This window comes from Aulonocara stuartgranti (assembly GCF_965226115.1).
Source record: "Aulonocara stuartgranti genome assembly, chromosome: 22".
NCBI classification, from domain to species: Eukaryota; Metazoa; Chordata; class Actinopteri; order Cichliformes; family Cichlidae; genus Aulonocara; species Aulonocara stuartgranti.
Genome location: NC_138957.1, coordinates 10,556,898 through 10,701,076, shown reverse-complemented (window position 1 = coordinate 10,701,076; position 144,179 = coordinate 10,556,898). Strand labels below are relative to the sequence as shown.

Sequence of the window (144,179 nt, the reverse complement as noted above, 5' to 3'; positions counted from 1 at the left end):
TCTCTGCCAGGATAACAGTTCCTCCTTACACATAGCTTGGGGGTACCTTACAAAATGATATGAATCACACACAATGCCCTTTTCAGTAACCAGTTCTAAATTTAGTTGGATAGCTTTGGGAGGTAGCACTTTCCAGCACTAAATTAGGGAATATCTTTTGGAAGGATTTGTTGTAGTTTCTGAAATAATAGGGACGGTCTCTTTGGATCTCCTTATGCAGGGTAAATCACACATCAGTGTACTTCCTCAAAATTTGAATGTAAAAATGTGAGGTCATAACTATCATTAGATAACACACTTAGAAGTCACTTCAGTGATTTTTTTAAAAAAAAGTACTCCCAGGAGACTAAAAATCAGTGGCAGATAACATTATTTTTATTTTATTTCTTTTATTTTTTATTAATATTTTATGCAACACTTTAATCTTTCTTATTAGTTAATTGTTGTATTTGAACTTTATCTGGTTTGTACAGGTAGTGTTGACTGCTGGAAGACTGTTGCCAGCCATCAATATGGGATTTTCTAACATCATTACATTCTCTTTCACATACAGATACTGCAGTATTTGAAAGTTTAAGGTAAATAGCGTATATGTAGTTTAGAGTATTTCACTAAACTACTAACTAAACAATTAACCCAGTTCTGCTGTTAAATATTTATATACATGTAGCAACCCGGCTTTAACTAAAGCAACCATCTGTTTTAGTTCAGCATATATATCTAGCGTCTAAATTCAGCAAGCAGAAGCATCTTTTAATCAAACAAAATATGTATCTATCTTCAACGTACAGCTACCAGTTGGAGAAGAGCAGTGAGCAGTAACAAATACTGACAATCAATGTCTTTAGACTACTTGCATGAACACCAAGATGAAAATAAACAATGAGTAAAACTGATATTTAATGAAACAAAATGTAACGTCTTCAACAAATATCTCACCCTCTAGTTCACAAGTAAATCTAAGAGTATTTCCAGAAGAAACATAAAATTGCTCATAAGATGAGGAGCTTATTATCTCATTTGTTGCAGCCCCTGTCAAATAAGTACACCACAATATTATGAATAGTTCAACACCGTAACACAACACTTGTGGAATAGTTAATAAAAGTGCACAGTCTAAGTGTTTTTATTTATATAAATATATTTATATGATCTTGTGAAGAACAATTATAACCGTTTGATTAGTTTGAAAAACTTTAATTGGCAAATAAATCCAATCAGAAGATAAAAATGATGCTATGTTTTCTGTGCTACTTTTTCCATCAGTTCAAAAAAGGCAAAACAGATTTTTCTTCTGATTGGGTGAGCAAGACGCCTACATGGGTGGTCTGAGCCAATAGCTAAAGCCAGCCGAGATTAGGATTGTGACTGTGAACAAGCTGGCATGCTGACTGGTACTTAGCTCAAAGCAGATCCTCACAATGCCCACTGGCTTGGCTGCAGTCTTCTCAATGCTTCTGAGCTGTGATTCAGAATGCTAGTCAGCCAAATGCTTTAAAGCCATGCACACCAGCAATATCATGAAGCTAGAAGCTAAGTGGTGCGGGTTCAAGCCATTGCTCAAAGTGTTAACATTTCACCCCTATCCAGAAAGTTATTCAGCATAGTAGGTAAACCAGGTTTTCACAGGTTCTACTACACCTTGTAGAACTGACTCTAGCAGCAATAACTGGAAATAATTGTTTTCTGTATGACTTAGTTTCAAGTATCACTCTATCAGATCATTGCGGAGTAATTTTGGCCACTCCTCTTTCAGATGTTGCTTCAGTTCCTTATTAGGATTTGTGGCACACTAGCCCTAAAGTCCCATCACAGCATTCCAGCTGCGTTACGGTCTGGACTTTGACTGGACCATTGCAAAACAGTGGTCCCTCGTTTATCGCAGGAGTTACGCTCTAAAAATAACCTGCGATAGGTGACATCCGCCAAGTAGCCAGCTTTAGCTTTATTTTTTACAATTATTATAGATGTTTTAAGGCTGTAAAACCCCTCACTACACACTTAGTGAGTGACTATAGACTTTTCTAAGACAGGCATGAACATTTTCACACTTTACTCTCTTGTTTAAACACTCTCAAAGTTCAAACCTTCGTAGAAAAATAAGTCCAGTATTATCGAATGAAGCAAAGATCAAACCCTGTTTTCAGGTCCAGAACATGGGAATAGAGCGCTGCGAGTGAATTCATCATTAATTAATCAATGCTACAGAAGTAGAGGAAGCAAGAAGAATGATTTGCGTGAAGTTTGACTTATCTGACTGTTTTGTTTCACTTAATGTGCCTTATGGTCCGAAAAATGCGGTAACTTCTACCTTCCTTTACCATGTCCAGAAGTCCAACTTTTTGTGCAATGGTTAGCATCTTCCTCTGCCTAAACTTTGGCGGTGCAAAACGTTTTGTCAACATTGTTGTGTTTGTTCGGGAGAAAGCTTGCAAACATACAGTTTGAGCCGCGTTATAGCAAGGGACCGCTGTACCTTAATTCTTTGCATCCACTCATGGAAGGACTGTGGCATCGTGTTAACACACACTAAATGCTACTTATCCTCATAATTACTATAGAAGCAGGACTATATGGAGTCCTTTATAACAAAGCTGCATTTGACACTGGTTTTTCAGAACACAGAAGACATTTTCATAGAATATGACTACCTGACTATTAGGTGTAAAAAAAAGAAAAAAGAAAGAAAGAAACCCAACACAGGGGTCATAAGCCAGACCTGACAGGAACCCAGAGCTAAAGCAAATAACAACCAAAGATAGACAATTGTTAGGTACTTACTTTAAGATGAGCAGGGAAAAGTAAAGCAAGGGTTGTTTGCAGTAAATATATGTGATTACTTCTCTTCAGGCTCTGTTCAATAAGCAGTGAGTCATAAAAAGTCAAAACTGTTTAAAAGAGTAAAATCATTAAAAATATAGGCCTGGAGTGTTTTGCCAATTAAAGTCAATTTTTTACACAAGGTTTGTGGAGCTAACAATGTGTGTATTTAACATTAAGAGCAGTGCGTTCATGCTGTGTAATTATCCAAGCTCTCTTGTGCACACAGAGCATTACTGAGCTGTTGTGCAGCAGGTTTTCTTAGGTCGCTCCTGCTGTGATAGCAAAGTTGGATCACGGAGGGTTATAACAGGGCATTTGGCTACAGAGTGGGCTAGTCATGTTAAAACGCCACAGTTGGAAATGTTAATGGTTCATTTCACTTTTTAACCCACACACACTTCGCCTTTCTTGAACACTGACGAGCCTCAATAGAGTTTTCTGTAATCATTCTTTTCTGAGTGATACAGCGGAATAAATCAAGCATGGAGAATGAGTTCTCCTACAAGGACTTTTAACAGACATGATATTTAATTTGTCACCCCTTAGTGCTGTCGGGAACAGCAGAGGCAAATTGCAGCCAACTGCCAAGTTTCGTGGTGACACCTTGATTGTCACCAACATTACGCCCAGCGTGTGCTTAGCTGGTTACTGTCTGAGGACTCAACAGGGGGTCATTTTCGTTAGTTTGATGGGAATTGTACAGATCTTGACCAGCATTTAAGTGAGGTCATATGTCAGCAGAGGCAGCAGCTTTATACTGGCAGCCCAATAGTTTGTTGATAATCTAGAGTAGGGATGTCAAACTCAGCCCATTTTGATCTTCAATGGGCTGGACCAGTCAAGCTGCTCTTTCTGTCAATGAAAAAAAGCTTAACTACATATTTAGTTAAGATGTCTTAATATAAGAAAATGTAATTTCAATAGTATTCCTGCAAAAGGCTAACGGGGTATTGTCGTCACCCGCCAGGTGGGTAGGCGGTTGGTGTGTATCTTCTAAATTTCTAGGACAAGTCTGAATCTCGGTGACCTCAACCTCAAGGTCAGAGTACGTTTTCTGGAATTATTGTGAAAGCGATAACTTGAAAAGAAGACAATGTGGGATGTAGGTGTATCTACTAGGAGGATGGGAGGTAGCAGTGGTTGTCAGTATTTTTCTACATTATAAAACATTTTATGTATCAGGACAACTCTTTGGGCTTAAACTTTATGAAATCAATGTGTTAAAAAAAGGTCTGCTAGCCCATTGCCCAGACTGTGCTGTAATGATAAAAAAGAAGGCTTTTTGATTTTTTTTCTTTTTGTTTTGTTTTTTTGTGGATCCATTGTGAAAAATCAACATTTCTATCATACTACTGCTATATTTTTGATCAGGGAGTGACAAGTATTCACCACTCAGCACTCCTCTCACAATCAAGGCTGGTGGACCCTTTGCAACTTTGAATCCAGGCTGCATATCACGCCAGGTTGTTAACTTTTGGCCCACCTTGTTAGAGCTTTTGTTATGCACTGCAAGCACAAACAGTCATGAAGCAGTTTTCACCCGAAGTAGGCTTTCGGAGCGGAATAAAGATCCTTTTATTGTTAGATTTTAAATGAAGTCATAATTGTAGCTAATGTTCATATACACGTGACTCCTTCCACGCTATTTGTAAGCTAACAAGCTAGCTAACACAGAACTCAACATTGGAGACTGTTTCTGTTCAAAGAGCTTAATTTGCATAGTAATTTTGGTTTTTGAATCCACACACAAGCAAAGATGCGGACTCAGACACCGAACAAAGGCTTCAGAAAGCCAGTGAACCAAAATGAGGTGTGTAACCTCAGCCTGTGCTGAGCCAATGTTTTGAAAAAGAAAAGTGATGGAGCTGTAAAGACAAATTTAATTTTCATATGTAGCTAGTTATATCGCAGGAGGCTTGGCTGTAGGTAAAGTATACTTGCTGACTGACGAGCTTTCATTTATTCTTTTTTTAAATGAAACTTTCTACAGAATTGTTGTGAAACAGGCAAACGACAGCATTAAAGAGATATTACTGTTTTATAGCAAGATGATTTTTACTTAAATAAATGTTACAGCTGCCATAATCAGACCTCGGAGGTTCCCTTGAGTTGGCTGTAATTACAGTACATCATTGTGTTTTAAAGTCAAATAAACTTTGTTATGCAGTGCCCGCAAGCTGCACGTGGACCAAACCTACCCCACACCCAGTCCTGATATAAATGATGATGAGTTATTTACATCAGGATTATCTAAAATGGTAGTGGGCCTGGCAAGATAGCCTCACATACGTAAAGACTTTTATTTCTGTTACATACTGAAGGCCAAGCAAATACAATATTGCTATATATACAAGCATGAATCATTGTTGAGCTTTGAAACAGTCCAGCTGATACAAAAAGGAATGCAAAATTTAAAAATAAAAATGTCTGCTCTGTGCTTTTCTTAATGATTTGGGCTGTATTTCAAAATCCTCGCTCGGCAGATGGTTTGCCAGTTGGCATCACTTTTTATTAAGAGAATTAAATCATTCTTTCTGACACACACCATATCATTTTACTCAGTTGATCTTGGCCAGCTGATGTCTACATGGGTCTTGTCTACTTAAGTAATAAACAGAAAGATTCTTCCACATCAGGGTAAAAGAAGCTAAAATTCATTGAGTATATGTAGAGAAATAAGTAGTCACATGCTCCTGAAATGAGTAAGAGGTGCAACTAAATAGTGCTGATTACATTTTATTGAGGTGCCTGGAACATTTCCTGATGCAATTTTACAACCATAGCACGCTTTTAAAGAAAACAAAATTAATGTATTGTTAGATTTTGAAAGAAGTCCTAATTTTAACAAGTGCTTGGGGACTTGCGGGGGAGAGAAAAGAAGCACAGTAAAAGAACAACATTGCCATCTAGCGGTCTCTTTGGCTGGTTACTGAAACTGCAAACTTATTAAGAACTTTACTCTCAGTCACAAGAGCATGCCAGTCAGATTTATTGGAGTTTATTTTATGTTTATATAGATATTATGATATTATGATATTTTACAATAATTCAAGTATTGTATTCAAATAACTTTAAGAGGTTTACTTTTCTCAATTATTGAAATTATAGGCTTTGCACTTGTAAAATGATCTTATATTTAGATACAGCCAGAATATTATACAGCATTTGTCATACAGTTTTTATTGGTGCAAATTAAAGTACACGTGAACTGTGAACAAACCCACTTTACTCATTTTTATTTACTTGCTGATTCCAGACATTAAAAATGTTTTAATTTTAGTCTCTTATTATTATTTTTTTATTTTACATTGCATTATTGCTGCAGCATACTGGCACAATGGTTAGCACTGTTCCACAGGTGTGAATGTGAGTGCAAATGATTGTCTGTCTCTGTGTTTTAGCCCTGCAACAGACTGGAGACCTATCTAGGGTGTACCCTGCCTCTCGCCCTGTGGTACGGATAAGCAGAAGAGAGTGGATGGATGGATGGACATTGCATTATTCAGGATTCCCAGTTTGGGTGGACTATTCCAGCTGGCATTGGGCGAGAGGTGGTCTGTCGCAGGAACAACAGACAACAACTCACACCTATGGGCAATTAAGAATCCCCAGTTAAACTAACCCCACTAACTGCATGTCTTTGGACTGTAGGAGGAAGCTGGGGTACCCAAGGAGGACATGCAAACACAGATAGACCACAGCCATATGGTGGATTCAACCTCAGGAACTTCTTGCTGTGCAGTAACAGTGCTAATCATCACGGCACCATTGTTCCAAGAACCAACAGGCCGGAGCCTCTCAATCAGAGTTAAGTCCAGACTTTGACTAGTAAACTCCAAAACCTCCATTTTGTCTTGGTTTGTTTTGTTCTTTTCATTCAGAGGTGGACCTGCTGGTATGTTTCAGATGATTGTCCTGATGCATAATCTAATGGCTGGACATTTTCCTTGCAGCAAGTTGTCAAGTAGTCTTGGGGATCATTGTTTTTTGGCAAATGTGAGATCGGTCTTTGTGTTCTCTTTGGTCAGCATCACTTTTTCTCCTTGGAACTCTCCCATGGATTCCACTTTTGCCCAGTGGCTTTCTTGAACCTCAATTGCCTTTACAGAGACAAGTGAGGCTTATAGTTGTTAAGATGTTCTGGGTTCTTTTTGTGACCTCATCGATGAGGTATAAATTTGTAGGCCGATCACTCCTGGAAAGGTTCACCACTTGTCCAAATTTCCTCCATTAGCGGATAATGGCTCTCACTGTGGTTGCCTGGAGTCTCAAAGTCTTAGATTTGGCTTTGTAACCCTTTCCAGACTGATAGATGTCAGTGAGTTTGTTTTTTTATTTGTTCTTGAGTTTCTTGAGATTGCTTTTACCCAACTCAATACAAAGTCCAATTTTGTATTCACTCATGTAAACATGAGTGAATAAGCTGTCACTGATGATATCTAGTAGCTATTCATCTGATCCATTTCCATCATTTTTGCATACTCCACTACCACCTGTCTACATTTATCTTCTTAACACCTACCCAACACCCCTTCATCACCTCTTTTCCCTTCACGTAGACCTCCATTAGAGTCCACTCCGATCATGAGTCTCTCCTGCCTGGGGACACTTTCTGCCACTTCATCCAGCTTACTCCTGAATTCATCTTTCTCTTTAACTGAAATTCAATTTGTGGGGCACTGATAACATGCGACATCAAACCTTCAATTTCCAGCTTTAAAATCATGATTCTGTGTGATACTCTCTTCACCTCCACATCACTATTCACATAATCTTACTTCAAGATTACCCCTATTTTATGCCGCTTCTTATCTACGTCATGGTAGAACTGTTTAAATCCACCTCCAACGCTCCTGGGCTTGCTTCTTTCTGCCTAGTCTCTCTACACACAATATATCTGCCTTCCTTTGCTCTCTCCCTTCACCTGTCATACTCCCCCCATTTAACGTCCCCGTTCTCACCTCTGAACTGCCTTTCTTCTCTCTCGCTGTCTCCAAGCATGCCTTCCTCCTCTCCTCGTGCTTTGTCATCACTCAACAGTGGCACAGTTTCTACCAGCACTGGAGGTGTTTGTTGTTCACCCAGGCTGATCCAATATGTAAATCCTATTCTTGATGATCCTAATGTTTAATTTTGCAAAGAAATTTAATTTAGAAGGAGGGTCCCGCTCTTCGTGACACAACCCTCCTTATTTATTGTGATCAACATTACGCCTATCTGGCTTGTGGCCCCTCCATAGCAGGGTGTTCAACCTAAACCTAACACTGGGATGATTATTTCCTCAGTTAATACACTTTTGTAATTTTCTTTTCATTTATTTTTGGATTTTTTTTTCCAGTTTAGTTTTTCTTATTTGGAAATGTTTAGGTTTTATTGATTTTATTTTTTTACAATATATGCTATATTATTCAGGTGTAATATTTAACATGTCCAGAGCAGGAATTATTATATATATATTATAATTACATGTGCACCAAAGCTGCCTCTGACTAGTTGATTTGATTGTTAATTTTTATGCAAAACTGACTGTTAGTTTTTGCAAGTATGCAATAGTTTCAATTGTGGTTTGTTTGGTTTATTCATGCCTTGATTTCAGTTAATTTGTTAACTACAGTTTGTTTTAACATGTCTATTGCATTTATTTTTTAGTTTTTAAGTTTCGGTTGGTGGCCTATAGAAACTGTCAGCGGTTGTCACTGCTGACAACCGCATCTCTAACCTTAATCCTAACTATAACCCTCGGCAATCAGAATCTGGAATTGTTATTTTATTTTTTTGTTTAGTTTTATTTAATGTCATTTTTTTCCAAAAGCATCCAAAACACATGCTTAGGGTAGCATTAGCATTCATGATGACTTAGACATCAGAGGGTTAAAGATATCATTAGAACTGAGATTTCAATTAATTACCCACTAGCCTGGTGATGAATTATTCGCATTGAAAAAATATAATTTAAAAGAAAGCTTTTTTTCCTTATTTGGGCTACACTACTCTTAGACCTGTAATACTGATGAACACTCAGTATTAGAGTAACAAACTCATGCCTACCTGTTGAAAGTATCAATGAAAGCTAAGCTTTGTAATGAGCATGGACGAGGTCACATTTAATTTGACACACCCAGACACTAAATCAAACCACCAGCAGAGGGAGACAAAGACTGTGGTTTGTTTGAATCCGAACCATGTAATGGACTATTTGCAATTGTGGCCGTTTATGTAATTTACACTGATCTATAGCTCTCTACACCTAGTCCCAGTCTAGAAGAAAAATTCAATAATTATCTCATATAGACAAAGTTTATGGTCTAGGACTCTACTTCATTTGTGTTGAGAGAAGGGTTAGGTTTGTTAATAGGATAAGAAGTCTAAATTGTACCCTACATGTTGCCCTTTAACAGCAGAGATAGGGTCCAGGCTCCACAACAGTAAACTGTAGTGGTAAGGAAGATGGGCAGGCATTACGTTGGATTCTCAAGCAATCAAAAGCATCAGTATTTTTGTGTAAAAGGACAGGCATTTTTACTTCTGCCTACAATTGGAAAATGTCAACCTTAGCCAGGTCTACCACCATTTACACAGCAAAGAGCAAACATTTAAGCATCTTATATTTGTTAAAGTCTGAAAGGTTCATCAAAACGTGGCACACTAAACAAGTCATTTTGAAGACAGGCTAAAGCTTCGTGTACTTTCATTGATTTAAGGCCTCAAAACATCCATCTATTCTCCTCCGCTTTTCCTTATCAGGGTGCCTATCCCTGCTACCATAAGGCGAGAGGCAGGTAAATCCTGGACAGGTCACCAGTGCCTGGGCTGGCCTCAATAGTTATCTTCTGGGTTTCATTGTGCATATATTGTACCCACTTCCCACAGCAGGTCAAACAACAGAGAAGAGGACAAAAATGTTTCAACAGCAAGAGTGCTTTGTTCCATTTTTATTTGTTTTAGTACAACAGTTCAAGTCAACTAGTCACTGTATCTATTGAGATGCCAAAGTGTGTATTGCTCTTCTGCATTCCATGTGTAGAACCCTAATCAGTAATGTTCAAGATGACATCCATCTCCATATCTGGCATGTTAATTCACAGCTATACAGCAAGAAGTCATGTGCTTTGAGGACAACCCCGTGTTTTTACAAAAGCAAAGAATCTGCAGCAGCACGAAACATGATTTGCAGGAGCAAACAAGCAGAATCTGGGTAGCAAAGCTGCGCTAAACACTTGTATGTATAACAGCCGATGCCAAAAATCAAACCTTGTGCTACTTTGAGATTTTTTTTTTTTTTTAATTTAATTTTTCTTTTTTTTAAATACACAGTAAGTGCCGAGAACAGGTGTGGTTCACAGGGACATTTTCAAAACGCACTATGAAATCTGTAGGAATAAAGACCTATGCATAGAAACATGCTTCCTCAAAAAGGGTATGTTACACACTGCTAATTTTCAAAAAGGGCAGAAGCTGCACTGACAAGCTACATAATCAGATGAATTAGACAAGAGGGGGAGGGCAGGATGATCCACATGTAAAACCAGCGCAAATACACTTAGCAGAAGAATTGATATCTTCACAAAGTGAAACTTGTATTTACTTCAAAAAGGTGGGCAGTGAACACAACAAAAATACTGACTGAACAAAAAATAAATCAATCTTTGGATACGTAAAAAACCCTATACAATCCCCCGTTTGTAACCTTCAGTCTTCCGAAGTGCCTTCTTCCGAGTTGGGGTCTTTGGTCTCCTTGTTCTTTCGCACCTCTTCCAACTTCTTGTCCTGTTAAACAGTACAAGATTAACATCTTAATAGTACTACATCATGTCCATACAGTCAAAAGAAATTACTGACCTTCTCTTTGAATTTCTCATTCATCGCTGCCATAATTGCTGTGCGGTTCTCTTTGTTAGCCTCCATCTTCTGGTTGAGCTTCTCCTCTGCCATCTTGCTGAAGTTGTTGTTCTCCTCCATGGCTTTCTGTTGCACTTCTTTTTCATGCTCACGCTTCTCAGCTAAGTGCTTCAGAACCTCAGCTTCATGGTTCTGGGAAAGGATGGTTAAAAATACATAAGATGCTTGAAATAGCCCACCAGATTTTAATTATCCCAACCCATGCAAAATATGTCATCTTTGTACCTTGCGTCTCTCCTCTGCAGCGTCCAGCTTCCTCTGAATCTCCTCCAGTGAGACATCCTTCTTCTTGGGAGGAGACAGTGGAAAGTCACCCTTGGCATCAGGGGCAGGAGTAGCCAGGATGACCTCAAAAGCCTGACCGGAAGCCCGCTTGTCGAGCTCCTTAACCTGGATATCTGAACTCATCCAAGGAAAAAAATAAATTTAAAAAGATGTTTAAATACTTCAAGGTACAGTGAAAAAAATAATAATTAAGAAATAATATAGTGCATTAAAGTGTAAGACGTAGTTCACCTTCAGCGGATGCCATCTTTAGAGACTGCTTCAGGTCAATTTAACTAAAGGAGGGAAACATCAGAGAGTCATGTTAGCAGATGATTTTAAAATTACTGACGTCTAGTGGATGATTTACACCATTATCACAGAAATCATCCAAGATTAAAACCGGTCTCACTGGCGACGCCCTGTGGCAACACGCAAAACTGCAAGCAACCACCGCCCATCAATCCACACACACATAAAGAAAAAATAAGGGAAAAAAATGGTACTGGCATTCAGGGCGGTCATGTTGTACACGCACCATTGTTTATCTCCAGATATGAGGAAGCAGTGACATTCTGATTAAGCCACCAGCAATCGAGCCACTTCAGGAATGAGGAGGGCTTTTCAATAGCCTGCCCATCAGTGAGGGCTGTTAATGACACAAGTCACAGTTAGCTGAAACAAAAGGCTGTGATCGGGCTGGGTAACGGCAGGCAGTGGGGGAGTGCAGACAGGGCCTGGACTCGGCCTGTGCTAGAAGGCAAATATGCACCAAGAAAAATGAGAACAGTGAGCGATGAGCATATCTGGGAGGAAATGATCATCAGGGAGCACCTGTTCCTTGCACCATGTGTTGGAGCAGCGGGAGGGGAACACAGACACACATCTACACACGTAACACAACAGCCGACTGAACAGGCATCTTGTCTAATAAAATTGCAGGGGAAAAAATAAAAAAGTAATTCCTCTTAAATGTAAGAAACATCTGTCATTCCATTTAGTCAAGTCGTAATGATGAGTGAATGATGAACCATGACCAAATTCAGCTGGGCTTATTCAATGAAAAGACCCCTCCCCTAATAATTCAAAAAGGCTATCAGCTAGCTAAGTGTGGCGTTAGAAAGCAGCATGAAAAAATAAAAAAAAATAAAATAAAATAAAAACCACCTACTTGGACACAATCTAATCTGAGTGAGGTTTAATTTAAAAAGCCCACACCTTGGTATCCATTGTGACACCCACTGTTGCCATTTTATAGAACTTCTCACTGAATGAGCACAAATGTGCTATTCTGCCAATGACATTACCATAATTCATGTAAATTTCTTGTTTCTGTGAGGCTGCTGGTGTCATTAGCTCAAAGCTTTAACAAGCACCCTCAAACAAAGGCGCTTTTGGCAGCACAGTGACGAGCAGCTGCAAACAAAGAGGAGCCGAAGGCAGGTCACTGCCACGAAAAAAAAAAGAAAAATCTCGAATAAAGATTTTCTCACAGGCGGCATAAATCGGTGAATAAGGAATTCGTAAATGTCTCTGCAGCCCACAAGTTTCACGAACATAAAAAAAAGAAGTCTTCGAAGTCCACCCTCATCGCTGTCGGTGCCAACTGTGCCAGTGTCGCCTACCATACAATAGGCTAACAACCCGCCAAGCAGCAGACAAAAAGAGCAACAACAATAGGCGTTTCTGTCTCATTTTGTCCCTGAAATGTTACAAAATGAATGCAAATGCCCACGAGGGCGAAAACATCCACAAAAAACCCCGCTTGTCACGTTAGTTTCTCACGTGCTGCCTTAACATAAGCGACAAACAACGAAAAACGTTGAAAGAAAATTGAACATACTGTCGAAAAATTACCAACTCCACTCAAGGATTAACCTCGTTTTGCCCTCATCTCCTCATAACGTTTAAAATTCAGACATATTCCTACTTACAGACGACAAAAATAAATCCTGTGGACTTTCTCGGTTATAGAGATGCTGTCAGTCACACCCACCTTCGACAACCTCCGGATGCTGTGCTCTGCTGTGCTCTCACAGAATTTACCGCGAGCCCTCTGCGCGAGCTTACCAAGCGCGCACATAAATGGACCAAAGCAAGTGCCGTCACGCCATTTGCTGGCCACTCATTGGCTTACCCCGCTCTCCTGGGTGCTTCTGGCGATTGTAGTTTTTTATGGCTGACAGTAGACATTGTGTTACAGTTATGTTATCGCTAAATATATAACAATTTAATGCACATTTTTGCTTCATTAAACTAACCATGTGAAGCAACAGTCCATAGTAGTGTACTCGAAACATATATAATACCAATATTTACAGGATCATTCCCCTAATAGTGATTTTCACCATGGCTCCACCCATTTATTTAAATACGATAGCCTGCTGAATGTAAATTAAAAGCCCGTTCCTCTCTCGCTCTCAAAATAAAATAATTTTTTTTTAAAAAAGTTTGCTTTTCACCTAACAGAGTAATTCATGTCTAAAAGGGTTTTTTGTATTTGTTTTCAGTTTGTTTGCTTTTTTTTGAGGGGTGGGGGGTCAAATTGATTTTGGAAGCTAGTTGTGGTTTAACATACATTTGTGGGAAGTGCTAGTGTTTTTGTTTGGAAAACAAAACAAAAACATAAAATCAGGTATTCATTCAACCAAATATACACATTTTGATACATGTAATGTTTCTGGAAAACCTATATGGAGAAACACAGTTTGTACCAGCCCTGAAACATATATAGTAGAGATTTAGTTGTCTTTCTTCTTCTAGTCATTATTTGCTAACCCATTCAATACCCTGTGAATTTCAGTGTAATCTGAAATGCACTTCCTGAGAAATGTAACTACGCATCATGTCTATGCAGCCAGCAATAACTAATTGACTCACTGTGTACCACCATTCCCCCCTTACCAGTTTCCAGGTACTTATTCTGCAACCATTTTTCAAATTGATCAGAAGAGAACAGATCAACTTAAATAGAGACCGCCAACTAGTGTTTTGGCAGCATAACTGCACAACCACACAGACACACTATGCATGTGTACAAATACTGGCAACAGCAATGGCCACTTGCACATGCTACATCATAGGCTCTACATTTATCCACTACACAGGTCTATATTAAACGTAATTATGACCCTGCCCATACATATAAAAACAGTACATTTGAAAACAATTTTAAAAAACTAAATAAAAAGCCACCACTCCACTTGACTACTGTTTGTTAACTTTTAAATCACAATTTGAACTGTGAGAATAAACACCACCCTTGCCCCCTTCATTCATCAAATACCTGCAAACTAAAGACTTTATGTTAGCGCTCCATCTAACAATATCCACAGGTTACTAACACATGGTAGTAAATGTATGCTGGTATAAGCCTAGAAAACTACAGAACTCCATAACGTAGACGTCACAGATACCTGACAGTTTTTTCATTCTTCTACTTTTTAAAAAAAAAATAATTTAATTTAATATGACTAATATCATCGTTGGACCAGTTGTTATGATTCATCAGAACTTGGTGGGTTGTCCCCCGCTCTCTCTTTTCTTCACTGTCTTTCACACATTCTCAAGCTTAGGCGTGGGCTTGTCTCTGGTCTGTTCCTGAGGGCGGAGCTTCTTAGTGTGGCCCAGCCCTTCCTCCTTGTTGACTGCACTGAATCATCAGGCTACTAGTATATGGAGAACAGGTGGTGCTACAGTTCTCTGCCAGACTGGTGTTGTTGCTGTACATCTGAAAGCCCTGTTTGGAATTTGCTGGCACAATAATCTACTTACTTGCAGTATGATAACAACCCAAGCTGTTTTGTTTTTCCTCCTCATCAACACTCTTGTTCAGTTATCACATCAACCTGTTCTATTTTCTTAATGAACGGTCAATTAATTCTCATTCTCTCCTCTGGCAGACCTCCATTAAAAGCAGACCTTGTTGTGTCTGCTTTGTGGGTCCAGCCTCACACATCACACACAATGACAGAACACTCTGGTCATAATTTGGACCCCACTGGGTCAGCTGCAGTACAAGAAGCCCTGTCTAAGAAGGAAAAGCTTTTGAGTCAGGATGATCTGGTTCTACCTGAAAGAGTGCCACACAGAGTTAACATCAGAGGAGCATACAGAAGAAAGATAAGACATTAAGACCATCGACTATCCAAATCATAATACCTGCCTTTAAAGTATACACAGCACCACCATCTTTTCCAAACTAGGTCTCAAATCCATATGATCTGGTCCACATCTGAGAGTGATGAATGGAAAACTGCTTTTAACACTCTGGTTGGTTATTTTGCTCCAGCAGTTTGCCAAGCTCTGGCTAATATAATGTTCAGATATCTTCAACTTCTTTTTTCTTTTTCTTTTTTTTTGTCTATATTAATCTTCTCAAATCACTTTCTCAACACCAGGAACATTCAAAAGATCCTCCTGAGACTCCTTGAAAAGGGATTTTATGTGAAAGCTCCATGGTTCCTTCATTAGCTTATTACATCTTGGAGAGTGGTCCAGTAAAGATGGAAAGCTGTTGTGGAATGACCACTCCCACCAGCAGCAATGAAATCCAGCATTTCTTTGGGTTTGCAAACTTTACTAAAGAATGAATAGAAATGGAAAGTGGAAGGAATACGTTGAGAACCTCCTTAATCCCACTGGCACGTCTTCTGTAGGGGAAGCAGAGTCTGGGGATGAGGGGGTCAACTTGTCAACTCGTCCGGGATGAGGTCACTGAGGCAGTTAAACAACTCCTTAGTGGTAAGGACCCTGGGTTGGAAGAGGTTTGCCCTGAGTTCCTGAAGGCTCTGGATGTTGTGGGGCTGTCTTGGTTGACATGCCTCTGCATTGTTATTTATTTTCCACTTCTCTCTAATTTTTATTATTTTTCTTTCTGAGGTGGAGTTGAGAGATTGGCTTGTCTCTGGTCCCCTCCTTAGGGCACAGCTACTCAGTGTGGGTTAACCATTCTTCAGCTGTTGCCAATTGAATCAACAGGGTACAGGTATAAGGACAGATGCTGCTATACTTCTTGGCCAGACCATTCTCATCTTTCACCTGAGAGCCTTATTGGAAGAAGAATCAACTAACTTGCAATCTGGTTTTGTTCTTCCTCATCGATACCTGGTCCTCCGAACATCTGCGACCCACACTCAGCCTGTCTGCCCGCTCACCTCCTGCAACCCGAGGATACCCACCTGCTGACTCAGTACTTATTCCATACTCTGCCTCTCTGCAAGTAAGATTCAATCTGATTCAATTAACTTACCAACCTGCTATATTCACTTCCTGGACAATAAATTCATTTTCATTCTCTCTGACAGAGTTTCTGTGACCCATTCAGCATTGAAGCTGTTCTAATTCCCCCATCCACTCTCTTATCTAATCACTTTTCTACCATAAAATTAACTTAACTTAAGATGCTCCCTGTTAAGTCTGCCTTGTAAGTCCAGCCGTTCTTGCATTATGACACCAGTTCACCTACAGTCAAGGGTAATAATGCAGCTTCAGACAGCGAGCATCCATCCTACATAAGCTCTCATTCTGACCATCAATCCCTCTGATGAATGTTATCTTACACTTGATTCTGTAGATTTCTCTGAGGAACAAAAGGGCGTCGGTTGTCCTGTCCTGCTATGTTTGAACTGAAGAATCTTTTCAGACCAGTGTGTCAGAATTCAGTCTTTTCTGCTGATACATACTAGTGGGGTCAGCAAACACAGCCATTAAAAAGACTGTTTTAGCTGCTTGCTTATTTACAAGGGGTCGCCGTACTGAGTAGTTCTACGTGTTTAAACCCTTCATGCTTCTGTATTGTTGCCCCTAAACTGGGTTAAAATGGTCAATCACTTTTAATGCAATTAAATACCAATATGTTGTTTTCAGCAGTTAAAATGCCTCATGTGCTGCATATTTCCATCTAATTTATTTATTAGATCCAATCTAGTGATAAACAGTAGCTTTGAAGTCCTACCTCGGAATCTTTTTCTCTCATGTGGCACTGGTTTTTTTTTTTCAATAAAACCACTGTGAGGCATTATGTAAATTCCAGGAGCTACTGCTGAATTCGGCTTCTATCGACCATTCTCAGACTATTTGATTTTAAGCTATTTTTAGCTCTGTGTTATTCTGATGACAGCAGGAGCAGATCAGTGTTTTTTCAGTCACAGTGATGCTTTGCTGAAATATTTGTAACCACAGGGCCTACAGTTTAATCTATTTTTATTGCTGTCACGTGTATTCCATTTCATCTTCTGATTTGGGGCAGTGATTTAGGTTGGTTTTGAAGCTGCTTTCAGTGAAATGTATCAGCTAGAATTCAGCCTATATCCACATGAAATACTCTTTCCTCCACCGGGCTTCTGACCAATCCCCAGTTATACTAATTGGATGGATAAACGCAGATCCAGTGTCACTAACAAATTAGTAGAATCACTAGCAGGCAGGATGGCTTCACTGAAGTAAAACAGAATTACTCATGAGTCCTCAGAAGTGGCTCAGTTCACAGTAGGTTAGGGAAAATAATTAAACAGAAGGCACATAAGACAAATGACTATCAAATTAAACGGGAAGAAACTTAACGCTAACAAAACTGAAGATTTGACAAGCCAAGAAGGGATACTGGGAAGGCTTGAAATAAACTAAAACATTAAGATTCAAATATAACTTTAAACATCAGCAGAAATAAGAATGCAAATTAAGATGAACTAAAGAGGACAAAGAAATGGATGCAACCACAAACATAAAGAAAAACACTAACAGCTATAAACTAAGAATGCGAAATATCAAAACTTGGATTCTAGTCAATAACAGAGAATGCTAAATAATAAAGCAGATTTCAGAGTTCAAAAACCACAAAATCCAGAGTCCAAAACCACAGACCATGACAACAATTAGAGGAAAGGTGCCTTTGAGTACTATATCCACTGTTGGAGCATGATCTGTGCAAATGACAGCTGATGAAGCTGTGTGGGTGACTTTTAGAACTTCTTTAGAACTTTCCTGAAAAAACAAACAAATAAAGACACACACATGCATGCACATTATTATCATCACATAGATCTATCTTTGTCTTGATGCATGCTCAATCATCCGAGTCAGTAAAGGTTGATTCTGTTCATCTGGACGTAGCATTTTCAGTGGGAGAAACATTTCGCCAGTCATCCAAGTGACTTCTTCAGTCATTGTGCAAATGTACTGTTTATAAGACTGGGGAAGCCTGCAGTCAGCTAACACTGAAGAAGTCACTTGGATGAGTGACGAAATGTTTCTCCCACTGAAAATGCTACGTCCAGATGAACAGAATCAACCTTTTGGGATTTAGGATCTTATGCTGTGAAAAGAGTTTGCCTCTTTCTGATTACTCTTTTTTTTTTATGTTTATCACACTTCAGTGTTTCAGAATGTTAATATTAGACAAAGATAACCCAAGTAAAGCCAAAATGAAGTTTGATTTCCCTTCATATATGAAGAAAACCTTTCACAATTGGTCATGGAATGCTCATTTTTCCCAAGGGACTGGTAGTTGTAAGTTGTTGTCAGGTGGTTATTAGTCAGTCTGTGTGACAAAGGCTTTGTTTAAGTTAACTGTCTGCTGGCTTTAGTGTGAAAGTATTATCAGTCTCCTCATCATTTGAAAACTTAAGCTATGCCAACTGGCTTTTTTTCTCCAGATCCACAGTTACTAGGCTTATATTGGGGTGCAGAACAGTATTATAAATGAAATCTGATCAAATCAAATATTTCATTTTGCATGATATAAGAGAAAAGGGCCCAGGTTGTGCTTCTTCTACTGTTTCTTAAACAATGTCAGAGGTAGCAGTGAGAAATAGTCATGACAGCAATGTAAGCTGACACACAAACAGTTTGGTTTTGCACAGTCTGATGGCAGACTGAGCACCAAACTGATATCCGACTGAAAGACATGCACAGCAGACCTTTTCCACTACATGTGACAAAACCTCAAAGTGGAATGTTAGCTAGCATGTTAGATTCAAAAATCACAGCCCTGACCCTGCATGCTTTATATCAAACTATATTTTGAATCTGACTTTGCTGTTGGCTCTTTTGTTCTCATGATAGATGACAGTCAGTCTGTCGTAGTTTTCAGCTATCAATAGGATCAATAGGATCAATAGGAGCCTTTAGTGTCCTCTGTATTCAATCCCAGTCAGCTGAGTGTGGCTGCGGAGGAGCAGATGGCGTTCACAGCCTGCCAGCATCAGTCTCCCTCTCTAACTGGATCTCTGGTGCTTCGCAGGACAAAGACGGGTGAGTGAGACACAGACACACATTGAGATGGGGAGGGCAAGGGGAGGCACAGAAGGGCTGTCTGTCAGCACTGTCCAGAGGCAGCACCAGCCAAAATCTGCAGATGTGTGTGTGTGTGTGTGTGTGTGTGTGTGTGTGTGTGTGTGTGTGTGTGTGTGTTAGTGTGTGTGTGTGTGTGTGTGTGTGTGTGGTAGAGGATTTGGTCTCATTTGGGGAGGCGAGACTTTGTTTGTGTGTGTGTTTGTGATTATCTTTTCATACATTCAGCCTTGTGGCTAAGACTGGGGCCTGAAAAAAAATCTGTTTTTGTAATCAGGTCATTGCTTTGAATTAGGAGACTTGATTACTCATTTGAAATTTTCTGATGAGTTTTCATTAAAACAGAAAAAAATCTATGTTAATATAGAAGTACATAAAAGATTCAATATACTGGTATATGCTTACAAGAAGAGAAACTGTCCATGTCTACATGGACATTTCAAAGCCTTGTGATGAAACAGAAGACAAGCGGTTGCATGATGGGGGGGTTGCATTATCTCCTACTGGGCAGCCACTGTGTCACCAGCAGCTGATCCACAGGAAGCATTCCTCTTTAGTTGTAGGAGTAGTGGAACCTTCTTTTCAAAAGCAGTCAGCCATGCTGGTGTGTGTTGTGGCTGGAGCTGGAAGCCTGACCCATTTTTTAAGTCCAGACAAACACAGTGTGCTGCACCACCAGCCTGCCTCCTCCCCTCTTTCCCTCCCGTCACAGAAACGATGAGATCCAATCATTAGCTGATCTGAAAATGGTAATGCTTTAATTGTGGACAGGAAGCCTGGCAGGAATAATGTGCCTCTGGGGCATGGTAAGGCAAGTGCAGCTGCAGGTAGATGTATCCCAGTGATGTTTAACTGTTGGCGGGTAGCTGTTTAGGACTAAAGTGCAGCTGATGATTCAAATCTCAGAGTAATCAAATGCTACTTTACAGAGAGCCCAAAAGCCCTTTTTGTAAATACTGCATGCAAGACGATACAGTCTGCCTGTTGTTACCATGGCTTTAAATCTATAGGACGTGTTTAACTGTAGCGATAACTTTTATGTAACTGTGAGTTACATAACAACCATCTCAGCTGTTTCCCTCTCTGGGAGTCTGCAGGCTATCTAGTAGTGGTTTCAGCATGCATGCCCCCACCCCCATTCTTGCTCTGCAAATGTGTGCACAAGGCTGTGTGTATGTCAGAGTGATGGCTGCTCACGTGCAGATTGAACCGTAGAAATGTGTTGTGTTTTAAATTCAGAACAAGGGAGGGGATTTGATCATTGTCTACAAGTGAATAGTTAAAAAAAAAACAATAATTAAAAATAAAATATTGATAAGCATTTGTGGCCTGTTGGTTAATATTAAACTGTTGATATATTTTATTCTTTGCCTTAATGTTTGTCTTAAATATGACAGAATAACCACAAATAGAAAGAAAATCACTGTGAATGTAATAGAAAACACAGATCACTGTGTATATGAAATCTATCTGTGATATTCACATGGTTTTCAATTAGGCTCGGCATATCAGGGCCATATTCTTTCCCTAAAAATAATCCCATTAATCGTTATTGGTCATTTCCAGAATATCTAGACTCCATATTTCTCTTCATTAAGCATGATCATGTCTGGAAAAAAGGAAAAGTGACGTGATACAGACAAATAGCTATATAGACAAATACGACCATTCACTAGCTTAAAAGTATTGTCTAACAGGCGAGCAATGAGAAGGGCCATACCCTGAGGCATTAGGGCAATAATAAAGCCTTCCAGCATGTGGCCCAAAAGAGAAAGAAATGTGGCCCATGTGGATAAAAGTTATTATTTAGAACACACAGGATTACCTGTGAGCAATATTATGGTCTTAAAAGCAAAGTAATTTTTTCAGGATGTTGTGTCTATTTGCTAAGATGTGTTCCTACATAGAGCCCATGTAAAACCTAAACTCTTTATACACTGATCAGGCATAGCACTCTGATAACCTGCCCAATGTTTTGTTGGTCCCCATTTTATACTAAAACAGCCCTGACCTGTCGAGACATGGACTCCACTAGACCCCTGAAGGTGTGCTGTGGTATCTGCACCAAGATGTTTGCAAGATCTTTGTTTTTAAGTCCTGTAAGTTGTGAGATGGGATCTCTGTGGATTGGTCTTTTTTGTCCTGCATATCCCACAGATGCTTAGTTGGCTTGTGATTTGGGGTACCCCGACACCAAGTCACCATCTCAAAGTCATTGTTGTACTCCTCATCCATTCCTGAACTGTTTCTGCTTTGTGGCGGGGCACATTATTGTGCTAAAAGATGCCACATCCATCATGGAATACTTTTTCTGTGAAAGAGTATACAAGGTCTCCAACAATGCTTGGGTAGATGGTACGTGTCAAAGTAGCATCCACATGGATGGCAGGACCCAAGGTTTCCCAGAAAAAAATGCCCAAAAACATCACATTGCTTCACTGGTTTCCCTTCTTCCCATAGTGCATCCTCGTTCACAAGTTAGCATGGGCACCCTGACTGATCTGCAGCTATCCAGCTCCATACACAGCAGACTGAGATGCTGTGTGTATTCTGGCACCTTTTTATCAGCATGACGTTTTTTTTAGCAGTTTGACCTACAGTAGCTTGCCTGTTAGATCAGACCACACAGAACTGCCTTCGGACCTTACTTGGACCACTTTTAATGAATGCTGACCACTGCAGAACAGGAACACCCACAAGTACTGCAGTTTTGCAGATGTTGTGACCCAGTTGTCTTGCCATCACAATTTAGCCCTTGTCAGACTTGGTCAAATCTTTTAATACATCAACCTTGAGGACAAAATCTACACTTGCTCCTTAATATATCCCACCCACTAACAGGTGCCGTGATGAAGTGTTATTTACATCATCTGTCAGTGGTCAGAATGTTATGCCTGGTCGGTGTATGTTCTAACTTCACTTTGTTGCCACTGGTTGAATTGCCAACAGCATCACAAGTAAGAATAGCTGCCCCCTGGTGCATTTTGCCATAACTGACCATATTTAGCTAATCAATAAGATAACATGTACTGATTCTTATATAGCGCTTTTCTACTCTCCCAGAATACTCTAAGTGCTGTATACAACATGCCTCATTCACTTCCTTCCATACTTAAGTGCAATCTAAGTATTCACACACATTCACACTCCGATAGATACATCAAAGAACAACTTGGGGTTAGTATCTTGCCCAAGGATACTTAGCATGCAGACTGGGGAAGCCAAGGATTGAACCACTAACCTTCCAGTCAGTAGCTGAGCTGCTCTACCACCTGAGCCACAGCCACCCACAACAATAATGTAAAATATTATAATATAAGCTTGGTTATGCTCAATGAATGGAAAGCAATAGGATGTCAAAATGTTTTTTGAGCTTGGTCCTTGTTGGGTGTGACAAACATGGCACAAGATGCAGATGGAAACATGGCTATGGGAACCAGTATTTTAAAAAACATGTGATTATGTTTTTTAAAATACTGGTAACCTTCTGAATCCATGCCTCAGATATATCCCTTCTATTATTTAACTCCCCATTATTCCTCCTAATCTCACACCCCAACGCCACCTGCACTGTGGCCTTGTCCTCCCACTATCTTGTTGCCTCAGTGTGTACAAAACAGTCCCTAATGAAGGCTAACAGATGGGACTCACATCCACTCAAATAACAGGCAGGGGGAGAGATGTGAAAGTGATCACCTTTTTTGTTCCACTAGTCTGGACAGCACAGTAGTTTGTGTCTTTGTTCAGCAGTATGTCACTTGTTATGCTGTAAGCATCTAACAGAAGCAAAACACAGAGCTGGGATTGATATTACCTTTAACTCGCTGTTAATAATGCATGCCAGCGACACACAGCATAATGGAATTGAATTGGCTTTGCCGCATCAGCAAGTTTTGAAAGCAGACATTCATGTCTCAGTGTAATAATTTGGCTGTAACACAACTACATACTGTTATCATGGATATGTAATCAAAAGCAATCTAGTCTTTCAATTATTTTTCCCGTTTATTCACATAAATTGTTGCCAGTAATACAATACCAAGTAAATGTAAAAGTGGGGGAACCTTAAAATCTAATTGGGAAAATTATTCTAGTCAACATAAATATGTGTGTGAACTCCAGTAGATTGTTTTTTGTGACAACAGACCGTGTAATGTCCCAAATTCTGGCTTTCAGGTTTTCAGGGTTATGGCTCTTTGTGCAAAGCTTCTAGCCTACAGCCATACTATCAAGGTGAGGTTCGACCTTCAACCTTCCCAGTCCATTACTGTAATCACACAGTTCATAGGCTGAGGATGTTGCTGGCTTTCACACAAAAGGATCATTTAATTTGCTGTCAAAGATACATCTCAAGATAAATTGATCGGTAACAATCCTTTTACATTTTTTGGAACATAGTTTTAGTGTTTTGGGTTTTTTTCTTTGTTTTTTAAGTTGGATGTCTTGGATATTTTTTGAACCCCAAAAACTGCTATTATTGGCTGTGGTCAAAATAATATTTTTAAAGCTTTTTGAAGAATGCATCATCAGCCTGGTAGCTGAAAACTTTACACATTGTAGTTTGGGCTGTTATCATGTTATATGAGGCTTTAAATGTTTTGTAGGACATGAGCTTTTCTCCCATCACTGGAAGTCAGGCCCTTGAAAATGGAAAGCTATCAAGTCTAAACAGAATCTTAAATATAGAAAATACTTTAGTTTTCTTCTATATATTCAAGGCTTAGATAAATATTTTATTTTGGTGTTGCCCTGTTCCTGTTGCCCTCCCTGACACAGCCTATAGTGAAATAAGAGCCCAGGCCACATGGGAGAGCTTGTTTTCAGCACTGTAAAAACAGCCTAAGCTCTCTTAAGGCCATGGTTATGGGGTAATGGGGAAGAGAGGGGGGTGAGGAAGATAAAAAAGAAAGATGAGAAACATGGGGAGTCACCACTGACTACAAAGTGATGCAGGGTGGGGACATAGATGGGAATAGTTGGTGCTGAATCAGGGCTTGTTACCTCCTCTGGGACTGTGATGTCAGCCCCAGGACAGAGAGCGAATGAGAGGCAAACAAAGGAATAAGGAGGATGGAGGGAGGTGAAGTGGTAAGGGAGATCTTAGGGGGATTGACAAAGAAGACTTGCAGAGAGGAGATGGCTGCTGAAAGCTGCAGGCAAACACTGGATGTTAATGGAGATGCATTGCAGAACTACAATCTAATTTCAGTTCCCGTAATAAAATTACTTTTACAAGTAAAATAATAGTTATTGATTTATCACACTGATTAACTTGAGGAGGTGGGGCTTGCACATTTATTTATTTATTTATTTAACCATTGACCAGATTTGGTGCCTCAGCATTGGATACTGATTTGCACTGTCAGATTAGTCTGGGGTTTCGTAGTTTGCTGCTGAGCAACAGTTATAATCCCAGTCTGGGCGATTATCCTGATAATATCATACAGATGTTTGCATGTGAAGCTCAGCCCAGTTTAATTCAGAGTTTCATTACACACACTCTGTTTCAGTGGCCCTTAACTCTCAGCTCTTAGATATGACACTGATCTTTCACCTCATTGTGAACTGAACTAAGGCCCACACAGCTGTCTGTAAACAATGTAAGAAACTCAGCTCAGTTCGGTTTTATTTATATGGTGACAAATCACAACAACAGTTGCCTCAAGGTGCTTGGACTGTGGATTATGGGTGAAAGCTGGAATAGCCACAGAGAACCTACACAGACGCAGAGCATGACATGTGTGCGAACTCCACACAAGTTTTACATAAATATATGACATAAATTACAATTACAAAAATTACATGCAACTGCAATCCCAGCATTCAGTCCTAAATCAGGTCGTCTTCAGTTCAGCAGTTTGTCTTGTCTGTTGTTTTGTCCAAGTGATGTTCAGGTCAAGACAGATCGATATAAGCGCTGTAGAAGAAACTGCTCAGGATCCTGACATTTAAGTGTGATGAATCATGGCTGTTTTTGTTGTTCTCATGTGTAGAAATTCCTTCTAATATTCTTTTAGCAACTGCATAATGCACTGTTAAATCAGTGTATGGCTGCCAAAAGAGTTCAGTTACTAACAATAGCAATTCAGTGTAGTTCTCTTTGAAAATGGATTTGACTGAGCACCTCATCGATAAAAAGAATGAGTAGTATTTGTAGCTTCTTTGAGAAGGCACTGCAATTCAATTACAGCTTTTTCGAGGTTGAGAAACAAACTTGTGTGCTTGTAGATTATAGTTTATATATGTTTTGTTCACACTGATCACCTGCGTACAATTTCATAATGTTGTAAACCTGCTCAACATTTGGCAATAAAACCCTTTCTGATTCTAATATTGATTCTGATTCTCTAGAAGTCTGTGAAAGGCAGTCTGCAGACTGCGGCAGATTTGAGTCCAGTGCGTGGAGGAAAAATGAGAGATGGAAGAAGGACAAGGGTAATCCTCCTTGAATCTGTCGTTGAACATGACCAATTAAGATGGGACTTTATCTGAAAGACGGCAGAGGGGGTCAAGATGTGGGGATTTTGACTGTCTGTCCTTTTTATCTGACTATATCTTTAGAAAGAAAATTCTGGAAAGAGGGAGGAGGGAGATTGGGCCTTTTTAAAAAAAAAAAAAAAAAAAGGTCAAACATGCTAGAGATAGCAGGGCATAATGTTGTTGTAAAGTGACTTGGTCGCCGTGAGAACGGGGTCAGGCTAATGCTTGTTTCATCTTATTGGGAGAGAGTGATGCCAAGCTGAGCTGTCTGACAGAGAGCTTATGGAGGGCGAGGAGTTGTGCTGTCCTGCGTGTGTGTGTGAGTGATGCCAGGCTTACTCTGCCAGTCTCCGCCCCACCACTGTTTGGGTGATGTCATGTTTGTGTGTGTGAGCATGTGTGTGTTTGCAGCCTTGTGATCTGTCCCTGGACAAAGAATGAAGTCACTTGCAAGCTCACACACACTTTAAGGAAGACTGGATGCAAATGGCAAAAACAGTTGTTAATAGCAGCATCTATGCACCGAGGACGGGGGATTAAAATGGATGTTTTGGTTGCACTTACTTAACTCAACTGATGCAGGGATCAGCAGCATGTTCATAGATTACACACTGCGTAATCTATCAGTTTGCCTAATGGTTTCCAACTAAATATGTTTAGTAGATTATTTTGCCTGTTTTATTTTGCCCTCTTGCTGAAGCCCTCTACCAAAAAAGATACAGAAATATTTGTTTTTTCTGCTCTTACATTCTCTTTGTATCCACTGATCTGTGACATTCCTCAAGGACGTATTCTAGGACGTCCTTAATCTTCTCTTTACATGCGTCTATAAGTGCACAAAAACATTAATGTTTGATCATGAGCATTGAAATGCAGTTAAATGCACTTAATCAGTTAACTGCATTTAACTGATTGGATTACCAAAGTAACTGTGGATAGATGCTGTTCCATCATTTACATTGAGCATCACATTGGTTAGCTAATGACAGCCCACACCACCCTGAGGGTTCAGCTGACTGGCAAACTATATATTCATATATGGTGAGCTCTTTAAGATAGGCTAGCCAGTCCAGAGTTGCTGTACACCTGTCAGCCACATGGCAACCCACCGCTACAACCCCAGCTCCTCCTATCATTTCTGTTAAGTTGATTTGTTTTTATTGTTGCCTGCTCTGTTGTCCACTGGAGTCTACACATGGGAGGATAGTGAGGGATACTCTCCTGACCTCATGCTGTCCACATATCAAATTCAAATTCAAATTTTATTTGTCACACACACAACCATACAGAGTATGACATGAGGTGAAATGCTTGTAGCTTGTAGCTGTGCAATGCCCGACCATTAAATGACAGTGGCTTTACAGTATTTACAATTTACAGGTTATACAAAATTGACAGATTTAACTTAGAAATTTACAGTAAAAAAATGTGCAAATAGCAGAAAGAGATTATAAATTATAGGAAGTGTGCATGAAGAAAAACCAGAGTGCGTGTGGTGATGTGTGTGAGAGTCCAGTCTTATAGTGATGTAATGTGTGTGGGAGAGTCCAGTCCTACACCTGGTTCAGGGCCCGAATAGCCTGGGGGAAGAAGCTCCTCCTCATTCTCTCTGTTTTGGCCTTGAGGGAGCGGAAGCGCTTCCCAGACCTTAACAGTGAGAAGAGTCCATTGTTGGGATGGGAGAGGTCCATCATAATCTTCCTAGCTTTGGACTTGCACCGCTTGGTGTAGATGGACAGCAGGTCAGGGAGCTCTGATTGAATGATGCGTTCGGCTGAGCCCACCACTCTTTGCAGATCTCGTCTGTCCTGCTTGGTGCTGTCCCCAAACCAGGTGCAGATGTTTCCCGTCAGGACGCTCTCGATGGTGCAGGAGTAGAAGTTCTTGAGCACCTTCAGTGGCAGATGGAAGTCTCTAAGTCTTCTGAGGAAGAAGAGACGCTGATGGACTTTCATAGCCAGCATGTTGATGTGACAGGACCATGACAGGTCCTGAGTGATGCGGACACCCAGGTATCGGAAACTGTCTACTCTCTCCACTGGCGTGCCACTGATGATGAGGGGTTTGTAATTCCTCGCCTGCTTTGTAGTGAAGTCCACGATCAGCTCCTTAGTCTTGCTGATGTTTAGGAGGAGGTTATTCTCCTGGCACCAGGTCTCCAGGTTCCTAATCTCCTCCAGATAGGCCGTCTCGATGTTGTCGGAGATCAGGCCCACAACAACAGTGTCGTCAGCAAACTTGACGATGGAGGTGGTGTCTGATGTGTCTACACAGTCATAAGTGTACAGTGAGTACAGCAGGGGGCTTAAAACACAGCCCTGAGGCACTCCAGTGCTGAGTGAGATGGAGGGGGAGACTTGTTTTCCCACCCTCACTGATTGGGGTCTGTCTGTGAGGAAGGTGAGGATCCACTGACACAGTGATGAGCTGAGTCCTAGATCCGTCAACTTGGTGAAAAGCTTAGAGGGAATTATTGTGTTGAATGCTGAACAGCGAACAGCATCCTAACATAATTCCCTCTGCCAGTGTCCAGGTGACTCAGGGATGTGTGGAGCAGGTGAGATATGGCATCGTCTGTGGAACGATTAGTCCGGTAAGCAAACTGAAGTGAGTCAATGGTGGCAGGAAGTGAAGAAGTGATGTGATCTCTCATCAGTCTTTCAAAACACTTCATTACAATTGAAGTCAGTGCTACTGGACGGTAGTCATTGTGGCAAGCGGGCTGTTGTTTCTTTGGAACAGGGACAATGATGGACTGTTTGAAGCACGTGGGAACCACAGCTTGGGCCAGGGAGAGGTTGAAGATCTCCGTGGTCAGGGCAGGCTCTCAGGACCCGGCCAGGGATTGCATCTGGTCCTGCTGCCTTCCGGATGTTCACCCTCCTGAAGGTGTTCCTCACGGCATGCTCTGTGATGATGAATGCATTGTCTTCACTGGTGCACTCCGAGCGCGCGCAGCCGTTTGTTGTTTTAATTGCTGCGGCGTTGAAGCGAGCGTAAAACGTGTTCAGCTCATCAGCCAGTGAAGCGTCGGCATTTATCATTGAAGAAGCTGGTCGTTTATAGTCCGTTATTGTCCGCAGTCCTTTCCACAGGCTCCTAGAGTCACACTGTCGTAGCTGTGACTCTAGCTTTTCCCCGTAGCTCCACTTTGCCTTTCTGACCGCGCTGCGCACGTTGTAAGACGCAGCCTTGTATAGGTCCATATTACCGGAGACGAGCCCTTCATTGAAGGCAGCGGTGCGTGATCTCATATGTGTGGTATGAGGTACATATGTATGGTAGGGCAGAGAGGTTGCAGAACAGAGCCTTGCCACCACATAGTTGGCATGTTCTCCCCGTGTGTCTACATGGGTTCTCTCCGAGTGCTCCGGCTTCCTCCCAAAGTCCAAAGATATGCAGTTACACAGGGATTGGTGAAGGAGAATGGATGGATGGATGGAAGTAGCTATTCTTTTTGACAACAGTGGATCTGACTGAAATGTGCACTGTGTTTTGTAACACTACAACAAAATTTCCTTAATGTCCCCAAACTATCCTTATCTTTCCCTCAATCTAACAAAGTTGTTTTTGTGCCTAAAACTAGGAGGGCATACACATGATATTGATCTGTTTTTATAATATTCTTTATTTATTTTTTGGTTGCTCGCTGTAACAGAGGGTAATGGCAAAACAACCCTTATATGTATATGTTGATCCTAAGATGTTGGTTTTGATCTTTTTATGGGATTTGCAGCAATAAAAATGTGGAAGCATTTATTTTTTGAATTTATTTATTTTTTAGTTATTTTAGATTGTATGATAAATGATAGTAAAAGCAAGGAATAATTACCAAGCAATAAGAAAACACTGAATCGACGCTCCTGTAACTCCTTAACTTGTAACTCCTCCTCTTGTCCCTTTTGTTTTTAGGATCCCTTTTGTCTTTGACCCTCTCTCATGTCTTCTCCTCTCTTTCCTTTTGAGGCTCTTGGGCGTTGGAAATAGCACGTTGACTTCCACGTGAAGGCTTTTCTTTTCCCTGCCTGTCTGGCATCCTCTCTGTGACCCACGTCTGCATGGCCTCAGTGTCAGTCTTATTCATCCCCTCCCTTTCTTTAATTCACAGTATCTCTTTCTATATGTCTCTTTAACACTTACTCTGTCCTCCACAGCAGCTTTGTCATTCTCTCTTTGGCCTGTCCACTGGTGGTGCAAACAGCACAAAGAGCTATGGAGATTGCAATGGAGAGTAAGTGGAGTATCGTAAAGGATGCTGCTACTGCTGTTCATTCACTTAGCTTCGACTGATAGCACAGCGTTTGGCTCTAATCTGTTTGTCAAAGGAACCACGATGCATTTCTGTAGAGCAATTACACGACATTTTCCTTGAGGAAAACCAATAGCTAACCGCCTCTACCATGCTGTTCAATTATGTAAGAAAACAGAGAGCTTTTCTGCGTGCTGCTCTTCTGTTCTGTGGATTTAGAAACAAACTCTGTAGTAATTTATGATTTGTAAAAGTGTGCACAGTCTGATGTGTTAAGAGAGATGAATGCTAATCATGGAATTCAGAGTTGGCAGTTCACTGCAGCCAAAGCTATTTTTAGATATTGCTTCCACATTTCATGACTTGGTTAAAATAATAATAATAAAGAAAATAACAGGGTCAAGCACAGCTCCATAAACAAATGCATTTTCAAATTAATTCTTCACGTTTTCTCGTGTTCTAAAAAAAAGGGGAAAAACCTCCATAATTGCATTTAAATCAAATAAGGTCCAAGCATCTCTCAAGGCTAGGTTACCCTAGCAACATGTTATGTACCAGCAGTCTGGGTGAGGGAGCCACATCAGAGGAGTGGGGGATGTCTGAGAATGCAGGGGGAGACTTTTAGCAGAGATAATAAATCTCAAATTTATTAAACACTTCTGTTTTACTTGATCAAAAACACACATGGATATCCCATTAGCATGGTAGCGATTATTATGTATTTAACCAACAGTGCCTCCCTTACATAATCTGTGGACCACAGCATCAGTTAACATAACATAGGAGAGACATGTGCTTTACATGGTTCTCTCTGCAGAGAGAGGGAGACAGAGATGGGTGTGTCCAAATGCAAGTCATCACTGGGTTTTTAAATGAAAAGATGTGTGCAGGAATGTTAAATCCAAAACCTTGAAACTGTGATGTTTTTTAAACCATGATATTAATGTGATGCTTGGTACCTCTGCCAAAACTAGTGTAAAACAACTGTATTTCAGCCATTTTCGTTCTCCCAGACATAACAAAGAAATCCTCCCCAAGGTGTACAAAGATGATGTGAGGTGAATGATAATTTAGTGAATGTCTCCATCTGCTGCACACCAAGAGGAACTGCTGCATTATGTAACAGGCAGGTGCCAATATGCTCATACTTGAAGGAAAAAATAAGTGCTTGTGCACACTTTAATTGATCCACACATGCCCTTATTTTAATAATAATGGATTGGATTTATACAGCGCTTTTCAAGGCACCCAAAGCGCTTTACAATACCACTATTCATTCACTCTCACATTCACACACTGGTGGAGGCAGCTACCGTTGTAGCCACAGCTGCCCTGGGGCAGACTGACAGAAGTGAGGCTGCCATATCGCGCCATCGGCCCCTCTGGCCAACACCAGTAGGGCAGAGTGTCTTGCCCAAGGACACAACGACCAGAACAGCGAGCCCAGGGATCAAGCTGGCGACCTTCTGGTTACAGATGCGCTTCCCAACCCCCTGAGCCACGGTCATCCTGTTTTACAGATGTAGAGAGCGATTTTCACAACTTCAGCTGTCTTTAGTTATTATGGCTATTTAGGATTCTGTCTAATCTAGTCTTCTTTTGCCTTTGAACATCAACTAGCTGTCTAATCAGAGGTTTACTTGTCTTTATCAGTTTGCAGTTGACCCCACATCTTTTACATTAGAACTTTCAATCCCATGCTGTGGGACTGTTGCATGTAATGACTAACCAAGTGACAAGTGAAAAAAGGGAGCTGTGGGGCTCACTAAACTACCTTCAATAATTAGTTACTCCAAACGATGAAATGTGTCTGTTAGACTCCATTCCTAACAGACACATTTCAAAGACGTCCTGCCAGTAATTAATGCTTCCATTTTAAACATGACCTCTTTATCTCTGTTAGCACAGGCTTTCAAGGTGGCTGTAATTAAACCACTGTTTAAAAAATCCAGACTTAATCCAGCTGTCTTAGGTCATTATAGACTGATTTTTTTAACCTTTCTCTTTTTTAATTCTTTTGATTTGCAGAGGAATTTCCTGTTTGAAGAGTTTCAGTCAGGATTCAGAGATCATCATAACACAGAAACTGAACTAGTGAGAATCCCAAGAGTCAGCTCCGTGTTTGTCTTGTTTGACTCATGCATTCGATACAGCTGATCACAATATTTTAACTCTAGAATGCAGATTTCAGGTTGTGCATGTCTTCTCAAAGGTTGGTTACAGTTCCAGAGGCTTCTGTGCTGGAACCATTGATCCTTAATCAGCTCCAAATACTACAGAGTCATCACTCGCACCGAGTCTAATGACACTATTACCCCTATTCTCATCCAGCTTCATTGTTTCCCCATTCCTCAATGGATCCAGTATAAGATTTTGAATTTCACTTTTAAAGCTCACAGTGACTTGTTACCCCAATATTTTTCAGACCTCAGCCCTGCGCTCAGTTTCAGCTGGTCTTCTAAGTGTTCCTTAATTCAAATTTAACACCATGGGTGCCAGAGCCTTTAGCTCTACTCGCCTCATCTCAGGGGCTATTAGCACTTCAGCATCATCAGCTAGACTCTTTGACACAATTCAAATACCAACTTAAAACCCACCCGTTTACATCTGCAAGTTAGCAATAATTATTATTATACTTTTTACACTGCGTATATTTTCAGTGTTATGCAGATGATACCCAGCTATATTCATCTATAAAGCCAGACGGCACAAATTAACTAGTCAAATCATAGGCATGTGTTAAAAAGATAAAGGACTGGATGAACTCTAATGGATGAACTAATTTGCTGTTTTTCTACATTCAGACTAAAAGAAAGTAGAAACTGAGGTTATAGTACTTGACTCAGAAATATGCTGTCTCAGAGTGATGAGTAAAGGCTAGTTCATGCATTCAATACTTCTAAGCTGGACGACTGTAATACATTATCAGCGGGTGCAATGACAAGGATGAGAAAGAGAGATCATGTTTCCTCTGTATTGGATTCTCTTCACTGGCTCCCTGTTAAAGCTAGAATTGAATTTAACACTTGAACTTGTAGTATAAAGTGTCTCCAGGCAACTGTTGTTGTAATTTGGCGCTAAAGGAATAAACTTGAATTAAATCAAAATGAATTGAATTGAACTGAATGTCACTGTTACTTTCTGGAGACATAAGTTAGCATATTTAGAGACTGGAGATTGAAGTTGTCAGCCAACATTAGCAAATAGGTAGCAAGCCACACCCTTGAATATTATCCGTCAGATAAATATATGTGTCAGATAAATTCATTAAAAACTGTTTTAAAATGCAACAAATTGTGAATACAGTTCAGAGATTCAATACAATAACTTAACTGAGGTGAGGCCGAGCACACGGTGATGGGCTAAAGCTCCTGTGTCAGCACACTTTCAAACTGGCCTAACATTAAGCTTCAACTCAAATGTAATCTGCTATTTGTTTATCCACTGAGACATTACTTACTAAAACAGATACTAAAGTATTTTTGTACCAGCTGGACCTCACAAGGCTATTTGAGCAACTGTAAGTGTTTTTGGTTTTAGCCATCAAACTTCCTGCTTGGTTACATGGTGACACTTTTGGCCTGTCAGTTGAGCTTGCTAAATTGGCATTTTCTTTGAAGGTGTTGTCAAGTAATAGTAGGATTGAAATGGATGCAGCATTTCACATGCTTCGTTTCTGTTACAGAGGTCCAGCACAGGGAGAAGAGGCTGAAGCAGGTCATCAACAAGGATGTCCTTGTGCACTGCTGCATTTATCTTTCCATCTACCCTGACTACTCTCTCAGTTCCTGCTGCCAAAAACCATCCCTATTGCATGACACTTCCACCACCATGCCCCACTGTAAGAAAAGGTATTCGCCAGGTGACGAGCAGTGCCTGTTTTTTTTCCAAACATGATGATTCAGGTGGAAGAGTTCAATCTTTGTTTCATCAGACCAGACAATTGTGTTTCTCATGATCTGGTCCTTCAGGTGCCTTTTGCCAAATTCCAGGCAGGCTTGCTTTTAGGCTTCCACCTTGCCACTCTACCATACAGGCCTGAGTGCTGCAGAAATGGTTGTCCTTCAGGAAGGTTCTCCTCTCACCACAGAGCTCTTGTTTGTGTTAAATAAATAAAAAGGGGAATGGCTATGTGTTACTCTTAATCTGAGGTCAGAGTTATTTTAAATAATTAAATAATTTGAATCCGGCTGAACCTGATAAGGACCAGATTATTTTTTTTATCATGTCCTCAAAACCTTGGTGCTGAAAGAGGGTTTACTGTCTTTTTCAAATTACTATACCGAATTGTGTCCATAGATCCATACCTTCCCTTTTTGCCTTACAACTGGCAAAAGCACTTCTGGAGGAAATTTACAAAAAACAGACTGAGCTTTTAGGCGTCAAACACAACACCGTTTTTCTTCTGTTCTAAAACAGCATGATCTGAATATTGCAAATCCATCAATTCGACTTTACATGCTATTGGAGAGCTACTTATCAGACTTGTCACAACCCACCCTGGAGGCAAAAAAGCTTTATGCAACTTTACTCACATATGCAGCATTGTGAAATCTGTAAACACATTTAACCTGGTGGTTCCCCTTCATGCCAGGCATCTGTTGTTTAGACTTTTTACAAATACAGCAAATTAAGTTTATAATAGAGATATAATTAATTTGACAAAAATGGTCAGCATTTAGGGTTTTCAGTCAGGGGTTCAGTTATTCATGTTAGTGTATACGATTAGTGGTGGCTCCATAGTGTAGTGGTTCACATGCTCAGCTGGCAAGTAAAGGCTACTGCTCACCTTCTAGCAGGATAAACAAATCCCTGTTGGGGTTGCGTCAGGAAGGGCATCACAGCGTGTGTTGCTACCTGTTGTAGTGCTACTTTGTGACAAGAGAGAAGCTGAAAGTAGCTACAGTATTTACATGCTAACTATGAAAGGTAAACAACTCCTTTAACAGCTATTAGTGATTAAATATTTTGAAAATACGTCAATACGGGCCACATGTCAGACTCGTATAGCCAGTCTTGAATCAAAAATTCTAGCAAATATTAGAATAAGCAAATTAGTAAAAAGTATTCAACACACTGCAGTATAGGTAAAGCTTGGAGATTTAATATGGCAATTTTCACCACCAGATAGAATCAACATAAAGGATTCAATCCAGTTAAGTAAAATATATGCACCAGGACACTACAACATACACCTCTGATTCATCGGTCTCTTAAAATGTGTTGATCAGCGTCAGACAGACCACAGACACTTTATCAGTACAGCATAAAAAACAAAACAAAAAAAGGAATAAAGACAGACTGGGCAGCAGCACGTCAGGTTTTCCTTGTTGCATTTGTGAAACACATCCACATAAAGACAGGCCACCAGTCAACACATCTTCAAATAGAGACAATTACAAAACACCTTTTGTTTGTGGGTACAGTCCAGTAATCATACAGGCAGCATGTATGACACACATGGATTTTACTACAATATAGTATATGTACAGTAGCAGAGAGGGGATAGCTGGCAAAGTGTGAACTCTTGCTGTTGTTTCTCACTCTCCAGCTCGCGTCCTATTCACAGTTCTGCTCATGTGTTGATGAGCGCGAACAGACTTTTCTCCGTGCGAGTGAGACAGAAGGGGAACTGCTGCCATTTTCAGCACTAGAAACACATTGTGGAGATTGCAGCATTTGTTAACGCTTGCTCCCGCGCCCAAGCGTATGCTGCTGTCACCGCAGACAAAATGGATTTTACGGCCAGTGTTTTCTTCTTTCATCCACAGTCCAAGTAGTTCAGATGGGTTTTTTTAACGATACCTCCTATTAAAACTGAGGAAATATCAAGAGCCCCGGAATTTGCAATAACAGTACCTCACAGAGAAAGAACACAACACCCACTTTTAGTTGTAAACTGCCACTAGGCACATTTTCAGATATTTGGAAAATGAAGAGACTTTGAAAAGCAAAACAATGAAACAAAAACAAAATGAAATCTTAATTTTTCTCTCAGTATTACAATGAAGTAGTGTTGGCAGTGGGAAACTATTCTCTAAAGGAATGTTTCAAGATATGGACTACACTTTATTTGGTTGCCATATCATCACGTTGCACCAAATCATCCCTAAAAAGTGCAAAGAGTCCCTGGTTGCTGTTATGGTTAAAACAGTCTGGTGATGAAGGATACAAACTGTACAACTGCAGTGTAGTTATAGACTCATTTGAAAATGCACACTAGATCATACATATTTAGTGTAAAAAGCATAAATGAGCCGGATAACACAGTTCCCAGTTTTCTTAAGTCGTGTAATGAGTTAAAAAGGATCGAGCCACTACAGGCTGCAGTTAAACTACTGTCAAAGAACACACAGAGCTACAAAACAGAGATCTGCAGGAAATGCAAGGAAAATGGTGCGTTACATTTTGACTCACAAGTTCCTTTTTTCTTTCGTTTTAAATAAATCATAGAAAAATTGTAATAAAGAGTGTACAGGACACAATCAGTCATTGTCCTTTTTATTCCCAATGTAGCGTATCCGCGTTTATGCATATATGCACACGTGCACACACTATGTGGTTCAGAACTAGGTGACGTCTGACTCTTTTTAGAAAGTACCAAAACAGTCCTAAGCTCTTGGCTCCAGTCCTTTGGGAGTGGATCCATCACCCTCCCTCCGTGGCTCAGCTTCCTCGCAAACGGTGTGACTCTCCACAGATCATCACTCATTCTCCCATAGGTCGCCCTCTGCCTCGTTCCTCATCCTCTCTCAGGTTATCTCTGTAGGCCTCCGGGGAGGTAAATAAACGAGTCCCTATGATCCCTCTTTCCCATCTGAGCTTTCTGGCGGTGCTGGTGGCTCCTCCGCCGTGGGTGACTGAGCCCCTCCCGGACCATCTGCACACAAAACTCAAAAATGACTTCTAAAGGCACAAATGTGGAACTTCTTTCCAAAGCTATTGTTCATAAATGACTGTGACAGTGCGTGCCTGGCATTTTTTGTTTTTGCTTTCATTTTAAGGCTGCTATTTTTTTCAGAAACCCCAATGCAGGCAAACAAAGTGTCTCTCTGCCACTGCTGGAGGAATTCCAAAAGATCCGAGTTCATGTGAGCAAACCTGCATTTTCATTTTTGGGGTCTGTAAGATGAATTGCACGACCATGTTGTGTTATGTTAGATGCTAATTTGTTTTCTACACATGCAGCCAAAGATGCTCAATGGCTCAAATTTGGCACTCCTGGTAGCTACACACTTTTAGCAATTGTGATGCATGACAGGGAAATGGGCAACATTTCCCTAGTGACATTCCTAGCCTAAAGCTCACCCATCTGCTACTAAATGGAGATGTATTTAGACAAGGACAACCTTTCCTAAATCTCAAAAACTTTGCCATAGCTTCAAGCCATAGATGAGCCACATAAAGGCTTCCGGGGATCAAATATCTCAGTCAAGTTCACAAAAACATCTCTCAAAGTGTCCTTAATTTACATTATACTGTTTCTAAATAATCAAATATATTGCTTCACATGCTAAAGTACTAAGTTAAAAAAAAAAACACATTTAAAGGGAAATATCACCTTTTAGGGATAGCTCAGCCAGTTTTAGAGGTAAGTCACCAGGGTTTACACCCGCTGGAGAGCCCAGGATATCAGGCAGGGCATTTCTCCTCCCTGAGCGCCCCGAGGAGGCAAAGTCCAGCACTGGCTCCACTTCGGTCATTTCAGGAACTCTTCAGGAAAAAAAGAAGGTACAATGTTACGATTTTACCCATGTATCATGTATCATACCTTATATGATAAGGTATGATACATGATTTTAACTCACCTGAGCAGTATTTCTGCTAAGTCACAACAACAGTTGCCTCAAAGCGCTTTACATTGTGAGGTAAATACCCTACAAGAGAGCCTATGAGAAAACCCTAACAATCAGATCAACCTATTATGAGCAAGCATTTGGCGAGAGTGGGAAGGAAAAACTCCTTTTTAACAGGAAGCAAGCTCAGGGAGAACCAGACTCCGTCATCTGCTTCAACCGGTGGAGGCAGAGGGGCATAGCTCTCTGTAAAATACATCTATAAGGTATAAAAGGACAAAAAACTGTGAATGTCAAATTGGCCTCTGAAACCTATAAATATAATCATTAAAAAATATTGAGAATGTCAATGTGACATGTTTAACATCTAAAAACACAGCTTATATTTGGTTTGTGGTTCTAATTTTTTTACTTGTAACTTCTAGTTCCTTTTCTCATCTTGTTTTTCAGAGTTTGATATTACGGTAAATGGTCAACCATTTGCTTAGTTCGTTAGTTAGCTAGCAACGACCAAGAAGTTTGTTGAACAAATGAAGGGCTTTACATGCTGAGCAGGCTGCAACTGTTTTCAATGCAGTGTCATAGGAAGGCCTGAATATCACAGTCATTCAAGTTGTGTTTCCATCACTGCCTTGTCCCTTGCACACAGAGACATCTGCAGATTCTCTGTTTGTTTGAATATTGTGACATTTTTAGCAGTTTCACGCTGAAAAACATTATTAAAATATTGGGCTGCTCGCCTCTCAATCTTTACTTCTGGAACACTCGACCTTTCTTTGATGCAAGCAATTAGTTGTAACATGTTTCAACTCTGTTCCCTGTTACATTTTTTTGCGGTGTTGCTGGCACCAAATTTAAATTGGAATATATTTTTCAAAGAAAAAAGTCTTAGTACAACATATCAAATGTTTAAAAGCATGGATGCAGATATAAAATGGCATGCCATTTTTGAAGAGAGGACGTTCCAGGTCTTATTTTGTAACAATTCACTCAATCAACTCACAGTGTGCTGTTTCTGTTTGGTGTGTACTGCACGGGGAAAAGCTGTGTGGGGTACATCTTTAATGATATAGCTAGCCTGCTAATCATCCCTATATGTACCCTAGTAGTTTTAATCCCAACACTTTTAAAAAGTTGACACTACGTTTTATGTTATACATAGTCTAACAGTGGATATTAATTTTGACATTTCTCAGAAAACAAAATGTACTTAATGTGATTTGAACATCCAGAGAAAAGATTCATCACTGAAAAGGAGGATGTGTCTGTCTGGTCTCATGGCAACCAGCAGCTGGGGAGTCAGCTCCAGGCTACACTGGTGACAGGCAGAATTACATCCCTTGTCTCACAGACTCGCAGCACACACACATACAGCGAGCCATTGCTGCCATGGCAACAGTACAGAAAAAGCACCACTGGCAGGTAAACATATGACTGGAATCCATTCGCTCACTATCTCACTCTCTCTTCCCAGTCTCCCCCTTTTGTTGTGTTGCCTCCCTTTAAATAGCCATACCATTCTGTGGAGCGAAATCTCAGTTCCCATTGCTCTCTCTCAACAAAGGGCTGACGTGTGAGTTAATGCATATGTGCAGCTATAAACTCGCACACACACCATCCTCAAAAAGAGGGCCATAAGTTGACCATCTGTTAGCCTCGAGCACAGTTGAAGCCTTGCTACTGAGCTCATCTAAGCTTTAAATGTCTCCATGGAGAAAGGCACTTTGCTTCCAATATGTTTACATTATTGCATGCTGGCAGCTAAAACTGTGGCTGCAGGTAGGAATCATGGCTATGACTGAGATACTTTAAAACATGTACGTACCTTTGGTTTTAAAATATGTAGCATTTATCAAGCTCAATACATAATTCTGAAAAATCTACCTACGATTAACATAAATGTTTTATATATTTAATCAGTACAAATGTGTAATCACACTTTCCACAAAGCCTGTGTCCACCCTCCTCCATACCACACAGGATGTACACATAGCAAGTTGCTAATAATTCATGCAGCTTTGATTAATTGATGTCAAAATGCTGTTGCACAGTTACCATTACCAATACTCTGTCCGGGGCCCATTCAAACAATTCATTTTCATACTTTATTTATTTAGTTGATTGCATTTATTTCCAATTCAACTGTATGTTTGATTTTTTTTCCTTTTATTTAATATGCCCAAAAAAATCCATTATTTTTCTCATTCTTAATAGTCAAATCTAAATATACAAAGTCAATAAAAATATAGCTGATCAGTGGGTAGACAATTACATCAAGGCTGGGTAGGATTCAAACAAATGCACAGGAAAACAAAATGTTGTATTTTGAGATTAACCTGAAAATACTACCAGAATTTAAGGACTTAGAGATATAAAAGAAAATAAGCTCTGACATGACAAAAATACTATATATATATTTAAAATTCTTCACTGCACTTCTTCTAGGTCAGCAGTCGAAATAAAACAGCTTACTGGCCATGTCAGCTTCCATCAGTTGTATCCGCCAATTGATGCAGCACTCAGATGGCACTGGATCTAGTTTTCTGCCACTGGTCACCTGTGTATATGATTGGATATCATGATATAAACCAAATCACTATTTCTGTCAAGCTTAAAGGTTCCTTTTCATTGAAACATTATTTATATTCTGTCAGAAGGTGACCACGACAGACAGAACATTATGGAACTTCAAACAAATAACGAAAGAAATGCACAATGAAAAAATCATACTCAATTGTTGTTCACTTTTGCTCCTAGACAATAAATAAATAAGATTTAAAATAGAGAGAGCAGTGGACAGTGAGGCCTGACTACTATCTCTCTGCACTCTGTGTATAGCTGCCTCAGAGAACTTTTTGTGGCCAGGGAGTTGGTAGCGAGGGCCAATTACTTTAATCAGCATCAGCTTCCTGGCAACACATCTTTTAAAAACTAGGCTACAATATTACTGTCTCTTTGTTTCTAAGAAAAATCTTGCATTGTTCAATGCATCGCACTGTACTGATAAACAGGCAACTGTACACTATGAGGATGCCACCGCTGCAGAGGGTGAAAACAATTTGTGGTGTAGCTGGCCTTTGTATGTAGTGTGTAGTGTATGCTACACTGAATTCCTCTGACTCTTCCTTTTAACAATATCCTCGTCTTTTGCACTTTAACCTGTCATATTCAGAAACTCGACCACCCGAGTTTTCTGTTTTCATTTTGTCTTTGATGATGCTCACTCCCTTTCATGTGGTCTGTCAAAACAAGGAAGTAATGGGATTTACTGACTTTATATTGACCCTATCCCATGTATCTCTAGTGAGGAAAGGTTATTGTGCACCACATATCTTTATTGCTTTAGTGTCTTGCCCTAGCTGTGTGTACGAAAACACTTTTCTCCACACCTAAGATATCAAAAGTAGTTATCTGAGTTACTGTTGGCTTCCTATCAGCTTGAAGAAGACTGACTATTCTCCTCTGACCTGTGATGTCAAACAAGATATTTTCACCTGCAGAAGCTCAGCTGACTGGGTAGCTTCTCTTTTTTGGAGCACTCTTTGTAAACCCTAAAGATTTCACCAGTTTCTGAAATACTCAGAGCAGCCCATGTGGCACAAACAACAATGCCACATTCAAAGTTACTTAAGTCACCTTGTTTCCCCAATTCTGATTCTTAATTTAAACGGCAGTCTACATGCCTCCATGTCATTAGCTGATTAGACTCAGTGTATATATAAAACAAACGTAAATATATAGAATGAAATATAATGACAGCTCTTTCGGAGTACTGAATACTGGGAGTCTGTGATCCACGTGCACATCTTCGACTTTTCATAATAATAGTACTTGATTAAACCGGAAAAGTGTATTTTTCTTAGAAAATGTTAAAAAAAAAATGCAGAAACTGGCTTCAGACAGAAGATGAAGCAGGTGGTATGTTCAGAAATTTTGCATCTGAAGGAAAAGAAGCAGAAGCCTGTTGACGATTACACAATAATCGGACGCACACTACTTCTAGTTGAGGTGTCAGATGTCAGACTATTCGTCCAAAGAGAGTAAAGGTTTTTTGTGTTTTCCCCCTTGAGGTCCCGTGCTGAGCTTTTACGGTAGCTGCCTTCACTTGCTGCTTCCTTATGGGTCTGTCTGTCTTCAGTTTTCTATTTAATAACTTAAAAAGGTCCTCTATTGGCTTTAGTTTAAAGTGCCTGACTTGACAATTGAAGCGTATCCAATTTCTTTGCTCTTGAGAAACTCTTGCGTTTGTAGTGTGCTTTGGGAAATTATCCATTTGCATCATTTGGCGAGTCTCAGCAGAGTACAGGTCTGTTCACTTCAGGATTCATCCTGCTACTTCTATCAGTCACATCATCAATAAACACTAGTGACCTGGTTCCACTGGCAGCCATGTGATAACACTGCCTCCACCTCTTTGATGATATCGCATGCTTCATATCACGAGCTGTTCCTTTCCTTCTGGAACCTTTTCCTTTCCCATCGTTCTGGTACAAATTAATCTTAGATGTTTAGTCTAATCCAGCCCTCTTGCTCTTGAGTGTAACCAGTGGTTTGCGCCTTGTTGTAAACCCTCTTCATTTCCATTTATGAAGGGACCTCGACACTGATACGCCTCCCTCCCTAATAATGTTCTTGACTTTTTTAGATGTTGTGAGGCTGTTTTTCTTAACCATGGAAATGTCATCATGCACTTTGTCTTTTGTTGTTTTTCCAGGCCCTATTGATGGTGAGCTGGCCCGTACATTGCTTTTTGTAAAGAATATACCAGATTGTGGATTTGGTCACTTCAAGGCTTTGCTCTCTCTGAAAGCTTTATCTTTGGTTTTGGTTTTTTTTTTCAACATAACTGTGGCCTTCTTCACTTAAACTGACAACACTTTGGGATTCAACACTAAAACTATAAAAACAACAAAACACATATTCAACATTTCTTGAATCAACTTCGGATGTTTGCTTCATTTCATAAAATAACACAGAAACCATCAGCTAGCCATGAAACTGCTTGTTAGTCAATTGTCCAATTATTTTCGAGGCTACAAATGGAGGAGTGTGCATTTAAAACAGAAAACTTTCTATATGTAATTTCCAAACAGTTGATGCAAAATTTCATCCGCTAGAGCAGAAAGTCTGAATTTGAATCACATATTGACTGATTTCAAGTCTGTTGTGGTGGTTTATAGAAGCAAAACTACAAAAATTCTGTCTTTGTCCAACAAATTACAGACCTAAGTGTAAAGCCGTCATATTTACCAGTTGGTTTTAAATATTAGATGATTATTTGGCACTCTTAATTACAGTGTTTTGTTGCAATATTAACTGACTCAACGTGCAAGTCAAAGGGGTCAACTGAATAACATCAGCTGTCCTCATGTTTCTCAAATCACTACCATTAAATTCAAATATAAATACAAAGAATGAGCCATCTGTGTTCACATGAACACGTCACACCTGCAACTTTAAGTGATTTCAAGTGAATTACTTTGTGGCTGCAGTACTAAATTTAGCCATTCAGTAAGTTTATACTGTAGGCAAATCCAGAATATTGTTCCAAATTTCACCTCCAGGGCCACGTGTCAAAGCTTCTCTTTGTTCAGCTTGGAGTCTAACAATAGGCGTTTGGGTCACGCAGTAGGACGGATAGCTTGTCTCTCTGTGAAGTTTCAGTCTGGCTCAGAGGCTTCTCAAGCTGAGAAACTGATTATCACTGAAAAGCTCAGCTTTGACTGTTAATCCTGCTAATTAAAACCAAACTTTGGCTCTTACACTGACTTGCTATAACAACTTTTCATTTAATACCAGGTGGTGGCCACAGTCAGTCACTGCTGATCTGACAGCTTTCCAGGATGATTCAGCTCTGGGGTTTTTACACTGTCAGACTGAAGAGGAAGCTGAGAGGTTAAGAAGTTGTTTAGCCAGATAAAATCACTGGCTTTCAGTGGCTTCACTGCTGAAATATCAGAATAAGTAATAGCTATTGTTATTCCGGTCCTAATTAGAACACATGGTAACTTTCATTGAGCTACTGGATTAAGCACTGAACAGGCAGTGACCCATCATGTGAACAGTTTAATTTTAGCTGATAATCCAACAACAGTTTAGATGGGATTATCTTGTCAAGTAAACTGACCTACATAAGGTATCTGTGCCAGCTCAGGCAGACACAGGAACAAGCTGCAGGTGAATTATGCAAAAGGTTTATGTTATACAAGTCCTTTCATAAAAAAAACAGAGGTTGAAGCTGGCTTACAATAAAAAAAACTGAGGAAAGGTAAAGTCTATTTTCTCCTCTTCTTCTTTCAAACTCGTCACAGCTCTGCAATTACATAAAAACTCATTAATGTTGCAAATTGCTATCCAGGCTATTCCTAAACACAGCCACCGCTATTATTTTGTACCATATTATACACCACGTACTAAAGACATCCTGTCATGGGGCTACTGTGTAAATAATCATGCAGCTAAAATTATCCACTTACATTTGCCATGTGGGTATGTGCAAATGGAGTAAAAGCACTTTCACGTGTCTGCTTCTCGAGCTTTAAAAGGGAAGGCTTTAAACAGCACTAAACACATTTGATGTTGGAGGTTAGTTTCGACAACAACAGCACAGGGCATTGTCTCCAACCAACCTCACAGGCTCTCGGTGCCAAGGAGAAAGGGTCTTTTCAGAAGAAGCCTTGTTGGCTTTTACAATGGCGCACCTGCTATTCTCAATGGAAATGCAAGAGGAAGGAGGCTAAGCAAGAAAGCTCTCAGTCCTAACAGAAAGAAACCACGAGTAGCAAAAAGAAAGCAACGCTGAGAGCTCGATATCTTAGACTGTGCATCCACACAACTGATGTCAACATAATTTCCCTTCTGTCGTGTGGAGAAAATGCCAAACTTGAAAGTCGATCCAACAAACCTTTACCAACAAATCACAATATGATGCATGTCATTTACTGAAGCTTTTGGTAGCGTCTCTGCTAACATTTACAATATAAAATGCAACGAACAGACATGGTCCTGACTCTGATGACTCAGTATTTTTTCATTAATTAATATTATATTACGTTTTGGTTTAATCTGGTTATGTCTTTGACTAAGATTTCTAGTTTTTAGGTTTTGGTTCCCAGGTTCTCTCTGTTTCCAAGTCAGTCATGTCTCTGTGTAAAGCCCGTGTCTCTGAATCTGTGTCGTGTTTCCTGTTTTACTGAAGGTTCGTGTCTTATGTCCTCCATGTCTCATCATGTTGATTCGGTTCAGCTGTGTCTCCCTCCTGTGTGCCATTTCCTTGTTTCCCTCTGTATATATTTAGTGTGTATTATCCTTTGTTCTTCATCGGTCCGTCTGCCTGTCATCCCCTGTGTTACCTCTGCTGCCTACATTTGGTTGCCTACATTTGGGTCCACGTCTCTCTCGCGCGCGCGCCGCACAATTTGCCTCTGCAAATTGTGACACCAACTCAATATACTTTAGTTTGGTTCCAGAATTCCCTTTGCATTCATCTGGAATATCCAAAAAGATTTAATTTAAATAACTATGTTGTAAAATTTAGGGAGCAGAACTAAAGTCTGGCTCTAAACATATAGGTATATAATTAATCTTTTTAATTACTGTATGTTTAATTTTGTAATGTTTCACAACTTCAGAGTGTTTAGTGTTCAATTCATATCCGCTAAAAGACTAATAATGCATATTAATTTTAAAAGAAAATAGTTGGCACAAATCTCTCTTTTTTTTCATTAAATAGAACAGACACCATTTCTCTAAATGGAACCATATAAACCACCGAGGACAACATAACCTCATAACCACATAATCATTCCTCTGTGCAATGACTGAAGACACTCGAGGGGAAATTGATTCTAAATAAGGACACTGTGTCCCCAAATTACATACATACATACAGCAACTGTAAAAACACTCCATTAAACGTTACTTAACTCAAAGCAATTCAAAGCCACCCAAAATTGAATTGACCATATTTAACCAGATGATACCTTCATTCTTTCTTATTTTGTCCATGGATGGAAATTATAGCCAGAGCTGTAAAATGGTTAACGATTGTGATGTGAAAATTATTCTCCAAGCTCTTATCTAGTGCACATATAGGTCTGGTTCCAATCTAAATGCTGGATGGTTAAGTAAGTTTATGTGACTAATAAGCTGTGAGAGCAATGCTTTCTATGACAGTTTCTCTCACTCCCTCTTATTACATGCAGGATAACAACTGCTGAAAAGATTTTATTGCACTTACGGTAACATAACGAATGAAAGTCCTGAATGCAGCTGATTAATTTAACACTGGTAACAGATGGTACTGAATATCTGCAGATACCTGGAGCAAGGGTGGCATTGACTCAGGAGGTAGAATGGGTTGCCAGTTATTCACAAGGTTGATTATTTGATCCATGGCTTCTTCAGACCATAAGACCAAGTGTCCTTGGCAGTTAGAAAAGCACTTATAAAAACAACGTATGAAGGCTTGAAAGTGGGTTGTATTAAAAAGCTCTTAAGTGTTTAATTACAGTAAAGAAGCACTATGCCCCCTTCCTGAATTCTTTCTCTTTATTTTGTTTGCCACTATAAATGTTTGCATGCTGACACAAACAAATGTCAGGCTACAAATTGGATAAAAGTCATTTTTTGAGACAAAATTATCATTATAGTCAAGATTTTCATAGTTTTATTGTATATTAAAGTATTTTGGTTCTGCAATGTTGTTCAGAGAAGTTAAAAAAAACAAAACGACACACTTTGGACTTTTGATTATACCAGTTGGAACATCAGCGATAACCAATGACATGTGCTGTTAACATAAAGGGCTAAGATCATGAAATTGGACTTACACATTGATAATCTGAGTGCAAAGGTTGTTAAAATGTTTTTCACATTACTGATCGATGTGCATCCATATAGTGCTGTGTAAAAGTATTTGCCCCTATCCTGATTTCTTACTTTTTTTGCCTAAGGGAAATACTTTTTCACAACATTGCGGGTGCCAATCTAATTACTCGTTATCAAGAAAAGACGTCGGAGCTGGAAAACAATGGAATTGTCCTTACTAATAACTTACGCAGTCAGATAAAGACAGATATTCACATGAAGTGCTTCAAATTTGAGTTCAAGTAGATGGACTCCCTAAACTCACTTGATGATATTCTTCACTGCAAAATCCATTTAATCAACCAGCAAATTCAGTGTAGTAACTTTGCAAAGTGACATCCATCAAAGCATTCATCTCGCTAAACAAGAGACAATAATAGATTTCTCTTCCCCGTGCACAGCAATCTGGCCGTGCCTGCTGCCTGAGGCTGACCTCTGCTCAGCTACAACACACTCTCATTCTCGCAGTGTGACAGGCAGACCTACTGCACACTCTACAGCTTCTTACCAAGTATAGCATATGAGCTGGCAATGATTAAATGTAACATTATAAGGCCGTTTTATCGCCATTTGCAGCAACATCAAGAGAAATATTTAATTACACATCAGCCAGCTGTCAGTACGGATGTTTTTCATAGTTACGTGCACCGCTATGCTGACTCTCATGCTCGCTCAGGAAGGAGGAACAGTAAAATATTAATCCTGAGCAGTTTTTAAGCAGTTTCCCTCAACAGACTGTGTCACCACACTAAATCCAACCCCTATATGTCCATCCCTCTTCTCCTATAGTCAGCGTATTAGTCAGTAAGACTGTGGGGGTTTAGGCTGGAAAACAGCCCGCCTGAAGAGGAGCTACAAAAGAAGTGATGTTTACACAGCCGGCACAGACACGAGAAGTTTTAGATGAATAAATAATGCCTGGGATTAAGTCCCTCGCTATTTTTAGTTCCTCATACCCTGTGATTAGACCCCGTTCTTCTCCTGACTTTTTTTTGAACTGTTATCCTAAAGCTTAACATGCTGTAGCTGCCATGGAAACTGCACCATTGTTATGAAGGCAGCTACAGTATATAGTGGAGGAGGGGAACCGAGGAGGAAACATTCAACTGCAGTTGTATGTTTGTTTTTTTCTAATAAAAATAAAAATGTGATTACATGACATGTAGTCTTAAGATTGAGACAATCAAAAGTGATGAAATATAAAGACGTGCAGTATTACGCAGTGCAAAACTATCAAGGTATACGTTTAATCACAACTAAGCAAAGCAATGATGGAAATAGCCCTCATCATCTCAGTCACATTAAACCAGGTGCACAGAAGGTCATGCATTTATGAGCGTAGACGAAGTGAAGCATGACACTGATATCAGCAGTTGGTTTTCAAAAAGCTACAATATTTCTTTTTCTTCCTAAGCAGCAGCAGTGAAGAGAGAGACAGAGACAGAAATGGAGGAAAAAGGGAGAGGTGAGACTGATCTAACGAGACACTGTGATCACAGCCTCCTTTCAGATCTCACAAACATCCAGGCAAATCTTCCGTCTTTCCCGCTGATCCGAGCGCCCCGTCTTCTCACCAAGGCTTCCTGCTTTTATGTTTCACAAACCAGACAGAAAATTCACCAGCGTAGGCTTTTACTTTGCAGATAATTTGCTTTTGGGGGGGGGGGGTGAGCATGTACATAAAAACCAGGATGACTTGGATGGTGCACAAAATCTCTTAAAAATGTTACATCTTATCCCTTTTTTCAAAAAAAGAAAATGTACGAATGATTTACTAAACATAAATCACATTTAAGGCCCTATATTAATGGTAATTGTTATTTCAGAGGGTAATCTTTCTGAAGGTGAAGTGAAACAGTTCACTTCACAGGCAAGTGAACTGTCCAATTGTAGCTAAGCGACTAACTTAAGTATTTTATTATATTCTATTCTGTACAGTTGTGTACTGTATTTATTCTTATTGTATTCTAATTTTTGCTTCATAACTTTGCACTGTCCACTTCCTGCTGTGACAAAACAAATTTCCCACGTGTGGGACTAATAAAGGTTATCTTATCTTAAACAGGCTTGGCAGGGATTTCAGCTTTGAATTTTTACACATGCCACAGATCTGTGCATTGTACTCTAGTCATGGTACAGATTTTGCAGTGTGCTTCTCTATTTTTAACCTTTCCAAAAGTGAAATAAGTAGATTACTTTGTTAAGTAGTAACCTAGTGTTACATTCAAGGCCAAGGAGTATTGTGTAACAGATCTGGCAGATGATTATGAATGCCGTCTTAAAGCCCTAGAGTCAAATTTTCAGTTGGAAGAGCTCTTTGTTTCTACATAGTACTGTTAGAAATACAACAAAATAAATCTGCTGCTGGCTCTTCACTGTATATTTTATAAGGCTACAGAAGTAGGGGGTCCACTGGGTCATCAAGGCTTACTTAGACTCTTTGCCCTAACATCATAATTTAGGAATTCCATATTTTCTGGTACTTGGAAAAGAATTCCAGTATCACGTGTTTCAGGTGACACGAGAAAAGGCCCCTTTCCCACTGGGAGCCAGTGGGGATATGTTTAAGCTAACATGAGAGGCCCACCACTCTAACGACAGTTGGTTTACTGGTGCATCCTCAGTGTTAAATGAAACTCATCATTTAGAATTATACAAAGCACACATGTGTTTGTTCGTTCTTTGTAATCACCTAAGCAGGATTATGATGAGTCTCAAGCCGATAAACTCAGCACAGACCAATATATCATCCAAATGTTGGATCGGTCATAAGAAACTTCATGTGTGACATCAAAGACTGGAAAGTTGAGATGGCAGGATGAGAAAGGTGTATATCCTTCACGAGGAAAAACAAGGATTTCAGTATCACAATCATTCAGTCCTAACAGAGTTTCAGAAAGAATCCACAACATAACAAGGATTTTTATATCATTCAGCTATACTGTTACTGGTAAAGTCCAAGTAGTACTTCACATCAAAGCCCTTTTAAGCAAACCGCCTTCTCTGTTATTAACCATGTTTAATGTGCAGTGGCAACAAAAACAAGCCTTTCTATAAAACGAGGCCCATAAAATGGGCTCCACTTTGCCAAATATGAGACAGATTGAGCAGCTTTTCAGAAGGGTCAATCACAACAACAGAACACCCAGCTATTTACAGCAATTAGCGCACTTGACAGAAAGCTGTAGAGAATGGCTGGCAGGCAGTGCTGGCAAAAGCTTTGGGGATGATCTGAAGAACAGACTGTTTTGGGGGAAGTACGACTTTTGAACGTCACGTTCTAATTAAGAACTGATCTCGACTGTGCGTAAATAAGCTCCGCATTGGAAAGGTCAAATATTAGAAAATCACATTGTCAAACCCTACACAATGACCTATTTTTTGTATTTCACCATTCATTACCCAACTGTTGCTATTGATCTCTGTGGTGTTTCTAATTAGACTAAGTGAAGGTGAGAATGGATTGGTGGCTTCGGTGCATGATCTTTACTTGCCCTTTACAGGTCAGCACACACATTATCTAACTTCTAAGTAGGAATTCTACTCAGGTTGTGAAAAGTGTTTCATCTTCTTGATTTCTTGTAACAGAAGAGGGAGATCGCCTTGTAATCGGAAGGTTGCTGGTTCGAGCCCCGGCTTGGACAGTCTCGGTCGTTGTGTCCTTAGGCAAGACACTTCACCCGTTGCCTACTGGTGGTGGTCAGAGGGCTCAGTGGCGCCAGTGTCCGGCAGCCTCGCCTCTGTCAGTGCGCCCCAGGGTGGCTGTGGCTACAACGTAGCTTGCCATCACCAGTGTGTGGATGACTGGATGTGTAAAGCGCTTTGGGGTCCTTAGGGACTAGTAAAGCGCTATACAAATACAGGCCATTAAATAATTCTGATGATGTCAGGGTTACTGTGCAACTTTTAATTAAAAGCCTTCATTGTAAATATTAATTTAAGGGTATCCGCATTTTGTATTTAGTGACAAATGTAAGGTTCAACACTGGAGCTTGACCCATACCATCAACTAAAAGTAAGGATGTCCCCATCTTTACTGCATTTTTCTGTATACATGGCTTACAAAATCACAATGCTTCCTTTAATGAACCACCAAATTTTCTTAAGTTATCAACCACTTAGACCTGAGGTCTCAAACTCGCAGCCCAGGACCACTAGCAGCCCACTTCAGCGCTACTTGTGGCCCATATATTGATGTAAAGACATATAAAGTAATTTGGCCCTTGACGTTACTTTCTCTGTTAGGGAGGATTTATTTGTTGTTGAGTTCAATGTTAAAATAAGTTCTTTAAAAAGAAAAAAATATTTAACATGAAGGCAATATGAGCAGAGAGTACAAACATGTTGAGGGATTGGCTGTGTTAGTTCAGTGAGAGAGTTATTTGTAAAGAAAACTATTTTCACTGGGAGTCAAAAACTAATGTTTACCATTTTGTCTGCATTTTATTTTTTTAAATACAAACTAAATGATAGCAGAAGTGCTGCCACAAATCTGGCCAGAAAGCGAGCGTCAATTTGTTTATTTGGTAGTTCAATGAAAGGCTTCAACATCGAAAAGGATAATCGATTAATTAAATGACAGACAGCTATAAAAAAAAGAAATCAAGAAAAAAGAAAACTAAACTTACAACTACACTAATATAGATGTCTTTGAACTTAATGTTGCAACTTATAATACTTATCTTATTTGAGTTACGTCATTAAAAAAACATTAATTTTAAGAGTTTGATCCAACTTCGAGAGGAGTCCTCCAGGAATAACATGGTAAAAAAAATAAACATGTAAAAACCCTTGCAAACAGATTAACAAAGGAAACATACAGTACTGTGAAAAATATTCGCCCTTTCCTAATTTCTCACTTATTTCACAATCTAAAGAAACTTAACAGATGAGAGACAACGTTACTGTCATCCATCTATCTGGATTCAAAACAAAAGAAAACTACTTCCAAGGCTTCGGGACTTCAGCAAACAACACTGAGAACCATTATCCAAAACTGGAGAAAACTTAGCAGTGTTACCCCTCCTAAGGATGGCCAGCCTAGCAAAAACTACTCTAAGAGTGCATCAAGCACTCACCTAGGAGGTCACAAAAGAACCCAGAACAACATCTAAAAAACTACAAGCCTAGCTTTCTATTGGTTAAGGAGAGTGTTCATGACTCGACAATAAGGAAGAGACTGGGCAAAAAATGGCATCTACAATTTAGTTCCAAGACTAAAACTATTGATTAAGAAAAAGAATACAAACACATTTGCCAAAAAACCTTTTTGATGATCCCCAGGAATTCGGACAAAATATTCTCTGCATTGACACGACATTTCACAAACGAACATCACACCAACAGTCAAAGTCAAAGTAAACTTTATTGTCATCTCTGCTATATACAGTACAGTATATAGAGAGATGAGACAAATATGGTGGTGGTAGTGTGATGGTCAGGAGTTGCTTTGTTGCTTCAGGACCCGGTATAACTTGCTATAACTGATGGAACCATGAGTTTTGCTCTCTTCCTAAAGGAGAATGTCTGGCCATGAGTTTCATGAGTTTTACACTTCAGATGACAATGATCTGAAACACACTTACAAGTCTACCTCTGATTTGGCCGTTCAACCACCTTTATTTTAGAGCCATTAAAAGTCCAGGCTCAAAAACTCAAGAAATATCCAATGTAGCTAAAATTCTGCAACTAAGTAAGTTGCAAGTTATCACAAATGTTTGACTACAGTTTTTTCTGCCCACAGTGGCACGATCAGTTATTAGTTTTAGAGGCCAATTACTTTTTACATAGGGCCAGGTAGGTTTGGAATCTAATGAAAACATATAAAAACTGCATTTTGTATTTATTCAAGTTATCCTTGTTTAAAAAAAAAAATAATATTTTTTTAAAATCAGAAACAGAGCACATGCATTTTTTCCCCACAGCAAACTAAGGTGCACATGGATCAGAAAGAATTAGAAAACATTTTAAACCTTTGGACTCAGATTAGGAATCTGTGAGTTCTATTTCATGACCTTTGCCCTATATATTAACGATTCATCCGAATAACTAGCATACTCATGATACATGATAGGTTTTTGTTTATCATTTATAATCCCACTGGTGATATTAAGAGTCCAAAAAGCTATTTGCTAACTATTTTCTAAACAAGAGTCCAAAACCAATGTTGATACACAATAAATCTGAGAAATCTTGACAATAAAGAACATTTTGCATTAATAAATTGATTTTTATCCAAATTTTGGCATGATAATTATTATAGTATGTATACAGTCTTAAATTAGTAATATCCATTGCTACACAGCACATGCATGATGCAAGAAGGACAGTGCATACTGCTGTCATATCAATATATTGGCATAAGACCTGTTGCTTTGCAAAGTGCAACCAAGGCCATCATCCACCCTGAGGCATCCTCTGAAGAGAGTGTTGTGTCAGCAGCGATGTGGCACAGGCGGATGCAGCTACATGTGCTGCCCGGGCAATTGGGGCATTGGTCCACACAAACACACATGCGCACACAGAGCTGTCACCCTATGTCAGCAGAGGCATCTCACTTTTGTGTTGGGTTTGTTTGTGACTAAAGCTGCACTGACCTCCTAATTCTAACCTAACAGTGATAGAGGAGGATGTTAGAGCCAATTCTATACTGAAGTTTAAACTTATCAGCAAAGAGCATTTTCCCAGCATTTCCTTTAGCTTCTCCTGAAAAAAACAACAGCAACTATATCTCAGTGACCAGACATGAAATAGGGCTAAAATATAACCTGTTTACCTACATCAGGAATCCACAACATTGAAAAGTGCAAGGACGGATGTCATTGGCTGTATATGTGTTCTATAGTTTAAATAGAGGAACAATGGTCAGCATTTTCAAACCGTCTCTCCAGAAAAAAGCCCCCACAGCTAGAGCAGGGCGATATGACCAAAAATATTTATCACGATATACATTTGAAAATTTGCGATAACGATATAACTGACGATATAATTGACACTAGACAAAATACTTTACAACTCCACAACTTTATTAGTGCAAAAAGAAAAACCCCATCAATGTATTTACACTTAAACAAGCAGCTGTTTTTATGTGCATTAAAGTTATATAAAAATTTAACAGTGCAAATACAAATTCCTTGCTGACAGTTTAACCAAAAGGCATTTCAAGTGGAAATTGGCCGACATATCCTCAGCATAACCACGTATAATATCCACAAAACTTAAAAAGAGGTTATACACACACAATACGGTAATATTATGTTGAAGCACAGTACGTATCACTCCGCGAGGCTCCTGCCTACGATAGCCGTAATGCTCCGACAATCCATCAAGCGGTGCGGGTTCGTAGCTTAGTCGTACTAAAACAGTTGACAGATTTTCGAGTGCCGTGTACGACATAAAATTGTTTCGAGGTCAGTAAACACAACCAGAATTCATACATAAGGCACACGGGATTATAAGGGGCACTGTCGATTTTCAGAAAAATCAAAGGATTGAAAAACAAAGGCACTGCGCATGGGCGTTTTACCCATATTTTATCGCGATATTTCATTTTCTTATCGTTGCCCAACATTATACCGGTGTTACCGTGAATGGTATGATATGGCCCAGCCCTACTCACAGCAAAAGAGAAAAATAACATCCATGGCACAGCTGCACATCTCCAGTTTTCAAAGTGCCAGAAATGAACAGATTAGAGCCTAATCTGACACCAGAAGGATGTGAGTGTGTGGATTTTTCTCTTTTTGAAAACAGCTATTAGCTACAAATAACAATATGAGGGAGGTGAGGGTGAACCACAATACCAAACAGTGTACTATAAAGCCCCACAAAGGCAAGGAGAGCAGCAGATTAAGAGAATAAAGTATTTTCATCATTAGTAAGGATACACTGATCAACAGTTCTGACTACAACAAAAAAGGGCAATCTAAGCAGCTGAATTTATTCAGTTCAATTCTGTGTCTGCAGCAGAGCAACATTTGTTGCTAACCCCTTGGCACCCCCCATTTGCAAGGGATAAATGTGTATTCCTAGAATGGTTGGCATGTGGTTGCTGGAACTTGGTCACATGATCGCAAAGAGTACTGCACCAAAAACCTCCTTATAATCATCTTGGTTGCTAGGAGATGGCAAATAACCTCCAAGTGGTCATGAAAGCTGAAAATCTGCAATGAAACCCAGGAACAATGTTTTGTGCTGCACCACAAACCTCTTTGTGATCTATTTTGCCTAGCACCTGAGCAAATTTCCTAGTTACCAAAGCAATCCCAAGCAGGACTTCCATACAGTACTATATAGCTTTGTAACCACTTTCACATAGTGACAACAAGCAACCTCCAGCAGTTGGCAGTTGCCAACTACCAATAACAATGGACGTATTCAATAAAGACTCTCACATTGAAATAGTAGTAGTCTAAAAACCTTTTGAGTTCTTGAAGGTTCAATGAATATTTGTTCAAGAACATTAGTTGTATAATGGATGTCAAAGCTCTTCTCTTTCCCTTTGAGAATCGGGACAGATCACAAATCTACAGTGGGTTTAACTGTTAAAAATCAGAATGTTTTAATTGAACATTTAAGATTTTCTAATATTTCCACCTTGCTGCCATACGTAGATGCAAATGTGCCAAGTTGCCAGGTACAGCCACAGCGAGGCCTCCTCAACCAAACACTTCTCAATGGTGCCCACTGAAACACTGAAACTGAAACATCTGAACCTTTCACTCTTTGACAGCCTCTTCATTTACCAATCAGCAGAATGAATTCGTCACATGGTTGATGTCTGACAAACTGTTTTGAGATGCTGTGCCCGTTTCTGGGGCAGTAAGCATCTCACGCTATAATTACAGAGAAAAACGAAGCAGCGGATTCTATTGTATGGTCTGATACACTGATAGGGTCATTGACCTGTGGATTTGATGGATGCCTTGGGAATTACAAAAAAGCCTTTGTCTCCATAGCAAACCATCCATCCCATCATCGACTGTTCCCTTCCCATCTAATCAGTATGGATAAGCTGGCAGCAGGAGAGATGACACTGATGAACCCCCGTCCTTTCCCATAGAGTCAGGCAGTGGCATGCTATGAAGTTTTGTTGCCACCCCACTGCCTTGCATCAGGCAGGGCTAATGTGAAAACAGGCATGAAGAGGTTGAGGTCAGAACAGTCTAACACAACCCTCTGTTCCTATTATCATCTGCTGTCCTCTGCATCTCAGCAAAACATCCCTGCCATTTCATATGCCCTCCACAGCCAGGTGGGAAAAGAACTGACTGACATGTTTTAATGGCAGAAAGATAAAAGTAGCAGCAGCTAAATGGCAGCAAGCCATAGGTCACAGTAAAGGGCAACAGGCTTTACAGAAGTAGCGGCTTGGACTACACTCTTATAGGTCACTGGTCAATACATAGGAATAATGAATGACTTGCATTTTGCACAGAAAATTACTGCTTCCAACCTCAAATAGGCAAACCCCATAATCAATGGGAATTGCATTCAGCACCTGGTGGTAAAACTGTTAGCGACAGGCGACAGTTAGCTGTTGCCGTCTCTCTCTTGCAGCAGAGAGTCGAAATTCCAACTTTAAAAGTGGGCCCATCTTCATCAAAACTTCATCCATCTTCGAGCACAAATTTAAGGCAGACAGCAGATGTGTTCACACATCGCAGCTTCAAAACAACACGTGGTCCTTTACTTTCAGTCTTGAGCTATGAAAGAAGGGCCAGAGCATAAGTCTCACTGAAACATTCTGAGCATTCCCCTTTACGAATTTCTGATAGAGAGCAGAACTCGTGGTTCCATCAATTATGGCAAGTTGTCCAGGTCATGAAGCAGCAAAGTATCCCTAGATCACACTACCACCACCATGTTTAACTGTTGGTGTGATGTTATTTTTTATAACATTCTTTGTTAGTTTCATGTCAGATGTAACAGAAAGCTTCCAAAAAATGAAACAGACCTCAACAGTCCGCAGAATATTTTCCCAAAATTCTTGGGGATCATCAAGGCGGATTTATTTTGGCAAATGTAAACCCTAATAGATTTGTAATCCTTTCCAAACTGAGGGGGGTGCTATTTAATTTTTTTTTCCAAATTTAGTTTTTTCCATCTCCAAAACATAGGGTTGGGGTTATTGAATCTCAAAGGACTAAAAGAAGTTAACAAAGTGCCTCCAGCAGGATAACTATCACTTGTCATGGCTGCCCTTCTCTGAGTCAAGTTCTGCTAGAGGTTTCTTCCTGTTAAAAGGGAGTTCTTTCTTCCCGCCGTTGCCAAAAGGTTTGTCATAAAGGAATGTCTGATTGTTGGTGTTTTCTCTTTAAGGTTGTAGGTTCTTTATCTTCCCATATAAAATGCTTTAAAGCAACTATATAAATAAAAATAAACTGAAATTGAAACAAGCTGATCATTTTCAAAATTAGATTCATCAGCTTTGTGGATACGGTCATTTCTAAATGCATTGATTTTTTTGTCAAGATTTTGTCAGTTACTTATAACACTCTGAGCCGAGTTGATTTCTTTGCAAAGTGCTGCATAAATAAAGTCTGATTGATCATTAGCGTACTTAATATTCTGATGAACATGTCATTTGTGAGTGTGTATATGTGTTTTTTATCATAAAGATTTTTATAACAATTATTATTTAAATGTATCTGTGGCTGGTGTGGTTTGTGGCTCAGCTGCAGGGAAGGAGTGGAGCAGCGGGTTCAGAATGTGGTGTCAGGGAAGGTTGGTTTTCGCAGCCGGCAAGCATCATCTAATCATGCCTTCCCTATTTCAGTAGCGGCCAGGCCGCAGAGGAGGAGAGAGCTGCTGGAGCAAAGAGCCGGTGCAAAGTCGGAACAGTGAGCACTGCAAAGTGTTGAAGCGCACAGTGAAAAGCCACAGAAACACTGTGAATATAATAAAAAGCAAAACGTGACCTTCTGAGTCGCGTCGGGTCCTTTCGATTACAGTATTGTTACTTACATATTAAAATATCTGTATAACCCAATAAGAAAACAATATCTCCAAAAAGTCAAAGTGCCATGATGTCATTACTCCATTATGGTATTGGTGTGTGTGTCTATCGTTATCATTCAGTTTTAATAATGCATCGGATTAGTTTAGTGGCTCCGTTGTTAGCTTTCTCCTGCTGTTTGCCATTTACAACCTCTGAGTTTCATCTTCTTTACTGCAAGATGATAAATGCCACCACTATAAGTTATTAAATAGTGACTCTAGTGCAGGGGTGGGCAACTCCAGGCCTCGAGGGCCGGTGTCCCTGCAGGTTTTAGATGTGTCCTTGAACCAACACAGCTGATTTAAATGGCTAAATTAGGTCCTCAACATGTCCTGAAGTTCTCCAGAGGCCTGGTAACGAACTAATCATGTGATTCAGGTGTGTTGACCCAAGGTGAGATCTAAAACCTGCAGGACACCGGCCCTCAGGGCCTGGAATTGCCCACCCCTGCTCTAGTGGGTTAAATTGGTGGATGAACCTTTTAGAATAACAGCAATTTTTAATCTAACTTTTAATATCATAAAAGTATTGCAATAGTTTAGCAGTATGGCTAAGTATGACATTTTCTCCCACCTCTAAAACAATCTGTGGTATTAGCAGCAGGACTACCTCGTTAGACTACCTAATTACATTAAAAAAAAAACTAAACACTAGAACTACCGACAATGGTGCATTTTAGCTGGATAAATGGCTTATAGCTAACCTCCATACTGTAAATTTGTTAATGCGTAATCTGTAATAAATTAGTCATTAAAGTTGCTGTTGAGAATCAATCTAAAGTGTGTTTTTAGTGCTCAAGTAGAAAATCGCTATATAAAAACCAGTCCACTTATCATATATTGTAAACTAATCCCTCTAATCTTTTTGCCAACAAAATGTTCAAGTTTTGAGAATTATTACAGAATTTTGCTCAACACAACACATCAGCTTTTAATATCTTTGGTCTAAAGATCATCAGTGTTGCTTAAACTTCGATACACGCTAGTTCTTACTCAGTCTTGGCTTTTAATGAGAGGAACTGTTAGATAAGAGCTGAAGATAAGCTGCTCAGCAATGTGGAGGCCACTGAAGATTAAACAGTTTTATAGGTAGAGCAGTCACCTGATTACTGATAACATTGGCATGCTTGGTTCTTGTAAAAGATAAAATTATGCTGACTGGAACTGTTTTCAGGAGGTTACTGATAAAGGACTGAGCAACGAACCACATCTGGCACTTCTGGGACTGCGAAATCACAACGGGTGGGAGGAGAGCATGGTGTGATGCCATCATCTGTCGGCCATCATCAATGTTAAAACAAAGTGACGTGAAGACTGATTCTCAAGAAAGACCAGGATGCAGTACAATCCTTCCACTCCTGCATCGTATAATGCTTACACAAGTACATTTGAAAAGCTTCGAAACTTTTATGTTTTTGTATTTTACCAACATCAGAGCTGGTATGATCACTATTTAAGAAAGATTTGTTTTAATGTAACAAAATGGTCAATTCATTTAAAGCTAAATGTAAGCCAACAACATACGTTAAAAGTGACACCTCTTATGTAAGCAGCTTTACAAAGCTTTTGAGCCTATTTTAGCTACTTGTTTTGGTTTCGCTGTTCATTTGTTTTGGTTTATTCGCACTGCTCTCATTGAGACTGTTTAGCAAAAAGTGGAGCCTGACTGATTTATTGGCAGTCCGATATTATTGGGTGATCTTAGCTATTTGGTGATCTATTGGCACCAGCATTCAACAAATTACCAGAGGGTATTCTGCAACTTCCTAGGTGGCAACACGTTTGGAATATCACAAGCACAATAACTATCTGCTCTGACCAGAGTTGGCAGAGCATGAACAAGAATAAAAGTTTCTTGTTTAGGCCAAGTTACTAGTAGCTCATAACCTAAGATAGATGCTGTTCATTACCCAGGCTTCTGTCATAAAATGGAACTCATTTGCCATTTTGGTTAAAGCCCAATGTATATAAGATTATATGTATATAGGTCCTATATACATATAATCCTATATTATAGGATTATATGTATATAGGATTATATGTATATAGGATTATATGTATATAGGATTTTTAAGATCAATGTCAGTAACAATATTTGGTGATTTTAAAAATCCAAAATATTCTAATATATCAGCCAGGTTTTGGTTTTTTTTGCTCTTTTAGACACACGAAACATAAACAGATTTCCCTAACTTTTGTTATGTGTACTATACTCTTTGACGCTCTCCATTTAGCTGGTTGTTGCGTTTATGTATGGGGTTGCAAACGTATGTTTTCCTAATACTGCTGAGTGCCCTCTGGTGGAAAACTGTACAACGTAAAATAATGTACAATGTTAAATTTTCCCTTATTAGCAAATAGATCAGCAAATAGTTAACATCGGTCAATAATACTGGCCTACCAATAAAAATCAGATCGGCTCTATTTTTTGTTTTAAACCGAGAATTACGCAACTGTTACCCACTTCCAAATTCCTGGTATCATACTGGGAGTTGAATGAAACCTAAACAGCCCCACTAAGTAATGACAATATTCTTCAAATAGCTAGAAACATAACTTTAGATAAATGCTAATCTTGCTGAGGCAGTTGTTTGCCAACACTGCTGTGACTATACAGTATAAAGGTTACAATAGGTCTTTTTTTTTTTTAACATCAAAAGGATTCCTTTTGTAGAAGAATGAATAAGTTACAATAAACACGACCAAAACTCAAAAATAAATGAATAAAAATTAATAACAACACGGGCAGGGTTTGGTAATCTTTACAAAAGCGCTATTTTACAACAATTTCCTACATAAAAAACAAAAAGGTACGGAGCCTTGAGACATAATGGAGCGTTATAATACCTGCTTATTAAGCCATGTCTATTGTCTCAAAAACATTTTTAACTGTTGTCACAAATTTTCCGATGTTTGAATAAATAAAGTACATGCTGTCTAATTCAATTCAGTTTTATTTATACAGTGTCAAAATGACAACAACAGTTGCCTCAAGGAGCTTTATACTCTAAGGTCTAATCTTATCTTAATGAAGTCGCCACCGCCTATTAAGTATAAATTAACCTATCGATATATATTAATATTCTACCACATGTGACTATTCTGCAGTTGGCTGGTTAGGAGGATTATTTAACTATAATCACTGCAATATTTGATTATTTTAAATACTAGAAAAACAGAACAACAGTGAAAAAGAAAAAATGTGTAGGCCCACATTGAAATAGAGTAACTAGAAAGCTCTGCGGGCCACTTTGAGCCTTACCTATCCAAGAACAAATAAAATTAAAAGTATTCCATTTCATAACAAATAGCAGCCCAACATCTTTGAATATAGTCAATTTTAATTTAATGAAGACAAACTATATATGTGTCTACATCCACTGCTATTGAGGTTCAGCAAAATCAAGAGTTTAATTTTCACATTCCTTTAGTGGTTTTGTGAAAAAACAAAGGGAGCCACTGGTTTGAGACCGCATTGCCCACACAGCGTGATTAACAGGTATCACTGCATCACAGAGGCCAAAAAAAAAGCCCCACTGGTGCCAGCTACTGATCAGAACTGAGGCTGATTCTCAAACATGACCTCATGGTGATGTAATTAACACAGGGTGAAATCATAAATTGAAACCAAGTGCCTCGGAGCTAAAATGACTATGAAAAATAGGAAGGCTCTGCTAACACCCAGGCCGACCCCGGACTGCAATTTCTTTACCTGACATTGTACAACTATGATTCACTACAGAGCTCGTGCAAGACGATGCAACACAGAGAGGCAGGCAGACAGGGTTTTAAATCCTGAGCTGTTTTTGGGAACATGTTTAGCTTCACCAAAGCATAAAGACTGAGGCTTGTTCAAGGCCCTTTGCTCACTAGGGGGTCTGAAACTCATGGATAAGGACAAACATAGCAAGGCTATTAAGAGTTTAGTAGATTAAAGGGTTTAACAGTGTCACCTGTTAATATATAACAGGCAGGTATGAAGCATTATAAAAGATTAATTTTAGTGAAGGTTTAGAGTTTCCAGCCTCTTGTAGTGATGTTTGTGGTAGATTATGTATCTGTATCCTTATGAAAAAAAGGTCTCCTTTAAAATGAAACCAAAAGCCTGTTCTCCTGCGAACATCCATCATTGTTTTCAATCATTTTAAACGCAGCCTGAGAATTATCTCAACACTTCATGCCTGAAGGTCACAGTTTACCCACCTTTTAATAAACCAAAGCAGATAATCCAGCTACCATCAACCTCGCTGCTGGGAGCCTGTGGCATTTTTATGTGAACAGCTGATGCGCTCAGTGCTACCAGCTCATACGGAGTTGACAGGTAGGCTGCTGGAGTTGACACCTGTCAACGTTTACAATAAGGTGCTGTTCGGTTTGAACGAGCCTTCAGCTGGTGCCAGATGTGAGTGCTGCTGGCAGATAAGTCGATGCTCCTGTTGCTTTCTCTCTCTCTTTTTTAATCACTTTCGGCGCACATAATGGCTCCAGCATGCCACAATAATTCCACCCTGCCTTTAATCTATGGAACCAGCAGCTCTCCTGCAGTCTGCCTCGGAGGCACATGAGCAGGCAACAGTCTGCTGTCCTACCTGTAGAGCAGAACAAGTGTAGGTATATGTGCGCAACGACGAACACTCACCAACTGATTTCAGTGCGCTTCAGGCGAGGGGGGGCATAAGGGACCTCCAAGGAGTAAGAAGTTGGAATTAGCCGCCAGCCACCATCTTCCGCAGGGACGAAGAAGAGAATGTGCGCAGTGTCAAGGAGTCCGTCCGATACGACACACCACACCGCCTCATTCCAGATGACAGCGCCGGACCCGCGGCACGGTGGACTAAATGATGAGCGGTGACAGCACACGGACAGAGGAACGCTTCACTGCGAGCTCAGCAGCGGCAACAAGGAGGCGGGTCAAGACGCACGTGCTTAGGCCGGGAGATACAGGAAGAGAGGGTAACTCGGCCTTCAAAATAAGAGCAACAGCAAGCGTTAGAAAAAGGCAAGATGACAGAAACAGAAAGATTCATTGAATATATGGATTAAAAAAAATAAAGCAGTACTTAGTTGTAATGTCAAGTAATTTTACAATGACAGCAAATCCGCTTTGTATTTAGTGGACGACAGTGACAGCCATAAAAAGTTAAAAACAAGCAGGAGGGATTTGGAAAGCTTGAAGAGTTTGACTAAATAAAATAGAAAATGTGAAAACAACCAATTAAAAATATGCAAATAGCATATAGATGATTTATTATTATTATTATTGATAACAACAACAACAACAACAACAACAACAACAACAATAATAACATAAGTTAAAGGGCAGACTTGTGCAGCTGAGTGTAAGGAGGTGCAAAGTGCAAACCAAAACACAAGTGTACAAGAATGGCAACCTTACATAATAACCTTTGTAAGCCTTTGGCTACTGTATCATTTTCTACTTACCAAATAGATATTGGCCCTCTTCTCTTCCTTAATTTTTGAAAACCCTTCATGACAAAATTATCGCAGATGTTTAACAATCATGAAATCAACACAAACCAATTATCGTGATCAAAACAGATTCCACCTCTTAATATTATTGATTTTGCCTTCTGTAATCTGTTTTCTACAGTCATTGATCTGAATAGCTTTATTTTATTTTGAAGGTAATTTGCTACAATTTCCGTTGTTACTTTTCTTTTCTGGGCTTAGTCTTGTGGCTCAAAGGTTTGTACCATTGTTTTATGAGTGAGGGGTGCGCCTTTTTTATACGTTCAGATGATCAGAAGCAGTATCACTTGTTTACATGCCCTTTGACTAAATCAGATAAGTCCACCATATGTCTTTAGTCCTAAATACCACAAATATTTCAATCCTTCCTACTGCAGAGATTGCAGTGAGACTGCAATATGCATGCCAAGGCTGTTTAAGGCTTCCACCTTAAAACATTAAGAGAAGAAGAGCGATGCTGTAATGGCAAAGCGCTTTCTGAGGTTGTTTTAGTCAACAGGCAATTTTACACTCTAAATACGTTGTTCAGTGGACCTCTTATTATCAAATGGCATCTAGAACAAGTCTAATGACAGGACACGGAATGTTTGGAAAAACATCGGATTGATTATAGTCATGATTTTATGTATCAAAGGGTTTGATTTGAACATCTTTTTATCTGGTAGAGAAAGCAAGTGTGAAGAGGCGGAAAATAGATCCTTGCACCGTAACAAATTACTCACAGCTGAACACCTTCACCGCGTCCCTGAAGGTCAGGCACACAAACAGATGGAGGTTTGCACCCTACTGCTTTAAACTCACCTTCAGTTTTTTTTAAATTTACTTTTACTTTTTCGTTTCTTTTTTTATTTGTGCTGTAAGCTGTAATAAATCAAATAAACATGTATTTAACATTTCTTTACCACTATGACATTAAATGTTAAGGCATTTAAAGGAACACTATAAAATGATCACTAGAATTAAAATGTCAATAAAATGGATGACGACACAACACCCTATGGTTTTAGAGAACACTCATTAAAACAGATACGCTATACAACATAATAGGAAACATGTTTTTCATATCGTTAGCTTCATAGCATAAGTGCCTAAGTCATTGACTTAGTCAAATGACTTAGGCAATTATGCTATGAAGCTAACGATATAATAAAATCATTGTTAATAATAATAATACTATTTAATATTGTCTTTCTGCTTTTTTAATGACTATTCTTTTTACTTGACCATAGTTCACTGAGAAATTTAGTAGGAAATTCTAAGAAAACGTGATATACGTTTGGGTTTAGGTGTTTGAAGGCCTGTAAAAGAAGGGCGTTTTCGCTATTGCGCATTAGCACATAATTGGCCACATTTCTGGAGGGACAACTCACGGATCCAAAAGCCAAATATCTGGTTATTAACAGTAACGCCCCAGAGAAAACTGTCCTGCGCGCAGTTTTACCCAATTTAGCCAAACAGTGCCGGAAGTACAGTCGATTAGGCGTCAAAGTAAAACAGAGCAGCCACAGTTTTAACAGCAACAGAACGTTCCGCGGATTATTTGTATTTCATATGAGGGTGTAAACTAATGCAAAAATGTATGATTAACTGAAATATTTGTGTTTTCAGTTATGGATTATCCCTGAATTGTGTACGTGCAGACAAAGAATTTTTTTAATTTGAAAATCTCGTGCGGACGTCTGTCACTGTGTTCCGTATAATTAACCTGACTCCATTGTTTTGCGTCAGTTTCTTCCTGAACTTTTCGAGCTTTGAGGACTTTTACGGAATTAAAACATCATGGGTGCTTGTTTGGCTCTGGGTTCACTCGGAAGTTGTGTAAGTATACATTTGCCAGTTGTCGTGTTGGCAAATGAAATACGTAGTAGTTTTTAAACGTCTTTATTTCTTTGTTTTTATCTAATTCTTTTGCCTTGCTTTACTAGGCAGGCCGACATTAGGCAAGGGAAATGACACAACTTCAAGTGAAACCGCTAAAATTAGATTCGTTTCCTTTAGCCTACTGACAAACTCAACACTACACATGTCCTGTGACATTTACTTTGATCTTATACTTTCTTTAATGTTCTAAAGAAATCTGTGCTGGATAGTTGGATTCGAGGGACGTCGGAATTATCAACTTTCTGAAGCGTTTTAGCAGATAACGTGAGTAACTTGGTTTAGTGTTTTAGAGTGACGATGAATGGTGAGTTTAGACACGTGGAGAGAGGTTTGCGGCTACGACCCACATCATTTCAGTCAGTACATCAGTAGACGACGCAGCTAGCTGTCCAAGGTGGAGTTTCCGGAGTTTCCCCAGATATAAAGTCACGTGCCACATTAAAAAAACAGCATCACTGTTTGTGCTGTTCATGTGCAAATGATGATCTAGTTTTTGAGACTTCTGACACAACATATTGTGATGAAAACCAACGTTTTTAATGACTTGTTCAAACTGAAATCAAACGTAAGTGAAGACGTCATTCAGTGGGAACTGATTAGATTACCTCTCGGCAATTTGAAGATTGTGATCCGTGTTTCAAAGCATATACAAAACCTCCAAGACAACGTCATTTTGAGTTTTTCAAGCACTACTTTAACATTTTATTTGTTTATTTTAACTGCCATATTCAAATATCGGATCCAGGGTCGGTAGCTAACATTAAATCCTGTCACATGTTAGAACATTTAAAGTATGAGAGATGGTTCTGCAAGGAAAATGTAGCGAACGAATGTCCTAAAACAAAATCCAAGGTCGCAGCTTTTGAACTTTTGACTTTTTAACACACTCAGATGTCGTCACTTCCTCATCGCGGTGTCATCTAAAGTAACAGTGGTGTGTTTTGGGCGCAGGAATACGTTGTGATGGTGAGCCATAGATCACGTCAACCAAAACCGAAACTTTTTTTTCTCATTCTGATGACCACATTTGCCAAGAAGAGGAAATCATTCATGCTGTTAAGGACAGAGTCTGAGATTTATTGCAGTTTCTAAGAGCTGGAAATGTGGAAATGACTACAGTTTGAAAAATAGTGCAGTATTCTGATTTCAAGAAGCCAGACATTGCTTTTTCACTCTCTTTGTTAGTCCAATCGTTGTACCTGTTTATTTAATGGGGAGTGTTTTTTTTTTGTTTTGCTTATCTTTTTGTTTGTTGACACAGTAACGCTGACCTAAAAATTATTCAAGCATAAAAAGGCACCTTAGTCAGAGAGTTGAACCATTTTTGTGTCTACACATAACAGATACATTAGCAAAGAAAACAACTGCCGATTCCTGGTGTTCCTGGATAAAAACAGAACACACTACCAGTCATGGATTGGCCTCCGCAGAGCTCAGACCTCAACATTAGTGAAGCAGCAGCAGTGGGATCATCCTGACAGGAAACAAAGTAAAAGGCTGGTAACATCCAAAGAAGAGCTTTCAATGACCTTCAGCAAGCCTGGAGAACTATTCCTGCAGATGAAGGAAATGACAAGAAAGCCTGCCTAAGAGTGATGAGGCTGTGTTAAAGAATGAAGGTGGTCATACCAAATACTGCCGTTCAAGCGGTTTTTCTCTAAATGTGGCACTAAATCCACCTTCTGGAAGAGATTCTAGGTGTGCTGAAGTTTGCCATTCACCTTTTCTCATGTTGTACAGTAAAACCAAAATATTTAATTAGCTGACATGCATGGCAATCACAGCCGGTTTCTTCTGGCAGTCTTGGAGAAACTTCACGATTGGGTTTAATACATGTGTCACTGACTTGGTCAGCTGTTCAGTTCATGCTGTTTGTTGCCAGCACTCTGTGGCACAGGCCCGGCTCAGCCGTAGAAACCGAATGCTTTTCAGCGCAGCTGCAGTGTTTACACCCTGGGCTCGTGTCCTCTGGAGCATGCTTATATTTAGTGAAGGATGGCTGCTCTCAGCTACAGTCTCCGCCTCGGTGCTTCATGCACCTCTCAGCAGCAAGCGCGTGAATCATGCAGAAGTCCTGCGTGATCCGGTTTGCAGCGCCGGATCAGAAACGGACAGGAGGAGAGATTTGTTATGGTGGCATCTCTAATCACAGACTTGATTAGTACCACAGGAAGGAAAAAATGGCTTGTCATTGCTCTCCTGAAAACATGCAGAAGAAAGAGAAAGATGGTTGCCCCTGACAGCAGCAGCAGTATCTTTTTTTGTTGTTTTTGTTTCCCCCCCCTCCTAACCACAGTGTTTGCAAGCCATGCATGCATTATCCTGATTATCCTACACCCCCCGAGTCCAATCCCTGAGTTGCATAAAATATGAAGCTGTCCTGATATTTCTCTCTTTCGTCCTTCTCCAGGCATCCTGTTTGTGCGGCTCGGCCTCCTGCCTGCTGTCATCATGTTGCCCTTCCACATACAACTCCACCATCAGCCGGCTGGCCTTCTCCTTCCTGCTGCTGCTGGGCACGCTGGTGTCCATCATCATGATTCTGCCAGGCATGGAGGAAAATCTTAAAAAGGTTGAATGAGATTTAATGGCTATGAAAACAGTTTATTAACCGCTGTAATCCATCAACACAGATATTTCAAAGTGACCTAACTGGATGTTTGAATTGGGTTATTTTATCCCAGAGCTTCCTGATAAATCTAGATGAATCAGTTGTACCCCACCGTTGCCCTTTCACCCTTTAATTTCCTATTTGCGTTCACGTCAGATTCCAGGGTTCTGCGTCGGCGGTTCGCACATAATTGGCATAGAGAACAAGGTGAACTGTGACATCATCGTGGGCTACAAGTCTGTGTACCGCATGTGCTTTGCCATGGCCTGCTTCTTCTTCCTCTTCTCCATCATCATGATCCGAGTGCGCAGCAGCAAGGATCCCCGAGCAGCCATCCAGAACGGGTTAGTGCTGCAGCTTTGTTTTCTCTGCTCCACGTTGCCACAGCATGCTGCCCTCTGGTGGCCAAACGTGGACACTGCACCTTTTAAGAATGCATTTACACAAACACTGATAAACCGGTTTGCTGTGTGTACATAGATGGAATAACATTGATTTTTTTTTCCCTCAGTTTCTGGTTCTTCAAGTTTCTGGTGCTGGTTGGTATAACTGTGGGAGCGTTCTTCATTCCAGATGGAGACTTTAATACAGGTATGGTTTTAGCCACAGTGAGGACAGTTCTGATAAAATTCGAGCTTGAATCTTAATGCCCGTAGTTAAACTTTTTGAAATTCTGTGAAAATGGAAACTTAAAGTGGGGACTTATATTAGTATTCAGTTACATACCATTGTATTGTTTAGTGTATTAGTCCATAACTGATGTAGAGTATGACATTCAGTAGTATCTACATGTTTTTTTTGATATGTCTAAAACTTGGTATGAACCCAGTAGTCTTGGCATAAATTTCCCACAATGCTATGCAGCATTGACAGATTCCTGGACAGCGACAGAGAAGAGAGCTGAGCTCTAACGTCAGTAACTCATAAAATTAAGTCTTTCAGTATAAAAGTTTTAGCTTTGTTGTGATAGATCTTTCAGAGTTGTTTATCAGTACAGGGCTTATCTCACATGAATTTGCATTACCATGGAAACGTGTCTTATCTGTTAGGCCTGATCAGATTTTAATGACGATGCTCCTGATCCAGATTCATGTTGTTGTAAACAAATGTCTGTAACACCACACAGAGAGCAAACTTGTGGAAAGTTAACCGATCTCATTCTGTCTGCTACAAGTGTGGTATTACTTCGGCATGGTGGGCTCCTTCATCTTCATCATCATCCAGCTCATCCTACTGATTGACTTTGCCCATTCCTGGAACCAGTCCTGGCTCGAGAAGGCGGAGGAAGGAAACACCAAGTGCTGGTTTGCAGGTATAATACTACCAGATCTTCAAGTGATAGTTCTGTGGAGAAGCTGGAGTTTCCCAGATAAGGGATAGTACGGGATATTATGTAAGATTAGGCTATGTATAATACTACATGTACTACTTTTTTTTTTCCTTAATCATTATACAGATAATTTATCTGCATAAAAGCCACTGAACTAACTTTGAGGTTGTGCTGTAAAAGTCTAGGATTTTGATCAAGAAGCTGATACTTCAGTGAGTCAGTGTTACTATACGACCCAGCACTTTAAAACGATTGTCTCTGATTCTGTTCTTGTGTTGTCCCCACAGCTCTCCTCTCCGTCACCTTCATCAACTACGCTTTGGCGTTTACAGCCATTGTGCTCTTCTATATCTTTTACACCCAACTTGACGACTGCACAGAGCACAAAGTCTTCATCAGCCTCAACCTCATATTCTGCATCATTGTGTCCATTGTGTCCATTCTGCCCAAAGTCCAGGTGATGTAGAAACTTGAGGAGATAGACTTCTATAATTTACAGAAAAAGCTGCTGCCACGTTAATGTGGTGGCCCTGAGAGGTCAGACGGATTGGAACTTAAGAAAAAACTTGCAAAACACGACGGCAGTGATTCTGGGGTCGCAATAACACCACGGACCAGCTGCAGAAATCACAGAAAGGATTGCACTGAGATACACTTAGAAGCAACTGAGGGTTCATCAGTGTTGTAGGGAGAAAAAGATGCAAGTTTTAAACACATGATTCATATAACACCGTAGATACATTTGCTATTAGCTGTTCACTGTTAGCTTGTCACTTCCACAGCTGTTCTGTCATGGTACTGTCTCCCCAGAAACGTTGAACACAGAAACGCTGTTGTGTTTTGTAATTATTTTTTTGTAGCTTTTGCATCATTTTTTTTTTCTCTCTTTGCAGTGTGTTTTATTCAATTCCATTGTGTTTTGTGTGCTTTTGGAGCGCTTTTCTGTTTGCGGTGCATTTGACCTCTCAGGGCCACCGTATGTTAAAGCCCCGACAACTTCACTGGAGCATTGTCTGCCGCTCACTGTGCCGTAGCAAAGAAAGTGAGAAAAAAATCACTGAAAAGACTTTTCTCATGAGAAAAGATCAGTAATCAGGTGACTAATTCAGGCTATTACAGCTGTCCAGTGTAATGTTAAATTAAATTTGTTTGAGTTCACTTCTAACTTCAGTTACTTGCACTTGATGTGATTTTATTTGATAATGAGGTTTGTGTTAATGATAAAAGGACTTTGTGGGCTGGTACTATGATGGTGCTTCACTCAAACTGCATTTTTACAAAAAAATATTCACTAACTGCTTTGTACACACTCACTCAGATGGATGTAGCAGGGGCAAGCTCAGTATCATGTCCAAAGACACAGACATGCAGACTGCAGGAGCAGGGCCACACCTTTGATTAACAGACGCTGCCTTCTTTTCTAACGTTTGGCTTTCTCCACGTCTCCACAGGAGGCACAGCCCACCTCAGGTCTGCTTCAGGCCTCCCTCATCTCCCTTTACACCATGTATGTCACCTGGTCAGCCATGACCAACAACCCCAGTAAGTCCAATAATTGAGCCACTGTATGGCTGCAGTGTATTCAAAGCTAAAGAAAACAAGTACACATGTTTTTAGAGCTACATGCTGTTGTGGTCTTAATGGAGACAATTCTCATCGCTAACTGTTAGTGCTCACCCGACTTCCTGCTTTCCCACCTCAGACCGGAAGTGTAACCCCAGCCTGTTGAGCTTGGTCCAATCCAGCAGCCCAACTCCAGCACCAGGACCCACCTCAGCCCCCGGCACCACCCAGTGGTGGGATGCGCAAGGCATCGTGGGATTGATCATTTTCCTGTTCTGCACTCTTTACGCCAGGTATTTTACTGCTGCTGCTGAAAGAAAAGAAGTGTTTGATGTATTATCAAGCTCTGTCTGTCAGTGGGGTCATAAAATATCAAAAATGCTTCAGATTGAAGCAAATCAACATGGTTAAACACACGATTGTGTTGATTAAGCAGCGGAAGTGTAAAAAAGGAACCCTGCTGTTCATCCAAATGACTATACTGGATTGTTGTAGTACATAAATGCTACTAGCTTTTAAAAAAAGACAATAAAACATATATGGAAGCATAGAGGATGTTTAAGTTGTGCTGCTGTTGATAGAGATTTTCAAGCGAGGTCATTGAGTCAGTGCAGGAAGAGAGATGAGCAGTAGCAGTAAAGAGGATTCAGACTCTCAGAATGTAAAACTTTAAGTAAGCCAGCAGATTTTACCTGCAATCTGGACTAAAACTGATTAGTCAAGTACTCGCAGAGTGTTCATATTTACTTATCAGACAGGTTCAGTGTTGTAAGCCCCAACCACCAAATTTCAGAAAGTATCACCTCCATGAACAGAAAACTTTTACGGGGTTAAAAGTTCATGTGACAACTGAGAGAGAGACAACTGCAGGATACATTTCTTCTTCGGTAGATACAAAAAGACCCATCAAACATGCTGGTGAATAATGGAGTGGCCAAAAATATAATTATTTGTTTGCATGTGGCATTGAATTGTTGCTGTAAAAAACTACTTTGTAATAAACACGCCACAAACTCCACACAGAGAAACGTAGAAAAAAAAATGCATAAGAAATCTAAATATTCACTTAGTTCAAAATGGAAAGCAGTTCAAAACCAGTTTGTCTGCATCCACAATAAGAAGCTGCTGAAATTTGCTGCTGTCTGTGAAAAGTGAGTTTTTCATGCTGTTCCCCATCACAGCATCCGCTCATCCAACAATGCTCAAGTGAACAGACTGATGCAGACTGAGGAAGGTCAGGGTCTGACCGCCAGCGAAGAGGCCCCCGCGGGGGAGGACGGAGTCCGACGGGCTGTGGACAATGAGGAAGATGGAGTGACCTACAGCTACTCCTTCTTCCACTTCAGTCTCTTTCTGGCCTCGCTCTACATCATGATGACGCTCACAAACTGGTACAAGTAAGTATGTCCTGTTTGCTGCCACTACACCTTAAAGAGGTTCGCTTCTCTCCCAGTGCTGACTGTCTCTTGTGATTCTCTAGGCCTCACACTGACTACCACGCCATGCAGTCCAGCATGCCAGCCGTCTGGGTGAAGATCAGCTCCAGCTGGATCGGCTTGGGCCTCTATCTCTGGACTCTGGTGGCTCCGCTGGTGCTCCCTGACAGGGATTTCAGTTAAAAGCCGCCATCTGCACTTTTGCCATTTGTACCTTAAGTAAAGAAAGCTTTTGCTTAAACTTGTTCTGCTTGGATGTTGTACAGAAACAGAGCTTAAGAGCTTTAATCACATTCCAGTTTGTCACCTCAGGTAATTTTTCCTCATTCTCCACTGTTGCAAATATAATTGAAAGCACTATATGCCTTTTATAGGTCATTACCAAATGAATGCTGACTTCTATGGGGAATGGTGTTTCACTACATTTACATCATACTTTTTTTAATCATTGACTCTGTTTCAGTTTGATGGGAACATGTTTAGGTTTCTAAGATGTATTTGAGCTACCCTTTGTTTTTGTTTTTCACACTTTTGTCCACTTCACATATTGTGCCCTTTAAATGTTTTGCACACATTTGATATCTGTAAAAAATTTTGACATGTAGCTTTCACTCAATATAAGTAATAAAGCTGACATTCTTTTAAACCTGTATGCAGTAATATTACTGTCCTGCAGATGGTACTGTTCTCCCTTTAACTCCAGCATGATTAGCAACATTGTTTGATTTTAATTATTGCAAAGTCTATAAAGATGTGTTGTACTTTTATATATAGACTTTTTCAAATTTATTTATTAACACTTTATGCTGCCTGCTGAACTCTTGACTGGCAGACATTTCCAAATGCTTCACTGTTCGCCCTCCATTGATCACATGGTGCTGTGACGATGTTATTCACTGTGTTCCTTCAATGCGGAATTCTCTTGTCCAGCACAAACACAACCATTTGGCAAGTAGTGGTGGGGGAATGTGCTTTTTCCCATCACAAGATCAGCCTGAACAAGCTGCTTACACACAACTGTTTATTCAAGCTATCTTTTGGGGATGAGCAGCAAGTGACTGGCCTATAAAGTCTTGCCTGGAGACTGAACAGCATATTTTCTCTTCAATGTTCTCATGACATTTTTGAATATTTTTCCAACCACACAAAAATAAGATTTTCTTGCACTCTGGGTTACTCACAACCTCCCCCCCCTCCGCTACATACACTCCCTGTCCTACCTCTCTCCTGACCTCTTCCCCACATACTGACAAGGTTTGGAACCAAAAATTTCAAATATGGATTCATCACGCCATAAGATCTGTTGCCACTGATTATCAATCCAGTTCTTATGAAAACTAATTTGTGCAAACTGCACCATTCTATAGCAGGTTAAGTTTTTAATAGTTACATAATACCAAAACACATATGTAAACAACATTTATTTAGGGCAAAACAAATTGATAATTTAAACTCTTAGCATAATTTGTTAAAAAAACAAACCAAAAAAAAAAAAAATCACAACATGACACAATAACATTAAGCCAGTGTTCCCATAAGGCTGACAGGTAACAGCTTTGTGGACATAGGTCACTAAACAGGTTAATTTGCTGCAATGACTGGTTATGGGAGTAATCTGGCGCTAGTACAGTTGCACACATTAAAAACCACAAAATGCGGAATTTCTGGTCAAAGTTGTGGTTTTGTGAATTGACCCATATTGATGTGGGTGACTGCCCCTGCATCCACAGCTCAGCTATGAGCAGCAGGCCAACCTAATGCTGTTATATAATGCAGAATGAGGCGCTGATCAGTTGCATAAGCCAGTTATAGGATCATGCTGTCATTGGGGACTCGCTGCTCTCCTCTCCCGGTAGTCCTTTGGTATTCTCAGCATTTCCCTAGGAGACCCTTCTCATCATCGTCATCACCATTGTCAACAGTGACTGCACCTCTAGTCTTTGGAGGGTTTGAAGAACCTGGCAACCCATGTGGAAATAAACAAAAAGTACCGCCCTGGAGCCCTGCGACATATTTTAATAGGCAGCCCCAGTAGTCTTCATTACACTCATGTAGGACTTTCATCACAGATCCAAGCATATGAGGACTAAACATCAAGATAAAGGAAGGCAAAATCCTGGAGTAAAAATATATTTAAAAGTTTCACATATTAAATGAGTAAAAACATATTTAAAAGTTTCACATATTAAATTTCAGTATTCAAATCATCCATCGCTTCCGCTTATCCTTTTCAGGGTCGCGGGAGCCTATCCCAGCTGTCATAGGGCGAGAGGCAGGGGTACACCCTGGACAGGTCGCCAGTCTGTCGCAGGGCCAACACACAGGGACAGACAACCATTCGCACTCACATTCACACCTAGTGGCAATTTGGATTATCCAATTAACCTATCCCCACAAGCTGCATGTCTTTGGACGGTGGGAGGAAGCCGGAGTACCCGGAGGGAACCCACGCAAACACGGGGAGAACATGCAAACTCCACACAGAAAGACCCCGGCCTGATGGTGGAATTGAACTCAGGACCTTCTTGCTGTGCGGCAACAGTGCTAACCACCGTGCCGCGCATTCAAATCAATAAAGTCAAATATGTTTTTGCATAATTAATGACTGCATCTCTCCTGCTAATGAGACTGCATTAAGAATGAGATCATTCTGCTGTCAACCCGTTTCAGCGATTCATTCTCTAAATCTTATTTTGTCATTTCACTATTTTGTTTTATTTTGTAAATGCAGTGCGAGCCACTCAAAACGGAAAAAGTGCGAGCCACTCAAAACGGAAAAAGTCCACATTCTTTGATTTAAGAAAACACAATGACGAATATAATATTCATGCCACAAATACAAATATATATATATATATATATATATATATATATATATATATATATATATATATATATATAAACTCTCACGCGTCAGGAAAGAAATTATGTAGTTTAACATGAACGTAGTTTGTTTGTCTAATGTTGGGCTGTAACATTACTGTAAGGTGACGGGTCTCCTGGTAGCGCGCCTAGGTTTGTGTCTTGCGCTCCAGCGGTGGCATGACGTAGCCCTCAGTTAAGCTCGTCTTAATAATAAACACGCAAAGCGGAAATTAAGCGACTAGACCACCAGAATAACTGCACAGAAACGAACGTCACCACGTTCGGATTTTATTGCTGTTTATTAGCAAAACCTGTTTTACTGGTTCACGTATACTTCTTAATAAGTTACAAATGATTTTGTGTTGAGGTGACTGGTGTTGCCTTAATTTTTGCTTCACTTCAGAAATATTATTACTGAAGGCTATTGAAGCTGTTCCTGCTTTCTTGTGCTTGTTTGTTTGAAAAGCAATGGCCGGAAATACTTCATTTTTAATTTACCGGACATTGACAGCAATGATGCTAGCGCGATGGCAAATTACAGCGTACACTTTTGGGGGAATTCGCTTCGTCCCGCTACAACTACCGCATCTGGACTGGACTAATTACGTTAGCTGGTAACAACTACGCTTCTTCTCCGCCTGGTGTGACACAGAAAGCTTCTGTCCGAGTCCACAGGATAGGGAGCCGGAATTCGGCAGCTGGAGGTGTTACGATAAATTAGCATAAATACTATTATCTGATGTGCTGTATGAGGTGTTACTGAATTATGCTAGTAACAAGCTAGCTAGAATGGCATGTGGCGATTCCGGTTTTAAATGTGACATTTGGCTGTCATGAGTGAAGCTTTAACCTAAGCCCATTGACTTTGGTTTATTTATTTGTTTTCAAACAAACGTTAAAGCTATAGTTTGTAAATAAAATAAGCGACGATTTATTTTCGTCCCGTCAACGCCACAAGACTAATGGCATGTTTTTTTTCGCTTTTAGTTTGAACGCAAATCTGGTCATTTCCTGTCTCCTCTCGGACAACCTCGGTTGACTTAACGCAGCTGGTGAAGCAGTGGACGCACCGCAGGGAAGTGAAGTTGAGCATCCTGCAGGTAATGTAAGCTCATATATGGTGTCAAGGGGGCGTTGTTTGAAATATTACCATTTGTTGTGCTATTTTAGTGTATTTGTAGCATTGTACACGCCTTTGCTAAATAGTTGTAATCCAGCGTGTTTTTTCTAGTCGCTATTTGTTATGAATGGTAAAATTAAAATATAGTCAACATATGGTGACTAGCACGGGCAGAGCAGTCGGAGGACGCTTTTATGCGTTTGTAATATTTCCTGCTTGCACGATAGAAATGTACGCGGCTACCTGAGCTGCTGGTGGGCTTGCCCATTCCCAAAACTGGCTTCATTCATTGTCTGCGAGAGGGAGGAGGTGATGGTGGTGAGCTGCGGCAAGTCGGTCAGAAGTGAACATAAAGGGACAGGAAGTGCATTGATTTCAGCCTAAATTAACGCCTTGTGACGTAGAATACGTGGGTAACTGGGGATAAAAGCAGCTGGGTGGTGTTAAAATTGTGTGTGAAGTGAACAGCGCGGAGCTGTGGTTGAGAAAAAAAACACAGGAGGAGAAGTGTTTGGGATTTTTTTTACGACGCCGTTTTATTTTGAAATCACGTGGATGGTGGGTTTTTTTCAGTAAACTTGACGCCGAACGTAGTAGCTCACCTTGGCTCTGTGTGTGGCATTATGTGGAAAAATTGGAGTGGTCTGCCTCTGCGTGTCCTGGGTGTTTTGCTAAATCTGTATTTCCTTCTTGTGACAGGGCTGCGGCTTGAAAACGCTGCTGTGCGAGTATTCAGTGCCTTAAATCGCAACAGCTATCTCCTTTCACCCAGTCACTCCGTTTAAAAGCCCCCAAACTTGCTGTTTTACACAGGTGTGAATCACTGCTCGTGGTTTGTTATTGATTAGTCAGTGTTTGAGTCGGCAGCGCGTGATGTTGCTCGGGGCTTCAGCAGCTCTTTGTAGCAAACTAGCCTCCATTCAAAAAAATCTGGCACTTCAATATTTATTAATTCTTCTGAAAGTGCGCATGCTCAAGAACACTGTTTCTTTCTCACTTTTTTGTGGTCAGTGTAGCATCCACCTACGAGCACTTTTATTCCCATTTTTGTGTAGAAAGACAACCCTGTATGTTCAGGACCACCACCACCCCTCTCCCCCCATTTATTAAAAAAAAAAAAAAAGATTTTCGTCAAACCGTTGTGAGCAACATGGAGTAAAATGCGAGATTTTCTGAACGGACTCATGCTACACGCAACGGAAAAAGGCAGCTACGCTGTCTGCATTACGCCTTCCCCTTGCTCGGACATTTCTGCATAACCTGCTTGGCAAAGAATCCAATATGACATCATGCGTGAGAAGAAAAGCACTGATAATGTTACATAATCACGACTGAGCTTAAATTGGTGGGCTTGATTTGTATGTCAGTGTGGTTGCCAAATGGATAAACTTTACTGTCCCTGTGTTGTATGTTTGGATTTCTGTAGCACCAGTTGCTAATTACTAGTTGAGATGAAAATGGTGTGTACCTACAAAAGGGCAAGATTTATTGTACTGCTCTGAGCTAAAAATGATGCTGGATTCCAGGGCATCTGGGGACAGCTGTGGCTGCTGACTTTGCTACAAAAACAACAGTGTTGTTAGTTAATCCTTCCAAGACAGCATTTCTGGAAGCAAACTGGAGCTTGGGACAGTGCACTGGTTCAGTATTTTTTTTTTTTTTTTTTTTTTGGGGGGGGATAGTCACTGATTATCTAAATCCACTTGTTCCTTCAAACGTTTCATGTTATTTCCTTTTACTAAATGACTGAATTGGGGTTCAGTTTTTCATTGTAAACATGTGTTTCTGCTCCTGCTGAAGTGAAACATGTTTCTAGGAAATACTAATGGATCACAGTCATAAATTATTGCTCATCATGAGTCAAGCTGGGTAAAGCAGTTTGCTTCATAGTTTCGATTTTACACGTCTCATATGGTCATGTCTCGCTTTGTAGTGAAAGGGTCAGATTTTTGGCATTCCCTGGAAAGGCTTCATGTTAAAGCCTTGGGGCTGTGACTGTGGTTGTTTATTATAATCTTCTCTTCCCCCTGTGCTTCACCTTGTGAAGGGTGCACAGGGGACACAACAGTGCAGCACTGGGTCTTCCAGCAGTCAGTGGTGTTCTCCGTGCCTGCATCAATCACTCACTCACTCCCAAGAGGAGCAGAGGCAGCTCCTGTCAGTTATAGGATAAATAAATAAGATAAGATAAGATAACCTTTATTAGTCCCACACGTGGGAAATTTGTTTTGTCACAGCAGGAAGTGGACAGTGCAAAAGTTATGAGGCAAAAATTAGAATACAATAAGAATAAATACAGTACACAACTGTACAGAATATGAAATGCATGAAAGCACAGCTTAATATTTTTGAAGCAGAAAGCTGTTTGTGTTGCTGTAAATATTAACTAAAGCCTCCTTTTGAAAGGATTCCCATTAATCTCATGTAGTTTAACGTGTGTCATGATCAGGGCTTAAAGTAGACTTTGGAACCTAAGATCCATGTTGTGCTGGAGCAGAGGAAAATGACTGAGTTCTGGTGTTCTTGTTTCATTTGTCGATTGTCCATTTAATAGCTGCACCTCTGACGTTTACTTCTCAAGCGACCAGCAGATAATTCATAAAGGTATCGCACAAATGATGGAAAAATAATAATTGTTTCATATCTGTTGCTTTGTTGTTCACATAATTATTTAGTTTTAGTTAATTTAGTCAATTCTGTTCAAGTGCAATCTTGAGTCAGTCTATATCTCCTTCCAATGAGCAAATTCTTTTTGTAATTTTTTATTTTTTTTTTTAAAGGTGGCTTTAAGCAATTGTTCTCCTGGCTTTACAGAATTAGTATACTCCCAGTATCTCAATCTAACTATTTTCTGAGCAGCGTGTTGTTGTTTTGTTTTGGGGGTTTTTTGGTTTGTTTTTTTTGCCTTCTTGTTTGTTAATTTATAAAGGGTTGAACCTGTTTAGTGTATACACATAATGAACAATTTACGCACTTTGTTACTAGCAGCATTTTGGAAAAACACATGAAAATGACAAAGATAACAGTTTGGCATATCTTCGCATGGTGTCCAGTGTCTTCTTAAAAAAAAATTGAGGAATCTGGACAAGTGCAGGACAAAAGAAGTAGCAGAAAGTACAGCAGTATCTAAAAATTGCGATTAAGAAATCAGAGAAAGTCCAGCAACGACCTGAGACACGCCCTGAGAAATGCATTTGTGCCTTCAGTTGACCCCTCTGTTCACCAAAGCTTATCAGAAATGGTCTACAAGGCACATTGTGGAACATTCAGTCATGGACTGGCCTCCTCAGAGCCCAGACCTCAACGTTACTGAAGCAGTGTCCTAGCAAACATTACCCGTTGAATAACTGTTAGTATTTCTATGTTTATTCATGGTTGGAAAACAGTTCCAAAATGAAACTTGAGTTCAGTGTTGCCTAGATGTTATTTGACTTTCTAGTAAGAGAAAATTTCTGTTCGCTAATTATTTTCTGCTATCTTTGTATTAATTAGAATAAAATGAAATGTGAAAAAAAGTTTCTCAGTAGATTGAATTTAAAAAATAGAAAAGTAGTCTATAATGCTTTCATAAATGTGGAGGAGATCATTTTAAGAGTCTGTGTCAGCATACCACAAATTAAATACAATTTAAATGTAGCTAATACTAGTCTGTATGCTTTCTTCCTTTTTTTTTTTTTTAACCTAATAACACAAAATCATATGTGATCAACTCCTGTAAATACAGTGTATAATAGATATGAATATGCTTTGAAATCGTAATGTCACATTTTTAAAAATTCAAATTTTCATGTCAGTAAACTCTGTTTTAAATTCTAATGGTTTAGGAGGCCATGCTCTTGGTAACACCCACATGCTCAGTAAGGATACGGTAATCAATACTGCAAATCCTAATTTTGAATTTTGAACAGCTTTGACAAAAATCAATAGGAACACTTCAGATTAACTACAATTTCCAGAGAGCCCTGACGGTGCTCAGGACACCCGATAACTAGCTGAGAGCAGCACCTGTTGAGCCCATGATTCAGTGGTGAAACTCAGCCTCAGTGAGTGTGTGTGTGTGTGTGTGTGTGTGTGTGTCAGTTCACCTCTCCCACTTGTACAAAGTAGATTTTACTCTTGGTCTTGAATAAACCTTTGATTATGAATAATTCATTACCTTAATGTGTAATTCTCCTGCAGTGGCAACAAACAAACAAAAGAAAAGGGTGGAGTGCCCACTACGGGTCAGGGACGAGTTCCTGCCCCAAGTGGAGTTTAAGTATCTCAGAGTCTTTTTCACGAGTGACGGGAGAAGGGAGTGGGAGATCGACAGTCGGATTGGTGCTGCAGCTGTAGTGATGCGGACGCTGTACTGGTTTGTCGTGGTGAAGAGAGAGTTGAGTGTAAAAGCACTGTACCGGTCGATCTACGTCCCTACCCTCACCTATGGTCACGAGCTGTGGGTAGTGACGGAGATCGCAGAAATTGACTTCCTCCGAAGGGTGCCTGGCCTCTCCCTTACTGATGGGGTGATAAGTTCAGCCATCCGCGGGGTCCTCAGAGTAGAGTTGCTGCTCTTCCACATCGAAAGGAGCCAGTTTAGGTGGTTCGGGCATCTGATAAGGATGCCTCCTGGGTGAAGTGTTCCGGGCATGTCTCACCAGGAGGAGGCCTCGGGGCAGACCGAGGACACCCTGGAGAGATTATATCTCGCAGCTGGCCTGGTGTTCCTCCGGACAAGATAGATAGAGATATATATATATATATATATATATATATATATATATATATATATATATATATATATATATATATATATATATATATATATGTGTATAACATCATCTAGCAGACCTTCTGAGGGTACTTCACGTAATCTTGGTAACCGGCTACGGGGGATCCAGGTTTCAAGCTTGGCCATGATCCTATTTTTCAGGTCAGTTCCTCTCGCACTCAACGATCCTTCTCCTATCGCACTTGGGGCTATGTACCCAATCTCGGGTGGGGGTGATGATATCTCCCCCCTGACCTGGCGTCCTGACTCCTCCTTGCCGTAGCATTTGTGTTGTACCTCGTCAATCTCTAGCTGTGTATGTATATATATATATATATATATATATATATATATATATGTATGTATATATATATGTATGTATATATGTATGTATATATATATGTATATATATGTGTATGTATATATGTGTATGTATATATATATGTATATATATGTGTATGTATATATGTGTATGTATATATATATGTATATATATGTGTATGTATATATGTGTATGTATATATATATGTATATATGTGTATGTATATATGTGTGTGTATATATATATGTATATATGTGTGTATATATTCTGGACCTCACAGAAGACAGAAGGGCCAGCGTGTCTAAAACAGCCATTAGAGAAGCATTGTGGGAAGTAGCTGTAGGTTCACTTATTGTCATATTATTAAGTGATGACAAGCAATGAAGTCGAAACACATGTTCAGGAACATTATTGTTGACTACAGCTGTAATGCAGTTTTATCCAGAACAACTTACCAAGCTCCTGATGTCTGCCAGTGTATCAAGCATAAACAAAACCATCATTATCACCATTATGCTGTAATTCCTGTTAGTTTGTAATGGATCCCTGTAGATTAGCATCACTCCTATCGGGCCTGATGTTCAAGCAGGAGCATAATGGCCTCACTGTGGCATTGATAGGCACTAAGCCCAAATAGCTTTCACTGGCTTTGCCACGGGAGAGGGAGAGAACATGTTGAGTGGAGCTCAAAAGGCAAGGCACCTGGTTCTTAACACGTACAGTAAACATTTATGCAGCATGCAGAGTCTCAGTGGGTGTTATGAAGTCCCACGTTGTGCTGCTATGTTATAAAATGGCATAGTTTTTGCTACGTCCTTTTCACAGGTTCCTCTGTTCAGCAAGGGCAGTGAAGCCAGCGAGGACAACATTGATATTCATGCTTCCTGTTCTTAAGGGAGTCCCCAGTGGGCACCTTGTCACTCAGGTGCCAGTCACTAGTGTCCTTGGTAGCAGGTGAAGTGTTCCAGGTTAAGAAGTCAAAATGTATTTAAACAAGTGTAGAATTCTTCATCAGGCTGGACCTTTTTGAGTTTAAATGGAAATCTTTTTATAAATAGTATGTTAATCATGTAAGCATTACATCTATTTGTCAGTAAGTTACACGACTGAAACTCTGACTCTCTTCCAGTGTTTCCTCGATTGGTTGGGGATGAGAGACACTCACCCCCAACCAGTCAAGGCAAATGGTGGCACCTGCTGAGGCTTTTTCTGCTGGAGGTTTCTTCCTGTTAAAAGCGAGTTTTTCCTTCCTACTGTTGCCAAAAGCTTGCTCGTTGGGGTTTTCTCTGTATTATTGTACGATCCTTACCTTACAATATTTAAGCGCTGTTTTGCTTGGTGCAAAATAACTAAATCATTGAATTAATATATGCCTTCTAAGCATTCATTAGGCTTTGTTTAAATTATTATTTTTTAATTATTATCATGAATTTGCTTTGGTGTACTTTGGTAAAACACTCTGTCACTGATGATAGGTGTTTGAATTCATCTTAGAGTGTAACTGTTTAGGAGCAAAAGCCCACACATGGTCACTTGACAAGATCAGCCATACAAAAACCCTTGTTGAATTGAAAAAGTAGCAAAATGGTTGGTTGGTATCAAACTGACTGGCGAGAAATAACCAGTGCTCCTTACATGTCCACAGAATTTTGCAGAGCTCTGAACAGCCTGTAAACCCATTCATATCTACTGGTTTTGCCAGTGATCTTAACTGGATGAGTGATTTTTGTTTATTCCAGTTTGCTGCAAGTGGGCTGTGCATTTTATTTTATTATTATTTTTTTAAACTAACTTTTAAACTACCATGGAAAAGAAGGATTACATATTAAGGCTCACTTAAAAAATGCAGTCACAACTAATAAACAAATACCATGCAGATAGCAAAAGGACATTTGTTACTTGAGATGTAAACCAAGAAGATATTTTCTGGTAGAGTTTTTTGGTAATCAGAGTTGTGATTTGCGCAATTTCAAACTGGGCAGTAGCACTCTAAATAAAGATGACATCTGACATACCACTAGAGCTGGGAGTCCCCAGACACCCCACAATAATATGATATTGTGATATTTATTTATTATTTTTAAACATTTTGCTTCTTGCTGACTATTGCAGTAAAATATATTGCAATTTACTATCTTTTTTTGTAACTGCAAATTATGAAGTTTGAAACTTAACTTTTACCAAGACCTGTGTTATCCTGTGCAATAGGTTTATGTCAAATTTACTGCAAAATGAGCTTTTCAACTGTATCAAAACTGTTACTAAAACCTGCTGTAAATATTGATATAAGACCGAGTCAGTCTGTGATTGCATGTGGTGAAGTTGATAGTTATTGGCAGTCTGTTTAATGAACTCTCTCTCTGTTATATATACATCCACACACACACACACACACACACACACACACACACACGTGTGTGTGTGTGTGTGTGTATATGTTGTGTCTACATAGACAGAATTTCACTTGCGTGATAGCGCCATTTGGTTGCTCTGAATTCCCATTGTCAGCTGTGTCCATCATTGGGTGGTTTTTCGGTCGTGTTGATTTCATGTAAGTTATCTCAGTGCTACATGAGATGAGCTCTCTTTTCACAGTACTCCAAGACCATTTTAATTTATTTAATAAAATATCGATGTTTGGTGTCTCACCATCAATACAATATTGCCATTCAAACACTGCAGTACTATGCTGAATCGATTTTTTTTTCTCCCACCCTTACGCTGTAATTGTAGAAGTCTCAACCAACACCAAACACACCACTTATAAAGAAATGTATATATATTTTATATTTATACATTGCATCATACTATTACGTTTCAAGCTTTTTGTTGGTGGTTTTACACTGTTTTGTCGACTTAAATGATCACCAATGACTTGGTTTTAGTGTGTATTTTTAAGTAACAAGACTATAACTACTTGCTTCTGGCGAGCCACTGCAGTTCAAGTTTGAAATAGGAAACAGTCATTTCCTGTCCTCTACACTGGCTACAGTATATAATACTGAAATTGCACTGGAACAGATCGCTTCCCAATGTAATATATCATCAAACTCCTCGCGCCTGACAAATCCCTTTTTTTTTTTTTCTTCTTTTTCTTAACTCTAAGCAACTACAGCAGTAATAAATAAGATTCTTCACTTATAAAGCTCACGTATGTATTATGCACATCCTACTTTAGGTCCAAGCACTGACGTGTGCAAGGATGTGTATACACACACACACACACACGTGTTGATGAGGGTGACAGTATTCTAGGTAGTCATGCAGTAGAAGACCCTCTGTTGGCCCTGATCATCAATCAGGACAAACAGGGCTTCCCCCAGCCACAGAGACGCTAGCTTGAATGTCAAAACTGCCATCAGCAAACAGATTTCCTCCCCACCAGCGGCCAGCCTAACACGACAGGAGTGGAAATTGACTTTCATCCTTGTTAATGAAAGGATACACTCACCCTGTGTGGGTGTGCGGGTATGGGTGTGGGTGTGTGTGGGTGTCTCTGCGTGTATACGCAGGGAAAACATGTTGGCAGAAAAGCGTGCAAGTGTGCTTTGTGAATGCCGTATGCTCGGGTGTTATGCATGCAGTGCGTGCGTGTGTGTGTGTGTATGGGAATTGGAGCATGTGTGCTCTCTCTGCGAGCTGTTAGGCCATCGGCCGAGCTGCAGCCCTCTTCTGGAGGGGGTTGGATGCCATCAGTGACCCCGGAGGCAAGCGTATGGGCCCAGCTTGGGTTTCTGTGAGGTGGAGAGAAACCTCTGGTTTCTGTGACCCCTGAGGAGAGAGCAGCCTGTGAGGCAGAAGGCCTGTCAGCTGCAGTTCTCATTCACAAATCACCTACACAGAGGGAGAGCACAAAATGTACCCACATTCACCTTTCTGGCAGTTTTTAATTCATCCATCAAGGTTATGTGTTCCTGTGTGCTGCAAGGAACCATACACACTATTGTGTGTAAGTTTTTTTTGTTTTTGTTTTTTTTTCCTTCAAGCAGCCTGCTTTACAAGAAATAAACAGATTAGTGTAATTGGGGCTTGCGAGTCTTTCTAAAGTTGGTCCCATTGCTACCATCTTGGAGTACAGGTGTAGACGGCTGCAGTTCTGCTCCACAGCCTCGGTGAGCTCAGTGCAGAGAGGTGGAACAGATTCCACCTGTTGCAGGTTGGTTAGAGTTGCCCTCCCACTCACAGCGGAATAGCAGAACAGAAGGAGCACCTTTCCCTGCTGCAATAGAGACTGTATTTTTTATTTATTTTTTTAAAATGGATATATTTACCATGGCCTCCTAAACTGGCTTTCGGGCTCCATGTTTTGAAACCTAAACCTTAACATTTTGTCTGCCCTCATGGTGGGGTGGTGTTTTGTTGCTAAGGTGACCAGAGTGTGAAGTGCAAAGAGTGTTAATTGTATCAATGACCTATGCAATGCATAGACATGTATTCATGGTAGTTATTGCAAAAAAATAAGTAAAAAGAGTTTCACTTGCCAGAACTGGATGACAAACTATTTGGATGGCCTGCATTTCACAGCAAGTATTTGTTAAATAATTCGATTAAATGATCTAAAAGGCAACAACAGCACAAACATTGAGGAAAGGTCCAGTTCAATTACTTAAATTAGTGATGGTGAGGCCAAGCAGACAGGGATTGGATACAGCTGACTGTGTATGTATATTTATTATTATTTAAAATGGCAGTGCCTCTAAACTTATGCCTTAATTAGTAGCAGAATGCCAGTCAAGCATCAGTTGATAGTAGATATTCTGATGATAACTATAGATTTTTTTTTTTTTTTTTGGAACGAGTGCAGAAAGGTAAAGACGTCCAGGAACACCACAGCAAGATACAAGAGTTGTCAGCAGTAGGGCTGTTCGATATAGCGATATATATCGGATGACGATATAAAAACGTCTATCGTTTCATTTTACGCTGTCGTTTGTTTCGTGGTTTCGCAAAATAAACTGTTTACGGCAATATTGTTTTCATCATTTTGATGGACACTGTAGTGGCTATATTCATTTCTTAAAGTTCTCTCTTTCTCTTATATTTAATATACGTAATATACACTACGGACGGACAAGCGCCTGTTTTTATGCGTTGTGGTTAGCAACAACGACGGTAACAGCATCGCGTGTCCGCTTGTTTATGTTCCACATAAACCTTTCACAATAAAGCTCAAGATCCTGTTGAGACTTTTCAAAATAAACTGAATCACGTGAAAGAGTAGATTATTTACGGATGAGAAGCAAAAAAGAGCCGCCAGGTGCTAAAAAATAAACCTTAGACTCAAACTTTAGAACAGGCTTTTCCCCGCAGCACGCCGTGTAATAAATACTCACAAAGAAAACGGCGGGCGTTACAGCTTATGTCTAGAAATGTATAGTTTCATGCATCGGTTAAAACACTCGACTCCAGCTACATGACGCACAGCTGCAAACACTTCACGCAAGTCGAGCTGCCCGAGATTCACAGAATTTACAGAAAATGTTACATTTTTGTGATTTATATCGTTATCGGGATGATAGAATTGTTATATATGAGATTTTGGTCATATTGCACAGCCCTAGTCAGCAGTATTTTTTTTAATCTAATTCAATTTGTCTTATTGGTGTTTTTAAAGACTGCAGGATGGTCTGTTTTTACTTTTTTTTTTTTTTAGTTAAGTGCGAGGGTGGTCATGCCACTGGCCTTCAGCATCAAGCCCACTGTGTTATATTTAAAAAAACAAAACAAACCCCCCACCTTTATCTAGTTGTTATGAGGGGGGACCAAAGAGACCAAAACCATGTTTGTGCCAGCCTGTAATACCCATTATCCAAATCAATACCCATTTTGGGTATTGATTTCCTTTTGGATGCAGCCTCAAGTGGCCATTTTAGGAACTGAAGTTTTTAGCACTTCCACTTTGGCTTAATTTTTCAGCTCTGGAGCTTGCGCATCATTCATCTTGTTTTTTCTTTCCTAGTTTCATCTGGCTACAAAATCAAATGGTTTCAAAATGACGTCACTGGTGTGAGATGTAATAACTTTTAAGTCCAATAGTCATTCTCTTATTTGTGTATCAGTCTTGTTCATGGGCCTGCAGGTAAGTCACAGCTATCAGAGCCTTTTCATTTAGAGAGGACCAAAACTGTAAAGTGTCAAAATTCACCACAACACCAAAACAGTGATGTGAAAGATGCTGAACTGCTTTATGAAGCTGAGGGTGGAGAGTAACTTTCTGTGGGTTTGTGACGTGTAATGCATTACACTGCCACCTGATTCATTAGTCGTTTAAAATGATTGATTCTAGCAGCCTTAAAGTGGATACATGCTGCATTGTGTGTGTATGGTATTTAGGGTTGCATCACACTGTCTCCCTCTGCTCTGCATGCTCCTGTTGACATGTCATTGTTGTTAAAGGCTGTGATTTTCTGTGATCCCCATGGTAGTAGCTTCTGTGTTTTGTTGCTTTAGTTGTGTCGGTGGCTTTGTTCCTCGGTACTACTCTTATATCTGATCGTGCAGCACTGGTAGATAGCATGGTTTCACACAGCTACTGCTGACTCAGCTGGTACCCACAGGTAGACCTCGAGATCGTTCGTGGCCACGTCCCAGTTATTGCTTTAATTCAGAAGTGTTTGTCAGTTGTTACTGCTGCCTACAGTAACAGCAGTTTCTCGCGCCACTCTGTGTGTTGACAGTATAGATTCCTGAACAAGCAGGCTCTTTGGCAGGTTGCCTCAGCCCTGTCTGTTGATTCACTGTTGGTGAAATAAGAGCCCATATGGCTGCTCTCTCTCTGCATTACGTCACATTGAGATCCAGGCAGATTGGTTTGCATTTACTGCCCAGCTTGAGGGGAAAAAAAACCTCATTGTATTGGGATTGGTTTGATCTGAGCTGTGCTTTCTCCAAAAATTGGCACGCTGTTTTTGAAATGAACTGCGCCTTAATGAGCTGGATGCACAAAAGGTCAGCAAATTATTTATTCACTTATTTATTTAGACTTGAAATAAAAACAGGCTAGGATGTACTTTTGTGTTCCATATCCTGCTTAACCCAGCAGACAACCTAGCCAGATGCACCAGGCTCTACTGTGTTAGTATTGATCCATCTGAGTTATATCACATCGCACAGAGTTGCTGCCTGCTGCACGCATTCACTCCCCTGTGAAGACTTTGCACGCGGTTGTTATCAGCTATTCACTGGTTTCCATTAGTTTCCTGATTTAGCTCTTTTCATGCACTGAGGCTCCGTGCGCTGTCACGGCTTTGGTACTCAGAATGATTTGGTTTGAAACATCTTTATGGCACCTATGCCTCGGCCACATTCACTTCTTTAAAAGCCAAGCTGCCCTTAATAGAATTTAATGTAGAAATCTATAACAAGATCTACTTTAACATTCAACAATCTTTTTTTTTTCGTAAATCAGTTTTGATAATCTTACAGTACTGAAAATGTGTAAAGTTCTTCTCTGACAAAATGTGACATTGAAGAAATACATGAAGAAATATCATCCCTGTATGGTGAATAGGGTTTTTTTTTTCTCTTCAAGAATTCAACGATCCAAATATGACCTTGCTTCATACATATGTGTCAATATCTTTTAATTGGTTTTGCTTAATTGGTAAGGTGAAGAGATGGATCTGTGTCCATCATCTTTCTCATTCTAAAATGGTTTTCCACGTGACTGAAGGCAGTCAGAAAACTGTATAATGTTCATTTTAATGGGGGATTGTGCCATGTGTGGAGTTTTTCAGCACCATCAGAACTGTAACAAACTAATCCCTCCTGCTTTTCTCTCTTATCTATTATACATTAATATTTTAGCTGCTATGACTGTGAAACAGAATAAAAACTCTTAAATCTATTATTGTGAACCTTAAAATAGTCAACAGCCCCAACACCAAATTCTAAAAGTACTGTAGACTAATCACTACTATGAATGTATGGCAACCTTTCTGTCTTTAAGGCAGCAGAACAAATTCTGTCCACTGATGAACATGTTGGACTCGGCTAAGCACAAAATTAATCATTTATCACAGTAGAAAGTCTTTTGTGAGATTTCCACATTTACAGCTGTAAGTAATCTTACATTTATTTTTATTAAAATACTTTTTCTTCTATAAATCGTTTGGGGTAAAAAAAGAAAGAAAGTTGGATATAATTTTGCATTGCCCAATAGATATATTCAAATCATACATATTAAAAAAAAAAAAAAAAAAAAAAAGGGAAGCCAATATGAATGTACCTTAAACCGACAGTGGGTGACTTCTCCGGTCAAATTCTACAAACGTGTATGGAAGATTTTCCCTTTCTTATAACCTCATTAAATTGTTAGATGAGTTTATGATGTTAATCATTAGTTTCAAGACTTCTTGAATGACATTACTCCATCAATCCTTTATATGCAGTCTATAGCAGAAGTAGTTTCTTTTAACAATCAGTATTAATTCTCTGTATTTCCATTTATTGTAGTTGCAACAACAGGGCTGCAACAATTCAAGTATTTTGAATAATTTTATTATTTAAAAAAAATTATCGACACAAAGTCTTTGCTTTGATGGTTCGATTAATGCACGGCTCTGTAGTGCACCATGGAACCATGATCAGTGGTGAGTGTTTCACCCACATTTGTGACTAAAAACAGACCTGCAATACAAATGTTTTTAGGAGCAGCGTGTGGATAAAACATTTGACCACATTAAGCCCAATTTTATAGAAAAAAAAACTGATAAAACAACAGAAGTGATGATGATGCTGGTTTAACGTGGCATCCAAAACAGCAGCACTGTTCCTGTAACCTCCATCAAAACTTTACTGGGGGGGAAAAAGCTAGTGCATCCTTCATCAAAGCACCTGATCAACAAACTCCAATGTGAAGAAAAGAAAACTTTGTAGCTGCTCCATCCACCGCCGTTTGTTTTACACAGCCAAAATTCTACAGTAAGGCTACATTAAAACATGCAGATTGACTGTTACTATAGTCTGACATCATGTTTAAATGATACAGCTTGCTGAAGGCTGACGGCAGCCGTCCTATTTTACATGGAAGTGAACAGCGGTGAGTCTAAATTTGGAGGTCAGGGGATTAAAAGTGAAATGATATAAAACAGTGTCTCAATTAAATATACATACATAGAGATATCTGTCTCAGACAGAAAAGCATTTTTCACAAGGCAGTAAAAATGTACATGGGTCAGTAAAACTTTGAGCCACTGACCTAGAGCTGGGCGATATAACGATAACGATATGTATCGCGATATAACTTTTACTCGATAGAGAAATTAAGCTATCGCGATAGACCTCGCCGCTCTTGTCCTCTTAAAAAAAAAAAAAAAAAAAAAAAAAAAGGTCAGCCAATCCAAATTAAGTAGCGCAGAGCCGAACCAATCACAGCCGCAGCGTCACGTCGCGTGACTTGTTACGTACAGCACAAGTGCCAAGCCGCAAGTGTGTTTGTTTGGGAAGCAGCCAGCGGGTAATGGAGCCAGCACGTAATGGAGGAAATGAGTGTGCCGACTAGAAAAATCAACCGAGCGTGACCGAAGAGAAAACAGATGATGGTTCCAATGCCGGAGAGATTGTCGAACGGAAGAGCCATAGAAGTTCCGTAGTTTGAAGGTATTTCGGCTATTTCAAGTCTGACAAAAAACAGAGTAGCGTGCACTGTAAATTGTGCCGAAAGCAAGTCTGGAAATACAATAAACTGGTGCATGCGTCACACTGTGCGCCACGTTATTGTTTCGGTGAAATGGATTTCTACAATACTGTTACTGTTAATTCTACTCTCTGCAGTGTTTAAATGCTTACATATACACACAGTTACTGTCCCTCCACACATACGACTCGGTTCTGCTTCTATGCCCCAGCTTTGTTTACTTTTTCCCACCGAGGCTTCTAGACTTCTGATTGGCCAACATTTCTAGCGCCACCTGCTGCTTTGGCATGTTCATAGCAGCGTTTTCCTTCATTTCTGCCTTTATGTGTGGACGGGATTATTTTTTAAAACGAAAACGGAAAATCTCAGTTTTCAAAAATACCCGTGTACGTGTGGACGTAGCCTCAGTCTCTGACTGGAAGCGCTAATTCGTCATTCGGCTTTTGTCAGACTAAAGTAACTGTTAAAACTGTTTGAAAAGCTCACCTATACAACAAGGAGAGATTGAGAATTTCCTTTTAGTTCTCAGTTTATTTGATATTGACAAAAGTTAGTCAGTTTTGTCTGTTATTCTGTAAAACAAACTAAGATTTATTTTTAGAATTAATATTTTGTTTCTAAGTGGAATTGACAATTTAGTCTGTTTTGTTTGTTCTATTTTGAAACTTAAACGCTTTAGCGGCTGCCTTTTGTGTAGTTTGCAATATTTGCCTTTATTTATCTGAAAAAGTCTCATGTTCCTTAAGTACATCTACCCTGTTGAACTTATTATGAGAAATAAATATTTAAATCAAAACAAGCTGCTGATTATTTCACATTTTACTTGTGAGCAACGGCACATTTAAATCTTACAAATATAGTTATTTGGCTTATATCGTGATAGATATCGTTATCGCCTGAAATGAAAAAAACATATCGTGATATGAAAAAATCTCATATCGCCCAGCTCTACACTGACCTCAGGTTTGGACATTGAGTTATTGTTAATTAATGTCTACATGATCATAACATCTTGTTTTCAGCAGCACAAAAACTTCACATCAAAGCACAGGGCAAACCTCAGAGTGCTGATATGTTTGCTTCTCTTTATTGCAGCCACCACATTCTCCCTGAAACGCTACAGACTCAAACTCATTCACTTCCACACTTTAACACAGAGGAACACATGTACAAAACCTCAAAGCCTTCCAAGAAGACAGAATAATGTTACGGGTTTTTTTTTTTTCTTTTTTCTTTTTTTAAATCCCTTAATTTAGATGGGACATTGTCAGCTTTATTATTTCTCTAAAAGCAGTTGAGTTTTCTTGGCTGTGTGTTTGGGATCATCGTCTTGCTGAAACGTCCACCCTCATTTCACCTTCACCATCCTGGTAGATGGCATGACTTAATCACAAATGTCTTTGTACATTTTTACATTCATCCTTTTTTTACTTATATGAAATGTGCCAATGCCGTATGCTGAAAAAAAGGATCCCCACACGACAAGGGCGTAGATTTGGTTTTGGCATTGGTGGGGGACGGATGATTCAGCCACCGAACCCTGCCCCGTTTCTTTTTTTTTTTCTTTTTCCCTTTTTGTCTTTGCTTCTTGATTTAAAAAAAAAAAAAAGAAAAAAGAAAAAAAAAGAGAAACATACTTACTTACATATGCTATTCTACATGCTTTTAAACCATTTAAAATTACAATTCATAGTTTTATATGTGAATTATATAATGTTATTACTATTAAACAAATGACTAAGTATTTTAGACTTTAGTTTACTTCAGTCATATTCCATATATATCAGGTATCATACAAAAATAAAAATAGCTTCAAATAAGTCATTACAATAAAAGAATATGACTTTAAGGACTTAACAACATTACTTCAGTTATACTGCACCAACATCTCTTACACATTAGCACTAGGGGAACACTGAATGACCTGTTGGGTTTTGTCCATAAACTACTCATCTAAGATTACCACAAAGTAAAAGATCTCTCAGCAAAATTATGCAACATTTTAGGCACTATTGCCCCGATCAAATCAGTGAGCTGGGATTTCTTATTCTAAACATGAACTATTACAGCAACAGACATGGACTACTGGTGCCCCACACTACAACCAATGTCCACTATGTGAAGGAGCCAAACACATGCCTGCTCCTCTCGTTAACTGAGATAAACTGCTGACATATTTGTTTTACATCTATACTGTCCAGTCTCTCCTGGTGGACATGGCAACACGTTATTCATAGTGAAATACAATTTTAGACTGATGTGGGCCAACGCCTAAAACGATGTGTCCGGAGTTTGCTGTTCTCGTCGGCTCAGATATTTGAAGTTTACTCAGCTACATTCTCGCCTGAAAATATGTTAAACGTTTATTTTGCGACCCAGAAAGCGTAATAAGAGTAATACTAAAACTAAGTAGCTGCAGTAGTAGTAGCCATTGTTGGAAACTGGAATTGGCTGAGCCAATCTGGGATATGGTTTTTCAATTTTGTTGCCCGGGTGGAAAAACGGGAGAAATTCGGGAGAATGGTGACACCGGGAGATTATCGGGAGGGGCACTGAAATTTGGGATTCTCCCGAAAAACTCGGGAGGGTTGGCATTTATGGCCTAGCATAGCCTGTAACGTTATTATGACGGACACATTTCATGAGTGAACTTGACTTTAAGTGACTTACAGGTTTCTTTGAAAAATACTTTCTTATATCCAGGTTCTTCCTTTCTTGCTGCCATCCTCCTCTCCTCCCTGCAGGCAGTGTTGCCAACTCCTCAGTAAGGAAAATCGCTATTGGCTGTCCTAGAAGTCGCCAAATGACGTCATCACCTAATTTGCATAATTCGTCATGCTAATGTAATTGTAACCTACGTTGTTGGAGAGAGAAATAACATTGTGGAAGAGACGGAGTAAAAAACGTCCTAAATGCAGTTAGAATTTATTTAGAACTACAAATTAAATTTCTTTTAGCAATTATTGTTTTTTAATGTCACAATTCCAACCCTGCTCCTTTATCCGGGCCTGGACCGGCAAAAGTGACCCGAAATAGGCACTCTGGTTGAGTTACTTTGTGTGTGTGTTTATAAGTAGTTTTAAACCTTGTGATCCACAAAACAGCATAACAGTAAAGGAAGAACTGACTGCGTTACAGTCAGTGCGGGAGCAGCGTTTGGACGCACAGGTGTGAACGTCTCCTGCCCCGATAGCAGCTGGGGGAGGACTATAAGATAAGATAACCTTTATTAGTCCCACACGTGGGAAATTTGTTTTGTCACAGCAGGAAGTGGACAGTGCAAAAGTTAAGCAAAAATTAGAATACAATAAGAATAAATACAGTACACAACTGTACAGAATAGAATAAAATAAAATACTATATACAGTAGAATAAAATAGAATAAAATATACAATAAGATAAAAATAGAATACAAATGCTATATACAACTGAGTAAAAATACAACGATGCCAGAAAGCCTCCGCTTGTGAGTGCTTTGGCACGGGTGAGGTGCCCACGGCAGCACCGCTGCTTGTTGAGAGTAAGAGCGATACGCGGTTTCACGTCAAAAAGTCGTCATAAATAAGTCTCCAATAATACCAGAAAAAGTCGCCAGATTTGTCTTTAGTCGCTTTTTAGGAAAAAAAAAAAGTCGCTAAGGGGGTCTGAAAACTCGCTAAATATAGCGACAAAGTCGCTAAGTTGGCAACACTGCCTGCAGGTCCTCGCAGCGCAGGATTGCCGCTGCTAAAACTAAACAGAGCTCCCTGAAAGGCACAGCCAATCACATTGGCCATATTTGTCACACGAGGACTCCAGTAGAGAAGTAATTTAACTCTTTCTGCACCGCTGGGTGAATGAGACGTTGACAGATCGTTTTTTTCTTTCTATCGGTTTTGTTTTTCTTTACTCGAAGAGATCAAATTATTGGTGGGGACAATTCAGTAATCGCTGGATATTGGTGGGGACATATCCCTTCCGTCCATGCCAAATCTACGCCCTTGCCACACGATGATGTTCCCACCTCCAAACTTCATTGTTGGTATGGTGTTTTTGGGGTGATATACAGTGCCTTTTATTGAACTCCAAAAAGTTCAGTTTTAGCCTTATCTCATCAGACTATGTTCTCGCAGTATTTCACAGGCTTTTCTTGTCTAAATGTTTTCCAGCAATCTTTTTCATGCTTTTTTTTTTTTCTTCAACAGTGAAGTCCTACGTGGTGAGTGTGCATATAGGACATGGCAGTTAAATTCATTATCGTTTTCTCTGAAAAATTTTACCTGCTGATTCCAGGTCTTTCTGTAGCTCCACACAAGTGATCCTTGGCTCTTGGACAACTCTTGTGATAATTCTTTTCACTTCTCATTCTGAAATCTTGGAGAACCTGGTTGTGGCTCGTTTATGCTGAAATAATGTTCTTTACTTCTGGATTATGGCCCCAGCAGTAGTCACTGGAACCTTCGGTAGTTTAGAAGTTCTTCTGTAACCAATGCCATTAATATGTTTTGCACCAATAAGGTCTTGAGAGAGCGCATTGGTTTTAACCATCATGAAATCTGTCTTGTGTGACACCTTGGTAATGAGACACCTTTTTATAGTGACCAGTTGGAACTGAACCAGCCGATATTAATTTGCACTAAGTGGCAGGATTACTTTCTAATTACTGATCTTTTTTAGCTGGTGTCATGACTTTCCATGCCTTTTGCACCTCCCTTTCTTCATGTGGTCATGCTGTATAGTCACCTACAGTGTTTGCCATTATATTGGTAGGGAGTTTTTAAAAGAGCAGAGCTGGAAACCACAAATTCAAATCTTTTCCTGATGTCATCATTTATATATAAAGTGTGCCCTGCTGGGGGTCTGTGTGGATTTCCTGCTAGAGGACTGACATTTTCTCTGTTGAATTTCTCACACGTAGGAGCAAAAACGAAACAATTCCTTTCATTCGGAAAATGCTCATAAGTGGCTCAGCAGATAGAATGAATCCCACCTATTTATGTCCACATAAAAATGATTCACAGAGTCTCATGAGATGTAAGCTACCTTATTTGACTGCAGGTGTAGCCATTAGGAGTATGCCTGTGTTATCAGAATCAATGAGGGTATGCAAATAGTGTCACAGTTTCAGTCAGCGACCAAACCAAAAGCCACATTCACACCCTGAAGCCAAAAACTCTCGCAGAAACAACCTAACTTAGATGTGGGGACAAATATAGCAGGCAGCTGGTCATTCTGCCTATAATTAGCATTTCCTCTCTCCATTTTCAGCTTGTTTTCTCATCACTTGCACAATGCCTCCCATTTTTTTGTGTCAAACTCCTTGTTCCTGATTTGGCTTGCTGCTGCTCTAAATATGATTTACTAACTTTTCTGTAAATGAGCCTTTTGTTCCTGGGCTTCTGCAAATATTAACACATTTTTAATAGAGAGTGTACCTTTTAGCTATATGATATACATTGAGGTTAATGAAGTTAACAGAGCAAAAAAAAAGTTATTTGAGTCCTTTCCTCTGCTGTTTTTAAAATCTAAGGCCACAAAGTACTGACTTTTATCAACCAGCACTGATGGCCAGGAAGGTGCTGCAGCATCAGAGTCTGACACAACTTCCAGCAGCCTGTAAGCAGTTTTTTTCCCTTGCTCTAAATAGGGCTTTGGTGGTGGCCCACCCATATAGATCAACAAACATAGCAGGATTGAACAGAACTGTTAAGAGAATTGTTCACACTGTGGTTGTCTGTGCCGCACATCTGTCAATGCAAATCAGCTTCCTATAGACTTTGACATGGATAATCAAGTAAAAGTAAAAAGTAAAACAAATATAACTTAACAATATTGTCCATATAAGCGTCAGTAAAAAATGATTAAAAGATACTACAACAATTACTTCATGAAAATATCCCAAGAATTGTGACACACTGCAGGTCTCTGTCAGACAATTACATTGGAATATATAGTTTTTGATTCACAGGCTGGCAAGTTCAGAAGGTCACTAAAGAGTGTTTCCAATTATAATTGTCTTACTGTATGTGCGTGCTTTCTGTTGTCTGTGTTGGTACTTTGGAACAGCAGAAACCAATCCAGGCTTTCCACTAGTTTGACATTTGGGGGAAATTTGGCTTTGCTTTCTAGCTGAGAGTTGCATAACTGTAAAGCCCCCATTTCGATTCCAGCTCATGACCTCTGTTGCTTGCCATGCTTCTGTCTAACTCCCCTTGTTTCCTCTGAATTTTCCATGGGAAATTGGAGAAAATGACAATAAATAATTGGATAACAATACTGTGAATGCTTAATCAGCATTCACGCTAATAACAAAGTCGGTATGATAAGGGGCGCATCTGAATTTCAACTTCCAATTTTGTGTAATATATTGAGATATTTGTATATTAGAGCTCTTTGTATTATTAGAGCTATTTTGTAATATTTTGTAGTATATTGTAATATTTTATATTGGTACTTTAACTTGTTCGTAACTGTCTTGAGCAACTGTGACCACATAATTGTCTCTGGGATTAATAAAGTATATTGTGGATCTGAAAATAGGAAATTGGAATGTCATGGTTACCATAGTACAGTGTTTCCCAACCACTGTGCTGCGGCACATAGGTGTGCTGTGAGAAATGATCAGGTGTGCCGTGGAATATTATCTGGTTCCTGATTAGTAGTCTAAGGCTACGTTCACACTGCAGGTCTTAATGCTCAATTCAGATTCTTTTGATCAAATCCGATTTTTTTTGTCTGCTTGTTGACACTACAAATAAAATGTGACAGCAAACGCGCTCTAGTGTGAACCCTCAAAGCGGCCCGCATGCGCAAAAGAAGATGTCACACACAACGCGCTCTGTTTAGATCCAGACCAAACAGTATTGCTTGACTGATGGCCCTTAATATAAAGACTTGTTTTGGACTTTACGTTTCACAATTTTGCTTTAAGTTATAAAGTTATTTTGTTATTTACATATGGCCTAATAATTATCCTTATTGCTGTTTTGAGAGGAGCGGTGCTTCAAAGGATAGTTGCAGATTTCTGTCAGAGTCTGCAGATTATACAGTACAAATAAAATGTTCACGTTTTGCATTGTCTTCCCAACAGTTTCACTGGATGACCAGGAAGCGTTCACAATGTCTTCTCCGGCGCTGATAATTGGCATCTGTCTTGTGTCAGTGACGTAAAAGACAGATATAATGCGACATGACTATTCAAACAGCAGTCGTTTACTAAAACATCAGATACGTATCTGATTCAGTACCACATACGAAAGTGACCCAGATCAGATTTGAAAATATCAGATTTGTGCCGTTCACACTGTCATACCATGATCGGATATGGGTCGCATAGGGTCAAAAAAGTCGGATTTGATGCACTTTTGTCTGCAGTGTGAACATAGCCTGAGCGACCGCATGAGTAACGGGCAGAACAATTTCATTCTTCCACTAGAGGGCAGTACAACTACTTGCTCTAATGAAATGGGTTGCCAACTGCCAATAAAACGGAAGAAGACGAAGAAGAAATTACATAATGGTCATGCTGTGAGTGAAACGATGCAGGGCGTGATAGCAATGGATAAATATCTAAAAAGAAAAAGTAGTCAATCGGACCTGGGTCCTGGAGAAAATCTGACTCAGATGAAAGCCCTAGCTTGAGTAGTGGTCAGAAGAAAGCAAAAAAGCTATACTGGGGACAAACTGAGCCAATTCCGCTAAACCTGGTGCGCGGGGGAAATGATCAATATGCTTTTTGGGACACTTTTGTTTGGCGGTGTGCCGTGTGATTTTTCTAATGTGAAATATGTGCCGTGGCTCCAAAAAGTTAGGAAACACTGCCATAGGACATGTCACAAAAACCCTCTATCTTAGTTGTTGTGGTCTTCTTCTTTTGGCTGTTCCTGTGAAGGGTTAGTACAGTAGATCTTCTGCCTCCATCTGGGCCTTCACCAATCTGACATGGAGTTATTCTGATCCACACATTGATTTGGCAAAAACTTTACGGTGTGTGCCCTTCTCGACAGAGCCTTCCCTGTTTATTTAGACTTGGGGCTTGCACAAGACATACACTGTTTTATAGCCTTTCATATGGCTGGGTTTTCTTTTAATGTTAGAGTTATACTAGAACATTAGCAAGAAGTATAAATCTATGAAAGGCGTTAAATTTAATAAAACGTGTCATGCTGAATGCTCAAATAAAAATAAAATGCTTGGCATATCAAAATGTATCATACGTGTGAAATTTGGATTGTGTATTACAGTCACGTTGCTTTGGTGAAAAGTGAAAATCTAAATTATTGCTCCTTAACCTCCTAAGACCCGAACGCTTTCATGGCATGCATTTTCAATTTCTCTTTGCTATTTGCCCTGATTGGGACCTGATGATTTTTTTGTGTGTGTTGTTTTGTTTAACTTGATTTTTGTATAAGAGGAAATTTGTTTTAAATTTCGATAAAACAGTGGCAGTATAATGTCCGCGTAAGTGGATATCAGGCTCTTGTAAAGCAAAATTTAGTATTTTGGTCTAGACAACCCAAAATATGATGTCCATATATGTGGACGCCAGGTCCTAGGAGGTTAAATACAGAAATGTTCCTCCTTGCTACATAAAGCCACATTTGTACACACATGGAATTAGTATGTTATTGGAACATTTGGAACTAGAGTCAAAATCAGCACCACCCACCACAGCTGAGCTCTGCACAACATCTGTCAACATGGACTGCTGTTGACGAGTCAGGTCATACAGTAACTGGAGCTCTTTTTGGAGCTCAGGTGACCATTTATCTCCATGGACTCTTTACACTGTGGCAGTCCAACTTAACCCATGTTGGTCACATGGCTATTTTCATTGGCCATTAGGGCAGGTTGAGGTTGAGAGGGGCATCTGTGTCCTCCTGCTTGGCGGGTGTATGGTGGGGGTTGGGTGGGGGATCTCTGGTCTGTCTGTGGCTCACTGTCTTGTAATGGCTGGTAGACTGTACTGTCTGTACTCTAAGATCATACAGCTGTGCTTTACATCAAATATGAAGCACAATTTTAAATTGGCTGTGATGATGCTTTTAAGCGATCATTATGTACCACAAACTGACTCTGTAAAGACTACTCCATAGTGTGGCAGGCGTAGCAGTGACAGATTCTGCTTCCTGTGGTGTTTTAAGGCCATATGGGAAACCTTCGACTGCTGGGATTCTAAGGAGCACCCTGCCTGTGTTTTCTCTCTGGTGACAGGTGGCACAGTGCCTCAAAACTCCCTCTATGGCTCAGCAGGATGGAGCCAGAACTGACCCAAGCTTGGATGCTGCTACTGACAGTCTACCGCAACGCAACGAAAGTTAGACCAATATATGTTTTTGTCAATACTGGCCTTTTAGGTAAAATCGAATATTGATCAATGGTCATCACACTCATCCAATTTGAAGATTTACTTGACAAGTCCAAAACCAGCCATAATTGATATACTCCCTTATGTCTTATTTTGGGGAAAAGCTAAAACTCAGCACAATATGCAAATAAGCCCTCCCCAAAAAACAAAACAAAACTGAAATCTTTTAAAGGCTTGTCACCAGTGTTGGTCAAGTTACTTGAAAAAAGTAATCAGTAACTAATTACCGATTACTTCCCCAAAAAAGTAATCCCGTTACTTTACTGATTACTTATTTTCAATAGTAATTAATTACTTAGTTACTTAGTTACTTTTTAAAAACACGATTTACAACCTGAATAGGTGATAAAGTGATAGATCTTTCAGCCCAATTCTACTTTTTCTGCATAATCCATCATACAAAATGTAATCAAATGGAAAAGTCTCTTTTTAAAACTTGTTTTATTCGTTTTAATCTTTTAACTTTATGCATCAAGCAAAAATTTAATTATATGCAACATTCTCTGACTTGAATAAATTAGTTTAACATTAAAACTTATTTTCTGCACATTCCAGCACATAAAATATTTTTTGTGTGTGTTTACACTCACTCTTTCAAATAGATGCAAGTAAAACACAGCAGAAAATAAATAAAGTCAAAGACTCAGCGGTCCTGTTGCTCTATTTTCACCTATAAAGCAGGAGTAGGGTAGGCGGAGGTTTACCCTGGTGCAGGTGTGCCGCGGTCAGTTGAAGAATCCGCGAGTTTCTCTGTGAGTTTCCCATTACGTCGTTGCGCACTCGGTGCTTGCTCGGAAGTTTAGGGGTTTTTTTCGCTGTAAAAAGAAGTTTTCTTCCCACGCACAACGGACACTAATGTGTTTGTCACTTTTTATGGAATCAAACTCAAAGTAAGGTCAGTACTTCCACGCTTTAAACGCTGCACGCTCATACTCTCTCCCGCACTCGATATATGATCCACTGTTGATCTGCACACAGCTGTTGTCACTAACGGCGCACTCGCTTACGTCACTGTCATGAGACATTCTCGCAAAAAAATCACGGTTTTAGTAACGCAGTAATGCAGCGTTCCTACGGGAAAGTAATGGTAATCTAATTACCGTTTTTGCAATAGTAATCCCTTACTTTACTCGTTACCCGAAAAAGTAATCAGATTACAGTAACGCGTTACAAGTAACGCGATACTGCCCATCTCTGGTTGTCACATAAGAGGGCTCTAAGGAAAAAAATGCATCTTTTCTAAATATTTTGTACTCATAGCTTGACAATATAATGACAATAACAATAAAGTAGTGAACTATGTATTTACTCCTTTAATGGAAAAAGAAGTGTGTTGTGTTGATTCTGATCATGTAGTAAATATGATGAACTTGTGGTGTCTGACCCAAGATTCTTGAATAATTTCCCTAGACACCCACCTGGGGCCGCCACATTTAAAGAGCACAGCACTGGCTCAATCCTTTGAAGATAAAATGAATACATAAGCCTTTTCTGTAAAGCTTTGATAGGGGAAATGCTTGACCTGTTTTAAATGTAATCTTCCATAACCTGGGACTTTTACAATACACCCGTTTAGCTGTAAATGGGGAAAAATGGCTCGAGTTTGTGGTTATAATACAGAAAATCAAAAAAATAACAGTACAAACAAAACTTTTTATTCTTCCTAAAATTACATATGACCATTTTGCAGACAAAATGGTGTCGAAACTGGAATTAGCCAGACGTATTCAAAACATTTGCATCTTCAAAAATAGCCCTTTTTTTCCTATTCAACCACTGCTAAATGTTAATGTATTGTTTAGCTCGAGGAACTAAAATGAATCCAGTGTTCAGTTTAGGGAAAGGAGGGCAGCATTGTGAAACCTTATCTTTTTGTTTCCATCCTTTTCTCATCCTACATTCCTAACAGACAAAAAAAATCCTGTTGAGGAAACGTGTTTGGAAGCATGATGTTCAAACTGTGACAAGGCCATGCAGATGAGCCCCAGCTGCACAGACGGAGACAACCCTGTGAAAGAGCTTGACACAGGCAGCTCTGTCACCTCCAGACAGTAGAGCAAGGGTCAATATTCGTCCTCTGATAATATGATAACAAACGCTGAAAGCAATAATCACTTGGATTTTCACCAGATTTGGGCCTCTGCAAACATTTTTCGTAAACAGCAAAGCTGAAGTAGCCAAAATGTCCTCAGTCGTACTGTGTGAAAGATTAATGTTCAGCATTTTGCATACGCTGCCATTTGCTCTGAACAACTGGGAACATCCAAAGTGTTCACTCTGCAGCTTGCAGTAAGTTATTCTCAATACAGAATCTTTGCTCTGGGTTACTTTGACAATATGCATAAACATGTATTAAATCCCATATTAGGTAAGCAATATAAAAAAATGTGCTTTATGTAACCCAACTTCAAATCTAGAACCAGCACGTAATCCTCAACTTTACCTCTGATGTAATGGGGCTTTCTTCCTGATCACTACTATTAACCACTGAAGATATTAGGAATTGTTAAACTCATAGAAAATGCTTTGTGAAAATACATTTTTTCTTGGACTGGTACCAAGTTTCCATCCAAATCTAGAGTAAATTTTAATGATCTAATAGCTTGTGACCTTTCGCAGCAGTATCTTGAATTAGTTTTTCTTATGGCTTTATGAGTCTCTCACATCATTGTGTATGAATTTGATCCCACTTTTCATCACGTTTCTCAATTTTTATTTTATTTTTTTTAGGTTTGCAGACATTGGTTGCACAGCCCTCTTAAGGTCCAGTCACAGCTATTCTGTTGTAGATTTGCTGGAGTGCTTGGGGTCATTGTTATATTGCGTGACCCAATTTGGGCCAAGCTTTAGCTGTCAGACAGGCGGCCTCATATTTGACTCTTCGTGGTCATGGACTCTTCATGGAGTTCATGGTCAGTTCAATCAATGCAAGGCACTCATGTTCTGTTGCTGGAAAATAAAGCCAAATTCATTACCCCTCCATCAACTTGCTTGGCAGTTGGTGTGATGAATTTGTGCTGATTTGCTGTGTTTTGTTTTCACTCTGCAAGCCTCTCCTTGGTCTCTTCTGCCCAAAGGACAGGGTGTCTTGTGGTTTGTTCAGTTGTAGCTTTCCAAATCTAAGTTGTGCTGTTCTTTTTTCTTTTCTTTTCTTTCTTCAGAAAGAGAAAGCCTTTCTCCTGGCAACCCTTCCAAACGAGCATTACTCCTACAGTCTGTATCTAATAGTACTCTCATGGACTTTAACATTTAGCTTACTAACTGAGGCCTTTAGAGTTTCAGTTGCAGCTCTTGGATTTTGTTTGTGCAGTTTCTCTGAGCATTGCACAATGTGTCCTCTGTAAATTTGCTGGGATGTTTAGTCGAGGAAAGATTGTACCATATATATATCTCTGTAACAGATGTAGATTTGTTGCATTACTGCTAACATAGGTTTTTATAAATGTAATTCTATTAATCGCTAAACAAAATGTGTGTATATATATATATATATATGTATGTATGTATATGTATATATATATATATATATATATATATATATATATATATATATATATATATATATATATATATATATATATATATATATATATATATATATATATATGTATGTATATTAGTTTTTTTTGTTTTTTTTAAAAGACATGAAATAAATGAAACACACACGCTGCACGCAGGCCTACTTGCTGCTCTCAGGCATACATGATTTCTTTCATAAGTTTCATTGACAAAGAAACAAATAACAGTTATGCTCACAGAAGGGGACCCTGTACCTTTTTCCAGAATTTATAAGCACTTACTCAGATGACAGCGCTTGGAAAAGGTCAGCTAAAGTCCTTTTATCCTTTTAATCCTTACGGTGAACAGTAGACTCTTGAAAAATAGTCCACTGAATAAAGCATGAAGTTCATTTCATAAATTTAAATTTTGATCATTCATAAAAGATGATTATTCAGGTTATGTTCACTGGCTGCTGAGTTTCCAATGAGCATGCGGTTTGTCAGATCCACTGATCGTTCGTTGCATGGGGGGATTGTTTTGGGGTTATTTTAGCAGTGTGTGAGCTTTATTTAATTTTTTAACTTTGCAGTGATTTAGTCACTGACAAAACAACGTGTGTAATTAAGATTATTATTATTTATTTATTTTTGTTTATTTATTTTCAGAAAAAACCTTCCATTGGTTACTTTTAATTAATTTTTTCTTACATTTTTTGGTCCATCCAAATTGAAAACAGTAAAAAGAAAAGAAAAGTAGTTTGTGGTTCTGTGCTCTGAGTTGCTGTGCTCTTGTATGTTAGGGTGAGATAATTAGGTTTCAGATAGTTGATTAGTAAGAATAAGATTGTCTGCTGGTAGCATTTTGCCAGGAATGTCTGTATGCGAGCAGACACATCATCACATCATTTTCGAATCTGGAGCCCTGTTGTCACAAGGTTTCTCTGTGGCCTGGAGCAGGATGGACACCCTGGGCTCTCTTCCAATCCTCTCGGCTTCTCCTTTTTACGCCTGACCAGATGAGCAGCTCACTGCCTGTCTGCATCCTACCGGCTGGTACTCCCTCAATGCTCCTATCTGTGAGCTTTCAGGCTGCTGGAAAAAAAGAGAAAAGAGGGAGGGGAAAAAATCAGTTCATGGGCAGAGGGGAAATGGCGGGGGGACCCATGGCATAAAAGAGTGATGTCACAGTTGCCTGGACCTATTTCAGCCTGACCCCTGGCAGGAGCACTGTGGACATTCTCCAGAGCCGCTCTTAAAACCTGGATCTGTGTGCGCTTTTCCCCTTGTATCTTTCCCATGTTTTCTCAAAATGCAGCATCAGTATATCTCTGTACCTGCGTTGGAAAAATGAGATCTGAATGGTGAACTTGTATTTTAAAAATTCTGAAGTAAGCCCCCTTCACCTCCCCTCATAGTTCAATTAGGCAGGATAGAGCACTCCCCCTGTCTTTTTTACCTCTCACCGCTTTGCCAGCTGTGCAGCAGAAACCGCTGCCAAAAGAAACACAAGCTTACGTCAACATCAATATAAGGAGCCACTGCTTCACACGAACCCAAAACAGAGACACCAGGACGTGGGAGGGGGGTGTATCAAAGAGGTGGAGAGGGACAGAGAGAGAGCGTGTCCCCTCCTTCTCATTCATAGACATAATATACTCAGCTACCTGTTTGTCAGCCCAGTGCACGTAGAGCGGAGACTCGATTACCTTTCTCTCTGCCTTCAGCGTAACTCTCATTCATCCTTTCTCTCTCTCTCCTCGTCTTCGTGTCTCTCTGCTCTCCCTGTTTCCAGTCATTCAGAATCGGAGGACAACACCACCTGCGACCAGGTAAAAAAAAAAGAAAGAAAGAAAAAAGGGGGGGTCCATTGATATCCTTTTTGTCATCTGCAGTGATCTTGATGTATGAGGCGTGTGACGTGATGTGGGAACTGTGGAGGGAGGGAGGAAGGGGGGGGGATTCTTCATTCATGTCTTTGTTATTGCAAAAGGCTGCTACATGAGTGAGGCAGCGAGAGGTGGAAAAGCACGAGAATCATTTGCGTCAGTGTGCTTGAATACATTTGAAGTCAGCCTAATGTTTTTTGGATTATTTTTTGCCCATTTTAACACATGCAGACAGCTTCTGTAGAGAGAGTGAGTGTGTGTGTGAATGAAGGAGAGAGTGCATGTAGCGAGTGGTCCGTGGGCTGTGTAGGTATTAAAGCTAGGAGTGAATGAGCTGCCTGTGTTGTGCATCCAGCCGCTTATGCTTGGCATGTCCTCCATGTGGACCTGTGGGAACATTTCCGAAGTGCACACACGCGCGCACACACACACACACACACACACACACACACACACGCACACACACACACACGCACAGGGAGAAAGGGAACACTGTGTATCCACTAAGGGCTCTCCCCTGTCCCTCCAGAGAGCACCGTTATCAGGCTGCTGATGAAGCTGCACTGTTGGGCACGACAGCGTTGCTAGTGCTCAGCTGACAACATAGTGGATAACACAACAACAGAAGAATGCTTTTAGGGTCACACAAGTCCGAAGGGGTTCACATTTCTATTAACTTTCATTAAGAAAGTGTTTAAAAATTGTTCTCCTCTCTATAGTAGGATGCTTTGAATGTCCCTGTTTGCATTTTTGAAGACAATAATATTTAAAGACGAATTGTCTGCAGTAATGCAGCACTGGTAGTCAGAATGTAGGTTTTTTAGTTTAGAGAAAAAGCACCAATATTTTTTTATTTATTTATTTATTTTTGGTGAAATTGTCAACTGGTCTGTGGTTCTTTCACATCCCGGTGTCTGGATTTGGCTTTGATTCTTCCTGAAAGAATGGAATATCGGTGTAGTACCAATTGAAAACTCCCAAACTATTGATTTTTTTCTTTCCTCTCTTGGTGTGCTCCTCTCAAAAAAACAGTAGCTTCTGGGAGGGAGGCACCTCGCCTGCCGCCTTCTCGCGCTCTCTCACACACACACACACTCTCTCTCTGTAGTCAGTGAGGATACTGGAAGATAAATTTAGCCCTCCAGCTCTCCTTCCATCTGCTACCACATGGTTTAGGGCCGTTACCATAGGAACCACCGCTGGGTGCCCATTAGTGCGAGAACGGGAAATTGACAATATTTTTTTTTAAAGCCATTTATACAATATTCTCTTTCTTTGTGTGGGTGAATGGACATGTCATTTAAATAGTTTAGTTTTTTTCCCTTTATTTTCTCTCATTTGGCTTGTTACGTTTCAGTATCTCGTGATTTTCGAGCAGTTTCTGCAGACTGTAACTGTTACTGTATGCACACTCAGCACTGCAACCATTTGATAAACTTGAGGAAAATTTCATATTGTGCCAGTGTAGGTTTGTCAGGTGTGCAATGAAATAGCTTGTATTATATATCGCTGATATCACTGCCTTCTGAGAAAAGCTTTTTTCTTGTTTTTCTTTTTTTTGTCACTAAGCGTGGACTCAACAGCTTGAACGCATAACAGTGGAACAAAGCCATGGATTGTGTAAGATTTGAAAAGGCCTACCATCTTCTTAGAAAGCATATCAGGGGTAACTTTAAATGGTACACTACCCATTCTTATAACACCGTTGGACCTCACAGGGAGAGTATAACAGAAAGTATTAAAATAAATATAGCATAAATGTTCTTGCTTGGCAAAAACCTGGCAGCTACATTACCTCCTGCACATTACCCATGTTTCCTGTTAGCAGAAGCTACTGGAACTTTGAGTATCAGAGGTTTGGTAAGTTTACTTCCCCAAGAAGAGTTTACTCAAGAATGCACTTTGGTTAACTGACACCCAATTTTTGATAGAAATGTTGACATTCTTGTGTGTTGGTTCTGTATTTCTGTTTTATGATTATCTAAACTAGATGCTAATTATCCATGTGCTCATGGACTTGCATGCTAGTTAGCCTGATTTGAGAGAACAGTGGTTAAATCATATTTGATTATAAGTTTTAAAAATTTCATTCCGTTACCACATAACTCCTACCACCCCCCTTTAAAGGCCTAAGCATTGAGGAGTTTTCTGTTTTTAATATTATTTAGACACAAGCTACAGTCCTTAATGCCAATTATGATATATGCAGTGGTTGGAGACAGCAGCATGACTAAAATTATTACGACCGTGTGCAATTAATTTCCAGTCTTGTTGCACTTGAAAGACCAGGACCAGATACACGCCCACCTACAGTCAGTTGTTGTTTTCCAAAGGAAGTTTGGTGCCATAAAATGGCAGTAAGATGGAGCCTGTCTGCTCTCAGTCTGAGTGGGGGCAAGTTGGCATTCAGAGTGCAGCCAGAAATTCGGAAATTCTTTTACAAATAGGACTGCGATTTACCTGCAAAATCATACAGGCGCTCAGCAGTCCTACTTCTATATAGGAATGTAATCAGAATATGACCAGTTGTCAACCAGTTAAGTGAAGATTCCTGTTACAAAGAGACACGTCACAGATGACTGATTGCAACTTGTTGACAATCTATCTGCATTTAGAAATTAGATGACAATTATTTGCAAACCTTTCCAATCGGAAAGGGGCCATGGTTCTTTAAAGAGAGATTGCCTCCCATCAGGTGCTGCAAGCAATTGCCTTGTGTTTCAAAGTGGTCTCCCAGAAGCTGAGGGTGTTGCACACCCAAGTTCAGGAACCAGTTAGTAACTGTAACTACTTGCAATTAGTTGCCAAATAAAAAAAAAAAATACAAAAACTAAAAAAATCTCAGTGCATTCATCAGACAAGCACCATTTGTTGTGAAATGGAAGGAGGTTGCCTTCTATTTTTAGTTTAGTGTGACTGGGCTGTTACCTAGCCCATGTAATTAATTTTGCAGACATTAAAAAGACCTGAAACAGTTACTAAATTTCAAGAACTTTTGAAAATAATAAAAACTAACAACAACCAGATAAATGTTTGGGCTTAACATTGTTCTGTATTTTCACTAATGGAGGATAATAAAGGATAATGCTCCTTTAACCCCAAGCAATTCTAGGTCTAACAGCCCTTCAAGTAAAAATCCAGCTTTGCTTGCACTGAGCCTTGTGAAAGTTCATGCAGAGAATAGATATGTGAGGTGAGGGGTGCAAGGAGAAATGTTTGGCTCGTTTGTGCATTGGCTGCATCCATGTTATGTGAGGTGTAAATGAACAGTTCATAGTTAACTTTGGAGCAAGTGAAAATGAGCCAATTTTTTTTATTTTACTTTTTTATTATTTGACTAGTTGTTAGTAGCAGTCATTGTCACCTTCATGCAGAGAATGCACATGCCCCAAACAACTCTCAGACAGACGTGTTAATTCGAGTTTTACAAACAAGAGTCTGCCTTCCCACTACAAGCTATAAGCCCTGGTAGAGACTACCTGATTGGCCTACATTTAACACTTACTAGGCTTATGGCAAGAGAGCTATGATCTCAATGGTCCTCTGCAAACTGCACAAATTCTATAACTCTCCTATACTATGCTTGTTTTGCTGGTAGTATAAAGTGATTGTTTTTTATTCATCCAGTATTGGCACGTATACTCTTCTCACAAGTTAAATCAAAGATGGTTGTCAACCTGTTATCAGTAATTTGGATAGTATCCAGCAGCTTTGCCGTCTTCCACCAGAATGTGGGTGTAGAAACCAGCTGGTCAGTGCGTGGGATGCCTTGTTTACTGTTTCAGCATGCTGGCATAAAGTAACACTGGGAATTTTCTTCAGTATCTCCACTGAGTCACCTTTTGTATGCACTCACAGCTCGCAGCCATTCGTCGCCTCCGTTTGGCTTGGCCCTTTTTAAAATATCTAAAATCATCAGTTAATCCGATGAAACAGGTAGAGTCCTTCACATGTCCTGCAATGTGGCAGCACTGTATGTTAGCACAGTCTGATGATCATCATTTTGCATTTGATAGTAGATGACACAACATAACCTTCAAAAGCTGCAATTTCATTAACACCAAAGATGAAAAAGGTGCTTGTAAGACAGCAGTACGAGTGTGAAAGAGTACAAGTGATCACTAAGTCAATTTCATAATCAAACCATTAGGACATTATAGTTCCACAATCAAATGGATCAAGTGGCAGATTCTCTGGTTTTTTTGTTGTTGGTCATTTTCTGTCTTGCAGCAGAAAGATCAGACCAGTTTTATGGGAGTGGGCAGTATGTGTAATGTGTTGTCTGACATAATGATATTCTGCAATCGTTAAGAAATAGGCAATCACTAAAGACCAAATCAAATGATGTTATTTGAATGTTCAAGTCACAGTTGGGTGCGCATACTGCTTCTCTCAGGGAATATTAACAGAATCATCACTTTTACTGCATGCTGATATATTTTACAACAAAACATTACATAAACCATTCTAATTTAAAACAGGCAGCAGCCGCGGGAAAGCGAAAGATGAATGTTATGACACATAGAGTGATTATGCAACACAAAACATAAATATTCCTATCTGGCAAACAGAGAGGCCAGAGGGTTATCTGTTTCTCAGTGTTGAACTGTATGCACTATCCTATATAACGACTTGTTTGTTTTGCAGATCTACATGTTGAGAAGACAAAGGAATTGTGCATTGAACTGAACCAGCTGAGCAACAGAGTCTGTGTGATTCATGATGGAATGCTTAATGCTTGGATGGCAGAGGACTTCCTCCACAGCACATGGCATATCACAACTGCATTCGTTGATGCTACTGTTTTACATTTGATGGCATCGTTCCTTTGTCAAGCAATAACAATTTGAGTAAAACAAGCAAAAAATTATGAAGTGAAGTCAAGGTGGATATTTTGATCAGATTTGCTCACATTAAACCTCTTACCCAGTTAATGCTTTGGCTTTAACTCTGTAGCCTGGCTCAGGCAGACGCATCCTACGTGCCTACCTGAGGCTGTCCTTCCATTTTATGGAGGCCTTGCATAGTCGCCTGACCACTGGGGAGCAGTCCGGAGGTCAAGAACATTCTCAGAAGGAGTCTCCACAGCGAGGCCCTCAGTCCAAGTCTCCCCCCCAGCCCTGTCAACAACAGCAAACCGGCTCCCCAAAGCCCCATGGCACATTACAGCAGCCCAAACAATCCAGAAGGCAGAATCCAGAACGCAAACGTCTCAGACACCAGCGGCAGAGCATTGACTCAGATACAGCACCGGCGAATAAACAGGAGGCATCGACAGCAACGAAACCAACCACAGGTTTGAGTTTGACTCCAGAAATCCCACCTTCCTCAGCAGGCGACCCTGCCCAGTCTAAACCAGAAACCCAGGAAGGGACCCCAAAGCAGAAACGTGAGCGTAAGCCTCAGAGACCAGGGAAATATGTTTGCACTTACTGTGGCCGTGCATGTGCCAAGCCTAGTGTTTTACAGAAACACATTCGCTCCCACACGGGTGAAAGGCCCTATCCCTGTGCCCCATGCGGGTTCTCTTTTAAGACCAAGAGTAACCTATACAAACACCGTAAATCTCATACCCACCGGGTGAAGGCAGGCCTGGCACTTGGGGAGTCGAAATCGACAGCGGAGCAAGCCACAGAGTCGGACGAGGAAACGAGACAGCTATCATCAGCTTCTTCTGTTTCAGAAAGACAAGACAGTGGAGCCTCAATCAAGAGTGTTGAAACGGACATGGCCAAAGATTGCCCTGGAGGAAACAATTACTCCTATGCGGTGAAAAAAAGATTGGCCCTGCGCCTAAGCAGAGGAAAACACACTCCTCAAGACTCATCTGATGAAAAGGCGTCATCTTTAGCTTTAGGTAGTAGAGGTAGTACAGAATCTGGCTATTTTTCTCGCTCTGAAAGTACAGAGCAGTCACAGGACAGTCCCCCCAACACAAGTGCCAAAAGCTATGCTGAGATCATACTTGGTAAATATGGACGCTTTGGACACCTACAGAGGATGTCTCGTCATCAAAACCAGCATCCCTCTGGTGAGGAGGACAAAAGCATCTCATTCACGGTGCCCAAGAAACAGGTCATCGACCATATAACCAAACTTATCACCATCAATGAGGCAGTGGTGGATACCAGTAAAATTGACAGTGTAAAACCAAGGAGATTCTCACTCTCCAGAAAGAACAGTTCTGAGTCTCAGAAGAGTTCAACTGTGAAAGAACCGCTCATTCATAGCCCCAAGGTTGGCGATGTGGGCTATAAAAGCAGTGGCTCTATCACTATGGGAGTTCCATGTGAAAAATTTCATCACCCACCTTCAAATATGGAGCAGCCAGCTAGCCAAACGTCCACCACCCCGCTGGTGCGAAGTCATTCAATGCCACCTGAAGCCAGTTTATTTGAGACCACCAGTGGCGGCCAAAGCAAATGTCGCCTAAGTCAGTCCTTTGATGAACGACAGCCTTCACGTCGTTATGGGATGCTAAGACGACAGCCAGCAATTGAAATTCCACTTGGTACAGAACTTACAAAAGAGGAACACGAGGATTCTCTTTCATTTTACTCTGACAGCTTAACCACTGTGCCTGACTGTAAGCAAAGTCAACCACAGCCATATGAGTGTGAGGCCTGTGGCACAGGATGCAAAGATTGGGTAGGTTATAAAAAACACAAGCAGAGCCTGTGCCTATCACATCAACCCATCAATGAAGTGGTAATTAGTCAAATGGAGTGTTCACAAGTAAAGAACAGTGCAGTCAGGGCAGGCGTTTCAGTAATGCGCAAGAGAAGGAAAGAGGAGAGTTTTGAATTTGATGACCCCTCTTCTCCTTCTTTACCTTGTTCTTCCCTGTCTTCAGGCCAGTGCAAAGATGAAAGCAGTGCAGCTTATGAGGGCCAGAGGAAGCCTGCATTGCAAACTTGTTCAGTAATTCAGCATACTAGTTCCTTTGAAAAACAAGAATCCTTGAGTAATGAGAATCCAGGTGCAGAGGCAACAAAGCACTCTCCACCTCATGAAGATCATCAGCTGTTGCCTCAAAAACAACCTCAACAACATGTACCAAAACTAGCAGCCCGAAAGCTGGTCCGCCAACACAATGTGCAGGTTCCAGAGATCCTGGTGACAAAGGATCCCAACATGAGTACAGACACTTCAGCCGAACCTACCACCACAGCAAAACATCAAGAGAAACTAGATGAATTTCAGTGGCCGCAGAGAAGCCCCTCTCTGGCACAGCTCCCTATTGAAAAGCTTCCTCCAAAGAAGAAGCGGTTACGATTAGCTGAAGCTGCCCAGTCATCAGGAGAATCTAGTTTTGACTCTCTGTCCCTGCCCCGCAGCCCTAGTCAGGACAGTAGTGCATCATATGCATCCAGTCGCTCCACGTCCTTTGAAGAGTCAAACAGACAGGACATGGACGTTGCAACATCAACGCCGCTAAGGAGATCAAGAGCTCTTCATATGCTGACGGTGCCGGGGGTGCATCAGCACAGAGAGATGAGGCGCTCAGCATCTGAACAGGCCCCTCACGACCCACAACAGAGTGTCCTCATGGCTGAGACCCGCAGTAAGTCTTTTGACTACAGCTCTCTATCCCCTGAGCGCTCTGCAGTTGGGTGGAGAGAAAGAAGAAAATGTCTATTAATGAGACACACTGCTATCAGTGATCCAGATGAGGAGGAGGAGGAGTGTACGATCCTGAGCCGTGGTCCTGAATATCTCAACCCAAGCAGATCTTCTCAAGCAAAAAGCCCAACTTCTGTACACTGCAGCAGGCCCTCTTCTTCTTCTCTATCAGGGGACACTGTTTTACATAATCCAGTGGAATTGCAGTGCAAAGATATCTTTTCTCAGTGGAAACTTACTCAAAATATTCAGTTGATTGGGAGCACAGAACTGTCCCTTCCTCATGACCCATCTACAACTGTAAAAAAGGAGACCTATACAGAGCAGGCCCTTGCTCCTGCACCACAGCAATATCATACGCATGGACCATCAGGGGCTGCCAGAGCCCGCTATCTCCCCATGTCTACAGGGCTGAAACTAGAGATTCCTCCACAAGACGATGACTACTCAGTAAGTCGCTCCCATGTTCGCCAGTCTGCCCCTAACATCAGTTCCAATCTAGAAATATTGAGGCCAGTCACGGATCCAGCAGTTGCAGTGCGCCTCCAAACAGACACACACACCCCTGCATGCGCCATATACACCACATTGTCTCAGTCCACCTCCCCTAGGCCCCAGGAGGCAGTTAGTGCTGTCCCACAAAGTGCAGGTGTTTCAACAGCTGAACAAAGACCCCACAGGGACATGAGTCCAGATCTTCAACTGTGGTCTGATGATAGCCTCAGGTTATCAGGCTCAGGGGGCAATAAACGGATGCTTTCCCCCTCAAACAGCATGGAGCTGCCTCCAGAGTCACAGCAGCAGCAGAAAAGAGTAAAAGAAGAAGAGGAGAGGGAGATGGGTTGTTCTGACAAAGCAACAGTTGAGACTTGCAAGCACAAGCTCAAACAGGAGTCATGTTTACCTGCTATTTGCTCTCCCGTCTCGCATGTTGGGCCTTCATTCCCCAGTCTGCTGTCCAGCACCTGTAACAGCTGGTGCTATTTAAACTACATTAAACCAAACCCTTCTGCTCTGGATGAACAGAAGCCCTCAGTGTATTCGTCGTGGTCTACTAGTGGCTATGACCCCAATCCACCTGGCCTCTCCAGCAAGACAGTTCTCTCTCTGCTTCACTGCAAGCAGAGGCTCAGTCCATCCATATATACACTATCCCCCATGTCAGTGCAGGCAGCAGAGTCAGTGGAGCAAGAGGACGACAAAAGACCCTCCTCCACAGAGGTAATTACAACACTGACCACTGATTACACCTGTCGGTAGACCTAATCGTTACTATTGTAACAGAACTGAACAAAAAGAATCAAATAAAACTGATCAAAATGTAAGGACTGGTAGGTGATAAGAAGTAGAGCAGACACTGAGACACTCCATATAGGAGGCATAGAAAAGAGTGGGTTAGCTTTCCTTACCATTTTTGTTATAGAATCCAAAACGGGAAATGTCATTTAAAGGGGTCAAAATTTAAACTGTTGAAATGAAGCGTGTGTCTTAACACATGTAATAAAATACATCGTTCAATGAGAATTCCCAATTTTTGTCTCCCTGGGCATGCTGGAGCAGAGTTGGTGAATTTGCCCGTGTCTCTTTCGAGTGTAGGTCTGCAAAAAGCAGTCATGCTACAGAGACTACGAGGGAACAAAGAAAGGACATACATCAGTGGATGACAACAAGTCAAACAGAAAGGAGGAGAAGGAGGAAGAGAAGGAGGACGAGGCAGAGGAGGAAAAGGTCCAGTCATGCTCCAGAAATGAAGTTTGGGTCTCTGAGAGAGGGTGAGTATGATCTCCTGATAATTGCAGCAGTATGTTAGCTAACCGTGTTGGGTTCTGGAATGTGATGTTATACATTACTCAGTACTTTTCTTAAAAGTAAGTAAATATGTAATGTAGTGCATTATCAAAGAAAGTAACTTGTAACTCGTAATGTGCACGTTGTATTACTCTGTATCATGACCTCCAATGTATTGTCTCATATTTACCAGTTAATACTATAAACCTCAGGCTACAGTCTTACATACTGACACAAAGGCTTGTCCTAGTGAGAACACACGCCTGCAATTTTATTTATTTTATTTTTATTTTTTTAACAATATGAACACAAAGCTAAAAACGCAAAGCTGAATTATCACAGTGATTCTACTTTACAAACATGCACAGATAGAAATGGAGGCTGCTACGCTGCAAGCCTGACTGCTCATTACTGCCTTTGTTACCTGTTAAAGTTCAGGGTCTGGCTGCTGGTCTAAGGTTGGCATGTTTCGTGTCTCACTATGGGGGAACGCCTCCTGCGTGACCTCATCAGAAGCTCAAATACCATTACGCCAGCCCTTACAGGCTGGCTAGGTGACGCCCATGTCAGGAGGGGCTAGTGCCTCCCTATATAATAGGCTGGCATAGCGTCAGATGTCATTTAAAAACCTCTTCTTGTTTCTCACAGAAACCTGTAGACAACTGTGCTATTGGGTGCTAAAGCTAAACTGTCCACAGATTCGAGTGAACAACTCGGTCGCCGGGCGCTTTGTTCCCAGCTTTTCAGTTGTCCACTAGCATACAAGCAGTAGCAATACTGTTCTGTAGCTAGTGCTGGTGCCAAGTAGCAATACTTTCACCCAGGGAAGTAGCAATATTTTCCGAAAGTAGCAACACTTTGCTAACAAAGGTACCTCTAGCTTCACCATCAGGTAGCAATACCCTTCGACGCTAGCAGTTTTACACATTAGGTAGCAATACTTGTAGAAAAGTAGCAACACTTTTCACCCCACGTTAGCGAGGAATAGCACTATTCTCCGCACTCAGTGTCAGTCTCGCTAACGTGCGCAACCCTCTAGCTAACCATGGCTACGACGGCCAACGAAGTTGCAAAGCTCTGTCCTTGCGGCAAGAAGATTTCTGCCTGGGATACACACCCCGTGTGTGCAGCATGCCTGGGTTTATCTCACGCTCAGGCTGCCTTGACACCCGCACAAGACTGTATCCACCGCAAACTACTCCGCCGCAGGCTAGCTCGCCAGGCTAACCTGTCGGGTGGCGACCCTTTGCTGTGTGAGGCTGCTGCGGCGCAAGGAGAAATTGAGGTGCCCGATGATTTGGCCGCAACGCCAGGGGCGAGCTGGGTAGAGGCAGACCTTCAGCCCATCGCGACTGCTTTCCCGTCGCTGGAGGCACACGGAGATCGTGAGTTTTTCCCCGATGTTGGAGTCACCTGGGGAGGAGATGCCAACGAGGACGGAGATGAGTCGGCTGACTCGGAGCTCCTGCTGTCTGAGAACGAGGAGGAAGATTCCACCTCCTTGGCTAGCATCAGCTGGGCTGCAAAGCCCTCGGCTACCGGCGAGGTTGAAAAACTGACACCGCCGTCTCCCCTGGATCTCGACATGCAGGACATGTGCAAGCGCGCCGCTGCAAGGCTCAACATCCCGTGGCCCGCCGTACAAACAGAGGTTGTAAAGTCTCGTTTTGACGGAAAGAAATTGCCGAAGGCGAAAAAGACGGGCAAGCATGTGTTGCCTGTTTTCCCGGAGCTACTCGATGAGATAGCGGTGACGTGGAAAGCAAAACCTTACAGCGAGAAACACCCCATCGTGGGGAGCTCCCTGCTGGATTGTGAGGGGATGGAGTCTATCGGCCTCCGCCAGATGCCGCAAGTGGAGCCGTTGGTAGCGAGCCATCTTCACCCCGTCTCTGTCCTCATCGGCCCAATCTCCCCCCTCCAAAGCAGACCGCTTCCAGTCTAGCCTTACAGATAAGTGCTACAAGGCAGCGGCTCTGTTAGTAAGAGCCCACAACGCCTCCTCTATGCTAATGGCTTACCAAGCTGAGCTAGAAGACGACATGACAACTAAACCAGATACCACAGTGTGGAAAGAAATCTGTGTTATAACTGACCATGTCCTCCGCCTCCACAAGGTAGCCATACAGGCTACTGGGAGAGCCATGGGCCTCATGGTTCTTCAGGAGCGAGCACGCTGGCTCGGGCTCACCAACCTGACGACCAAGGAGAAAGAGGAACTCCTCGACACCCCTGTCGTGCCTCAAGGTCTCTTCGGTGCGGCTGTTACATCCATGCAGAAGAGATGTGAGGAGAAAAAGAGAGATGATGAGGCTCTGAAACTCTGCCTGCTGAGGAGGGCCCAGTACGCTACCCCAGCGGCACCACGCCAGTCATTCGCGCAGGCAGCGTCTCGCCCGGTCCCTGCTTTCAGGATTCCCAAAGTGCCTAAGACGCAGGCAGCCCCCCAGGCTGCCGGGGCCCATAAGAATCCATGGACTCGGAAACAGTCTCCCCAGGCCAGACCTCAAGCGGCCCCTCCTCCTCTCCCCGCTGCCGCGATCGTGAGGAGGAAGAAGTGGCCAGCCTGACAGCCTCTCCTCTAGGTGGGAGCAAACCCAATTTCTCACCTTCATGGGCTGCCTCTCAGCTCCGTTCCAGAGCAAGTTCAACAGGACATGTTCCAAACAGAGTGCTTAACTCGGGCCGGTGTTCCTGTCACCGGACCTGCCAGAGGGAAAGAGCATTCTGTATTAAAAAAGCCCCGACACGCGCATCCAGGCAGTTTGCCGAGGGCGCTGTCGAGTGTTGGCAAACACATGAAAAAAATCAAATGTGATGATGCAGATGAGCCCGTCACCTCGCTCGCCTGTGACAGAGGTGATGGGACACCGAAATGGCGTATGTTTCGCGCTGCGACCACAAGGGGGCGCCAAAACGCCATCTTCGGTGGAGTGGCCAGTGAACCCTGTGTCTCTCCACATGAAGAGCACCTGCATTCAGTCAGCATGGGTGCTGAGGACATTGGAAAAGGGCTACAGGCTGCAATTCAATGTCGCTCCACCACATTTCAAAGAAATTGTTTACTCTCGTGCTCTGGGTGAGTCTGCCAGTTTTCTCCTGGAGGAAATTTCCACCTTGAGAGACAAAGGAGCTATAAGAGTTGTCCCTCCCGAGGAAATGCACAGCGGATTTTATTCAAGGTATTTCCTTGTGCCAAAGAAAGGGGGGAGGAGGATGAGAGCCATTCTGGATCTCCATGCCCTGAACCGGCATTTAAGGACATACAAGTTCAGGATGTTGACGCACGCCTCGCTGCTACGGTTTGTACGAGCGGGCGACTGGTTCACATCAATTGACCTGAGGGATGCTTATTTCCACATCCCCATATATCCCCCACACCGAAAGTATCTGAGATTTGCTTTCCAGGGGATAGCATACGAGTTTGTAGTCCTGCCTTTTGGTCTCTCACTGAGCCCAAGGGTGTTTGTGAAATGCACCGAGGCAGCAGTGGCCCCGCTCAGGGAAAAGGGCATTCGGGTGGCCACATACATCGATGACTGGCTGGTGGCAGCCCCAACCCGCCAGGGAGCGACTTGTCACACAAATGCTCTCATACACCATCTGGAGAGTTTGGGTTTCCAGATAAACGTGAAAAAGAGCACATTGACGCCAACTCAATGCATTACTTTCATAGGGCTCAGCCTAGACTCCCTCCGGGTGAGGGCTTTTCTGTCCCCAGAGAGAACAGCGGCCATACGGTCATCCCTAGCACTGTTTCGCAGAGGCAACACAGTGACCCTCAAACAGTGCCAGAGGCTGCTCGGTCTGATGGCTTCTTCTCTAGTGGCGATAACACTGGGAGGCCTGCACATGAGAGGCTTTCAGTGCTGGGTGGGCTCGCGGGGACTGGACCCTCACCGAGACTGCCACCGTCGCGTGAGAGTCTCTGCAGACTGTTCGCTCGCTCTCCGCGAGTGGAAGAAGCCAGGTTTCTTGTCTCAGGGTGTTGCCATGGGGGCAGTTTCAGCCAGAAAGGTGATTTCCACAGATGCCTCTCTTTCAGGCTGGGGGGGCCACCCATGAAGGCAGAACAGTGAATGGGGAATGGGGCCCTCACATGCGCTCCACCCACATAAACTGTCTGGAACTGCTGGCGGTTCACCTGTTGCTAAAACACTTTCTCCCTTGGCTGAGAGGTCATCATGTTTTAGTGAGGTCGGACAATTCCACCGTTGTGGCCTACATCAACAGACAGGGGGGTCTGGGGTCCCCCAAGTTACATACAGTGGCACACAGACTGATAGTCTGGAGCAGTGTCCACCTGCTGTCGCTGAGAGCAACTCACGTGCCGGGAATCTTGAACTTTGGAGCAGATCTTCTCTCCAGGGGCAACCCACTGTATGGGGACTGGAAGCTTCACCCAGAGGTGGTGAAGCAGATCTGGCTGCGATCTCCGCCATCAAGGTGTATTTGGCAGCAATTTCGGCCTGCCATATTGGTTTTGAGGGGAAGACTGTTGGCCAGCATCCCTTAATATGCCGTTTCATGAAGGGTGCACGGCGTAAATTGCCTACATCTAGGCCGTTGGCTCCATCGTGGGACCTTCCCACAGTATTAGCTGCGCTCTCCTGTTGCCCATTTTAACCCCTGGAACAGGTTGAGTTAAAATTTCTGTCCTTGAAGACGGCTCTATTAATTGCTTTAGCTTCTGCTAAACGCGTAGGAGAGATCCACGCTCTCTCAGTGCATCAGTCATGCATTCAGTTCTCTTCGGATAATACGAGGGTCAGTATGCGGCTCAACCCTGCCTTTGTTCCGAAGGTTATCGGCACATTTTCCCCTGTAGAACTGCCGGCCTTTTGCCCACCGCCTTTCTCCTCAGAGGAGTGACAGCGGCTGCATAACTTGTGTCCAGTCCGTGCTCTGCGCATTTACATGGACCGAACCCAGAGTGTCAGACAAAGTGACCAGCTGTTCGTGTCCTGGGCTAAACCACATATGGGAAAGCCTGTGTCTAAACAGCGCCTCTCCCATTGGATAGTAGGAGCAATTGCCCTGGCCTATACTAGCAGGGGCCTTCAGCCTCCTGCTGGCTTGCGTGCGCATTGCACTAGAGGTCTGGCAACCTCATGGGCTCTCTTTAGGGGAGTTTCTATTCAAGAGGTGTGTGCAGCTGCATGCTGGACCTCACCTCATACATACAGGTTTTACAGGTTAGATGTGACGGCACCTAGCCTAGCGCATTCAGTCCTCAGTGCAGGTTCTTCCCGGGTGGGGGCTTCTCCCCTGTGAAGTGCTGTTGGGGACAGTTGTCTTCTTAACAGGCATGTCTGGCAATCCGGGAGTCAGTATTTCTCCCATAGTGAGACACGAAACGAATGCTATGAAAGAGAACTTAAGGTTATGTATGTAACCCCGGTTCTCTGAGTAGCATGAGTGAGTGTCTCACCATCACCTCTGTCACAGGCGAGCGAGGTGACGGGCTCATCTGCATCATCACATTAGATTTTTTTCATGTGTTTGCCTTGCTATGGAAGCAAGGAAGAGGTGGGCTCGTTTTGAATGACATCTGATGCTATGTCAGCCTATTATATAGGGAGGAACTAGCCCCTCCTGACATAGGCGTCACCTAGCCAGTCTGTAAGGGCTGGCATAATGGTATTTGAGCTTCTGATGAGGTCACGCAGGAGGCGTTCCCCCATAGTGAGACACTCACTCATGCTACTCAGAGAACCGGGGTTATATACATAACCATAAGATTTTTGTAACACAAGTAAGATTATCCAGCATTGTTAGGTAATAATGATACATTGTTTTTATTTATATTGTACTGCTCTGCATTACTTACAGCGCAGAAAGCATGTGTCACATTCTGTTCTGTGTTCTGGAAACTGTTGTCGTCCGTTACGTTGGACAGGCTAAGGGTTGGCTGTCTGCACCAGCAGAGTCCATCTGTTGAAGGCCTGAAGCCAGGAAACTACCTAGCTTCCTCTGCTCCTGCAGAGATTCATTTACACCAGCCATCAGAGCCATTCACATAGAGCAGCAGTACATTGTTGGCTGTGTGTATTGGTGTAACACGGACATTGTGTACAGACATGGCATTAGTCATTAAAGAAAATCTGCTGTACAGACAGAATGGAAAATGGACAAATGCTATACAAAAAAAAAGAGCTTGGGCCTGGGAATATGCTGAGGAAACATGAAACAAAGGCTCTGAAAATGTTTTCATTTGCTGATAGTTTGGAAACTGTTTCCTGTAGGTTTATGGGTATAATGCTTTTTTGTAAAAGCATTCCCAAAAACATAATAATATTAAGATGAGTCAAATATTGACTATTTTTTGTTTTATTAACCCGCTGAGGTTCAAGTCCTCATTGGTGATAATTCTAACCCTATTTTGGAGGAGAGCAAAATGGGTATTTTGGTTAAAACCCTTTAGCAACCCTTTAGCCATTCTTAAAAATAATTTCTCAAAACAGCTTGCAGATTAACCCTGTGAGGTCTAACTCATTGGTGATGACCTCACCCTTAAAGTTAACCTTTACCCTAACTCTAGAAAATCGGAATATGATTTTTTTTTTCTCCTGTATTTATATTGTTCTTTCAAGTCTTTGCAATAATGGAACAAAGAAATAATTCTTAAGATTACTCTAAAAGAGACTTATCAAAATGAGGGGGTAGGCTTATCGACAATTATTACTTAGACCAACAGCCCCCAACCTTTTTTTGCACCAGTTTATGTCCGACAATATTTTCATGGACTGGCCTTTAAGGTGTCGTGGATAAATACAACAAAATAAAACCAGTACCGGTACCAAAAGAAGATGTATTCATAACACACTGGGAAAGACCCAGGGAAACAGAGTTAACGATTAAAAAAATAACAATAAAAACCCTGAAAACCATAAATTTCACACCTGAGCCTCAACTCTCACGGACCGGTGCCGCTGACTTAGACCCCAGAAGAACCTTCTAGCCCAGACTTGGCCTGTCAGACCTAGCAGAGGTTGGCCAGGCTATTTGGTTGAATGAGCTTATTATTTCTTAACCTGTAACCTAATGTTTGCCACTTGACTGACTTGCATCTTACTCATGGCAGGAAGACACATTTGATTAGCTGTCAGGGCATTTAATCAATCTTCCAACCTTCATTTTAAATACTGTTCTAAATCAGCGTGAAACACAGTATATTAAAGGATCATTTAAATGCAAGTAACCATAGTAAAAATAGCTGTGCTTAATGATGTGTAACAGATATGAAGTACACACAGTAATTACTTAAAACTGAATAATAAGCTGTGATGTGAACACAGTGTTATCCTTTGGCAGGATTGGCACAAAGACAGTAAAACACCTCAAAGTGCCCCAATCCCAGCAAATCAGTGGAGGAACTACCTCCGATTTACCCAAATTTGGCAAGAGTCACTGTTCATGTTAAAAAGAAAAGAAAACAAGATGAGCAATGGCTAACACTCATTCTGAAACTAACATATCATTTGAACAGATGTAAGTAGGCACAGTCCGTTCTACTATTCTTATGTAGCACACACTCATCTCCTCAGATTCATTTGCAGGGAGGTTAAGCCAGACATGCTCAGTAATTTTGATACCTATCAGAAATAAACACTGCTGTGATGTGATAAGGGGAGTGCAGAGAGGTGCCATCTGTGTGTCTCTTTTTTGGTTCAGGAGTGTGTCTGCGAACAAATCCGTGACTCATGTTGACGCTCATCGCAGCCTTCCTAAAAAGAGTGAGTCATCCTCACGCCCGCCCGCTTTCTGCTTTCTCCGTCTGCTCTGTCTGTCTGAGGAACATAAAGACACAACGGAGGCAGCAAGCTAGTGGGATGTTGCCATTTTTTCCTTTCTTTTTTTTGAAGTGGGGAAAGCCAAGGGCTCTAGGTTCAAATCTTGAGTGGGAACGGGTGTTACATGAAATTTATACCTGCCGAGTACAGTATAGAGGTACGAAGGCAAAGTGTTTCTCTTTCATTAACTTGGAAGTTTTCCGACACTGTAAAAGCAACCATTTATGATACCTGCTGAGTTTATCCAGCCACACAGCCTGTGGTGAAAATAGAAGAGAAAAACAGCCAATTATAACCAGAACCATTGTTTGTCATAGGAATGTGTTTTTATTTTCAGTGTTTTTTCACGTTTATTTGGAGCAGCTGCTGGTTTGGGCGAGGGTTTCCCTCCCTCTTGTGCCTGTTTTTATTGGCTGCGCTTTCAGCAAACCTCTGGACCTGAAGCCGCATCGAAAGCTCCCTCTTGTTTGGGCTTGGTGGTTGTGTTAGCTGTGAAGGGTAGGAGGCGGAGGGGGCTGGTTTTTGGCTTATGAAAGCTTCTCTGTTGAAGCTGAAGTAGGTGCCTCACTGAAGGAAGTCTAAGTGAAGTGGTGTGGACCCCAAGCCCAGCCGCCACAGTTTGAAATTCCCATGTTGTAAAGGCCAGCACCAGACATTACACTTACATTGGATAAATGCAGTCACTAACAGGTGCTGAAGGGCCCCCAGCCTGGCTGTCAGCTCCTGTTACATTCATATTGATTGCTGCTATCATCCTGAGCTGACTGACAAGGAAACACCCTGAGTACCAGACTGAAACCTCTTTCTCTCTCTTTACATTTGCAGATCAAATAAGAGGTATGATGACGCACATGGTGGAGTTGGAGAAAAGTGCCAGTGTGACGATACTACAGTAATCACCAAGGAATCACCATCATTTAACTACAGTTTCTGTGAAACCGCATTCAAAGCTACAGGTAATGACAGGCAATAAAATGTTTTTTCATTTTAAGTTTCTTGTATGTGTTCTCTGTGCATCAACAGTGAGCGGCTCTTTTTTATTTCCAGGGAGTCTTACTGAACACCTGATATCTAAGGGACATGGAAAGGAAACCTGCTGTTATCCAGGGAACACACATGAAGGTACAACTTGTTTTTGGCTAAAAATAAATGCAGTAATTGCTTTGTAAATTACATGCCCTGTGCTCCTTTTTCTCTTCTTTTTTGTCCTATGCTTACCACATTAGCATTATTAGCACTATTCTTACTGTGTTAAATGTCTGCTTCTAACTCCTTATTATGTACACATTTTATCAAATGTCAAACCTCTTTAGATAAATGGAATATGGAACAAGAGGCCAGGCCAGCATTTCGCCTTTAATTTAACATAGTGACCCGCTCTACAAATTCCTTCAAGATGCAGAATTCGATAAAAATGAATAGAAAAATCCTAAGATGAAAGTTTCTACTGCGTTTGAGTCATTTATGTTCATGCTAGTTTCTCTCAGAATTTCTCAGGCTATGGGTTTTTCGTGGTATCGTAGCAGATGAGGGAAAGGTGGCATTGAGTTATTTAGATAAATGAAACTGAGTTTATTAAGATCTGCAAGACTGAGTTTTCAGTTCTAGAAAAGCTGATCAGAATAAGTTCAATCGACTATTTTTCACTTAGAGTTAAGCGTGTGTGTGTGATGAGTGAGTAATAAGTTACTGTTAATAGTAAGAGTTAAGTAATAGTAACTGTTTTACATGTTACTCAGAAAATGCATTGCAGCCTTTGAAGTCTTGAATGAATGTAAAGTTTTGTAGGAAATTGAAATATAAGCTTTCATAAACTCTCTACATGTTGACATCTACATGTCAAATTTGAAATAATCTAAATAAAGTTCTTGATGTTTTGCCTTACTAATGTAAGAAAAATTTGAAAAAAATTTAAATATAAAATTAATTTAAAATAAACCTTTTTTTCTGTCCTTAAAGTCTGCAAAATCTCATCATGTCAGCCAAATCAACAAAAAGGTCATCAGTGCTCTGGTGCTGGGAAAAGTGGAGATCAAGGAGATCCAAACACCAAGGACAAGTATGACGGGCATAACAAAGACAGCCGGTCCACAGCGGCTGAAGGCTCTGACACTAACAGAGAGAAGGTTCATCCAGCACATCAGCTGGGGGAGTCTGAAGGCAGCTCATCCTTTCCGATTACCTCCAGGGATTCCACCCAGAAAAGCTCAGCCAGTGCCAGAAGGGCGTTGTTTGCCCGCAGACGCCTCGACGCTTCAACGTTAGCATCCTCTGGAGGTCCTCATTCTCCAAGTAGTCAAATCCTGACTCCACAAATTGAGCTTTCTCCATCTCGTAACCCATCACCCAGGCCTTGCCAGTCCCCTGCTCCTCCTTCATCCCTCTCCCCATCCAGTTGTCATGTCTCCACCGCCTCACAGAGACCAATCTCCCCTGTTAGAGGCCTCTCTCCTATAATAGTGCAGTCTCAGGGGTCGCATTCCTATGGGTTTCTGGGCTCCCTGGCTGACACCTCTGCTCACTGTCAAGCCCATATTCATCCAAGGGAACAAGCATCTACGGCAAGGCTGGTGAGTGACTTCAAAACATTTTTTGAGTGTTCTTCATAACGATTTAATTTTTTTGTTTTTGTATACTTAAGTCAGAATTTTGCTGCGTGTATAATTACCACTGGCCAAAAGGTGGCTTTTCTTCAAACCGTGTCACTCACCTGTGACTTGATCCAACTCTATTAGTTTAGCCTAAAGTTTTTAAATAAATCAGGTTCCAGCTCACAAAGCCAATCTTGTGTGGTTCAGCTAAATTCCAGCAAGTCAACATTTAGAATAAATATAGATAGGCTGGTACATATGAGGTTATTTTAAAGTCACATTTATTGGAAAGGTAAGGAAAGGCAGCTCTCTTGTTTTATATCAGACAAAGCAACCATGCAGCTCCTAGCCCTAAAATAATGCAGGAGAGCTCCCAAATAGACACATGTTTTCCCTGGGTAACCAGGGGAAAAAGGAAAAGCAGGCCAATCACTAAATTCTGAAGATTGGAACCACATGTCAACAACAAAAATAGCGTGGGTGAGTATCTCGGCTCACCCTAATTAAAAACTGATAAGCAAAAAGTATACACCAAACATGTTATGGTGAAACTTCACCACATACCCCTCACACTAATGTGGGTCCCAGAGGAGCAGGTACTGATTCACATTCACGACAGAGTGACCTCTTGTGTTTGCATATACACGGATCAGATATAACTTCATGACAAACCTGCCTAATATTGTGTTGGTCCCCATTTGGCTGCCCAAAGAGCCCTGACCTGTTGAGGCATGGATCCTTTAAGTCTTGTAAGTTGTGAGGTGTGGTCTTCATGATTCGGTCTTATTTGTCCAGCACATCCCAGAGATGCTCAATTGGATTGAGAACTGGGGAATTTGGAGGCCAAATCAACACCTTAAAGTCATTGTTGTGCTCCTCAAACCATTCCTGAACCACTGTTGCTTTGTGGCAGGGCACAATATCCTGCTGAAAGAGGTCACAGCCATCAGGGAACACAGCTTCCATGAAAGCGTGTACGTGATTTTCAACAGATGGTATGTACAAAGTAACATCCTCATGGATGGCAGGGACCCATGGTTTCCCAGCAAAGCATTGCCCAAAGCATCACACTCCCACTGGCTTGCCTTCTTCCCATTGTACATCCTGATTACCAGGTGTTTCCCAGGGTAAAAGCAATGTAAAAGAAATTGTGATTCACCAGACCAGGACACTTTATTCCATTGTTCCATGGTCCAATTCTGATGCTCATGTGCCCATTGTTGGCACTTTTGTTGGTGGACAGGGGTCAGCATGGTCCCCCTGACTGGTCTGTGTCTATGCAGCCCCATACACAACAAACTGTGATGCTCGGTTCTGACACTTTTCTATCAGAACCAGCGTCAACTTTTTCAGCAGTTTGAGCTACAGTAGCTCGTCTGTTCGATTGTACCTACTGTACCTGTAAATGTTTTTTTTAATAACCACACTGACTAGGAGACACTACACAGCAGTACAGCACTTGAGCAAGCACGCTTCAAGTAGACTTCAACTGGACTCGAAAAAGTCTAACAGTAATGTTTCCTAAGCTTTCCATGTTGGAAAATGGGACATTTCAAACAAGGAGGAAAAAAATATCCATCCATCCATTCATCTATTTTCTTCCACTTATATGTGGCCAGGTTGCGGGGGCAGCAGCATAAGCAGAGAAGTCCAGACCTCCCTCTCCCCGTACTCCAGCCACAGCACCAACCTTTCTGTTGATCTCGCACTCCCCTCTCCCCTAACTCATAAACAAGACCCCAAGATACTTAAATTCCTCCACTTCAGGCATTCCCTGACCCGGAGTGGGAACTCCATCCTTTTTCACTTGAGGACCTTAACCTGAAAGTTGGAGGTGCTGATTCTCATTCCTGCCGCTTCACATTTGGCTGTGATCCACTCCAGGGCGAGTTGGAGGCCACCACCTGATGAAGCCAAGAGAACCACATTATCTGCAAAAAGCAGAGACGAGATACTGAGGCCACGCAAGTGGAAGCCTTCCATCACTATGCCTAGAAATTCTGTCCGTAAAAATTATGAACAGAATCAGTGACAAAGGGCAGCCCTGGTGGAGTCCAACGGTCAACCTTACTGGACCAACCCTTGAATATCCTCAGGAGGCTAAAGAGCTGGTCTAGTGTTCCACAACTGGCATGAAAGCGGCAGGTTCCTCCTGAATCAGCTAATGGACGGACCCTGGCATAGATTTTCCAGTCCAGAGTATCCAGAACATATGGCCGCAGATCTGATGATACGATCACAATCATCATCGACCTGCAGCCTGCGATGTCCTGGTGCCACTTGCACTCATGGACACCCTTATGTTGGAACATGGAGTTTGTTATGGATGAACTATGGTTTGCGCAGAAGTCCAGTAACAGAGCACCATTCGGGTTCAGATCTGGCAGGCTGTTCCTCCCAATCTCGCGCTTCCGGGTCTCACTGTTGTTGCCCACATGACCGTTCCCAGTAAGACGAGAAAGTCCCCAGGTGGAGCACCCTCAAGAAGTCAGGGACTCCAGGAAGGCCAGGTACTCTGAACTGTCGTTCAGTGAATAGACATAGACGACAGTGAGGACCCGTTCCCCGACCCAGGGAACAAACCCTTTCATCCACCAGGGAAGAACTCCAACATACTGGCAACAAGCCGAGAGGATACTAAGATACCCATCCCAGCCTCTCACCAAGGGCAACTCCAGACTGAGACATAGTACAACCCCTCTCCAGGAGACTGGTTCAAGATCCCAAGCTGTACATTAAGCTGAGTCCGACTCAATGCACAGACTCAACCTCACGTTGAGTCTCACGTTCAGGCTCCTTCCCCACCAGAGAAATTATGTTCTATGTCTCAATCTCTAGTCTCGGCAGCCATGGATCGGTCCACCAGGGTCACCACCCATGGCTGCTGCTCAGCACGCACTGTACCCAACCCCTACGGCGCCTCCTGCATTCTGGGCCTACAAGAGGGTGGGCCAAGGTCCCTTTTTCAGGCCGTGCCTGGCCGAGTCCCATGGACTAAGGCCTGACCACCAGGCGCTCGCCTTTGGGCACCTTCCCAGGCCTTGCTTCAGTACAGGGACCTGCTAACCCTATCCCATGCAGGGTCAACTGTTCCCTGGATCTTCAGCTCATAGGGTTTTTTTAATCACTCTGTCTGGTCCCTCAGGACAAATTTGCCATGGGAGACCCTAACAGGGGGCAAAAGCCCCCCCACAACATAGGCCACGGGATGCACAAACCCTTTCACTCTTTGACAGCGGCGATATTCAGTCTGCCATGATTCTTTTCATTATTTATTATTCCACTTTAGAGCAGAACTACTATTTGTGTCCAAAAGCTGGGACACTGTAAAAATCAGTTTGAGGAAAATAAAAGGTGGGGGGGACCTCTATGCAGTGATTTGCAAATCATTTAATCGTAATTTCAACCCTATATCCTATAGATGGCCATATCAAAATGAAACAGATATTTTTATAGCTTTTTAAAAAAGATATCTTGTCAAAATACAGAAAATGAACTGAGACAGAAACAGTTTCTAAAAATTGTAGGTGAATTTACCACCAGCAGAGCCACTGAAATTTCAGTTTGTTTTTGTTGTAGTGTGTAGATGAGGTTGGACTGACCCACATCCCCTCGCATTCCATGCGTCCTCGTGGAGCCCACAACCTTCTGAGTCACCTTCCTCTGCACTCGCAGCAGCCAAGCAGAGCCCCAAGCATGCTGATTCCAATTGGGGGGATTCACATGATTCCGCCCAGGTCCCCCCTGCAAATGTACAGCTTCCTGAGCAGCACGACTGCTAACACCTCAGGGGCATCCATGAAACTGAGCGAGGCTCCAAATGGAAGGCTCGCTCTGCCACATCGCAAGGACGTTCTTAAAGAGATGCCGCTGAGCAGCCAAGCCAGCCTACCGAACCCTGAGGCGACAGGACAAATGCCTGCAGGTGTCCTACCCAACAAAAATAATCAAGGATCCTTCACCATCCAGCAGCCGTCGAGTCCCAGAACAGAGACGAGACACCTGGAGGTGAGCGCAGATGCACCTGTTAGAGAAAGATGTGTTTACCCTGAGAACTCTCAAGGCCAAAAAAAGACTCCTTCCTCCCAGACACAACTCTGATCGGAGGCAGAGTCCGAAGGGACAGTGCAAAAAGACTAAGACCAGCCTGTGGCCAGAAATCACCACACGCTTGTTTTGAGTCTGACGACAAAACGCAAAAGCACTTGAGCACCGCTTCTGAATGACGCTGTTATGTAATTATATTATTAATATATATGGACACTATGTTAGATATGCAGTATGTTTTGTAAATCTTTTTTACCCTTCTTTGATGTCATTGGTGTTTATTTATTTCTGTGCTAATATGCAAATTCTGTACTATATGCAAAAGCAGCTGGAATGAAAATAGACAAAGTTTAAATCAGTTTCCCTATTAACCCTGTTGACAGCTAATATACTATTGCTGTGTTTATGTACTGTATTACCAAAATGGATATAAAAAGGTATCGCAAATATTTATTCATCCAACCAGTATTTTGAAGTGCAATTTTATGTCAAGATTGTGGTTTAATATGTCATTCTTAAAAGCTGTGATTATTATTATTATTATTATTATTATCATTATTATAATAATTATTATTATTAGTCTGATTTTTGTTGTTATTGTTGTTAATTTTGTTTTTAAAAAAGCAAGCTCACGATTAGCTCCTTTTCTGAAATCTCCAGGAAAAGAAGTTTCAGATCCTTTTCGAGTGCACTGACAAATGATTTGATATCCAGTGGAGACCTGTTTCACGTACACGGTAGCTACGGTGCAGTTTTCTTTCATAAATAGATACATGTATTGTTGTGTTGTTGCTTTTTCTACATAATACAATCACTGTCATTTTCATGTTTACCATTAAACTTCTCATTTTTACAGATTTCTATTAAAACTTTTGAAAGTGTGTCTCGTTTTCTATTTATTTTCATTTCAGTTATTTAAGTTTAATAAATCCTGTTGATGTATGGAAATTAATTAAAATCAATGGGATCCTGAAAGAGGTGCAAGATGCCAAAATTACAAAAAAAATAGTGATCCAAACAAAATACAATGGAGTTAAGTTTAATTTATAGGGAATACATTTTTGTTTATGACATGTAAGAGGCTCAGCAAGACTGGTTCTTTCTTGAAATAATGTCAGTAACATTAATTAGCTGCTATGAGGTAAGTCAAGCTTCTGTTTCCCAAATATTTCATGGGACATTATCAACTCTGACATCTTGCCCATCTTGATCTCTTTAAAAACATTAAATTTTTTTTCGTTTATACCGAGTTTACTTGTTTGTGAGGTGTTTCATCGTATATAAAAAAATGAAAATAAAAAAAGTAGGTATGCTGTGTGCTGTGGGTTTTTACCCCACAGCTGGGCAAGCAGGCATTCAAGACTGTGAATGTGATAACTCAATACATCGGTGCATCGACTAAAATTCTCAGATGAGTGTGAATCCCATGACCAGGAAATCAAGGTCAGAGGTCAAGCCCCCTGAAAATCTTGTGAATGCAATAAATGGAGTGATGTTACCTAGGATTTTCAAATTTATACCATAGGCACATCTATTAGGCGCTAAAGGGCAGCACTGGCCACCGCCAGTACATTCATGCAGTTACCATAAACCTTCACCAAACCTTTACCAAACACCTTCTATTTTCTATCTGTTAACAAAGTGGCTGATTAATCATTTTACTACCACAGCGCTGTTTGCTTGCTGGGAGCCTGACGAAATGATGACTTCTCCGTGGATGTCAGTGCGGGCTCTGTATAAGGACAATGGGTTTCTACTGTAGCTTAGTAAAAAGAAAATACAGTCAAAATTTAAAAAAAAAAAAAAAATGTAGCAGGCAACTCATCTGAAGAGCTTGTTTTCACCAATGGAAGTTGCTATGATTGTTCTAAGTAATTCTTGCAATCCAACAAATGGATCTTAAAAGACTCATTTTTAAGAAAATTGTGTGCTTTAAACAAAACCACATCTTGGGGTCAATAAAACTAAAGTTTAAAAAAAACCCAGCTACAAGTAGGTGTTAAAAAGTGCTTTTGATCATAGAAATGAAAGACTGAACAATATTATGTACTAAAAACAGTAACTAAATAGTAAAATGGAACTGCTTTCACAAAGTATTTTGTTTTGCGCTGTAACACTGAAACAAAAATTTCCCCTGACAAATACCACCCCTAGTATAAAAATTAAAAAAGCTAAAAGTAAAACCAAAACAAAGAAAAACATTTCCAAACATTAAAAACAAATGAGCAAAACTCTGGTAACTAACAGAAACTAAACTTAGTTTAAAAAAAAAAATCAAAGTAGAAATAAAAACTAATTAGAAGGTTTTTGTTTGTTTGTTTTTTAAACTATAATCTTGCCAAAATAGTCTGTGGATTGATTTTAATAATGTTGCTGTTGATATTTTCCAAATGTCATTTTTGAGTTGCTGTGAATGTAAAGTTACATTTGATTTCCACTGTGCTGTAGTGGAACACATTTAAACACGTCAGCATGTTTAAATGTTTCAAATACATTTATTTCCTATAGTAAGCTAAAAGATAAAGGAGATACAATAGTCTGTAAGAATCAAGTGCATTTTTCCTGGACTGAGCGCACTCCATGCTGATGATTATGGCACCATCCTGTGGATATTTCATAGCATAGCAAATTCCATCTCATGGAATCAAAATATTCATTTCACCCCCTCTTTGCTGTCTGCTCGGCTCGGGCAGCTCTTTGTTCTTAGGTACTGAATGTTACTCTTGTCACCACTGGGTGGCAGAAGAACTCAAATTAAGGCCTACTGTTATTCTCCGCTAGAAGAAATGACATCATCCACTAAAGGTAATGGAGCACATACAGAAACCAAAGTCAGACCAGTTGGGGGGATTTTATTGTATATTTTCACAGGTAATATGGAGACAGTGACAAAAAAATAATGAAGTGAAAAAAAATCCCCACAGTGTTTTATCAGCAATCTACAGATAAGTTTCTCAGTAAAGGAAGAAGTTTCAGGGAAAGGGCAGCCAGACACATCCCCAAAGCTTTAAATCATCTACCTGTGAAGAGGCGTGCATTTATTTACTTACAGTATAAAACAAACGTTAACGTAATTACCCAATTTTATGACGATAGTTCCTAATAGGAACGTTGTGATATGTTTCGTTAGAAAATGAGCTGCAAACAATAACCCAAAACGGGGAAACCTGTCTGAGGGCAAAGTAAAACAAACAGAACTGAATGGAGATTCCTGAAAACTGGAAGCCGGGTCGGGTCGGGTGTTAATGCAGGGTGGGTTTGTTTGCATATCATCTTGTTACTGTAGTAATAATTATGGAATTATGGAATATGACAATTTTATGAAAGCAAACACACAAAAGACAGGAAAAGGTCAACAATAAAAACATGTGTAGATAGTTTCACTTCAGAGAACATCCTGGAAGTTGTTATTTCTAATGGCATCATTTTTTAATTTTTTCATATCTCCCATGTGATCCATTCGTGTTAATGATATAAAGCTCAGAGTTTACAAATAATATGAATGTAATGAGTCAGATGAAGTTCATACACATGTTAAAGGTTTATGGCAGAGTAAATAGAGTTCAACCTTTTATTCTGAGAAAGGCTTTCTCGCATTTAATTCATTTATGTATCACAATTCTGTTTTGTGGTTCTGTTCTGGACGTAAAACCTTTTTTGACAAAGCTTATCGTTGAGGTTAGATTGGCTGACGCTGAAGCATCCATTAGCCATGCTGCTATCGTCTCCGCGTGCTGGGGCTTCCCATGATGCACTGTTTCTTTTCTATTCACCTGTTTTCTCTTTTCTTGTTTTCATGCATCACTCTTAGATTTAATCTTTATTAATTAATAAACGCCCTCCCATAATATGTCTTGTGCTACCCCCACCTCCTCAACCAGTTGTGACAGATGACTGCCCTGACCCTGGTTCTGCTGGAGGTTCCTTTTAATTTAATTTGATTTAATTCCAGAAGGCTACACTATAATGTTTTGGAATGATTGTTAATTAATTAATTAAGTAACTTTAAGAAAAAAAATTGTGTTTATTGTCCCAATGTATTGCAAACCCCATGAGTCACTCTTCCCAAAGAAATGCCGCTTGGTAGATGTTTTATCATTTCCAAACTGTTCTATGTAAACCCTGGAAAAGGTTGTCTCGAAATCTCAGCAGTTACTGAAATAGCCAGACCAGACCAGCTGGTACCTATAACCATGCTGCATTCAGAGCAACTTTGCATGTTCATCTAGCCAAAAACAGAAAAAATAATGAAAATGTTATTGCAGAATAAGTAAATGAAAAAAAAGCTTATTTTATTTTGTGTAAACTGTAAGTCAATATTATTAATTATATAAAACTAAACGTTACATTTTAAATAACAAAGTTAAAGTTAGCCAGTTATGCTATAAAGAAGAAACTGTGATGTAGCCATTACATTAAGCTAACTGACTTAAAGTTTTAATTTCGCTATCATTTTAACCATTTGATGTTGTATTAAATTGTGTTTCTATATATACATCATACATATACATGTCAACTATTTGTAATAACGGAGCATAAATTATTATTTTAAATGTTACAGTTATTTAAGCTGTTTATTTAACAAAGTTTTACTTCTTTTTATTTGTCTCTGTCTTTATCTCTTCTTTTTTGTTTTGTTTTTATCATTTTCACCCATTTATCTGCTATTTCACTAATTTGCCGTTACATTTACTGTAGCTCATTGTCTAAACGTTTTTTCCCTTCCTGGTTCCATGTGCGACTCATTCTTTTTCAATGATTGACCTTAATGACGCAGACAGGTGTGCCAGGCACTCTCACGTCATGTGATGAATAGAGGCGACAGGAGAGGCCTAATAACAAGTAGGCTGCCGACAGTTAGTGTACTTTCGGTCTGTATTTGGCATACTGGTAATGATACTGCTATCATTCTTCACCTCACTCGCATCAGGGTCCTGTCTGAGTGAGTCAGCGCATTTCTGTACTTAAAATCAGTTAGGTGCCAAGTCCATTTCCTGTCTTCTTTTCTGTTTTTTTAAGCAATAAGGAACAAGGATAAGGTGTCTGCATTTTTCTCTGATGAGGCATTGCATTCCTGATGTACATCAGAGATGTAGTACTATACAAACTTAACTTGGTAATGGAATGAAAGCTTAGCTAGCAGGACAATACCTTTCAGGATAAACATTTAGATAAACTAGCTATTTTTTATAATGTTGTGAAGAAGTCAAACTAAATATAGAAAATTCTGGATGAAAGTATAAGTTTACTGAATCCGCTGTTCAAAAGTGACTTAAAGGAAAAATGTTCCAATACATAAAGATCTCAGAAAAATACTTCTGAAAAGCAAAAAGGCAACAATGCTGAGCCTTTTTGTGTAGTTTGAACAATCTCTCCATGCCTGCATGGGTCCTCTCCACAGTTCAAAGACATGCAGTCAGTGGGGTTAGGTCATTCAGCCCCTGAAGTGGATGGATATATTTACCTGTGTTTGACCTATCAGAATATTTTCACTAAGGTGTTGCCCTGATGTTTGCAGCAACGCCAACAACACAAATAGAAACTTCTGGGCAAAGGAAAACAAACTGACTTTCGCAGTACAACGTGCCTTGGCTGAGCACCCTTTTTTAGTAAGTTTAGAAAATCCCATGAGCTGGTTGTTTTTGTCAACTATGTTCACAAAATATAAATCAAATGTAAAATCCATGAAACAATAGTCAAAGCATATGTCTGTCTTTGTGTCCTTTTGGTCCTCCAGCTTTCTTCCACAGTCCAAAGACATGCTGGTGATCCTAAACTATGCACAGGTGTGGAACTGAGTGTGTCTGTCTCACTGTAATCTTTTCTTGGACTTGTGACGTGTCCACTGTGACCCTGTGATTTGTATAAGTGGAGCAAAGTGGATGAAGGAGAATTACTATCTTCTGGGTTATTCCATTTTGTTTAGTGTCTAATATCATAATGTGTGTACAAGACAAAGCTTCAAAGCCCAAAGGAAGCTTTTAGCTTTTTAGCTAAAATAAACAGCAGAGACACTGTTCTGACTCCAGTCTTTTCTTCAGTCGCTTGTCTACGAAGACTGAGCTGCTGCCTCGCAGTCTGCCAGTTTCATTTTCTCAGTAGAGTTGCTTCTTCTAAGTCTCGACTCTAAAAGTTCTCAGCAGCAAGCACATCAAACCAAACCTTCTGTTTTAGGGTGAGCATGAAAGGAAATGCAGCTACACTAAACAGCAGGAGTGGGCAATGAATTTTTCGAAGGGGCCACATGACAAACTGGGACTGCTGTAGAAAGCTGCCCCACTAAGCCTGTAAACAAATAAAATCAATATTAGTCACAACTGAGGCTTCCAAAGTAGTCCAGGTTTCTTGGGAAAATTAATTGGCCATTATTTATTTTGTCATACAGTATGGCAAAATGAATGAACCATGATGTTCTGTAGCTTTCTACAGGAAATCCTGATGTTTTTCTCCGATGCAGAAGATAACTCGGCACGCTGTGGCAGATATTTCATGTCGTGATGTCTTATTTTCCAATTGTGTAATGGCCCCGGTGTACGCATTTTTACAAATGCGTCCTGAAGGTGATGACTTGCATGCTATTGTGTCACAATCCGTATGATCGACCTCAACCCCAGGAAAATTCTGCAATTATGGCGCCGCTGTTTGTTTGCCATTACAACAACATACATTCCTCAGCAGCAGTTGGAAGTGCTGAACAGATAAGGGCACTTTTTTTTTTACCCGAGACTGGCACGTCTGGGAAAAGCAACAGAGGAAGGACACAGTGGCGAAGGGGAAATTAGGGAAAGTGGACACTTTCACATTGAGCCCATTCCACTGAATTACGAGACAATTTTGCTCTAAAGGAGTTTTTTTTCTTTCTCCGCTGTAACAAAGAGTTGGTCACATGCCAGGCATTTTTGCATTGTGACATCCTTTTGGCATTTCCCCTTCTTTTAAACTGTGACAACACGCAAATCTGCAACCTTCAGCTGTGTTTTTTCCCCCCTCTTGCTTCTGTAAGCGTCTTCTTCTTTCGTCTAGATTTCCGTTGGAGCTGTGATGTTAAATTCCACAACATCTGCAATATTTTTCCAGCCTTCATCACCTAAACAACTGTACTTCTTCCTGTTTTTCAATACGGCTTGCTCTACGTCAGCCACATTCAATTCCATTTATGGTAAACAGCCTATGAAAATGATGCGCCCACTAACACTATTTAACTTCTAGAGATTAATTAACGACTGTTCCTACATGGAACACACTGCTGCTGAATTATTATTATTTGATTTACTAATGAAGGATACAATATCCATATAAGATTTTAGTGACAAAATGAAGTATTTAATCCTCTGGTCAAATACTTCATGATCTTCAGGTTAGCAAACATCTCTGCAGGGATTTTCTCCAAGTCCTTAAGGTTTCTCAACTGTCGCCTGAATATACAGAACTTCAGATCTTTGCATGAGGTTCTTATATTTTGAGGCATATTTATACGCCTCAGTATTGGTAATGCCAATACTTCAGGTAACTACCTTTCTGGAAAACAGACACATCACACATTTTCAATGCCATAGTTGAGGAAAAGAGGTTTTCATCCAAGATGTTTACATCTTTATGTCAATGAGATCCTAATCAAGAAAACATCCTCAAAGTGTAATGATCCCACTGCCAGGATTGTTCATAGTCTGAATTCTTGTCTCCCTCAGTGCTCAACTTACTCAACTTATCAATTGCATTCTCCTAAGTTTCATCTAAATTGATCAGATCTTGCGTGGGGCTTCAGACTGTTCTTCCATTGGCAAATAATTGCACCAGCATTTCTCATTTTCTCGCTCAACTGGTTGCTCATGTGTTTGTAACCATTGTGAAGATCAGCAATCACGTCCCTGACATCCTTACAGAGGTGTTGAAGATGTAAACAGATTATACTGGGTTATACTGGTCAACAACCCAAATTCTTGTTGGTATGTCTTCGCTCGTGTACTAAAATGTGTTTCAGAATGCCCTTTCTGTAAAGTTTTGTTGATATTCAAAGTCAAAAGTCAAAGTCAAATTTATTTATATAGCACATTTAAAACAACAAGTGTTGATACTATTAAGATAATCAAATGAAATAAAACATGATAAAATCAAGAAAAGGAATCATAAAATTAGAAGATTTGAGTAAGAAATTAGATAAATAAAAGTAGTACAAACTCATTCTGAATTAAAGGCCAAGGAGTAAAAGTAGGTTTTCAGACGTGTTTTAAAAGTGTCCAATGTTGGAGAGGTCCTGATGTGAAGGACCAGTTTGTTCCACAATTTTGGGGCAGTCACAGCAAAGGCCCGATTTCTTCTGTGCTTTAATCTGGACCTCGGTACAGCCAGGAGCATTTGGTCCGCAGACCTCATCTTGCAGGAGTGCACCGGCTTAAAAGATCAAAAAGGTATGAGGGCACGTACCCGTGCAACACCTTAAAAGCAAATAATAAAATCTTATAAATAAATTTGAAAACTAGCTTGTGTCAAATATAACCAAAATGATTCAATCATAGCCCGCATACTTCTCAGAAAACAATGTTTTGTAACACAGCTGATTAGAACAAGTTAAAGTGGAAGAATGGAAAACATCTCCTTTCACAGTTTTTACGTATGTTTTATAACATAATTCAAGGGTTTCTAAAGAAAATTTAATCAAGAGATGTAACATTCGGCATAATAATGAGCATTTTTTTTTCAAAACAAGAATTTAATTTGACTGTTTTTTACTGTCATTAAAGAAGAAATTAGCATTTTTGATGCTTTTCATATGAAAAAAGGAGATCTTATGTAACAAATGTTAAATATGAGTATAATTTTTTTTTAAAGGAATACATTTGAAAACAAATTGAAACAAGGATAAGGGGCACTGTTCATAAAAAGCATGCAGATTTCCATCATCATGTCTCTTTTGACTGTTCCTTCGCTGGTAGCTCTGCGTGTTTGATTTGGGTTTTCCGCTGAATGCCCCTCAGGACAAACCAAAAATGGGATTTGTGCCTACATGCCAGCTGACAACATACCAACCAGCATATGTGTATTTTAAAAACACGAGACATGATATCTAACCTTTACAAAATCTCTCCTGTTGTCCGAGTTTTGCAATGAAGCCAAGTACAAATGACGGTGGAACAGCCACACCCGTGAAACTCTGACCTAATTTCATCTCCGGCGCTGCATCCTTGGTTTGCATCATATAGGAAAGGAGGCGCAAACTGTAAGTTGCAGTGGAGGATGGAGGTGCGTCATAATTAACCTTCGCAAAATACAGGGTGGGCCATTAATATGGATACACCGTAATAAAATGGGAATGGTTGGTGATATTAAAGTCCTGTTTGTGGCACATTAGTATATGTGAGGGGGCAAACTCCTCAAGATGGGTGGTGACCATGGTGGCCATTTAGAAGTCGGCCATCTTGGATACAACTTTTGTTTTTTCAATAGGAAGAGGGCCATGTGACACATCAAACTTATTGGTAATGTCACAAGAAAAACAATGGTGTGCTTGGTTTCAACGTAACTTTATTCTTTCATGAGTTATTTACAAGTTACCAAACATTTCCATGTTATTACGGTGTATTAGAGCTGGGCGATATGAGATTTTTTCATATCACGATATGTTTTTTTCATTTCAGGCGATAACGATATCTATCACGATATAAGCCAAATAACTATATTTGTAAGATTTAAATGTGCCGTTGCTCACAAGTAAAATGTGAAATAATCAGCAGCTTGTTTTTATTTAAATATTTATTTCCCATAATAAGTTCAACAGGGTAGATGTACTTAAGGAACATGAGACTTTTTCAGATAAATAAAGGCAAATATTGCAAACTACACAAAAGGCAGCCACTAAAGCGTTTAAGTTTCAAAATAGAACGAACAAACAAAACAGACTAAATTGTCAATTCCACTTAGAAACAAAATATTAATTCTAAAAATAAATCTTAGTTTGTTTTACAGAAGAACAGACAAAACTGACTAACTTTTGTCAATATCAAATAAACTGAGAACTAAAAGGAAATTCTCAATCTCTCCTTGTTGTATAGGTGAGCTTTTCAAACAGTTTTAACAGTTACTTTAGTCTGACAAAAGCCGAATGACGAATTAGCGCTTCCAGTCAGAGACTGAGGCTACGTCCACACGTACACGGGTATTTTTGAAAACTGAGATTTTCCGTTTTCGTTTTAAAAAATAATCCCGTCCACACATAAAGGCAGAAATGAAGGAAAACGCTGCTATGAACATGCCAAAGCAGCAGGTGGCGCTAGATTCCTAACCGTGCAGATATGTTGGCCAATCAGAAGTCTAGAAGCCTCGGTGGGAAAAAGTAAACAAAGCTGGGGTATAGAAGCAGAACCGAGTCGTATGTGTGGAGGGACAGTAACTGTGTGTATATGTAAGCATTTAAACACTGCAGAGAGTAGAATTAACAGTAACAGTATTGTAGAAATTCATTTCACCGAAACAATAACGTGGCGCACAGTGTGACGCATGCACCAGTTTATTGTATTTCCAGACTTGCTTTCGGCACAATTTACAGTGCACGCTACTCTGTTTTTTGTCAGACTTGAAATAGCCGAAATACCTTCACACTACGGAACTTCTATGGCTCTTCCGTTCGACAATCTCTCCGGCATTGGAACCATCATCTGTTTTCTCTTCGGTCACGCTCGGTTGATTTTTCTAGTCGGCACACTCATTTCCTCCATTACCCGCTGGCTGCTTCCCAAACAAACACACGTGCGGCTTGGCACTTGTGCGGTACGTAACAAGTCACGCGACGTGACGCTGCGGCTGTGATTGGTTCGGCTCTGCGCTACTTAATTTGGATTGGCTGACCTTTTTTTTTATTTTTTTTTTTTTTAAGAGGACAAGAGCGGCGAGGTCTATCGCGATAGCTTAATTTCTCTATCGAGTAAAAGTTATATCGCGATACATATCGTTATCATTCTATCGCCCAGCTCTACGGTGTATCCATATAAATGGCCCACCCTGTAGTTTTCTGTACCAAAAGAAACACAATCACCACCCAACATATAAGTGAGATACTGTAATGAAACACTTTCCCCCTAAAAACATGAAGCTTGTGATTTGATTCTGTTGTCCCATTCAGTGGAGCAGCACAGATCACTTCACTGCGGTTTCAGTGTTGTTTGCTCTTTTTTGTGGTTGGATTTTTTGTGTGTTTTTTATGACATAATTTGATTTGGTCTATTTGCTCAGGATGGAAAAACAACAGGGAAAAGTTAAGTACAGAGACGGAGAGCTACATGTCGTGTGTCACAGCCTTGATGCTGCCGGCTTTTGTTTCGTCCCTTTTAGAAACGATCCTCTCTGACATGAACCGTGCTGATATCATCCTGTCTGTCCTCACAGTCACCTGTGCTCAGTGTGCTCATTTTCCACGTGTGAGGACACGGGTTTATTATGGTACTGACTTCACTGCAGTGAATATATTATTTGATTTTATAACCATTGTGTTAGGCTTTTGAGAAAATGATAAAAATGATAAGCTCACACCAAATGAAATAATCCTGAAACATAACATTTATTTGTCCTCGACACTTTTCCTCCACTGCTGACTTACCTTCTTTATTTTCCTCCCCTATCTGCTCCATCTGTCCCCACCAGAGATGGGCAGTAACGCGTTACTTGTAACGCGTTACTGTAATCTGATTACTTTTTTCAAGTAACGAGTAAAGTAAGGGATTACTATTGCAAAAACGGTAATTAGATTACCGTTACTTTCCCGTAGGAACGCTGCGTTACTGCGTTACTAAAACCGTGATTTTTTGTGAGAATGTCTCACAACAGTGACGTAAGCGAGTGCGCCGTTAGTGACAACAGCTGTGTGCAGATCAACAGTGGATCACATATCGATTGTGGGAGAGAGTATGAGCGTGCAGCGTTTAAAGCGTGGAAGTACTGACCTTACTTTGAGTTTGATTCCATAAAAAGTGACAAAAACATTAGCGTCCATCGTGCGTGGGAAGAAAACTTCTTTTTACAGCGAAAAAACCCCTAAACTTCCAAGCAAGCACCGAGTGCGCTACGACGTAATGGGAAATTCAGAGAAACTCGCGGATTCTTCCACTGACTGCTGCGGCACACCTGCATCAGGGTAAACCTCCGCCTGCCCTACTCCTGCTTTACAGGTGAAAATAGAGCAACAGGACCGCTAGTCTTTGATTTTATTTATTTTCTGCTGTGTTTTACTTGCATCTATTTGAAAGAGTGAGTGTAAACACAAAAAATATTTTATGTGCTGGAATGTGCAGAAAATAGCTTTAAATGTTAAACTAATTTCTTCCAGTCAGAGAATGGTGCATATAATTAAAATTTTGCTTGATGCATAAAGTTAAAAGATTAAAACTAATAAAACAAGTTTAAAAAAAAGAGACTTTTCCATTTGATTACATTTTGTATGATGGATTATGCAGAAAAAGTAGAACTGGGCTGAAAGATCTATCGCTTTATCACCTCTTCAGGTTGTAAATCGTGTTTTTAAAAAGTAACTAAGTAACTAAGTAACTAATTACTTTTGAAAATAAGTAATCAGTAAAGTAACGGGATCACTTTTTGGGGAAGTAATCAGTAATTAGTTACTGATTACTTTTTTCAAGTAACTTGACCAACACTGGTCCCCACACCTCTGTGCTGACACATACACACCTGTCTCTGCTTTACAGAGGTGGAGCTTCCTCCAGATTTCATCTTCCTGTCAGCAAACCTGGAAAATATCATGTAGTCACTCGCCTGCAAACCTGTGTCACAGTTACTTATGGCAGGGGCTGAAAGATTTTTTCCACCCATTCAGTGGAAGTGTTGCTCCAGTTCCAGTGCGTTGTTTATTCTTTGTGTTAGCACGTTGTGTGGATTTTTCTGTTGTGCTAACTACCTGTGGAGATATCTGTGGAGGAAACTGGACTTGGACTAGCTCTCTGGGGAAAAAGCCCCACAAACACTATCGGTACATTTTCAATCTGAACTTTGTTATAAGACTGCTCAACTTTGATCTCAGCATCCTGTGTCTGAGTCCAGATCCTGGTACAAACAGGAGTTTGCAGGGTTTCTGCAATAGATGAAGACCTGGCAGTCTGTCTCAGGTATTATATTATTATTATTGTACAACATAAAAAGTTTGTCTCATCATTTTTAACTACTTATTTAGGGGCATTTGTAGCTTGAAAAAAAGATTCAGGAAACTTTTGAACTATAGAGCAAACCAGACCAGCTGGAAATGGCTGAACATTTAGAATTATGGAAGTTTAATTTGGAATGCAAAGCTTCAGAGAGGTGAGTGTTTTAGCAAACTGGTGCAATATTAAATTACATGGATTGAATGATAACCTCCTTTCTTCCCAAACATGGCTCCTGCACGGCAAAGATAAGATTTTGTGGTAATGAAGCTAACAAAATGCTGTGCGGTTACAATCATGTTTTGTTTGTTTGTTTTTTAATGTACTGACTGGCAAAAGCATCATGCACTCGACTGAACGACTCTATCTGAAGGGTCTCCTTCCAAGTTAATCGCATTCCCTCTCTCCCACCGAGCAGTCCAGTCTGATCACATACTGCCGGTACATCTTTCTAAACATGAAGGACAGAATCCATTCTATAGGTAATAAGAGGGAAAAATACCCGAGGGTCTCTGCATGACGTGCTTTTACAGTTCACCGCGTGGGCGGCCAGGATGCGGTCAAGCTTGAGATGTGTGTATCAGTGGACCTGCAGTGTACGCACGGTGGCGTGTGCGTGGGTTGCAGACAGCTGATGTGGCAGGCATCTGTGTATCGAGGGTCAGCGTTTGCTGCGCACAGAGGTATCGATGCTGTGCGGCGGTACGGTGTGCCATGTGCTCGCTTTCCTGACAGCTCTCCGTGATCCTTTCAGGCGCACATCAGCCGCGGCACACGCAAACCAACCGCTGCCTACATCTGTATCTACACCCAACAACCCACATCCTCATACTCTTTGTTCTTATATATGTTGACACAAAAAGTCTGAATGAAACACACACCTGCTCGTCGCGTCTTAATCTCACTCTCAATTGAGATTAAGACAGAACAACTGTTTATCTTAATCTCAGCCGAATTCTCACGTAGGCTACTAAAAATCCACCCTGTGCACCGTACAGGGTACAGCTCACTCCTGCTTTGTCCTGCTGTCGTTTGGGTGCTATTTATTATTCTGAGTCTGACGCGTAAAACACTCAAATGTTCACTTTTGGTTGAATTCCAGTGCATCTGCAGACACTGTGGAAAACAGTCTCTGTGTCTCCAGCCGAGCAGGAATGACAAAGGGAAACGTGGATTACTCAGAACTTCCTTACATGTTTTTCCTGCTGTTGTTGCGACTGTGAAGGACCATGCAGGAATGTGAACATGTTTTCTAGGATCAGAGTTGGCGGGAGTGCAGGTGGAGCCTAAGTGAGAAAGACGAGGGGAGGAGTGGCCACGGGGTATAAGTAGATGTTGGCTGGGGCTTGGAGCATAAAGCACCTGCTGCTGCTCTTCAGCCTCTAAACACAGGACCTGTGCGCACACATCTGGGTCTGCAACTTTACTCACACTCAATGAGAATGATGGCTTCTTTCACATGCAAGATACTGACTTTGTTCATCATCTGTGTGGCTCTGCAAGAAGGTGAGAAACTGTTTCTTCAATTTTCTTTTAAAATATTATGGCAACTTTTGTAGATCTGATGGCAAAGTACAATAAATGAATTACAACAGCTCGTCACTCACTATATTATCAGTTTATTCTAGAATTGAGGGATATGTAAATGACATGTTAGGAGTTAAGTTTTGAAGTTGACTAAAATAAGAAAAAGAGTCTTTGACCCTCTTTGAGTTAGTCACCAGAGAAAGTGTAAATACAGTGCTGTGTTTGCTGTTAATCAAAGCAGACTTTCCTTTAATAAGCA

The 144,179-nt window shown here is 40.5% G+C and overlaps 5 protein-coding genes across 10 annotated transcripts in view; 3 read left to right on the top strand and 2 right to left on the bottom strand.

Moving 5' to 3' along the window:
• Positions 1-9,740: 9,740 nt before the first annotated feature.
• Positions 9,741-13,083, bottom strand: LOC309699285 (stathmin-like). Of its 2 annotated transcripts, none has more exons than XM_082522220.1 (5): positions 12,983-13,083; positions 11,239-11,282; positions 10,948-11,120; positions 10,663-10,854; positions 9,741-10,590 (listed from the first exon to the last, which is right to left on the bottom strand). In XM_082522220.1, the coding sequence occupies exons 2-5, from the start codon at positions 11,252-11,254 to the stop codon at positions 10,513-10,515; spliced, it is 459 nt and encodes a 152-aa protein (XP_082378346.1). In that variant the 5' UTR covers positions 11,255-11,282; positions 12,983-13,083; the 3' UTR covers positions 9,741-10,512. The 2 variants fall into 2 exon arrangements, with proteins under 2 accessions (XP_082378346.1, XP_082378347.1); XM_082522221.1 differs by having other exon boundaries at positions 12,921-13,049.
• Positions 13,084-35,089: 22,006 nt separating this feature from the next.
• pkib (protein kinase (cAMP-dependent, catalytic) inhibitor beta) lies at positions 35,090-62,612 on the bottom strand. Its single transcript, XM_082520921.1, has 3 exons — positions 62,309-62,612; positions 37,569-37,720; positions 35,090-36,887 (listed from the first exon to the last, which is right to left on the bottom strand). Exons 2-3 carry the CDS (start codon positions 37,708-37,710, stop codon positions 36,805-36,807), a joined length of 225 nt encoding a protein of 74 aa, XP_082377047.1. The 5' UTR covers positions 37,711-37,720; positions 62,309-62,612; the 3' UTR covers positions 35,090-36,804.
• Positions 62,613-64,844: 2,232 nt separating this feature from the next.
• On the top strand, positions 64,845-72,626 carry serinc2 (serine incorporator 2). Its single transcript, XM_082520325.1, has 10 exons — positions 64,845-64,977; positions 67,451-67,612; positions 67,808-67,995; positions 68,163-68,242; positions 68,826-68,963; positions 69,269-69,438; positions 70,433-70,523; positions 70,684-70,837; positions 71,726-71,941; positions 72,025-72,626. Exons 1-10 carry the CDS (start codon positions 64,939-64,941, stop codon positions 72,161-72,163), a joined length of 1,377 nt encoding a protein of 458 aa, XP_082376451.1. The 5' UTR covers positions 64,845-64,938; the 3' UTR covers positions 72,164-72,626.
• A 2,703-nt stretch (positions 72,627-75,329) lies between these two features.
• On the top strand, positions 75,330-130,125 carry hivep3a (HIVEP zinc finger 3a). 5 transcript variants are annotated; one of them, XM_082521354.1, is made up of 10 exons: positions 75,330-75,549; positions 75,833-75,945; positions 99,870-99,972; positions 105,316-105,352; positions 110,057-114,253; positions 114,629-114,804; positions 123,439-123,569; positions 123,661-123,735; positions 124,573-125,183; positions 128,784-130,125. In XM_082521354.1, the coding sequence occupies exons 5-10, from the start codon at positions 110,420-110,422 to the stop codon at positions 129,303-129,305; spliced, it is 5,349 nt and encodes a 1,782-aa protein (XP_082377480.1). In that variant the 5' UTR covers positions 75,330-75,549; positions 75,833-75,945; positions 99,870-99,972; positions 105,316-105,352; positions 110,057-110,419; the 3' UTR covers positions 129,306-130,125. The 5 variants fall into 5 exon arrangements, with proteins under 5 accessions (XP_082377480.1, XP_082377478.1, XP_082377479.1 ...); XM_082521352.1 differs by lacking the exon at positions 99,870-99,972; XM_082521353.1 differs by lacking the exons at positions 99,870-99,972; positions 105,316-105,352 and having other exon boundaries at positions 75,330-75,459.
• Positions 130,126-143,729: 13,604 nt separating this feature from the next.
• The window catches only part of edn2 (endothelin 2), a 3,140-nt gene continuing 2,690 nt past the window's right edge, over positions 143,730-144,179 (top strand). Inside the window, exon 1 of the mRNA XM_082522771.1 lies at positions 143,730-143,899. Coding sequence (XP_082378897.1) covers positions 143,830-143,899 — 70 coding nt within the window. The 5' untranslated portion in view covers positions 143,730-143,829. The remainder of the gene's footprint in view (positions 143,900-144,179) is intronic.

Coding starts and splice junctions, on each gene's coding strand:
- pkib (XM_082520921.1), bottom strand. CDS start 37,710: ATGACCGAAGTGGAGCCAGTGCTGGACTTTGCCTCCTCGGGGCGCTCA. Junction 36,888..37,568: donor GGCTGAGCTATCCCTAAAAG/GTGATATTTCCC, acceptor TTTTGTGTGCAG/ATGGTCCGGGAGGGGCTCAG.
- serinc2 (XM_082520325.1), top strand. CDS start 64,939: ATGGGTGCTTGTTTGGCTCTGGGTTCACTCGGAAGTTGT. Junction 64,978..67,450: donor TGGGTTCACTCGGAAGTTGT/GTAAGTATACAT, acceptor GTCCTTCTCCAG/GCATCCTGTTTGTGCGGCTC. Junction 71,942..72,024: donor ACGCTCACAAACTGGTACAA/GTAAGTATGTCC, acceptor GTGATTCTCTAG/GCCTCACACTGACTACCACG.
- LOC309699285 (XM_082522220.1), bottom strand. Junction 10,855..10,947: donor CTGCAGAGGAGAGACGCAAG/GTACAAAGATGA, acceptor ATCCTTTCCCAG/AACCATGAAGCTGAGGTTCT. Junction 10,591..10,662: donor ATGAGAAATTCAAAGAGAAG/GTCAGTAATTTC, acceptor ACTGTTTAACAG/GACAAGAAGTTGGAAGAGGT.
- hivep3a (XM_082521353.1), top strand. CDS start 110,420: ATGGAGGCCTTGCATAGTCGCCTGACCACTGGGGAGCAGTCCGGAGGT. Junction 114,805..123,438: donor GTTTGGGTCTCTGAGAGAGG/GTGAGTATGATC, acceptor TTACATTTGCAG/ATCAAATAAGAGGTATGATG. Junction 125,184..128,783: donor AAGCATCTACGGCAAGGCTG/GTGAGTGACTTC, acceptor TTTTTGTTGTAG/TGTGTAGATGAGGTTGGACT.